The 144,179-nt window shown below is 39.7% G+C and overlaps 2 protein-coding genes across 4 annotated transcripts in view; one reads left to right on the top strand and one right to left on the bottom strand.

Moving 5' to 3' along the window:
* cbfa2t2 (CBFA2/RUNX1 partner transcriptional co-repressor 2) overlaps positions 1-48,835 on the bottom strand; it is a 61,571-nt gene extending 12,736 nt beyond the window's left edge. Inside the window, exons 1-4 of one of the 2 annotated variants that reach the window (XM_041816049.1) lie at positions 48,715-48,835; positions 963-1,121; positions 113-354; positions 1-24 (exon numbers count right to left, since the gene is read on the bottom strand). The exon at positions 1-24 is cut by the window's left edge and continues 66 nt beyond it. In XM_041816049.1, coding sequence (XP_041671983.1) covers positions 1-24; positions 113-354; positions 963-1,121; positions 48,715-48,742 — 453 coding nt within the window. In that variant the 5' untranslated portion in view covers positions 48,743-48,835. Of the gene's footprint in view, positions 25-112; positions 355-962; positions 1,122-21,447; positions 21,861-48,714 lie in introns of those variants that run through there. The other variant, XM_041816058.1, reaches the window with a different exon arrangement.
* An 18,983-nt stretch (positions 48,836-67,818) lies between these two features.
* Positions 67,819-136,366, top strand: snta1 (syntrophin, alpha 1). 2 transcript variants are annotated; one of them, XM_041783314.1, is made up of 8 exons: positions 67,819-68,207; positions 83,554-83,739; positions 123,398-123,593; positions 123,869-124,058; positions 126,177-126,307; positions 126,764-126,960; positions 131,626-131,813; positions 133,869-136,366. In XM_041783314.1, exons 1-8 carry the CDS (start codon positions 67,925-67,927, stop codon positions 133,959-133,961), a joined length of 1,464 nt encoding a protein of 487 aa, XP_041639248.1. In that variant the 5' UTR covers positions 67,819-67,924; the 3' UTR covers positions 133,962-136,366. The 2 variants fall into 2 exon arrangements, with proteins under 2 accessions (XP_041639248.1, XP_041639249.1); XM_041783315.1 differs by lacking the exon at positions 67,819-68,207 and adding an exon at positions 71,886-71,983.
* Positions 136,367-144,179: the final 7,813 nt, after the last annotated feature.

The following is a 144,179-nucleotide window of genomic DNA, read 5'->3' as shown; positions in this document are numbered from 1 at the left end:
CTCCTCGATGGTAACTGTTGAATTCTAGGGAATCCAGACCAAGAAACCAATTACAAACGTTGCAAAAGCAGATGGTGGTGGAAAGATGAGGTGCACATTTTGAAGAAATTACCACAAGAGCCAGAACCAGGCTTCGCACACTGTCTCCAATCTCGGGAGAGATGTCATTCCCAAACTGCTGCAGTGTGGTCAGGAAGCGTTTCAGCTTGCTTAGCTGGCGAGCCCCGCAGGTGGCTGGCAGCTGCTGGTTGGCCAGCGACGAGGATGAGGAAGACGAAGGACCGTTACTGTAGCGCTGTGGCGGAGATGGCACTGCGTTCAGGGTTGGTGGGGAATGATGATTCCCATTTGTCACTAGAGAGGAGAGATGAAATTGAAACTAATTAAGAGAACACATACTTTATAATGAGTTTCAGATCATTTGTTGGAGATGTGTCATTGCTCAGTGCAATTATAAAGGGCAGATTAAAGCACCTCTTTAGATTCTTATAAAACATTATGAAATTTATACTGATACTTCTTTTTGGCCTTCAAAAGCAGAATAGATCATCAGCATCAAAACTGAAAATTTCTGTTTTGTTTCATTCATGTCTGAGATTGCTGCTAGTGGGGCAGGACAAACAGGAACACAGTTATGAAGTACTAGCAGTAGTAGTAGTAGTCCTTTGTCCCATGAACAGACACTGTAGCCCTCAAACCAGGAAGCAGGTTCTACTCCAACTAAGGAAAGGTTTAAGAGCCCCAAACCTAAATATTTAAAATAAGATAAGAGGTTCTGATTTGTCTTCAGGGGTTGCCAAAATCTAAAATAAAATAGATAACTCCTCACATGAGCTTTAAATGCATTTATCACCCATTCAAGGGGCAAATTCCATCTGAATATGAATTCAAGCAACAAATTCACGTTGAATCTGAGGCTTTCCTGAGAAAAAAAAGGCACTCTTAACAAGAAACATCCTTACATGCTGTGGTGGAGAAAGAGGCCGGGCGAGGGCCACTGGGGTTGACGGAGGGAAGGGGAGGCATCGTGGAGCTGGAGCTGCTGCTGGGGGCTGATCTGGAATGAGTCTTAGCATCCACAGGAGAACCGGGCATGGCAGGGGTCTTCTTCTCTCTACTGTCTGCAGAGAAAAAGAGGAAGAGAGGGGTCAGCTGTGGGTCAAAGACAGAACACTTTCAAATATATAGTTGTTTTGCTGGCATGTTTTGTAAAGGTACTGGCTTAGGCTTCCACATTGTATGGTTTCATCTATATGAAGTAAAAAGGTTTGACTCAAATGTACAAAACAAGAAAAAGTTATTTAATTCACTTAAGCATCCACATCTGAAATAAACAAGCAAATAAAAAGACCATTTTTACTTTCTCTGTTATCAAGTGGTTTAAATTAATGCAAAAGCTCTGGGTCTACGGTCACAAAAGAGAACAAAAATGCCCACCCCCCAGCTCACTTCACATCACACAACACACACTGCCAGGGCATCACCCACCCTGCCACCCCCCCTTCAAAGAGCCAGATGTCTAAAGTTTAGCCCCTTTCTCCCAAACTATTCAGATCAATAACAGAAGAAATGCTGAAGAAACCCATTGTGTGGGAGAAGAATGCCCCCTCATTGAGCTCCCCCCGCGAATGCGGAGGGGGGGGGTGGTAGGAAAAAATATGAGACACAGAGAGAAAGGGACGAGGTTATTTCACGCTTTACTAACGAGATCGGCAATCTTTTGAATGTTAAACGCAACTTCTCAATATGCTATTGCCAATGAATGAGACCACCAGATAAGGGGTATGTAAAGAGTGCAATGGGGGGTGTGGCGGAGCGGTGATGTGGGATCAGACGCTGTCTTTGTCTCCCAGAGATCCATGAAGACCGGGACCCGTCTCCATTTAGAGTGGATCAGACCTTTCTAACTGCTTCAAGAATGGACGATTAATAGACAAGCATGGTCCTGAAGGTCATGGGTCGGCAGAGAGCAGCTTTTTAAATGTGGATTCATGGTTTTAGGGCTTTGGCTTCAATGGCACCCTTTATATCTTTTTCACAGCTATGAACTCTGCATGGCCTTGAGCTGCAGGGAGCCAGTTTATAAAGGCTTTAAGTTGGAAGGTTTAAGCTGTCAGTAGGTAACTTAAGGGAACTAAGAATAAAGAATCCACCATATGCACATGGGGGCCAGTTTCCTAAGACGACAGCCGCAGAGACGGCTGCCATCTTAAGAAAACAGCCTTATAAGTTATTATGTTGTACTGCTGGGATTTCTTCTGAAATGATTTTACCACTTCCTGATTGATCAGCAACATAAAAAACAAACCCTTGAGCTAGCATTAAATAACAGCTTGCTCTGACATTCAACCTAGCATTACCTCTTCAGACTAAATATTATGGAAAGTATTTTTTCATTCTGTATGACAAACTTGTATTTTAGACACATCTAATTAAAAAATAGGCTGTAAAATTTTCAATTATTTAAAATACATCTTTCAAATGAAATTGTTAGGTAGCAGCAGTAGAAGAAGTAGTAGCAGTGATTGTAGCAGAAGTAGTAGAAGTAGCAGCAGCAGTAGTAGTAGTAGTAGTAGCAGCAGCAGCAGCAGTAGTAGTAGTAATAGTAGTAGCAGCAGCAGCAGCAGTAGTAGTAGTAGTAGTAGTAGCAGCAGCGGCGGCGGCGGTGGTGGTGGTGGTGGTGGTGGTAGCAGCAGGCGGCGGCGGCGGTGGTGGTGGTGGTGGAGAGTGGCAGCAGCAGGCGGTGGTGGTGGTGGTGGCAGCAGCAGCGGCGGTGGTAGCAGCAGCAGCGGTGCCGGTGGTAGTGGTGGTGGTGGTAGTGGTAGCAGTGGCAGGCAGGCGGTAGTAGTAGTAGTAGTAGCAGCAGCAGCAGTAGTAGCAGCAGCAGCAGTACCAGTAGTAGTAGTAGTAGTAGTAGTAGTAGTAGTAGTGGTAGCAGCACCGTTAGTAGCTTTAGCCATAGTAGCAGAAGTAGCAGTGGTGGTAGCAGTAGTAGAAGTGGTAGTAGGAGACATACAAGTATTAGCAGTAGTAGCAGAGGTAGTTGCAGAAGTAGCAGTGGAAGTAAAGGTAGCAGAAGTAGTAGTGGTAGTAGCAATAGTAGCAGAGGTAGCTGCAGAAGTAGCAGTGGTAGCACTGGTAGTAGCAGTAGCAGTGGTAGCAAAAGTAGCAGAAATAGTAGTGGTAGTAGCAGTGGTAATCGTAGAAGAAGAGGTAGCAGAAGCAGTATAAGTAGTAAAAGAATTAGCAGTATTAGCAGAAGAGGTAGCCAATACTAGAACATTATAAACCTCAAGTTTTAGTTTGAGAAAAAAGTATTCACCGTGTGCACATGGTGGTCATTTTCCTCAGACATCAAATTCTGGGCTTAAAACTTCAGTATCGTTATAATATTGTTGTACTGTTGTTGCTGTCAATATTGTGATACTGCTGTGTTTGTGGTTACTAATCTGATAAACATATAAAAATAGACTTTCAGTGTTTATCAGCTTGATCGACCAGAGGACATGCAAACTCAAACTTGAGAGTAAAAGAAATGTCCAAAATTTCCTTTTTGTTATACAGTAATTTTGTCAGTTTCAAATGTTAGCTTGAAAGAGTGAAAGCCAGTGTATCATGACAACTGTGTTGGTAATATAAACTTGTATAAAGAATACTCTAGAACTGTGATGCTAGCTTGTAAGAAATTAAATGCTAACATTATGAAACAGTACCCTTTTCTCTTGTAAGAGATTTGCATTTACATTATAGAATGGTACAACTAGCTTGTGAAAGGTTGAATGTTTCCAATATAAAATAGTATAATTAGCTTGTCTGAGGTTAAATGCTAACTGTTCAACGTTATAAAACGATAATGTTAGCTTAGATAAGGTTAAGGTTAAGTACTTAGTTGAATATAGCTTAAGAGTTTAATGCTTATAATGTAGCACTATTGAACTCTGACGTTAGCTTAATAGTGGCGCTTGCTAGCATTAGCTGTTGTTTCACTGCAGCAAATCAGCTGTTTTCAAAGTAACTTCTCTTGATAATCACTTGAAAGTAGTGAAATACAATTTTAGAAGGAAGACAACATCACATTTAGAGCATGCTATGTAAAATGAAAAGGCTGCTTTGTGTACTTAGATAAAAGCATTTCAGATTTCTTCTTATCTTAAAAAAAAAATAAAAAAACATGAACGGATACATTAGGAAGTTTCACAAGATATCCTTCAGCCCTGTTTGTCTTCTGTTGAGTGGAGTCGATCCACACAGTTTGTCATTCCGCCCAATGAAACTCATCTGTCATGTCTGCAATTCATTACAAAGCTTTGACTGTTCTCCCTCCTGTTATGCCGTCAACTTCATCCCTCTCTTGTTCCTCTCATTCTTCCTCAGCTGTGTGGCCTGCCTGCCATCTCTCCACCTGTTCTTGCACACAGGGGGCAGGAAGGAGGCATCTAAGCAGACATTTGGACTGTCATACCCACCATACACACAGCCTGCCAGAGCACCGCAGGAAGCAGCCTTCAGCACACATACACACCACTTCCAAAGCTTTGCACACTCCAACCGTATGGCCAGGAAATTAGACTGACATCTCAATAACAGAATCAGCGTGGCATATGGCCTTAATGTCAACACTGTTACCATGTAAACAAGTTCATGCAGCCAAGAGCTGGGATTTGGGCATTCAGAAAGTGCTATACTGTAGTGTTGCATGGAAATGTATTCACAAGAACTTGTTAACACATTATCAACAGTTCTCCATTGGCAGAGAACTATAGTATAGCGTCCAAATTGACTGTCATGCTTGTAAATCTTCTTGTGCGTCTATTGTGTTTGGTCCAGTACGTTTGAAAGCAGTCAAGCTACAGATGGGTTAGGCAAGTTAACTGGACGACTGGCCAAGTATAGGCCTTGTGCAGATGTGTGACAGCCACAACGCCACTTGTCACACTTGACAGTGGAAGTTGACGTCAGGCTGTCAGTCGACAGTTACATTCTAGGTGTACTTATGAGCCTTTAAAGTAGGAGAAAGTAACATTTTAGAACTTGACTAATTAACACAAATGTCAGTGACCATGTCAAATAAGCAGAGTCATCTCAAGGGTGTACAACTTGTGAAGATGTGACTGAAAGAGGCATTTCTCTGTAGATGGCAGTGATGTTAGGTAATATAAAAGCCTTGATGCCTACAAAGCTGTTAAAAGGAATTCCGTTTTTGTTTCGTTTTTCTTCAAAATGGCAAAATATTTTCATCAGACTACACAGAGAAGCATTCAGAAGTACTATTGCTGTTCTAAACTTCTCATTGGTTAATGGGTCACATCTTAAACCATAACACCAGCACTTGCAGCCCATTTACTGCTTCCAATATAAACAAGACATTATTGGTATTTAACCTCAAAAATATACAGGTATCTAAAGCAGACATTTCCAACTTCTAAACTTTCTATTTACAAAATGTGCACTACACACATTACCAAAGGGACTTTGTAGGCAGTATTAGTAGTAGTATTTATTTAGCACAAACATCTTGTGATTAACGTGCCCCTTTTGTCATCTAGGCACGGATGGGGCTGTTCAGGACAGACTGCCTCTGGTCACATGGAAAAGGACACACATGCAGAGCAAGAGATTTATAGATGGGAGCATGTCTGATTCTGCTACAATGATTATGTATCCCCTTTCAGCTAGTTACCATAAGCTTTCTACCTGTTGACCCTGCTTCCAAGTTAGCAAGCTGCTTCCCAATTGCAATTCAAATCGTAAAAAATTTGAGCAAACTTTACAGCTATGTATTTTTGTACAAGCTCCAAAAAACACTTTTGGTACAAATGAGATAAACACCATACCTCTAGTTTATGGTGCTCACTGAGGCAGATGACAACACCATTCCTTGTGTGGTTAGCATGTATGCTAATCAACTTTTACGCCAAGGCCCAGCGCAGACATTGTGGAGCATGCAAACACCTAGTCCAGGCTGGTAAGATTGACTCGTACACATGCAAGAGAAAACTGACCTCAGCCACATTATCTAGGTGTGTTAGACTGCCTTCAAAAGGTTTAATTAGTAAGATTTTAGCTGGAATAATATCAAAATGCTTTTTTAAATGACTAGCATGCTAATTTGACTTTTCTAACTGCAAGTAAACATTTCAACTGACAGGTCTATTGGGCACAAAATTGCTTCATATGCTTTATATTGAATTGCATACAAATACACAGTTGAGAAATAAGGTTGCAGCTGTGTTCTAGCAATCTTAAGACGCAGCAGTGTATCTTTCATTAGCCGTGCCAGAAGTAACATCCAAAACAGGAGACATCAGGTGTGTGTGCATGTAGTGCTGACAGCCCACAGAGAATTGCCTCTGCTTGTCAATTAGACAGCCAGCATAGCTGGATGACTTCATCTGGCTTGCGAGCACCTGAGTCCACCATATATAGTCACAGGGGAGGCAGCTGTCACCGCGGCGGCAAAACACACACACACAGACACACAAAGTGGTCCGATGTTAACTCAGGTGAATATTGGCTTAGAGGAGGATGTGGGCTGTTTGTCTGGTCTAAACGCCACCTGTCATCAGCTCTAATGGAACAAAAGTACACAACATGCGTCAACAGGATTACATGAAAATGCCACGATGCATACCCATCACTTTAAAGTAAAACAGCGAGAAAATAGACCGATAACACTCGTTAAGAGAGCCAGTGGGTTCATCAAAAAATACATATAAATTCTCCTCGTTCCCTTCTCTCTCCTTCTGTCAAACAAATGATACACATAATAAGTTTTATAGTCTTGAGATTCACTCGAACTCATGTATTTGCTTTCTATAATTGCTGTCATTGCAGGGATGGAAAAGTCATGTGCACCTGTGGTGGCGGCTGTTGTTGCCAACCAGGTGTTCCTTGTTTGTTCAGTTTCAGGTGACACTCGTCTGCATTAAAACATTCGATCTGCTGTAATTGCCTCTCTGACTCTGCAGGTGATGATTCAGGATGATGCAGAGAGAGAAAAAACAGAGAAACATGAGAGTAGGGCTGTTACTTGTTAGCCAATTCTGGGACTGACTGCAATCTAACAAATAATAGAATTAGAATTGACAAGACAAATAAAGCTCTCCTTGTGAAAAGGGAGGATGAATAATTGACTTAGAGTCTGTAGAAATAAATCACACTTGACTTGAAATGTTAATAAATATGTTTAGCGTTAATACTTACAAAGCTCATGTTTGAAGTCTGAGGTTTAAACTCTTACGCAGCTGTGAGGCATGTGTTTGCAAGTGTGAGATGATACTGGACATGTGTGTCAGTGGCTGCTATCTCTGTCCTGTCAGTGTAGATGAGGCGAGGGAGGATGTAGCCCAGGCCTTGCTAATTTATCAGTAAGCTTAAGACTATTGAGAGTAGGTGCAATACTTCAACTATGTAGTTTCAGATTAAAGTAACACACAATGAAAACAGACGGACAACAGCACAGCTGACAGTCTGCAAGTTATGCTGAAAATACTGGAAAATATGTTGAAGTAAGAAAAGAATAGGTTATGTTTAGACTAGTTAGCAAACAAAGCTAGAGCCAAGCTAGTTTACTTAGCAAGCTTTGTTGATTTTGTTACAATCATAACAAAGAAATGAGTAAAATTGAGGTTTAAGTAGGTAGCTAATGCAATCCTAGCAAAATGTAGCTTCTTAGAAGAACACATCTCTGATGTCAAAAGTTTTGAAAAGCTACTCAAAATCTGGGCATTGAGTAGTTAGCACGAAAGCTGACAAGCTACTACATGGTGCTTAAAAAGAAACTTGGAAGAAAGAGAGACTTCTTTAAACAACTGAACAACTTCCTGATTCATGGTGAGGAGAGGGCATACCGCCTGGCTAGCATTAGCTAATATTACCGTCTGAGCATGGGTAATGTGAGCATTAAAAAAAACACAGAACTTCCCTTTATGTGAAAATGTTAGCTTGTAGCTTAGAGTGCTGTGAGGCTTTTTTTTTTTTTTTTTTTTTTTTTTTTGCTTTTCTTTTTGAATTTGTCGGCATTATTCCCTTATTTGTACTCTCTTTCCTGGACTATGTTTTTAACCATTTATGCATGAAATTTAATAACAATAACTTATTGACTCTCAAAAAACAGTGGGCAAATACCAAAGAACCTCAACCTGATACACATTTTAAACTAAAATAAAGTTTTAAATACTCGTGTTGACCAGACACAACAGCCATGACATGCAATTTATCTTCAATAATGACAGTAAAATATAAATACTTTCATAAAGGGCTTTAAATAATTAATAAAGATAAAAACATAGGGAGCTACGCTGCAGCTCAGGGCAAAAAAAAGGTAAGAGCTAACAGCTCCCTTTGCACCAATGCAACTGATGGGCACTTTTCCTCCTCCTCCTCCTCCTCCTGTACCATATGGATCTAATCGGCCAAGAGCTGGCCAGCTGGGACCTCCAACAGTCACCTGTGAGGGAGGACGAGGAGGAGGAGGGGTGCAGAAGGGGACTGCTGGAGCCTCCTCTGCTAAGCCAAAGCAGTCCCCTCCTCCACCCCCACACAGAACAGAGGAGGGAGGGGGTTGAGGAGGAGGATGGGAGGGGGGGAGGCACGAGGCGGCTGAATGCAAGCGAGTGGACTAAAATGCTGCGGAGACAAAGGCTGCACCTGGTCCCCGTCCATCCACGCACACCACCACAATACAGCACACATCTGTTCCTCTATCCTGCGCTCCCTTCTGACCTCAACCCACACATACGCACAAACGCACACTCCAAAGACAAGGACGAGCACCAACACTCACACTACATCCACTTATAAAGCTGATAATTGGATAGTGCGTGGTCTCAGTGTGTTGTTATAACCTCATAGTTAAATAACAAGTTCAAGCACTGTTTTAGAGCCTTTTTTAGCATGTGTATGGTGTCAAGTTTCTGAAAGTCAGGGCTTATTTCAATCAACTTCAGTTATGTTATTGCTCTCCTGGGACCTTCTCAACTGTTGCCTCTTTGCAGTTGCAACACGCTCATGGATGCAGACTAGGGCTGTCATAATACCAGGAGGATAGTAGTAAGATTCAGGAGATACTGACAGTGTTAATTTCATGGATTAAAATTATCGCTAAAAATGTTAGCTGTCTACTTTTTTTCCATGAGGAAGACAAGACCAAGACTAGCTAAAAACAGATCTTTGATGACAAAAAGGAAGTTTAGGTGTTATCATGGAGACTAAATGAGACTAAAATTTAATTTAGTTTTCATTGGACATTCAAAACCCATGATATGAGAGAGCACAAGCTGTTAGGTAGGGTGAATCTGAAGCTCTAATGACTTTCAGGGACATCAGGTTTTGCACAGCGCAAAGAACACACAAGTGAGATTTGCAAGGAATTCTTATGGACTAAAACTGGACAAAAAAAAACTTTCAGCAGCTAAAACCAACAACAAAAATGTGACAAAAACTAAAAGGCATTTCAATCTGAAGACCAAGAGAGATACTGAATTATAAATAGCTGTAAAAATTTAACTGGATGCTTGATATACAACTCCTAGGTACCCAATATTGAATCATTTGTTGTTTCTTGTTTTTTGTGCCAAACGTTGCCGATATCTTAGGCATGGCTAGAAATAGCTAACAACATTTACTCAAATTACTCTAACTGAATAGTTTCTTATGAGTATTTTATTAAATAGCATTTTAAATCAGTGCTTTTACTCATACATAAGTACGTTTAAACCAGAGTAACTTTTACTTGAGTACTAAACTTTTGTACTTTTTCGACCTGTGTTGACTACAAATTAGCACACAGCAAGAGAATGAGTCCACACCACATTCCAAAACAGCTGTTGTTCTCAATCTTGGGCAGAGTTTTTAGATATGGTTCATCTGTGTTTAGTTATGTTTAGATGTTGCCTGTTTTGCAGTTATCCCTGCTTTGCTCATGTTTGTAGTGGATTGTTGTTTTTGATTTTAGAAGCTTGTGCACCATGAGTGAAGTTATCAACTGAGTTGATGTTCACATCTGTGACTTTAGATGTTCCTAAAGGATGCATAGTGCATATTCTTCATTGGTTTGTGTTGCCTTACAATGGAGTTGGCTCTCTCCTTTTCCTTTACAGAGGCGACCCAACTCGAAACAGATTTGTAGAGTAACTGCAGCTTTGTCATGCTGTAAAATATTTAACACTTTAAAAAGTTTAGTTTAACCATATGTAGTTTGGACTAATATAGGCACTTTTAAAGTTTTAAGTTAGTTTGATTAACCCTGTCAATTTGGCTGTGCTTTTCACTTTATTATAGAGGTGTGACTTGACCTGAACTACCTGGTTGAAAATCTCTTCTCTTGTTGTTATTACCTATAAAAAAGATCATATTTTACTGTACAACCCATCTGTACCTACTCAGCACTTTAAGTAAACTTTAAATATTTTTTACTTTTGCTTTAACAGATTTAAAACCAGTAAATTTTACTTTACTTGAGCACAACAGTCATGTACTTTTTCCACCTTCAATTTCAAGCAAAATAGAAAGTGTGAATGAGGACTGCTTGTATTTTTGATGGATTCATTTCTCATCTATGCCCCTATCATATGAAATGGAAGTAGTTTTGCACAGTTTTTGTACTTTTTAATGCTTTCAATCATAAAAGAATCGAAAATATAAAACATGTTAAAAACTAGGATGCAGATTGGAATACTTAAAACTTAACAGCAATAGAAATTATGTCTCACCATTAATAAATGCTTCAAAATTTAAGCCAAAAACTGATTTTATAGGCCTATTTTTCATCAAATGCCCTTAAAGAGGGCGTAAAAATGTTAAACAAGCATTGACAGGAATAAGAAATTAGTCTGCAAACATACGGCGCCAAAGGTGGAGAAGGAGTAATGCCTCCAAGGAGGGGAGGATGGAGGATAGGAGGGGAGGGAATAACAAGGATAGAAAATACTGTTTTCATTTGAAAGACAAGTCAAGTTGTCAGACTGTGAGCCAGGCTGTTTTTCTTGGCTCTCATTACCACCTTCCAGCCCTGTAGACTACATATTTGGACAAAACCCAATGTCAACACTCTGCTCCTCGTGCTGCTCAGGAGGGGAGAAACTGGGAGGTGGTGAGATTTGACAGTGAGAGAGAGCGATGTGCATACAGTCAGTCAAAAGAAGAAAAAGGACGTCTATGAATAAAAGGAAATATAGCTGGAGGTAGAGGAGTAAGACTTTAAATCGAGACAAAGACATGAACTTTTCACATTCCCCTATGAAGAAGGGATAGTGAGAGATGCCCTCATATTACCCCCTCACTCAGTCAGATGATTACAATAACACTGCTGTAATCCAGCATGCCACAAGGAAAAAACACAACCCAGGGATGGGAATGTACTTAGTGGCAGACAGAGCGAAGGCGAAATAGAGGACGGCAAAGCAGGAGGGCAGGCAGACAGACGTCGTCCATAAAAGTAAGAATGAGCAGTAAAAATGAAGGAAAGTGATGTGATGCGGGAAGCAGAGGAGGGAGGGGGGAATCTGGCAGAGATCAGACAGTGAGAGCGGACAGTGTCCACGTGGACATGAGGTCAGCGTGGGGAGAATGAACCGGAGTTAGTGGCTTTAAAAACAGTCAGAAATGAGTCATCTTCGCATGTTTCAGGAATTGTTCAAGTTAGGCAACTCTATCATTATACCGGGAATGAAAGTTACTTTAAGCCTCTGCAGTTAGTGTTCAACATTTTCATTGATTTTCAAACAGTAAATAACAATATCTCAACTCTGGTCTTACAGTGGTCTCCCATTTTAGGTACTTTCCATTACTGGCCTGGATAGCCAGGTAACATCGGGACTCTATGTGAGCATGCACCGAGAATATGTCACTCTCTCATAGGCTGCCAATTGAGCCATAGTTGTAGCCCATTCGTCACAGGGAGGTGGGTGTTTTCTCCTCCAGTGTCACAGGAATATCCGTTTAGATGTTGTGGGAGCCAAGATAATCCATAGTTTCTAAAAAGACACAGACTTAATGTCGCATGGTTGAGCCTAGAACAACCAACTCAGCAGAGTTCAGTCAGGACCACGTTGTTGAGAACCACATGATTTGTGGCTGTAAATATTTCATTATTAGCAGTTTGCACTTATGCTGCTATTTATATTCGGTGGTGTGGCTTCTGTGGTTCTGGGACTCCCCTGCCCTTCCATGAGCCAACGTGGAAAGCACAGCACACAATCCTGCTCTTCCTGTGCAGATAAAGAAAGCCAGAATGACACTGATTAAGTCAGAAGCAGAATAAAAATGAGGAGCTGGGGTGGAGGGACGCTTGCAGAGAGAGCAGCTGAGCATAGCCAGGCAAGAGCAGCATGAAAGCGATTAGCTAATAACGTGTTTAGAGCAAATCAGCCAGACATCAGCTGATGAGGCTTGCGTGAGATCAGCTGATCTCAATGGCAATGCTTGACTCTGTGGCCTGCCTGAACTAAAGCTATATGCTCAATACTTGGAGTCTCTTTTTCAGGACTTCTTGAAAGTTTGATACTTGTCTGTTAGAAAAATATGACCAGCAGTTGTTGAATTAATTTACTGCCAAGTTTACACATTGTTTTAATATTTTTCAAACACAACCTTCAGTTTCTCAGGTGATATGTCCTTGTCTTGTCCCCTACTGTTTTTTAACTCTTATCAGAGGAGCACACAATTGGCCTTGTAATAGATAGTAAACAGTGAAGGCTATGCCAGATTTTGTAAAAGATTCTGCATATTTTGACTCTACTTGTGTATAGAAATTATCAGAAATTACGACAAAATTAGGAGTACACTTTGTATTTCTTAAACATTAACATTCATTTGGCCTCTGTTACAAATTTGTTGTCACTGGGTTGACAGATGTGAGCTATTCACTGCACAAATTGTATCAAACACAGACAAACACACGCCCAAGTCGCACACAGCTGGGCCACAAGAGCTGGAAGTGGATGTGTGTCATCATATGTGTGTGTTGGCCCCATTTACCAGGTGTTGCGTTTGTCATCGGCTGAGTGGAGAGAGCACACTTATCCCTGAAGTCACACCTGTGAAATGGCCTGCCTGAGGCACATTTACACACACACACCCACACAAAAAAGCAACTGTGACATAACATGGATAGTTCAAACCTGTCAATCATGACCCCGAAACACAACAAAAACGTTCAGACATCACAAACTCACACCAGCTTCCCTTCTCCCAGGGCCAGTAGATTATCTGCCTGTCTGGTTACAAGCCTTCTCACCTCTCCGTAGCAAATTGGTTAGCCCGCCCATCAATCAACACGAGCTCTGGGAGGCTTTAAAACCCAAGCTCGCAAAGTGAAAAGCACTCAAATGTGGCATTTATGGACACAAGGCAGCATAAAAACCCAGTTTGTCTGTCTTTATTATCTCTTCTCAACCTGTAAGTTCATTCTGAGGGCATAAAAACTCCCATGCAGTCAAACCAGACTTATATGTCTCCCATGATCCATAACACAGATGCATATCATCATTTGAGTCTGGAGGATTAAAACAGGGTGGCTCCTTTACATTACAAACCCAGACAATAAACCCAAACCAGCAGCCAGGCAAAATACTGTTCCCCCCTAAGCTCTGTACTTGATGTACATACACAGACACACTCTGAACTCATAAGTTAAGACAGTCCATAAAAGAAAATACGAGCCCTGGACATGAGAAAACAAAGCACGCATTAAGACCAGCCTGTTTCAGACCAGGTGTCAGAGGCCTCAACAGCCAAATGGCTCGGGATCAGGTCCAACCAGATGTTGCTATCAACACGAGCCATGCGGAAGATATTTATACAACCTCTTTTGACCCAGACGGAGAGTGCCGATGTTTTGTTTCATCTCAAGAGCTTTGCTGACGTTTATCTGGAGAGTCTTGACAGTAAACATGACAGTTGATGGATGTTCACTAGCATTTTGGAGATATTGCCTTTCAGTGCTTTTACACAGACACAAAACTCCTGAAAAAATTTTTCAGAAATTTGCAGGGTGAGGTGCATGTGTGATCACAATGTAGATGGCAATCTCAGGAGTGTTTTAAAGCCAATGTGGTTGTGCATCAAAAAGTGTCAGCTGGAGACTTGTTCAAGGGGCAACCTCAAGTGTTGAAAAATGAACCCAATGTTTAAGCAGAAAAACTGTAGTTCCTTAAGTGTCCTCTAGAGGCTGGCGCAGAAGTGCTGAAAGTCATATACACAACCATGTTAAAATGCCAATTTTCTTAATAACTAAAGATGCTAACAGCCTGGTTTGATAACAAATCTGAAATAGTTATTGCTTCTGTTTGCACATGCTTCACAAGGGGTGTTTTGTCTGGAGGCTTGGGGCCTACCTCCATTTCAATTCTTCATCCTGTTATTTGGCTGATCTAATGTTTGTGCAGGACATTTTTAATTGAGCTGCAGATTTTTCTCAAAGCCTCCATCAATAAACAAACCGCTGACTTCACTCAAGCTTCATCCAAAGGCCTCAACAGTGTGGTTCAGGAAGTAAAAAACCCATTCATTTTCTCCATAGCTGCTTTATATTAAAAGCCATATGATCTGAAGTATCCCAGCTACACTTACCACAAGATACATAAGAGTGAAATGATGCTGTATGCTCCAGTAGAAGACAAAAGTTATCAAGATATCAACCTGGTTTTACGAAAAGTTTAATTCATCTGGAATCTCAGCCAAAAAATACTGCAATACCCACAATCCTTGAGTACCACAGCAATATCTCTGATTGGTGGAGTGTCGAATTACATGAAAATGTCTTCCCAGCCTGCAAACAAAGGCTATCGACTGTTAATGATGACAGTGCATGCCACCACCGTATGAAGTGATAAATACTTAAATTACCACATAATATGGCATTGTTCCAAATTTAAACACTATAAAATAGATAAGTGTAGGATAAGGTAAATATATGGTTCAAAAACCTGAAAAGCTATCATTTCATTTATCATTTACAACAAATAAAATAAATCACAATGGATTGTGGAATATGTAGCCCTCTTGTCCCTGTAAAGAATATAGCTATTAATGAGTATTCAGGTACCTAGGTACCAAGGTTAGCTTGGTTCATGCATTAAAAGTGTTGTAGTAGGGACTTTGCAAAATGTCTCAGGGAGATTTGAATAGGGAATTTTACTTCAGGAACCAGCACAGCCAAAAGTGCTAGACACTGCTGAGCTCTGTATTTCCTGGAGTCTGTGGGCTTGCTTCATGTACATGGCATGTTAAAATGCCAATTCTACTGGCATAATGAAGACTTTTTACAGCCTGGGGAAAATATGGTCGGTTTTAATAGTTCATATCCTTGTTGGTAGTTTTTTTTTATAAGTCATCCATATTGACTTTAAGAAGGGTAAGAGTTGTGTGTGATGAAGGGCATGACTGATACGGCTGCAAGGCACTTTAAAGCTGTTCACCCTTAAGGAATAAGACAATCGCCATCTTTGGGCTTCAAAATTCCACATTTGTGACAATGGATGACATCACTGAGATTATGTCCACATTTTATATAGTCTATGATACAAATGGCCTATCTTCACTCGAACTTTACCCAGGATTTTTCCAGACAGCTGTTTATCAAATTGTCCATGAGAAGATGAGTTTAGCTGAGTTCATGACATTCATTTCAAGCAATTTTTGTGTGTATGAGTATATTGCATTATTATGCTTTTGGTCATCCAGTGCTTCATGTTCTTCTCCACTATTTTAATAAAACAAGGAATGTCTTGTACTGCATGTATAATTGATTAAAAAAAAAGCAAAATTGTCATCATAGCCTTACTCATTTGCTCCTTTCGACCATCTTCGTGTTGGTTTCTTTGTCATGTTCTGCCCCCTGAGAGCCCCCTCCGTTTGCCCCCACTTAACAAAAAAAAAAAAAAAAATTCAGGAGCACAGATGTGAAATTTGCTTTTGGAAACCACGAGAAAAACACCATTTTCTTGGTCACTGGATTTTCCCACACCTGTAATCCCGTTTCGAAACACACTGAATGTGACTCACATCACCGAGCACTTACAAAAACTCATCAAAAACCACAAACAATCCTGCTTACTGTATTGTCGTTAAACAAAGACATTATCTTCTTTTCCCCAAGCATGGTCTGCGCAGACGACTAATCTACCGCCCTCAGGTTTTTGGGGGGATTCAGTGAATCAAAGCTGAGCTGTAGGTAAAGTATGGTCCACAGAGTCCATAAACAGAGCTTTAGCCCCAGCTGTATAAAAGAGCAGAGCTCCACAGCCGCTGAGAGAGACTGATAAGTAAAACAAAGAGGCCAGCTGTGCTCAAAACAATAAGGGGAATGAGAAAGAGATAGCTGTGGAGGATGAGCGTGTGTTTGTGGATGTGTGGGTAGAAGTGATGTATGTTATTGTGGCTGTGTTGTGTATGGGTTTGAGTGAACATATGTTTAAGAACACTGCGTTTCTTTTTTTATGACTTGAAAACAGTTGTTCCTTAAAGTGTCAGTGTGGGTTTGTGTCTGGTTGTACAGTCACAGCAAAACCAATGAAGGTTTTTTCTCTCATGTGAGTGAAAATATAAACATTTCCATCACACTCTCTCAGTGGGAAAAGTGCAAAAAGAAAGAAAGGAGAAAATAATGAGTATGAAAGACAATTCATCCAGAGAGGCTGCACCACCCATTTCTGGTCCACCCACGAAGCCAACAACACAAGCTGACTCGGTTCATGCATGCTGATGAGTATTCAGAGTATGGTTTAGGTTTTACTTGGAAAAAAGAAAGTTTTCTTTTACAGTTTTAAATGCATCTTGCTCCAGAGTAGCAGCACTTATCTCTCTATGTAGAAAGCTGAGCCTAAAGCCTTCCTTACAATACTTTGGTTGAGGGTCAAAATGCAGCTAAAGAACTGCCAAACACACTGAGAACCTACATGGGTTTAGCTGCTTTTAGCTACATTTTTTGCTTGGCTGATCTACATTAAGACTTAAATCTACTGTGTCTGACAAAAAATAAAAAGTAATCAAGCTTGCACAAACAAAGTTTATGCTGTATTGAAGTGTGAAAGTCATGCATTTTCTATTTAAAAACTCAACAAATAAAGTGACAGTTACTTCCATTTATGTAAGTTAAAAAAGGAGTATAATTTGGACAAATGTCCAGTTAAGTTTGACGGGAATGTAAGAAATGGGCCAAATTTTTAGGAATTGGTGGCCTAAAAAGTAATCAAGTGCAAAAAAATACTTAAACTACACTTAGAAGCCCAAAAACTATGTCAGAGAGGCATTAATGTTGAGTAAGAAAGCAAATATTCGCTAGCAATTTAGCATTAATGCACAGTATCTAAATTTCATCCCCAGGAGGCTCTCTATCAAAACAAGAACAAAAAAATAAGTAGTGATAGACTGGTAAGAGCCACAAGCGACTCACAAAGCATTCTGGGATTGCTCAAAAAAAGAAAAAAAGGTTACTGTTTGTGCTTTTTTGCCTTTATTTTGATAGGACAGCTGAAAAGAGACAGGAAATATGGGGAGAGAGAGTTGGGGAGGACATACACCAAACAGTACCAAGAAATCAGAAGAATGCATCGAGGAAGGGCACTTTTAACAGCTTTTCTCCATCATTAAGTGAAAGGCTTACTGTTTTGTAAATACATCTTATGAAGGCAGTTTTTAATGACCAGTCCTTAATCAGCTGGGATGATGGAACCTGCAACTCTACACAGGAGAAAAATCATGGTCTACCACAAGTAAGAAGCACAGAACATGAATGAGATACAGCAACAGAACGACTGCTTCCAGTAGCAGTTAACACTGAAATAATGTAGCAGTCTGTCAGGTAACATCCAGTAATTCAAACATTTCAAACAAGTTGTGTCTGTCACTGTGGCTCAGACATGACAGCCACTGTAACAGGCATGTCCTGTTGCAACTGCAACTGCATTGTAAACTATTGGAAATATTTGAGGTAATGTGAGAACTCATTTAGAATTTGTGTAACATGGGTGAGCCTTTTTAAAAATTACAATTATTTCAATGTAAAATTCTACATATTGTACCTTTAGTGTTCCCTGGAAAAGTTCTGGCTGTGTTTTCCAGCTCATGTTATTCGTCAAAGTTTGCCAAAATGTAGAAACCATAAAAGGATGCCAAAACTTTGTATAATTTATTCGGTGTATTCAGCCGAGGTCACTTCATAGTCGTTTAAGCATGTGTTGATACTCTCCCCTCACAGACCACACCAACACAGAGAATAAAAGTCTTGTCCTGGTTCAATGAGTGGGCCTTTGCGGCCAGCAAAGGGTCAATAGACCCCAGGAAGAGCCCCCTGACTCATGCACTTACAGCACAAGGAGCTCCCATACAATGTTGATGAGTTTGCAGTAGTATAGACAGGGGAGAGCACAGGTGGCTCACTGTTCATTGACACAAATCTACATCTGCACACTCACTGACACGCACACAAAAAAAATAGCCATTTCCACACCGTCTGGAGACATTCCCTGCAACGAAACAATCTTTCAGAGCACTACTTGCAGTCATTGAGTGATTTTCTGTTGAGTAAATGACCTAACCCTTTCATGTCCACACACAGAGAAACATAAGCGAAACACACAACCTCTCATTGAACCCCCGGGGGCCAGATATCACAGTCTTCGCCACTGGAACTAATAGAGCACTTCCTGCATTGAAGCAGCTGCTCTGTTCTGTGTGAATGTGAGTGTTGGGTGAAAAAGGAGGGTATTCTGTGGATGGATTCTTTAGATTATAGCAGGGGTCATGGTGGTCTGTTTCTGTATTTATTAGCAGGGAAACTCACAGCTGGGAAGAAAAGCAACAGAGAGCTATATAAGACAAGCAACCTTGTACTTGAGGAGACACAATGTCTAGAGGACACCTGGTGCATACATGCAAACACACTCACTGCCTTGGACTCAACCTGCACTTAAGGTTGTCACGATCCCCATACTTTAACTTTGATACTTTGCTGTCAAAGTTACCATCAATTTTAAATGTTTTCACTGATAAATCCCCAACAAAATAAGCTTATATACTTCCTCCTGCAGAAGATCTTCATATAAGCTATCAAGTCTTTGCTATATTTTGACAAACTTAGCGCAGACAAAGCATCACACCCCTCCATGGAGCCCAGGGTGGGAATCAGTGGCCTAGTTTAAAGTGATAACCAAAAGCAGATGACAGCAAGACTTCTGCTATGCTATGCATTTATGCTTCTGGACTTCTAGGTCAAAGCCTGGTGCAGAGGACGTAGAGCATGCTCAGAACACCTGAAGTCCAGCTTGGGTTCAACTGAGGTGTAAGAGTCAGTCGATCTCAGACCAGATCATGCAAGTTATTTCATTTTTGAGAATTGTGAATTGGTCTGGTTTCAGTCAGGCTGTTTACATATATTTTAAAAGCCAATTTTATTGGAATGTATATCATTATTTGCATGCATGTAAACATACAGACTGTCTTAATAAGAAAAAAATGCAGTATTGCACACTGCTCCAGGAGATCCTATTCAGTCATATTCAGTTTACCATATATTTTGATTGCTCCCCACAGGTGGGACTTCTCTAACCGAGTCAGTAACTTCATCCATGGTGCAAAAGTGTCAAATGCCAAAGGAATTCCAGGAAAACTATGCAGATTAAGTGATGACTGTCAAATAATTTGACAAAAAATACCTAGAATGATAGGGTACTATTTACCTAACAAAATAAAAATGTGTTCTATCAACTTAGAAAAATAGAGCTGAAATAGCTAAGTTGGATTTATCAATTAACTCATTTTTTAACAGCCTTAAGAAAGAGTTCTTCATAGCAAATAGTCATGGCTGCACAGTACTGCAATGATGTCCAACATGTCAGCAATGAAGGATATCAAGGTGATAGTGCATCTAGCTAAGTCTGCATGTGTATGATTTCATATAATTATTTGCATGCATGTAAACAGATTATTTTAACACATAGAAAATTGCAGTCCTTTTCAGTACTGTTGATTTTAACAAAATATCTAACATTGCCAACCTTGATCAAGCGTGGGATCAAACATGCTGACCCCACAAGCAAATACAGCAGCTGTGCATCAAAAATGAATGGATATAAAATGACTTTTATGAATAAAATGTCACATCCTTGATCTCTGCACAAAAATACAGACTCTCTCATGTGCACAGACGCAGAACAGAGCCTGCTGTCAAGAGGGTGACAGTGTCCAGCAGGCCATTCAGGGGTCTCTGCTTTGAGATTGTGCAGCTGACTGCTTGTCCCTCCTATCTCCCTGAAGGACTGGATTGGCCTGGCCTGGCTTGACACTAGCCAGGTCTCTTGTTTTGTTTTTCTGTCTGTTTCTCCTTCACACACCTTCTTTTTTTCTTCTTGCATGCACTAAAACACTTTCTCTGCCAAGCTACTTCAGAAAAGAGATTTAAAAAAAAGGGCTCCAGAAACAGTGCATCTTGAGGTGCTTTTGCTCTAGGTGCATTTATGTGACATTTTGCCCTCTGTTGGTATCCACGTTCCCACTGATGCTTGGGTTGTATAACATGTAGGCACAGCATGAAAGAGCGACCCAGCAGTTCCCCTCCTCTTCCCCATATGTCTGGGAAAACTACACAACAGATGCACACGTCTCCTTTACCTATTTTCTTCTGCTCTGCTTGCCATGTGGAAGAAAAAAACGCTGATTACAAAATGACAGCTGAGAGAGACAAGCCCCTTTCACACATGGAGCCAATAACACAGCTGGGGTGTAGGTAGCACTTTGTGATGTTTACACACAAGTATTACTTATGGAGAAAAAAGGAGGAATCATCATCCACGCAGGTAGACTTTTCTTTTTTTTTTCCTTCACCACAAGTGGAAACAGATGGGAGGGGATCAGGGAGAGTTGAAAAAGAAAGAAACAACAGAAGGCTTCATTTTTTTGGCTGCTTGAGCTAGGAATGTAGCTGATTTTGTGCTCAAAAAAAGATTCCAGGAATGTGTTTTGGTAGCATAACTAAATCTACTATGTTGAATTGACACAGCATCCTTTTAAAAAATTAGATCTGCCACTTGTGTAGCCAAATCATTCCAAACAGAGAAAGTTTATGAAGGTACAGAGCCCACATGGAGTACTTTATGTGCTTTTATCTCAAAAAATTCAACTTGATCTTTAAAGAGTCTCAAGCAAAACATCAGAATCTTCAAAAATTTAACAAAACTGGCAAGAGTCTCCCAAGCAATCAGTACTTTTTTGTCCATATGGCAGCGAAAAAAGGAAGCAGGCAGACAAACTCATCCCTCCTACCTCAGAGGACAAGGATGAAGAGATAAAGAGGAGAGGATGAGGCACCATCTGTACAGTACAGAGCCGCTCTGGGAATTAGGATGAAACACACACAGAGAAAAAAAGCACCGTTTGCAAAAGCAGACACTCTCACAAAAAGCTTTAAACGGCTACAATTCAACCCAGTAAGACTCCTGTTCCTCTTACCTCCTCTCTAGTAGAGTCCACTCTTCAGTCCTTTGAGAAAAAAGTCAGCTGCAGTGGTGCGGTTTCTTGCCTTTCTTATCCTTTCCTTTTTGTCTCTTTCTTTGACTCCACGCCTTCATATGTCAGGCATGTGTTTGCATTCCCACATATGTGAGCTCCAGTGTGGCGAAGGCCAGAGCCAGAGACACAGATGGCACCCAGATGGAGACAGATCACAGAGCAGACCAGGTCTAAAACACTGCAGTAGACACACTATGTCTCTCTACTTTCTGCGCCTCACTTTTCCTCTTTCTCCTGTTTGAAGCTCTCTCTACTACTCTTACTATCCAGTTTACTCAATCTGCCCCTGCTGATTGACTTAATTCTTCACTCTCTCTCTCTCTCTCTCAGTATGACTCTGCGTCCTCCTCTGTGCTCGCTCTCTCAAGCTCTGAGCCTCCCACCCTCCTGATCCCTCTCTCTCTCTCTCTGTCTCTCTCTCTTTCTTTCTAGCTCCTCCCCTGTTTTCCCACACACTCTCCTCTCCTCTGTTTTCACGGGCCGGGTGCTCCGCCTACGTCACAACCCCCCCTTCTCCTCTTCACCCATTCCCCCCAATGGATCCCGGCCAATCATCCACTGCTGACTGGCTCCATTCAACCTGCATTCACCGGCGATGGCCCTTGCAATTAACATAACTAATTGCTTTGGCACCTAAAGGCTAAACAAGGAGCTGTGCCAAGGGGGACAAAAGTGTGTGTGTTTGCATCTGCATGTGTGTGAGAAGGAGGGAGGGGGGTCTCCCTTTAAAATTTTTTTATACCTACCCCCCCCCCCCCCCCCCCCTGCAGGCTCTTTCATTGATGCCCTCTTTTGTTTCTGCTCCTTAATGCGGCTGCCTTGCCAGCTAACACATCAGGGGGACCACTTGAGGAGCATGAATGAGTTATTCTTCTCCTCTTGCTCCTTCTCTCTTCTCCTGAGCGCTCCATCTTCACTGAGTTAAAGTTAAATCACCGCCTGATTTATGCCTCACGCACAAGTGCCGCCGCAGACACAATGCAGGTTAAGATAATGGAGCTGCAGATCAGTGCAGATCATGGTGCTAAGTTCATCCCGAGTGGAGTAAACAAGACATTAATCTGCTTTTAATTAGAGTAGAGACAATTAATAGAGCATGATCAACGTGTGAAAATCCACAAACACTCGGCTGAGTAAACAAACAAGCAGATAAAAGCTGTCGGATAAACACAAACACTTCATTTAGAGGAGGAGCCCTTCTTTTGCACACTTGTGAGCAATCATGAATATCTTAAGGTGTGATACTCTCAAATTTGGTGTCCAATCCACGCTAACAAGGTGTCTAATTGTTTCAAAGTATCACAAAAAGGACCAGTGTAGGTTTATGGGTTATAAAAAATTACATTTAAGCGCATAATCACCCATAATAACCTCTATCTCCCCTCCTCTTGCCTTTATTCAGGGTGCATCTGGTCAGCCAGCAGGCTCACAGGCAGGGCCAGGTGGCAGTGAGAGAAGAGCAGAGGGAGGGGGTGGAAGAGATGGAGAGATGGAGGAAGGCCTCGCATCTGAAGCTTCAGTAGCCAGCGTGCTATTATAGCACATTGTAGGTGGTGAGCTGAAAACGACACCGCTAAACGGACAAAGGCTACTCAGATTTGAAGCCAGGTGCGATGAGGCATGCAGGTGGCAGAGGAGTGAACGTGCTCCGAGTCTTTAGCCATTTTCGCTGTCGTGGGTTGAAAAATCATTTCACTTCGGTTACACTTTAAAATGGGCCAGATTCTGAGGTATACAGTGTTGAAATCTTGCTGGAGCACAAGGAACACAAGGTTGCCTCATAGATGGGAGGGATGTTCAGAGTCTTTCATCTTTTGCAGGTGAGGCCAAATTCACAATCTGGTAGAAAAAGGACAAAAATGTTTTCATGAAACCAAAACAAAAGCCCAGGGTTAGAAAAATATCAGATACTGTGATATCTAACATTTCCAACCAGTGACAGACAGTTCAGTATGTTAACATGCAGAGTTTAGACAAGCTATGGTTATAGCTCAAAAAGGCCATTTGTGGTTCTTTACCACATTTCCTACAAGCACGGGGATATTTCAGTACCAGGCATTTCATTTTCCATTACTATTTATACTTTGATAGTTCCATCTCAAAGTAGGTAAGAACACAAGTTCTATTCTAGAGACAGTAACAAGCAGAGACAAGATACTATTAAAAAGTACAGGAGAGTCTGGGAGGTAATACAACTGTATGAGGCCGACAACGAGAGGATGACACTTCTCTATGACACTCCAAGTGACAATACTCTCTGACCACTCAGGGGTCAGCAGATTGACTGTTTTACATAACCATTGCATGGGATGTACTTCACATCCACCTGGGCAACATGGTATGGAAAAGAAAGACCTTCAAAAAACACAAATAGCTACATCTGCAAAAACTCAGACATCATTCCATCTTATTTCTAGTCAGAAATACCTCTGAACACTTACTTTTGGCCTCATTCACCTGACAAATCTAGATAAACATCTTCTTTTCAGATATTTAAAATAATTAGGGGTTTGTCAGTGGCTTTTAAATCCAAATAAGGATTAATTTTTTATAAGTTAGTTGAACAAATTTGAGAATTTTGCATGTTGTCCTTTGCAAGAGTTGCAGACACCTGTTTTTATCAGTCAAATTTACTAAAAAGAAAACTAAAATTAAAGAGAGAATGCTCTTTAACTGTTCAACCTTGTAATGGTTTTTTAAAACGGATTTTTATGGTCTCTGTCTTGACTCGGTCTAGATCCCCAAAAGTTTTGGTCTTGTCTTGGTCTCAGATAGTTTGGTCCTGAGTACAACACTAGTTGTAAGCACATGTTTGCATCCAAAATAGTAAACTTCTACTGAAATGCAGGTTAATTCCTACAGAAGGACTGGCTCCATTCAAAAAACAGGAAGCTGGGAGTTGGTCTGAAAGAGTCCCACCAAAGTGTTTTAGTGTCTGCTAAGCCTTTAAACACTTAAATCTGTTTCTTCTGGACTTCCTGAATCGTTAACAATGTCTCAACATTACCTGAAGCAACATGACCCCACCCCTGCCCCCCCCCCCCCCCCCCGCTACCTGTGCTGTTTTAATGCAGGGCAGTGCTCAATCTGAATCACTGCTTCCGCTCAGAGGAAATATGAGAAGCTGGCTGTCACTGTGAGGAAAAATTATATCACAGATGCATTTTTAACAGATCAAGATGAAGGCTATATAAACAGCTATACTGACTTAGAGCCAACACAAAAGAAGCTACTTTTATTGTATGTGCGATCATCCAAAATGTTCCAGTTCAAAGTCTCCTGTGGGACTGCACTATACTGCACTGTATCATTTACCACACTTTACATGTTTTCCTTGTAATGGAAAGTTGGCTTGCTGCTGTAAGGCTTCCTTTTACAGTTATCTGCATGCAGCTGTTTGCTATTGTGTGTGTTTGCATGTGTGTGAGAAAGAAAGAGAGAGAGGGAGCTAGAGACTCTGCAGCATCTGTTTCTGTTCACACGCTCCCTCACCAAACTTCCACTTTTAGAAAAAGTAAACAGCACTTTTTTTTAAAAAAAAGGATGGAAAAAAGAGAGGAGGAAACAGGGAGTGAGGCATTCTAAGACATGATGACAGAGTAAGTAAGATGCCACTCAGTGATGCAGAAACCTCTGGGTTTTTTTTTTTTTTTTTTTTTTTACAAAGGAATGTGTCATTCAAGTAAAAGGGGAATAATCCACTTTAAGCACACTCCTCTATTAACATGCAGTTTCATTTTTCAGTTATGCAAATTCAATGAGATCTTGATGACAGACATTTAAAAAACAATGCTTTTATCACAAATTGAGAACTACAGTAGTCTCAGCCAAGTCCAAGTGAAACTATAATGAAAAAAAAACTACCAACAACAAAATTCCCCTTTGACCTCTCTGAATCACTGTGTGCACATGAAAACAGTGTTCTTTTAGTGCTAATTATCATGACAATTGATGCAGCCAACCAAACTGCATGAATACCATTCAGAAAGGGTAAACAGAGGCTAATGGATAACTCCCATTATATGCTAATTAGCTGTGGATATCTGAGCTTTCTCACAACACAGTCAATAACCAAAGCAGGGGGCTCTACTGGTGTGAGCATGAGGGAACAAATAAAGAAAATACAGTTCAGGATTTAGGTTTAGAGACCAGACAACATTAATTTAGCCACTTTTGCCTGGCTGAGTCATCACCATCTTAAAACTTCTGACGTAAACATGAACACTGGGAATGACAAAAACTCTTGTGGTCTGACATAACCAACACCACTCTGCACCATTCTAAACCTTTTTGAGAATGCAGATGGAAAATGAAGCACAATGTTGTGTAAGCAGGGCCTAAAGGTCGCACTGAGACAGGTAAAGACTCTTTATTTGCAGCCTGAATGACAGCAGGGCATTTCCAACTGCATTGCAGCAGTAGAGTCTGGATCCTGGCCTTGTAAAAGCTCTTCTGTTTCAGCCTGACTGACACCACGGGGTTTTTCATTGTATTCCACTGAAAGAGGTGCAGAATGCACTATTATCATGTCTGGTTCTTGGAAGGGCTCCAACCTCACCCCCAAGGACTGAGGCCCTGTCCACACGGAAACAAATTCAGGAGTATATGCAAAAGTTTTTTGTCGTATTGGCATTTTATCCACACAGAAATGGCATTCTGGGAGGCCGTAAGTGCTACTTTTTGAAACCAGGTCCCAGAGTGAACAAATTTGTCAGTGCTTACCGTTTCATCTTAGCACGGACAGCCAACCGCATCTTTCTTGAAACGATGATGCCATACAAAGCATAACCCACTTAAGCCGCACGCGCGGGTCAAGCCAAAACAACAATGGTGGATTACAGGGTTGTTTTCATGCGCAGAAGCTACTGGGCTTATTATGGCTTTCACAGCAAAGTCTGATTTCCTTTACCAGCATGAGAACAGCACACACTAGATGTTGCGGAGAACAACCAGGAGAGCAACTAGAAGAAAGTTTGTGGCAGTTTTCTGTAATCTTTGTCTCTCTTTAAGTCCATTTCCGTGGCAGCGTTACATATATATTACAGCGTTTTCAATGGTTCCATGCTTTCGCGGACATTTCCTGAAATGATCCCATGAAACGGAAAACTTTTTCAAAACGAAATGTAAATATATAATTTTTGTCTCTGTGTGGACAAGGCCTGAATCCATGACTGTAAGTTCAGCTAGTGGGGTATTTGGAGGTTGTGGCGACAGTGTCACTGCAGCAGAGTCTGTTGGCTGACTTCTTGAACATCCTGACTGAAGGCAGGGTGTTCAAAGGCATCAGCTGATGTAGGTGGTGGAGAGGGAACCATATTCAGGTCTGGTTCTTAGATTTGCTGCTCTTTCACAAACTTACACCCTATGACTGAATTCATGACTGGAGGTTCAGCTGGCAGGGCACCATGGGGTCCTGTTGACTGGATCAAAGTGAAGTCTGTTGGTTGGCCTGACTGCTCTTCCACAACCTCAACCTCCAGGTTGAGGTTGTGGCTAACATGGTGTTAGGAGGTTGCGGTGACAGCATTGAAGCAGCAGGTTCTGGTTTTGGGCCTTGTAAAGGCTCCACATCAGCCGTGACAGTTGGAGGTTGGACAGTAGGTTTGTTTGAGTTTTTGGCTCAAACAAATCACAGATGTGCTCCACTCCTACATCGGTGATGATTTTCAACACCTCAGTCCAGCTTCCTCCTTAAAGAGTTGGATGGGAAATTCTGTCTCACCTTTCCCTTGATGGAGTGGGCCATTATGTTTCTCACAGGCCGAGAGAAGGTGGCCTGATGGAGTGCGGTGGAAAGTGATCAGGAGACTACATCCTGGACAGCTTTGGGAATATGAACAGTTTCGAAAGAACTTCGGGGGGGAATGTCACTGGAAGGGGTCCTTTTAGGCACCCAGAGGGCCTGTAGGACTTTAGGAACCAAATCCTGGATAACCTTCAGTGGGCTCAGCTGTTTGATGATGGGAACCTTCTGTGACTGCTCCACCAGGAGCCTAGTGTACTGGTGAGCTTGGCTGAGGATCTTCTGATGTCCTCTGAAGACTCATTTTGAATTCCCACAGCTGAACTTTTAGGGACGTCTTGCTTTCCTATGCAGGTCATTGATTCAACCATTGTTGTGAAGAACCCATTGGAAGTTTTTGGTCCAACTGAACATGCAAGAGTTAACTGGCCCCTAACCAAACTATCTAGGTGTGTTAGTCCAGTTTTAAGAAATGTGACTACATTTTTAGCCATGCTTACATTTTTACATGTATTTTGGAAGTCAAGTTTTAGTTGTGCTGACATAATTTCTAATGGACACTCCAAAGACTTCCTTAAGTTTCCTTCAGCTGTCTTGTAGTGCAACCAGCATGAAAAAGAAATTATCTCCAAAGAAGGTCTGTGGGGCAACAGGCCACATCAGCAACTAGCTTGGACTTGAAGAAAAAAGAAACTCTATCCGCACCCCAAACTGTGCAGGAATCAATTTCAGAAGTGAATACAGCTCACACATGGTGGGACTATTTAGTTCCCAGCACTCACTGAGGAGTTGGAGAGTGTAATCCTGGACGATGGGATTTCACGGTGAGAGCTGCTGCCAATTCAGTGTGAAACGATGACAGAGATTTTCATAGACAAAATAAAATAAACTATGCTTTGTATTCGTTTCCCAACCACAACTTCCTTTAGTCAAAAGCATCCAACTCCACACAGCATTAGCTCAAACTGTGAGAATTTGTGTGCATGTGTCTGTCGTGTGAATATGGCCTTATCAGTAATGAAGCTTGTCTGTCTTCATACAGTGTGGATAGTGAGCCAGAGCAGCTGATCCTGGTCTGATTCCCACAAACTCCACTTCCCTTGATAGTAGATCTCTATGGGAAACAACAAGCTCAACTATCAAATGAAAATAAAGACAAAACGGTCAGACTATGTTTAAAAACCATACAACAAGAACATATAAAGACCAGGCGGCTGCCACATGGACAATCTGCAGTCTTTTGATTGCATCCAAGCGGCATCCCCTGGTGGTTCAAAAACAATTTTGGTAATAATGGTTAACATCTTGAAGGGACTTTTTAAAAATCACTTAATTACTTGTCTCTACAAGTTATGCAGAATTAGGGACATGGTTGATATGACTCCACAGCCTTGTTTCCACACACATATGGTTAGGGAGGTAACTCAACTGGAAGCGCATTCATTCCTATGGGAATGTCCTTCATGTCTGACGTCCCTATGGAACTCCTCCCCTCTGTAATATTTTCGTTCTGAAAGTGGCACAAGTACGTTGAAAATTTGAAATTTTTCTGTAGATTTGTATATGAAATATGAGAGGATTTATCAGTCAATATGAAGTGCTGTAAGATTGTCTTACTAGTGGCAGATATATTTAAACATTTAAGTGAAAGGTTAGGACAAGATGATTAGATACAAAAAGGTGTTATTTAACACATAAACATTTGAATGGCTAAACAGGTTAGCTTAGCTTGTTCAGCCATTCATATGTCTGTTTATGAAAATATGCTGCTTTCCTGGTTGGACTTCTTCATCAATTTCTTGATATGCAACATTAGTCCTGTTCTCTCATGCTCAGAGCTGCTTAATGGCATAAAATAGTGGCATTATCATCCTCTCTCCAGAGGCTACTGGTAGTAACCTTGCAAAGCAGATGGATTCGCCCTTTTCCGTGTTTCTTACTGGTGAATCCATCTTGCAAAGCTCTCATCTGAACAGTGTAGGCCAGTCAGTGACAGGACCAATCAGCGTTGAGGGGCAGTACTTTCAGGCTCGGCAGAGTCGTGACCTAAGCAAGCAGCGACAAAAGGCCAGTTTGAATTATGGCAGAAGACATTAGCATGGATGCTGCTAAAGTGCCAGTTTTATCAGAACTTGACAATATGACATGTTAGGAGAAGAAGAACACAGAGCAGTATTGTTTTCTTTTTTAAAAACTATAAAAGTCGTGTACTGACATGTCTACAGTTGCCATGGTTCACATTATGCAGCACTTTATGGCGTTTACTCAGCTGTAGCTTTTTTTTTCTCCATAACTTTATTCTAGGATTTTACTTGTTGTAAGCGGTGCGCCTTGTTTTGGGGCTATGATGTCACATGCTTTGTTGCTGTGATTGGCCTGTAAAGATGTGACAGACAGAACGTTCATCCAGTCACCCTCCAATTTTTTTTTCAAAGGCTCTGCCCTTTCCCATACGCTGTCTATGGGAGGTTTACCAGATTGATGTGTGAAACACATCTAACCCACTAACCCACTACTAAGGTAAATTCTTGCTTTGTAGGGACAGATTTATTAGTCTCCCTATGTAAAAATTCAATTTTTGTTCATATTTCCCAAGTGCTGTTAAACAGAGCAAGGGATTTTTAATACAGCTTTGTGTGAAACACATCCATCTGGCGTGTCAGGTTATACTGGTAGTGTATCAGCTTTAAAGCAATTCATAAAAAATGCAATTCCTTGCATTGGACAGTAGGAGGACACATCCATATATTTTCAGATACACAGACATCTGATGCATACGTACGTTGAGACAAGGTGTAATCCAGTGCAGTGTACCTGATCATCAGGAGGCTTAAGGCCAGCCTAAGCTCTCTTTCTTTGTCTGTTTTTATGTTGACTTACATGCTCGGTTATGCTAAACATTCAAAACCTGTCCCTTCTCTGCTTTTATTTCGTCCATATTTTATCAGTTTTCTTGTAGCTCACAGATACAGACCAAAAGCAGACCCAGTCTGAACCAGGCATAAAAATTAATTTAAAAAAAAACATTTTGAGTATGGTGACCACCATCATTTACAGTCTGAGAATGCACCCCATGCAGTTTGGATCAAATCTATGATTTCAAAAGGTTTTTGACACTGGTAATCATATTGCTCCGAACAGTCATTGTATAGCTTTAACATGGAAAAAGTCATACCTAAAACTACAGAAAACACTGCCAGGTTCTAGTTGACCTGATGGTTAGGTCACATGCACCATGTACAGAGGCAAGTCCTCAAAGTATGTATCCCAGCTGTGTCTCCAACACTCGGCCCCTTCCCCTTGTCACTCTCCACTCTCACAATTTCATACACCATCCACTGTGCTGTCTCTTTAATAGAAGCATAAAATAGCCCCAAAATTAAAAACAAGGAGTGCACATAAACCAAAAGTATGCTTGTCTTTTGCAGATTGCAACAATGGAGTTCCACAGGGAGCAATCCTTGAACCAAATTAATTTTGTGTTAATATTTAATGCCCAGGGGTTCAGTGGAAAGACACAAGATGAGTAAAAATAATATATTTGTGGGGTCAACCAGATAGTCTTGTTGAAATAAAAGGCTGCTTAAAAGAGCTGATGAGGGTTAATACCTGATACCTGTAAATGCTCTCAAAAAGTCCAAAAGCCAAAGTCGTTTCCCCTCATACACTTTTTTCCCTCCCTCTTTCCGTAGCCATATCAGATCAAAATGCCACTTGGTCAATAATTCATGTTATTACTGGGTTTCCCACCAAGCCTTGTTATTGCTGCCCTCCCCTTTCTAACAATCTTTCCAGCATGCTTCCCCTCCCACCTCTTCCTCTCTTCCCCCCCTTCTCATCACTGTTCACTAATCTGATGCAGTCATAGATTTCCCTGTCTGATCTCACATGGCCACATTTTCCATTACATCTTCTACAGCACATTTATCTAATAGGGACATGCCATTTACAAGGCCCGTGCCTGTTTAAAGGGACATTTACTGTAAAAAACAGCAACAAACAAACAGGGAAAAATGCATTACAGATAAAGTAAGATGCCTCGTGTTGGTAATGCTGTCTGCAAGGATCTGATAAATGATAGGCCATAAAAACAACTGATTTTACTGTATGTCTGTTCTGGATGGGAAATCTTAAGAATGGTACAGGAGAATGACGCTGGAAAGGATGAGATTCCCATAACATCGCCTTTTCCCACACACACATGCTGGTACTTCAGAAGTCTTATTCAAAACTAAAAAAAAAACCTTCAAAAGTCTTTTTAAATCATTTTTTGTTCCACCACTTAGATTTACCAGGGCCCTGTGGATTTTCCTTGTAAACAAACAAAAGTTTTTATGTTTACACTTTGTGTAAATCAGCAAGGACCTTACTGAGCATATTTGAAGCTATTTGTCTGATGTTAGGTTCTACCTCTTCTATTTCACAGTGGTAGAATAAAGTGGGGTAGAATAAAGACTCCAAAAAAGCTTGTACTCTGCTGATGTCAATAATTTTCAAATGTGCATTTTTTAAATTTGGCAGACAGCTGTTTTCCTCGCTGCAAAACCTGACACACCAGATGGTCTACTGCACAGAACCATCTGAAAAGCCGTCCTTGCAAACTGTTCTGCACTTAAAAAAAATGCTTTTCAGGTGATTGAAAGAACCATCCTTCTTCATCACTGTCCATCAGCAGAATGCTGTTCTTTGCTCTCCCTTCAGAGACAAAGCCCCTTCAGCTCTGATGAAAATTATTGTATAGTAGCATTTAAGCTTGCATCTTAAGAAACTGACTGGCCCTGTGTTCACAAACAGTTTCTATTTGATTCAATTTTTTTTTTTTTTTTTTACTGGCGGTGGTGATTACTTCTTTTCCAGGGTGACATCTGGGGTGCGTGTCAGCTCCACCTAGTGCCATCACAACTTTCATATAAGGTGCATGAGTGCTGCTAGTTGGCTGGGTCTCCCTATACTTCAATAACTCTCCCTTCAAGTGGCTGAAGTCATTGTACGACCCAGGACCAAACATTGTTCACAAACTAGGGATCGATAGATTGTTGGTTATTGAGGCCAGTACTAGGCATTCGGCCAATTACCTGTATCAGCCTTTTATTTTAGCGATCACTGATAAATAAGTCAATTAAAAAGTGCGCTACTGTGGCTCAAGTGCAAGGTTTGCCCTTCCCTCTGACTTTATTTTAACTCTCCACAGTCTCACCTTAAGTCACACCCACAACATTATCTGACTGGCTAGACATCACACAAGCACTACCCTTCTGACATAACCAGTGAAAGATCATTTCACGCTCCACAGACTGACGAGGCACCCATCTGGGTGAAAGCAAGTCCTGCTCTTGAATGGTACTAGATTAATGAACACTGTAAGCTAAGCGATTGAATGCTATTGTGTTTAGCACCAAATAATAAAAAAAGCAAAACTCTACCATATATTTTTATAGAGATGATTACAGTGGTATAGTCAAATGTCAGACTGTTAAATTGGTTCTACTGACATGGAACTAGCCATTGCTCTCTAACAACAAGAGCTGTAGTCTGTTTGGTTACAGATATTTTTTACACAATTAGCAACGTAATAATGATGTTTTTGAAGTTGAGAATCAATGTAACAAGGTCAACATACACACATAAGGTATGTGATGTCAATTTATGACATCTCAGGTCATAAGATGGGGTATTTTGCCCAGTTTGACAGAGCAAGTCTGAACAGCCATTCGTGCATGTAAACCTTTGTTTTGTAGTTTTAAAGTACCATCTCACTTGCCATTGGATTTGGACTCTCAGTGACCGTTGAAGTGTAAGGATTTTATATCTTAAAGTTTTAAATTGTGACTGACAAAATCTATTCCCTTAACTGCCATTCATTTTGATAGAATGTTTTCACCTAGAATGGGGTGGGCCGGCACCAACCTATCAGTCAACAGTGAGGTCTGGGAGCTACTGACACATTGGCATCATATCCTGTGTTGCTCTGTCCCATTTCTTGTGTCAACAGAATTAGTGGTACATTTTGCATCAGTCAGATGGTCGGGTCAGAATTTGGTGTAAGCAACATGAAAGTATGGATCCATCCTGCCTTGTGTCAACGGTTCATGCTGGTGGTGGTGTGATGGTGTGGGGGAGATTTTCTTGGCACTTTGGGCCCCTTAGTACCAATTGGGCATCATCTAAAAGCCACAGCCTACCTGAGTATTGCTGCTGACCATGACCATCCCCTTATGACCACAGTATACCCATCTTCGCAAGGTTGCTTCCAGCAGGATAATGAAACATAGCACAAAGCTCAAATTATCTCAAACTGGTTTCTTGAATATGACAATGAGTTCACAGTACTCCCATGACCTCCAGAGTCACCAGATCTCAATCCAATAGAGCACCTTTGAGAGATTTACATCATGGATGTGCAGCGAACAAATGTGCAACACTTTGTCAAAATGGACCAGGATCTCTGAGGAATGTTTCCAACACCTTGTTAAAAAATGCAACAAAAACATGAGGCCATTCTAAAGGCAAAAGGAGGTCCAACCCAGTACTAGCAAGGTGTACCTAATTAAGTGGCCGGTACATATCTGCTAAAACAAGATATATATGGTTGACTGTCTATTTTGGGCAAGAGATGAGAGCGGCTCATGGTTCAAATTGTTTAAATCTGTTTTAAATGGCTCTGCATGCTTAATATGTTCCTTTATTTGAGAAAGTTTCAACAAGAAAACATAAAATAGTGTAAACTAAAACTGTCCTCAGTCGCAGTTCCACACTTGGAAACTGTGTCCTCGAAAAGACAAGGTAGCATTTTTTGACAAAGTGAGAATTAGGACTCCTGTACTTTTTTTGTTTGACTTATTGGTAACCTTCAGGTGGCCTTGAAGTGATGAGTACCATGGTTTCTCTTAAGTTGAACTATTCTTAAGCGAGTGCTATGACTGGATACAGTGGACACAGGCCCTTAATAAACTCTTCTAAGGGCCTTTTTCCATCAAAAGAAATGCTTAGTTTTTAAGTTCCTCACTAATGACTTAGCATGTCTAGCTAGCTGTTACTTGTTGCTGCTGTGATCATGTTAAAATAAGCTCACATTCAGTGGAAGTGGCTGTTGCAAATGCCACTCAAAATATCTGTAGCAAGACCCTCCCTGGCTTACTCCTCTTTTGAAGGAATCAACATCATTCTCCTTTCAGATTTTTAGAAAACCTGAAGGGCATTCCTGACAAGATTTATTTCTGCTGGTCCCTAATGGCTACTCAGTTAAAAGGAGCAGCCATAAAAGAGATAACACACTTAAATTATCTTCAAAACTATATTTATTCCCTTGAGACTCATTCACAGCTCATCCCAAAGACATTCAAAACAAATGGGTGGCTGGTCTGAGGGGTCCCACGGTGCTTGAACACAAAACAACCACTGACTGGTACTTTACCCCCTCCTGACATCCTCACTACCCCAAACACGCCTCCCCTCCTCCCCCCTGGTCCCCCCACCATCCACCAGACCGACCTTGCCCCCCTCCTCTGTCCTTCCACTCTCTGACCATTGTGCCCTCCTTTTCAGGCATCCCTGTATCACCCAAAACAAATGGCTCCCGTATTTTCCCTCTCCTCTCCCTCCTCCCCCTCCTTTCTCTTATTTTCTCTCTCTTTCTCTCCTTCTCTCGGTGCCGATGAAAGGCAGGCATTGAGCCGGCAGTGGCATTCCAAAACCTCAGGCCTCGGCTCCAGTGTGTCTGGCTATTCAACACTGCTGGGAGCCATTAGTTTAAGTAAGGTCTGACCCGCCTACTCACCCACGGAAAACCCTCAGATCTCCTGTTACACTCGGCACACAGAAGGGAGACACTCGGCTGCACTACGGGTGCAACGAGTGTGTGCGTGTGTGTAAAGACAAGACAGAGATAGGGAGAGATGAGCAAATGTACAAGTGTAAGGGAGAAATGCATGCAGTAGTGTGGGTTTACAAGCAAGAGAAAGTGACGAAGAGCAATATCGTGTCTTGGTACAAGACAGACCGAACGGGAGAGTGGCAGCCTGTGTGCTTCAAATTTATGAGCCGTGGGTCTCACGCCTACTTGGCTGCATCTTCCTAAAGTTTCCACACAGGGAGGCCAAGTGCGTATCCAGACGCCAAACCCTTCTCACCAATAACTCCATCTTAAACGATATTCAACAACCACGCACTATTCAAAGCCTCTCCAGCCGCTCCTGTTTAACTTATGTAGCAGATACGCCGTCGGGGAAATCCATCCATCCACGGCACCCACAGTTAGATCTCTAAACGCAGCAATTTGGCTAATTAGAAAATGATACCACTGATCAAAACTTGCTCTGTGATGCCAGCCTCACCCAATTGTCGGCACATAAACATGAATAGTTCCCATAAACAACCCCATGTTTGGGAAAAGTTGTGTTTAAAAAGAGTGTGTGTTCGAACAAGCCCACACACAGTTCTCATAGATAGACACTACACTGGACTGTCTGCTCAGTAAAACAGGATTTATTTTAGTCACAATAAAGTACATTGTTCACAGCTGGCCAGTCAAACATTTGTGACTTTGACACCTTTTTATTGGGAATTGCTGATCTTCCAACCTAAACTCAAAAATTACATCATTAAGGGCATAAGAATAAGTCTTTGTTGAATTCATTACAGAGAAGCCAAACTAATGCTAACTTCTTCCATCTGTCAATATTCCCACTAATAATGCAGTCTTTGTGAATTTTTGCCAACAGGTTTAGCTATTACAGCTAGGGGAATCTACTTTGGAAAAACAAACCAGAAAGCTAAAGGATGACTGAAAAAGAAATTACCAAAGCCATATCCTCACAAACCTGCCCATTTGCACCATCACGTTTTGATACAATAACCTATGATAACAGTTGTGGAAGACATCAAAATAAAACACTGACTATATCCATACAGGGGTAATTCTTCCAGTTAATGTCTGAATGTACTGAACAGGCCAGCGATGTAGCATAGAAAGCATGCAAATGCTCTGTTTTTGTATAGAAGTCAACAAAGTTTAGGAAACAGGAAATTGTTTTCATGGCATTGCTAACCATGTCAAACTTCATCTCTGATACCGCATTTAAATGGTTTATCTTACCTCTCTGACAGACATTTTAATGTTCATTTCAAGCATAATGTAATTTCCTCTGCTCCCCTGTTACATGGAGTTCCACAAGGGTCTATACTTAGCCCAGTCCTTTTCTCTTTTTACATGTTCCCTCTGGGTACTTGACTTCAATCTGTTAATACATCCTGCCGCTGTTATGCCGACGATATCTGTATTTTTCCTTCAAACCAAACAATCTCAACAATCTTAGCACTCTTCACAACTGTTTGGTTTCAGTTTTAAATTGGATCTCAAAACTTCCTTCATCTCAACCCGGATATAACAGAAATCCTCATTATCGGCACCTACTATGTTAGCAAGGATGTCACCCAGCATCTTGGTTCCATTGCCAACATTAAGTTCGCCTTCAAGAATCTTGGCATTCTGTTTGATAACTCCTAAACTTTGACTCCCAGATCACCAAACTAGTTAAGCCCTGCTTTTCTCAGCTAAGAAACAGCTAAGACTTCTGTAACTAAGTCCTCATTAGCCCATCTACAGTTGGTACAAAATGCTGCTGCTAGGTTACGGTCAAATTCTGGTCATTACTCCCATATCACTCCAATTCCCGCTTCCCTCTATTGGCTTCTATTATAATACAGAATACAGTTTAAAGTTTAAATAATCACCCTCAAGGCACTTGCATACATAGCTGACTTTTAACAGTCCCTCATTCATATTTTAAATCCTGAGGCGATTGTACGTTTGCAGTAGCAGCTCATAAACTGTGGAATAATCTTCCCCAGAACACCAGCTATACAAAATGAAAAACACACAAATGCATAAATGCATACATGTACAGACAGACTAATCAGCATCATTTAAAGAGAAAGGGGTGGTAGCTACAGGTACTTGTACTGCAAGCCAGTAGGCAATGGCAGCCAGCGAAGTGATTAGCTTGGGTGTAGCTATAGTGGCACTTTAATCAGAACTGGACAACATTTCTTTGTTAAAAGAAGGGCAAAGGACCACAGTAAAAGCTTTTCTTTGCAGCAAAGATGTTAAAAAAAAAAGTGTAACTGTGACCTATTGGTTAATATGGGATCGCCTTTTTTACGGTACATATTCAGCGTGTTACTCGGTGCACCAAACTGACCTGTGAACCATCTTGGCTATCACTTTAATGGAGAAATGACCAATGTTAGATCTCAAGATTTGCATTATATCATTCACAATTTATCATACATCAATATTATTTTAATGTAAAAGAAAAACAAATCAAACTCAGCCTCTGGAAGTTAAAAGGGAACTGAAAATGGCTTGTCTTACCAAAAAAAGACAAAATGTAAACTGTGTTTTGTCATGAGTCATTCAAGCTGCAACTTAAAGGAGTCACCAAAATGACGCAATAGCATAGAGATGGTTTTCTGTGTTCAGTATCATGAACTTTAAGTGACTACATCCATCACACTGAGCTTTAAGTCATGTGATGTTTCCTCCTACAGTATATTTTTGACTGGTGTTTGTCTGTAAAGCCTCCTGCTACCAGCAGTTGATTCTATATAAACCTTCCTCCTCTCCTTCTCCCCTCCCCAGGCTGTAGGAGCAGCTGTGTTGTTCTCTTCCCTGACGACGGCCACACCTGTGATCTGCAGGTGGTTCATCTGGCAGCAGAGCCGGGAACACCTGGCCAGGCACAGATACAGCCCGCAGGCTTAACTCGTGCTCTGTTTGTGTGAGTGTAATAGTTTTGGGGGATTTCTGAAGGGCTCAATTAAAGTTGAAGGAAGATAACGGCTGGCTTTGCTCACACGCACATACACACACACACACACACACTCACACCACACACACTGTGAGAGACATGTGCTGGCATTTCCCAAGGTTAAGCCTGAGGGATGTTTGGGCTTGTCACTGTTGCAATGCAGCCCTTTATATGGGTGTGTGTGTGTGTGTTTGACTAAGAAAACTTTAATTCACTGTTTAATTTGCTCAACTTGATTTTAATTCAAGATTATTTTAAGGAGTAAACAGTAAAAATTCTTCGAAGGCAGCTATCTAGAAACTGTGTATTAAACATCAGCTGATGAAAAATGTTTTTTTTAGTGGTTGATTGGAGCCCCCCACCACCACCATCACTAACACAAAGAATAAACAAATAAATAAATAAAGTGCACATTGTCTGTAGTCCCTCAGTACATTTAAATGTAATGTAAAGTCAAGCTTTGGTTATAGGGTTTTTGCAGATGAAGTTACGCAGCAGTGGGGAACTCTAGATGGGGGAGAAGAAGTGATTTCTGCATGGAGAAACACTACCAAGGTCATTTTAGAGCTATGTATGACTATGCAAAGCATTCACAACGCAAAAATAAAAAATATTCTTAAGCTACTTTTGTCTCAAAAGTAGTGAAAAATTAAGCTGAATTAGAAAAAAGTTTTAAAAAACCTAACGGAGAAACAGCCGCTGACAGGAATTTAAAAACCCCTGTCCAAAGCCTTGCTTACTAGCCAACAATAGGAAACTGTTCATTAATGTTAATGAAAAAAAAAAACAATGAAAAATTCAAGAGCACCAGACATTTTGTACACACTCATCACTTTGTCAAGAAACAGAAATGATTTGCAGTTATTTTTCTCTTTGCAAGTAGTTTATAATTTTTGCTTATTGCTATTATTTATATTTACTGGTGTGGCTGTTTCGGGATCCCCCTGCCCCTCACAAGCCTACGCAGAAAGCATCAAGCAGGAACAGCACACAGTCCTGCTCTACCTGTGCCTACAAGAAGAGCCTGAGACAGGGAGAGAAGCAGCCAATAAAACCTGGACCAGAGCTGGCATCAGTGACAACAGAATGACATTGATTAAGTCAGATATAGCATAAAGGAGGAGCTGGGGTGGAGGAGGGTTGCAAAAAGCAGTCTACAGAGGGAGCAGCAAAGCATGACCAGGCCAGAGCAGTTTAAATATGGCAGCATGAGTGCAATTAGCCAATAGCGTGCTTCGAGTGAATCAGCTGGACGTTAGCTGATGAGGGCTTGCAGGAGATCAGCTGGTCATGCAAACTCTCCCTCTAGCTAAAGTGATGTATGAAGGGTGATGACAGAGCTATACTTTGCAATGTATGCTCAGTGTTTCCCATAAATTCATTTATTTGTGGCGGACCGCTTCTTTCTTTCTACAGTCTATGTTCTTAACTCACTTGGTCCACCAGAGAAGAAGAAGACTTATCATGTTATATTAATCTGTTCCTATATTAACGTAGCTGGAAGCTCAACATGTGCATAGACATTAACTCACGCTTTTTGTAGTGTTAGCCAACAGGCTAACCACTTAAGGTGTGTTGAGCTACTGCCACCGGTTGGGCGGCGCTGTGCATAGAGCGGTTCTGCTCGTTACTTATCAACTCTGACGTGGATGTTCACTCAGTCACACAGATGAGTATTGAAAAATATTTCCTGCAACTGAAAAGGCCTGAAGAGGAGACAACACAGTCTGGACCAAAGGAGATATTACAAAACCGTGTAGATATTTAAGAAACACATGAAAGAGTGAACAGACGTCAGTGCCCATACTTATGTGATAATTATGTGGATTGTGGATTATTGGTGCAATTTTGACAAAGTTATTATCTTTTCAATTAATCCTTAGGTGAAAACAGACCTCCGCAATCGCCTGCAAGGAGAACACCTGGCCGCCTGCTTGAAAATATCCATAAATGGACCTGATTCTGAGGGCATATGAAAAGGCTTTGGAATATTTTTTTAGGAAGCCCCATAAAATAAAATGCCCCAGGAAAGAATGCAAATTCTGCGGGAACAAAATTAAACAACATTGTTACTCTTTTTGATTTAAGCTACCTACTTTATTTATTCAACCTAATTTCTTATTTATTTCTTTTTATTTATTTCTTTAAGTAAACTATTGTATTTTTTATTTAAATATATGTATTTTAAGTTAAGTTTAAGTTTATTTGGTTTTACATTTTACATTAAATGAAAGTTTTATATTCAAATCCAAGTCAAACTCCTTGTTTTTGGTCTTTTTTTTCTGCACACAACCTTCCAGGTTAAAATCCAGCATGGAGACTGTAGATTATCCAAAGAAGGCCAAGTCCAGTTTGGATCTGATGAAGGCATGTAGACGCAGAGGTAAACCAATCTCAAACAGCATTGTCTGGGAGTATCAGCCCAACCCCAAAACACTTAATTTAGTTTTTTAACTGCATGTAAAAATACCATTTGTTAGACTTTACTGGCTGCACTTTCCCTATATGGAACAGTGTGTATGGATGATGTATGCAGGTGGCGTTTTGTCCAATTGTAATTAAGTAACAGAAAGAATCCCTAGTTCCAGTACACTGATTTTGAAAGGGCAATATATCAGTTCTGCTGCTCTGATTGTATAAAGCATTTATTTAAGAGGATGACAAACGCCCAACCTTCGCCACTGAGAAAGCAACGATGCAGGAACATGCATGGCTATGGCGAACAGAATCAATGTAAGGAAACCAGCAGCTACCCAAAATCTGTACCCTTACTGCCTTTGCTGTTAACCTTTCAGTTATCAGGTGACTCTCTTTGAGCTTACATTATAAAGGCCTTAACTTTAGGAACAGTGTTGCCAATGTAATTTACATCATTATTCTTTAACCCTGAAACTCAGGCAAGTTTTTAAAACATATATTAAAATAACTGATTGATACCTGGGGTGTAGGATTTCTTAATCATTGGCCTGAATTGACAAATACTATTGAATTTGGACAATGTTTATTCAGGACTGCCCCACTTCCCAGTTCTTCCTACAAACTTTTAACAACCAAAACATTCACATCTTTCCCCCAGAACAACAGGGTGCTGTAGCTGCACCTGCCCTGTTGTTACTTTGCAGACCCACCACGGCTCTGACATCTCGCTACAGTGCTCTCCAAGGACAAACAAGCAAAGACAACAAGCAGAGACACCAGCTGAGGACAAGACACATAAACATCAGCAGCCAGAACACATTCTACCCCAGGAGCAAGAGCAGACACAGTGCAGTGCAAGTTTATGTGTGCGACAACAGAGTGAGTCCTGTTGTCTGACAGCACCAGGCCCAGCAGGAGAGGAATCAGATCAGGGACAGATGAGGTGAACTTGACTAAAGTCATAAAACTCACAAGTGACACGTGGGGACAAGAGAGTGATGTTGGCTCAGGCTAAGATCTCTGTCACAGTCACTGTGAGTCTGAGTGTGCATTAGTGTGTGTTTGTGTGATTAAATGAGACTGGGCCAAGGCCACACATCCTCCTCATCACTTTCTGACAGGATGTGGAACAGTCATCAAACTGCTTTGTGTGCTTGTTGCATGTGCTATACATAAACTTTACATCTGTTCCAGCAGATAAATTATGATTAAGTATGGGAAATAAGCTCTATGGAATGTGTTACAGGACTTCTTCAAATGATAATAACCGATTTTGATCAGTTTCTAAGACCTTTCCTTATTTTTCTCTCTATATCAGGATATGGGCACTTGTTTTTTAGTAATTTTTCTTGAGGGCTAGTGAAAAGAAGTCATTATTATAGGAAAAAAGTGCTGCTGTCAAGACAAGGACAGTAATAAATCAAGATCTTGAGGGATAAACTGAATCTACCCCTTCAGAAAATGGGGTACATTAAAATGTATGACTGCATGTACAGTCAGTATAAGGAGCTATGTAAAGTTCTGTGAAGCTACTGATGCTCTAAGTGGACATGCATCCAAACATTGTATTGATGTTGAACTGTATTTCTTGAGATTGCATCAACTTTTTCTTGTTTTATTGGACGATAAAAATGCTTTACCAATTATAACTCATGTATCTCATTATTTCAAGATAACAAAGCTTGCTTTCTAGTTAAATGCAGGTACTGGTATTGGTTAGCACAGTGATTATGCACCGATCTGATACAGTTGTGTTTAAAACCTTTTTAGATCAGTGTTGTTCTACAAGATAAGAAGTGACACGGGTTACTAAAAGTTAAAATAACTTTTGAACCATAAATCATACCCTCTTTCTTTTTCTCTCTTGAAGCTAGCCTTTGCAGTGATGCTATCCATGTCTTTGCAGCCCTATAGAAGCATTTCTAGTGAGCCTGGAACTCAAGTAACTTTTCTGTGATTTTAAAGATTAGATCCACAGCAGTAGAGCCATTATTGTGCTTCTTTTTACCTAATTCTTAAATATACAGTGCTTAACAAATTTATTAGACCACACTAACCCTAACCAAAGTAAGGTTTATGCCACAGCTGCCCTAAATTAACCACATTGGTAATTACCAAAATCATTTTTTATGTTTCTGCAATGGTTAATACACCAATATGTAGAAGCTCTTTAAACCAATTTTTTTTAATGCTAAAATATAATTATTCTTGTTATCCATGAATTTTCAAATCTACTGATTTACAAAAAAACCCTGCAAAAACAGTAAAGCACATTGATATTTATTGGTTAATATGTCAAATTACAGTTATTTACTTGCATTTCTGAACAGAAAAACGAGTTTTAGTGATTGAATGTCATGCTTGATTAATTTCTGACTTCTCAGAGAAGCCCAGTGAGCCGGCTCAAATTTGGGTGAATTCAGTTTGAAATCCCTCATTCCTGTTCAAAATGGTAAAACGTGGAGAGCTCACTGAAAATGAAAGAGTCTGCATTAAAGCACTTCATGATGCTGGATGGTCTCTGAGACAAATATGACAGGTGGTCTAATAAATTTGTTAAGCACTGTATTTTTAATCATTTATTGTCACACCCTGCTTTGTGAGGGGCTGTCAACCAATGGCAGGCTGTTCAGTCATCACGTCATGCTGCGTCAGATGTGCATGCTTAAATACGCAGATCATTATGCAGACGGTCTGAATAGAGCATAATGGGAAGAAAGAAAGCTAGAAAGCCTGTGATGGGCCCCTCTGTGGCATCGTTATTTTAATATTTAGCAGTAAAGCTCGCAATAATTAGCAGTAAGAGCAACTTTGAGTGTCACAGAGGGGCTGTACATTACGTTTTTATTTGTGGAGCCATGTTCTAAGTTTACTATAGGGTTTATGTAAAGTACCAGTTTTCCACAGCACTGTCAGTCCAGAAAAGTCTGGTATCAGATCAATACGCAATATTAGCCAACGCTCTGAGATCAGAATCAGTATCAGGAAGGAAAAAGTGGTATTGGAATATTTTTACCCTTCAGTGGACAAATGATAAAGTGCCTACCAGGCTTCACTCAGATTAGACAAAATGTTATAAAATGTCCTTCCACACCCTGACCAAGGTCCTTGAAATACAGTATATGCCACACTGCCATTGAACACTGCTTCAGTAGAGCAGTTATTCTCCAAACTGAAGCTAACCAAGACCTAACTCAGGAACAGATATGGAATGACAGGCTCTGAACTTAAGCTGCTATCCACTGAGAGAGACATCCCAGCCAGCCTAAACAAGGTCACTATTATCTTTAAACACCTGGCCAAAAGAAGAAGACGACCGAAGAGTTTAGAATTCCTTGTTTGTGGAACAAAGTTGTAATCACATGATAAAAAAAAATCAAATTTAACCAGGATTTTTAACTATTGCAACATAAATGCATGGTGCAACCAACAGTGTGTTATCATTTTTGCCCCTTCCCCTTAAACATCCTTAGTGCACCACTAAACTACATGGCAATGTGCCCCTTTCATCTAATTGCTATTGAACCTTCGTCTGTTTGAACAGTAAATGGACTTGAGCTTCTATTATGCTTTTCTAGTCATCTGACTACTCAAAGCACTTTTACACCCCAGGTCACACCAACCCATTCACACCCATTTACTCCATGATCACACACTCACGGCAGAGACTGTTATAGAGGATCGACCATCCGCTTTGGCTAATCCCATTCAATGCATTTATGCACATGTACATGCCACAGACGAAGCAGTGGGGTTAAATGAGCTGGGGATCATACCCACAACATGCCAAATGAGAGACGACCGACTCAACCTACCAAGCCTTAGTCGTTGCATTTGAACCAGACAACTGACAAACCAGTTAGCAGACTCACAAATGGTTACCTGTATGTCTAACAACTGTGTCAGTGGCAACTTTATAGCTCTGTACACAAACTGTGACTTCCCATCTCAAAACTGCGTGCTTAATCAGTAGAGCCAGTTGATAGATCAAACTCTAGCTGGAGCTGGTTTGGAGAAGAGAAAATCATCTTTTACACCAGAAAAGCTTTAAGTGTGGTTCTTTGTTGCCCAGATCTGATAAAACTACTGCTATAGCTAAATCCTCACACTAATCTCTTCTATGGCAGCCATTGTTTACTAGCTTGCAGTACAACTAAACCACACCTGTAGCTACTGCCTTGTTCTCCTCAAAAGACACCATATGGTCCAGTAATTCTCTGACCAGGAACAAACTTTTATGATCTTTAACATGATAGACATGGAATCTGGCTAATCCTTCGGCTTGGCAAGGTGAGCATTTTCACAAAAAAAGTTAGACTATTAGGTTTGTATGTTTACTTGTCAAGTTTTAGTTGGACAAACACAATAAATTATCCTTTAACATCATTTAGTACTCTGATTGTTATGGGTGTTGGTTTTGTGCTATTGCAACAAGGAGATGAATAGGTACTGGAGTATAAGAGCCGAATAAGTCAGAGATGAAAAACAGAACTATCTAGTCATAACTGTAAATCTTTGGGGAAAATTACAAAGGAAAGAGAGGAGATATGCTTGAAAAAGTGCAAATATGAGTGTATCATGTCAAGCCATGACCTGAGGCTTCTCCAGCAGAACCTTCAATAAAAGCTTATTCACAGTTGGATGTCAGCTTTTCTCTCAGCAATGACAGACCAGCTGCAGTTGGACTTCCTGCATGGTGTGAAGAGTACAAGCTGAGAGGGATAAATACAAATAAAAGGAGTGGGAAAGTTATGGGTTTTGAAAGAAATATGGAACTCAGCGAAAGAAGAAGAGGAGACAAAAAGGGAAGGATGGAGGGTGACTGAATGTCCGACAGAAACAGGAGGCCAGAAAAAGACGCCTTGGAGTAACCCTGGAAGGCGTGGAGAAGAGGGGGAACCAATGCTAACTCCTTTTTGTCTGCGCCAAGTGGGAAATGATGGAAGGGGGGTTAAAAAGAGAGGGAGAGAGGGGTATTAAAAAAGTATAATGTGCAGATAAGTTCCTTTCACTGACCACTCCAATTCACTTCGAAGTGACTGGGTGCTTTTGTTCACTCCACTTAAAGCAGGAGGCCGAATAAATGCCTGCACACAATCCTGATAAAGAATACATGATCTTTTTTTCACCGTGATCATTTAAACCAAACAGAAGAGAAAACACAAAAGAAACTTTAATCCCTTCTGGTTTCAAAAGACATATGACAAATATGCAAAACCACTCTCAAACTCTGCAAGCCGCTCTTTTTACGGATAGGCAAATGTGTCAAAGAAATGTTTACGCTACCTAGTGACACCTGAATGCAGGGGGCATGGCTGTGGCTGGCGGTGTGATAAGATGACAGTGTTAACAGCGCTAAGGGGCCGAGTGTAGAGCTGCAATCAAGAGCAAAAAGAAGCACAGATTTTGGTTGTCTTTCAGAGGCAAGGAAGCAATGTTTTGTCAAGGGGGTGGGCGAGCAGCGGACGCTCTAATAGCCCTCGTCTCCTGTACGGCTGGTATTCCTGAGGATTGTTATTGGCGGCCGATCCTCGGCGCAGGATCACATCTGGATCCTATCCTCACAGCCGCTCCGTGCAGCGCCGTGCAGCAACAAGAAACAGCTGTGCAAAACTGGCTTCAATTAGCCTCACATTCTCCCTGACAGTTAATCCCTTTCTACTCTCCTTCTTTCACTTGTTTTTCTTTCCTCCCTTTAACGGTTTGGTCACTCTGGTCTTTCTTTTTTTTTGTTAACGCTCTGCTTCAGGTTGCCACAGTGTCTGCAGAAATAGACAGAGGGCTGAATTGGAAACAGACAATGGGACAGAGGTCTCACGAAATAGAGAACATGACAAATCTGATCTGTTTGAAGAGACTGATGATGCTGTCTGCAGCGGTTTGGGTCGGGACATAACACAAGGAGAACTTTATAACAAGATGCAGACATGATATATTATCATTTCCTTTAAATTGGTCGTAACAGTTTCATTACAATCAGGGTTCAGTGAAACTCTAATTTTCACAGCATGGGATTCCTAATCTTTGATATGTGCCACATGCTTTTAAAGTGTGTTTAAATCATCATTGAAGCTACAAATTATTCCTCAAACAGAGGATGCAAGATTCTTTGTAGTGGTTCCCACATGTGGCAAGCTGGGCAACAAAGTGACCCCTATAAATTTAGCCTTTAAACATCTCTTTTGCACTAAAACCACACTTTGTGAACACTTAAGTATGATCCAGCAGTGCAGCACACTGAGCAAAATGTTGCCGCTCGTGAGTCATTAATCAAACTCAGCTCGGCTCAGATATTGTTCAGCTGCACACCATCTTGACTCAGCTAAACTGCAGCAGGGGGAATCCAGCTCAGATTGGTCCTGTGATAGGAAATGGGAGCCAGATTTTTTGGAGGTATGGGAGCCGATCTGATGAGCTTGATGAGCAAATCTGGAAGGTTCTGCAGTCATTGTAGCCTTGGGGGCCTCCCGAGTAAAACACTAACAGGTGGCAGCGCTGGTGGAAAAGACCCACGCAGAGAGCAGAGGGAGTGAGAAGGATACTGGGCTCGCAGCCTGACATACACATACGCACACCCAAATGCAGGCAAATTACAAAAACACAGGCAGCCACACGCATCACATAAAGCAACACGCAGCAGCAAGTGCTAGCAGAAAAACACACAATTCATTGCATTTATGCAAAATCTTAACATGCATAATTAAAGTTAAACTTTGCATGCATGTAAACACTTTCACCAACATAAACACATGCACACAAACAGCCCACAAAGACTCAAAATGTTGCAGGGGTGACTCAGAGAAGATCTGCAGGCACCTCTATCCACCTCCAGCACAGCAAAATTCTCCCACATGGCAAAACACAAAAGGGCCTACGTCTGGCAACGCTAACAGCCCACTCAAGCCAAAACCAATTAGGTCTCTAATGCAAACCTGCAGGGCCCCTTTGTCGTTTATTTCCCCTTTTAATGTCAGAGGATTGGAATCTGACTCTGTAACCCACCCCAAAGAAAAAAGAAGGGAAAAAGGCAAAAGGGAAAATTATCGAGGGGCTCCAAACGATCCACATGTTTTCAAGTAGAGCTAATTGAATCAAGGGAGGATGGAAATGATTGACTGGTGTGAGCGATGCTGAGCTGACATGCTCTTTAACACTTTTTCTCCCAGTGTATACAAAGCAATCCTTGCTCCCCTGAGGGCTAGTTAGCTCTGCGTAACTTCAACTTACTTGAACCAAAAGTTACAGAAGAACAGAGGAATGTTTGATCATTCTTGTGAAAACAAATTTTCCAAAACAAGAGTTGTTTTCAACTCATGACTGTAGATTTTAAATATGAGTGCACACTTCTGCACCCTAGTGGACACTGTAGCACCATAATCATCACTATCACCATCTGCAGCACAGTCATGTCTTTGTCATACGATTATTTGCCCCTCTTTGGAGAAAAAGGGGACCAAATGGGGTCCTCATGGGAGTCGCAGTCCCTGCAGTCATGCCCTCAGGCCTTGCTGACCCCACTTGCATGGCAGGACTGTACTATTGACCTCTGATGTAAAGCAGAAAGCAGAAAAAACCCTCCCTCCTGGCACCAAGCAGCAGCCCCAGCCTGGTTTCACACCGCCTGGTGTTTTTGTCTTAAAGCGCTGTAAACTCCAGATGGTGGAAAGAAAAAAAAAAACTTTGCCTGGTGGATTAAGGGCTTCAAATCTGCCGCTGAAAAGACACATAGACCCAAAGCTGCTATTCAATCAAATAGGAGCATAATAGCTGTCTTGTGGGGGGGCTATATAAGGGATAATGCATCCAATAGAGTATGTGTTATGCATAGTTTATTCTCACTCTTTTAATGGATCCTAATGAGCGTAAGATCTCGGCAGCCAAAGGGATGACAGGGGTTTTTGTTTGGTCATTAGAATGATTTGATGGGATCTGAAGTAAGACATTCAAAAGGTCTCCTCTGAAGAATTAGCCTGCTCAGAGGGAAGAATTGGAAAATAAAAGGGTGGAGAAGTTTTTTCTCTCCACATTATTAACCGCAGATAAAGAAAAGTTGCGCTATATTTTTATTAGGAGGATTGGACGGCTCATTTAGCCAAGATAGTGCAGATGTGAATATAGAAGGCATTTGTTGACTCAGAATGTGCAGGTGCAGTTATACCAAACACATCTCTAGTTTGAATAAAATAACTTAAATACTGTTCTTTGTACTCTGTATGCAAAAAATTAGAGTTTACTTACAATTTAAAGCACTTGGCATCCCGACCATCCTCCCTCAGTTGTTTATTTTTTCTTCGTGGCTGATCTGAGTCCTTCAAAGTCCTCCAGTCTGTCTTCTCTTAAAGAGAGACACACTTTCAGAACACTAGACAATACAACAGAGAGAAGTGACACTGCAGGAGTAGATGATCAGTCCGGTACACCAGCAGGCATCAAGTTTCGATTCTCCTCGAGCGCAGCAGAGACTATTTTGCGAGGGCGGTACTAATTGTAAGCATTTAACCAGAAAGCCAATAACGTCTCTGATACAGCAGGAGAACGGTGTCTCAGTAATGATTAACTCTGAGCAGCAACAAGAGGACACCAGCTCCCATAATCCCCTGAGCTAGCAGAAGCAGACACACTTCCATTGCCTTGAGCAAAGTCGTTTATGACCTGGACTTGTTGGTGTATTGATTTTGTTTTTCATAGCCTCAGTCTGTCGCCTGGGATGCCTGCACAAATTGTCATTGACATAAGAAAGGATGATAGAGAGATGATGGAAGAAAATATGATGTATGGGGGGGATACAGTGTTTTAAATCAGATAAAATTCATTAATACTCCAAGGGGGGAAGTCAGCTTCAGAGTAGGAACAAATAAACACCAATCAAGTGATGGAACATGATAATCTATAAAAATGATATGTATCCCACTATACTCTACAAACTGTACAGACAGAAAACAGATTTGTATGTTTGAAATCAAACAATCACGTTCAAGTTGATTATGAAATCAGGAAAAGGAAGACCAGATAGATTCGTTTCTCTACTGTCAGTATGTTGTAAGTATGTGGAATACAATCAAAAACTGGCTGAAGTCACTCATTTTGTCCAAAACTTCCTGCTTTAAGTGTTATTTTGGGTTGTTTGGATGAGAATTGGTTATCTGAAGCACAATCAAGAACTAATTTGGTCAAATATGCTTTTATGTTTCAGTTCTGTTTGTCACAATGACAGAAAATAGTCTTTCGATTGTTTGTTTTGTTTCAGTCTGATGTTTGTTTCAGACTGGGCGTGTGTTTGCTGCATAACAGCTGTGTCTCCCTGCTGTCACAACCCTGTCTTTCTTCACATAGTTTTACCTCAATAGTGTCCTACAAATGACTTGATTTATTGAATAACTGGGCCAGGAAAAAAATCACAATAAAAGCACTCAACAGAGGAGGTGAGTTTCTCCACAGTAATGTTAAAGGGATACTTCAACATTTTGGCAAATTCAGCCATTGCCATAATTCTTATAGTCTTAGTAATAGGTTCGTTTCCTTTAGTTGTCGGTGCAAGCTGTTTCTAGATCTTGGGAGACCGATATACCAGCTGCACAGCTAACGCTATGTTAGCAGACAGAATTTTTTGCTTTCCCTCATCAAACTCATCAAATACACAATCCAACGACTCCAAAATGCTCTCGTGGACAAGTTGTGACCTGCACATTCACCACGCTATGAAATAATAATGTATAATTATGTAACATTTCGACACATGAAGCAAATACTCAGAACTATTTCTTGAGTGACCCACTGGGTGTAGTGACACAGTGCAGCAGACATGTCTGGAGTGTAGTTCCGGCTTTGCATTTAACTTCAAAACATCTCCATCTCGTAATGTTCCATGATTATTACATAGCGTGGTGAATGTGAAGGTCACAACTTGTCCAAGAGAGCTTTTTGGAGTTGTTGTTGTGTATTTGATGAGTTTGATGAGGGAAAGCAAAAAATACTGTCTACTAACATAGCATTAGCTGTGCAGCTGGTATATAGTTCTTTCTATTTTGGCAGAGAGACATACAAGGCTTGTGAAAATAAAAGGGAAGCCTTCAATTGCCTTGATTCTTGGCAGATGAGATGTGGCGCTCATGCAGGCAGTCTGCAAACTGTGATTTGTTAGCATGCACGCCAAAATGGAAATTAAGCCGTGACACAGTTGAGACATGGCTGCCACGCACCCAGTCTGAAATAGCAGTGAGAGGTCTTCAGGACTTCATGATGTACAGTAACTGCACTATAGTCTGCAGTCCCTCCTATATTTGTTTCCTTCTTTTGTGGTTATTTTTTTATACGTTACTTTTGAATGATCTCCTGTGGTAAAGGGTCTCAAGGGTATTAATCAAATTCTTATGTCACTATTTTGTGTATAGCTGTCAAGATAAAGGCAAAAATGCATAAAAATTATTCTTAAATAAAAATAATTCAATAATATAATGCAACACATCAAGTGTTGCATTTCAATTTGAAGACTTACATTAAATATTGCAGGGTTTTACTGCAAAGCATGCAATGCAGTTTGCACAGAATATTAGTATGTGATTTAAGGGAACTGAGATCTTTAGGTTTGGAAAAACCAGAGAGAGAGACCTATTTAAATATACAGAATCAATATACTAAATGGTAGATGCTGGATATATGTATTATAGTAGCAGTATAATGGTATTATAATATGAATAATGAAATTATAAAACAGTTATTTTGCTCTGTTGTTCCATTATAAGCCTTTGCTGGTTAATCAAGATCACAACCTATTTCTCTTCTTATCCTAGGGCAAGATTAGGTGAAAGCTCTAGAAATTGACTCAATATTGTGGGAAAAACTGCATTATAATTTTAGATTACCACATACATAAGTCAAGATGTTGGGAAAACAACCAAAAAATTAAAGTCTGGTAGATTTTGATATGAAGATTATTGTAAACACAACTCAACCAAACTTTAATACAAAACACTGATTAGTATATATATGCATTACATTAAGAAAGGAATCTGTTGCATCTGATGCAGAATATGAAGCCAGAATTGTTTGAACAGGAAAACCTACACAGTCTGATCTGGATTCAATCCAAATATTATTTACAAGCATAATATTTGGACGCTGGCTTAAGAGGATGTGGGCTACCCCCCCCCCCCACACACACACACACACACTCATCATCTTTCCTTCCCCCTACAGCCACCCACATATGCCACACGCTCCTCTCCTCCCCCTCCATCCCTTCCCTCCACCCCCCATCCTCCACTCCTGCCAGGCTGCCACCTGCTCTCTGCAGCATGCTGCACAGCTGCTCTGCTACAATAACAAATTAAGGTCCAGCGCGGCAGGCAGGCAGGAGTCATTACCTACTGCTCCTGCTACTGGGAAGCCAAGGAGCCGTCAGCTAACTACCCACCTCAGCATGTGTGTGTGCGTTTGGGGAGAGCACAGGTTTCTCCTCTTTTCTTGTGTAAAGAGAGGGGCAGAGGGCCACTAATTGTTCTGATGTTAAGCAGAGCATCACAGGGTGCCACAGTCTGGGGACACAGAAGCCAAGAGTCACCACTTGCTGTCTCGGTGTCAGGGGCATGCCACGTGCTGCTGACTGGGCAATTTTTAATTGTCAGTGAAAGAAGAAGAAATTAGAAGATATTACCAAAAACATGCTCAAAGATGACCTCCTTTAGAAAAGAACACCATTATACTGACAGTTAACATTGCACCACAATATCAGCTGTGCTTCTCTGACACAATAAAGAAAATTCAACATAGCCACATACCTTACCACATCCAGAATAGCTCAAAAAGTTATTAAAAAAGAGTCAGATTACAAAAACAGTGGAAAGAAAAATCTAGTGCATTGAGTAAAGTCTGCATTGATGCAGGGCCACTAGCTGGTAATGCATATTCTTTATGCTAGATATGAAGTCATTTGCACATGAAATGCTACCATATATGTCGCATCAGGAATAAAAGACAGCATTGCACATGCTATGCTATGCAGCATGGTTATTTGTACTGTACACCATAAAATATTAGGCATCAGAAGCTGAAATGTAGAGTAGCTGATAATACAACATGAATACTATTTGTGCACAATGCTAAAAGTATCAAATGTTATATCCTGCAGTGTTTCTTGGCTTCCACAGTCTGTTCTTGACTGGCTTATAAGATCGTATCAACATCTTTACATTATTTTATTCTATTTTGGTTTGTTTCATTGGATATGCAATAAATGGATCAACAAGGACATATTGCCTTATCATGGCAATGTTACTTTCATTGCCTTTGATCTAACTCAATAATGCTGCATGATGAAGGGGCTCTCTGTCTAAACTATTTGTCCTGAGTGGCCTTTTTGCATCAGAATCATGCAATATATGTTTCCATTGGGTTGTCACACACAGTGTCAACCTCAATTTTTTAAATTACAGCTACATTATGTGGAATTTTTGCACTAAAAGGTCTATGGTAATTTAAAATGACTACTCCTGTGAATATTTAAGCAGAAGTTCTTACTTTATTTCAAACACTTCAAACTGTTGTTAAAGCAAGAGAAATTCTACATTTTTATCATTTTAACCAGACATAGTGACAGAGCCATCACAATAGACACAACTTGTTTAATGGGGCCATGGAAACACTGTATGCAAGGCCTCCCATAAGGGGAGATAAAGGGAGAGCTTTCTGGGGCCCAGTCAAATGAAGGGCTCATTAGGACAGAAAATCATGGTTTATTGTAAAGCTAAGTTGTGATATCCATATTTTATTTTTAACCTGAATAATAGCCACTCCTATCAAAGCAAAAAACAATTTTTTTTAAAAATGTATTTATGCTGTAGGAACAATAAAGCAGTTTTCAAAATGTAAACCCCTTTTCTAAAAACAGAATTGCCTTTTGCTGGTAATGTTAACAGTGTGAATGGGCGCATTGCACTCTACTATTGAAAATGTGATGTCAGACTTCGTAGTTAAGCCATAGTGTGCACAAATGTTTGGATGCCAGAAAATAAGAAAGAAGTAAGTGAGACAAGTTTAACAGAAAAAATATTGAGTTATGGCAAAAAAAGTTGCAAATATGGGTCAAAAATATGGGTTGGAAGTGGCAAATATGGGCAGAAAAAGTGGTGAAAGAGAGTCAAATAGTGGCAAAAATGAATTGAAAGCACCAAGAAAAATTTTAACTGGGGCAATAATGGAAGAAAATTGGCAGAATTGGTTAATAATAGCATAAAGGGATCAAAAGAGATAAGAGGGACAAAAGAGGCAGATATGGGCTTAAAAAGTGGTGAAATTGGGTCAAAAAGTCTCAAAAATCGGTTAAAAGTAGCAAAAATTGGTTAAAAGTAGCAAAATGGTTTTTAACAAACACCAAAATATGTGCTTAAAGTTGCCTCAAAACTGCCAAAGTTGGCTGGAAAAAGAAGGGACAAGGGTTCAAAAGTGGTGAAGCGGTTGGAAATGAGCATGTATAAATATTTCAACATTAGAATCAAGCTTAACACACATTTCAGCTCAATAATGAGGTAACTGTTAGAAAGGATAGAAGCACCATTTTAGATCCTGATCTGACATATAGTATATATTGATATCATCAATAAATCACAGCTAGGAAGGGGCCCTTTTACTGGCTTTTCAGAGGCCCAGCAAATTCTGGGTAGGCCTGACTGTACATATTGCGAAAGACTGCTTAATGGGGAAGTGTGAACTGCTGCCCGTATGCCCACATTAAAAATGGCTCTTCATAGGGTGCATTTACTAAACAGTGGCTTCCAGCTAGGATCTGAGACCCCCTGGTGAGGTGCAAAAGATCTCAGAGATGGTGTGAGGCTTTGCCAGCTCTGAGGTTGTCCAAAGACCCTTTGAACTAAAGTCATGATAGAACATTTATTAAATTGTTTATACAAAGGGCATTTAGTAAAAAAAAAAGGGAAAAAGGTTCCACTGTTTTAAGTAGTAAATCACTGTTTTGGTTTCATTGATGAATTTTACATGATGAGGAGGAAAACATTTTTAAAGTGCCCTTCCTGGTTGACACTGTAGGCAATCTCACTATGTTTAGAAAAGGCACTTTTAACAGCTTTTCTCCCACATTATGTGAAATTTATCAATGAAACCAAAACAATGATTCTGTGTTTTGTAACAACACCCTATGGAGTGTTATTTTGTTGAACAGTCTTCAACTCAAGACAAGAAGCAAACAGTATAGGAGGGTGAAGGTTTGCAGTGTTTTGTTTTTTTTTTGGTCATTTGATCAGCAGCAGAATTTACATATGGTGCATTTAAGAGCGTGGGAAATAACATCAGAATATGTTTTTTTTTTCATAGAGGAATCCATAGATGGGTTCAATGATTTCAAGAAGTACCAACAGAAGAAGTAGGAAATTTTAAAAAAGTAATTTTACTTGTTGTACTGGCAATGCTTTAACATTGTTTTCAGTGACATAAGGCCTGCTGTGTTGATGAAAAGGGTATACTGCAGGACCACGTTAACCACCCACATAGTCTCCAGCAGGTGCATGCAGTAAATGGGAGAACACAAGACACAACAGACTGTAAAGACAATGTTAGTGTGAAATCTGTGTACACTATAGAGACAACGTATTCCTTGGAATATCCATTTAAGTCAGGATGGACTACTTCATTAAGGTCTAACCCCTTTAGCACGTCATATATGCCAAACAGGAGAAGGCTCTAAGAATCTCCCTCAGAGCTCTGAAAAGAACAATAAAATGAGCTTGGACTAAATGTGAAAGTTGTTTATATGACACAGATTTAGTGAAGGCTCCTTTAGTAGATTTAAGGAACAAGAGCTTGAAGCAAAAGTTTAGCTGTGAGGCAAATTGCCGTTGAAATATCTCCACCATAAACAACCAGTTCCTCATCACAGCGTGGTTTCTTAATATTTCTACATATAATTCAATCAGCCATTGTTATTTATGTCTACATGTGTAAGCATTCAATGAATTGCTCATAAAATGAATCAATCCAGACTAAACCTTTGATTGTGACAACAATGCCCTCTCTCACTCATGTCGTCGACCAGCTCAGTGACAGGTTAACAAAGAGATGACTAGTCAGTTAGCAGGAGGCTGGAGTCAAAAGACGAAACGGGATCAGACGGTGGTGGGATTTGCTGTGGACATTATGGTCTCTCTGTGTGACAGCTGGCTGTGGCTCCCCCCCTTGATCGCCTTTCAGCGTCTTTGTCACAGCCCCTTTAATCACACCAGCAGGACTGTTACACAGCAAATCAGCTGACCTGACCTGCTGGCTGGCTGAATGAAGGACTGGCTGACTGTCTGTCTGTCTGAACGTCTACTGAGCCTGAGTAAAGCTTAACAAGATGTAACTATCTTGCATTATTCCAAATAACCGTCACCAAAAGAAACTAATGAGGATGGACTTTTTGCCTTGAGAAGTTTCTGCCAAGGTGGAAGGTGTTATATATACAGAACGACAACATGAAAGGGAGAGAAAACTTGCAGAAGTCAAAGGTGTTACTGTTAATATATATCATGCATCATATAAAACATTTGCCATAAGACTCCCTGTTTTTGAGAAGGGGGTGTTTTTTACTTTTACTGTCCAGGGCATGCCTGAGTTTGTTCTGGTCCTATTTACATTTTGTAGTATGTTTGTGTATGTTTTGTGCATGTGGAAACGACTGCACTGTAGTATATGAGTCCATAATGTACAGTAACAACACGTCTTCAGTGATGGCCAGAAGATTGGAACTTGCCTGCAAAAGCCCATACATCATTCCAATCATTCTCTTACTGTTGCTTAATATGAGATGTGTGAGGTGTTGCCACTGGACTTCAGAAAAAATTGAGCCAAATGAGCCACAAACTAAGATGCTAACAGGGCCTCTTTGACAGCTTTCCTCCAACATTTTGTCATGAACATGTTTTTACAGGACTCATTGTCATACTATGTAGAAAAGGAATCTTAAGGGGTTATAGTTTAATTGGAATGGCAAAAATAAGTTATATCCTTATATATCAATAGATCGTTCATGGACAAACTGATTCTAAGAGCTGGTTCTTTTTCTGAAAGATTAGAGCCTGCTCCTGTTTGAGAGGTGGTTTCCTACTTCTCATTTTCTATGCTGTTTTAAAAGGCAAAATTGCACCAAATGAAGAGTTATTAAGGATGTGAAAAACTGACTCTTATGTCAGAGCTGAGAAAAATAAACCAGATCTTTAAACTGGCAGAAATTCCCGTCACTCCCAGTAATGTTGGCTGGTCATAACTAAAGCTATGATTTTGTTTTCTAAAAGAATACCCCATATCACATCACCTGACAACTTCCCTCATTGGTAATTTTCTGTAAGGTTAGGGTGTGCTGATAATTCAGGAAGTTGTAAAGTCACTGCAAGTAGGAGGAAATAACGTTTATATCCTGCGACAAGTGGGTTAAAGTAAGGCTTAAACAAAACCATAAGCAAATGACTAGTTCAATCTCTGCAGGTAGACTGCATCATTATGCTTTCTTTTACAACTAAGTGTACTTCACAAGGTTTTTCTGTTCTCCAGTATGTGATAATCCACTTTTTGCTGATAAAGTGAGTATGTCAAATTACACAACGCATTAGTTTAAAGGCTTATATTCTCTTTTATTGCTTTATCTGACTCTTTTGCACAGTCTTTTTACATCAAGTAGTTGGACATGATGTAATAAGGAAGACTTCAGGAGTAGTTTGTCTGAACTTTTCTAGAATAGTAACGTAAATGTACCCGTTAGTTTGTCTCTGTATGTCAGCCCTTTGATTGACTGGAGCCAGGTACCCTGGCTCACGCACAGTGACTGATTGGATTGACTCCAGCCCCATCTGACCCTGAATGAAACACTGTAAAGACAATGATGGATGGATGGATGAACTGATGGATGGTGGAAGTCATGTAGTGAATAAGAGAGCAGGAAATGATGTGCAAGTGCAAAGGGTTGGGTTCTAACACGGGCTGCTCACTTCAAAGACTAAATCCTTATTACATGGGTTGAGTGATATTTCTGCAAGAGTCCAGGTTATTCTGCGCCTCCAAGAAGGATCTTTTTGAGAAATATCCATTTGACTTGCCATTGTCTGGTATGAGCAGAAAACAAAGACTGCAAATATTTCACTGTAAGATGTAGCGTGCAAGCCTCTTTGTATAAGATCACTCTGCAGGTGCTTTGGACAAATTGCATCATCAGACCTCATATATGCACTCTCCATATGTACCCATCCTCTCTGCTCACTTAGCAGAGTTAAGTAATCGCCACCTTGGAGTGATCCAATGGTGCCAACAGCTCTGTGAAGACTTGCCGTGAATATATGAGCCCACACAGTCACCCTTCTAACTTTACCCTCTCCACTGTACAGAGGTCGACCTGACACATTTTGAATCCCCACAAGAGCATGCTTTCTCTAATTATTTGCTCTTTCACTTCACTGTATTGAGTCAAGAGGGGGCAAAGTCATTAGCTGGGACTGTTTACCCTACTTTCTCAGCCGTCGTGCCATCTGCGGGAGCTCCGGTTGCATAAGGCCTGGCAGATACGACACCTCCACAAAACCTGTTCGCTTTTATCCATTGTTTCAGTCTGTTCTGGCCAATATTATCTCCTACTACACAAGTGTCTTTTTATCAGTTCACGGTTTTACTCTCTTTCTCCTTCATTTTTGCCCTGATTCGTTGTGTCTCATCTGTCATACATCTTCCTCTCCTCTCTCCTCCTGTCATCCCCCAACAGCTGACAGACCAGACCTTGCTCAGTGGTGACACTTCACCCACGCCGACCCGAGCCAGATCACTCGTCCATGTGGAAGCCACAGAGCCAGGGCCAAGGCCAGGGATGTGATGGGGTGGGTGTGGAGAGGGGGGCAAGGGCCGGCAAGATGGCCCTAGTCATCATAATCATTCATTGCCTGCTGGTCCTTCTGTCCTCTGCCTCCTCCCACTCCTCCTGCCTTTTTTTTGTCCTCTTCTTGTCAGGGCCACACGGCACGCGTATCAGCTGAGCCCAGGATGGTCAGAGTCAACGGGGTCAGGTGGCAGACGCCTGGTTAATTCTCCCGGGGCTTCAAAGTGCTCAAGTCAGCTCTTGCAAACGGAAGAAGAGCTGAGACAAACATGCATTTGCAGAAATTATTGCACAAAATAAGATAGAGAGTGGAGGCTGTAAATATGAAGCTTGATATTATTAGGAACAGCAGCTTTGATGAGGGTGATGGGGCAGTAAGTCTGTCAGACAAACAGATCAGAGTTAAGAAGGAGGAGGGGAAGATTATAAACACATGACCAGATGGAGAGAGAGATAGCCCTATTATGTAGATCCTTCCATCCCTCAGCTTCATCTCCTCTCCTCCGCTTGCATCCCTCATGCATATATACCTTTACATTATTCAGAAGGTTATAATGAGAGTAACTGAACGGTCGTGGTGGGGGTTAAAAAACAAAAGGTCGCTGGGCGGTTTAGACAGCAGAAGGTGGGCCACAGGTGTACAAGCCTTTGACTTATTCTTCTGTTTGACCTCTCATTATCACCCCCAAGTTCTCATTCATTATAATCCCATGTCCTCGGGTGTTTGGGGAGCAGCTTGGTGCGTCTGTCTGCTGCAGTCTGTTCCCTCCAACATTCATATTTTGGGAATAAATTATTCCATATTTTTTAATCTGTTATCTGCTCATCTTTTCTCTGCCCATCTGCGTTTCTGTCTTCCGCCTTATATCGGATGTCTTTCTCTGCTATCTGCTTATATTTCCTGTTTCTTCTCCATTAGCTTGGCAGGTGCTTATCAATAATATAATTTGCACATGCTCATCATTCATTTGGTTGTCATGTTTGATGGAAATCTTTATGAAACTCCCAGGACTGTCACATCTGCATATCTCTAATCTCTCGCTCAATCTATCTATCTTTGTGTCTGTGATCAGTTCATCTATTTATCTGTCCACCAGTGTGTCCTGGAAGGCTTGTAGAGGAGAGGTCTGGTCTGTTGTTACAGATGAACAGGTGGGGCAGGCTAACAGTCAGCACAGACACACATGCAAGCTGCAGGGAGACAGGCAGTCAGGCGCTCAGACACTGGCCCATATGGTGGACCTCTGGAGCTGTTGCCCTTTGCAGAGCAGGGGAGGGATGGATGGAGGGATGCAGGGATGGTTGGAGGATGCAGGAGCAGGAGGAGGCAGAGGGGGGAGGTTGAAATTAATCAGCAGGCCATCCCAACTGTCCACTGTCTTTGGGGAGTTGAGACATGCATATATGTGGCTGATTGAATGGGGGGTGAGGGGATGATGGGTGGGGGGTTGTAGCGTGTTCAGCTGTGTCAGTGTGTGTATATCACTGTTAATGGTGATGCTTTACAATATTTCATCTTTCTCTATCTGAATTTTTTTTTTTAATATTTTAGAACAAATCTTTTTTTTTCCTAATGTTGATACGTATATGGATTTATATTCAAATCTGTGATAGAATTGAATATGTCATTATATTTTTGAGTCTTTCCCAACCTGATTATTTCTTATTTTATTTCCTAATTTTTGCTAAGGAACAATACTGGAATTATTTCTTTTTCGTTTTTTGATTTTACATTGCATAAGCTTTAGCACCACATCAGGCCAGATGAAAGTATAAGATGATAAAAGGATAACAATAAATGAAAGTGCACAGTAAAAAAAAAGTTCTTCTTGACTATAAAGCTATCTTTTTGTACAATTTTTTTAGCCTTTATAGTTTTGGTTCTTCATTGCCATACTGTTAAAATAAACTTTTATTTTACTAGTCACAGTTTTAAGCAGTCTTTTAATTTTTTTAATTAAAATTGTAGAACTAAATGTATAAAATAACCGACAAAATGCACAAAAAACATTATAGTTCCATTGATTGATAGATATCTCCTTTATAGAATGAACTCTTTGTTGATTTTATCTTTGGTTTTGGTCTTTTACATTGTGTCTTTTCTATGTGTGCCCAATTTTAAAATCTATTTTAAGTCATCAAGTTGTTCTACAAAAAAGATTTCAGCTATTCAAACTTTAATGATGGCAGACAAGTATGAAATCAAACAAGGAACATGAATCTATAAATACAAAAGAAAAAAACAAACAAACAGGCAGGAAACACATGACATTGATGAGTATACCAGAAGTTTGATGCATCATAAGATGACCTATACAATTACACACATGTGCTTAGACAATCCATCAACATCCTGACAAGATCTGGTTCTTTTCTTTCCAAAATATGACAGCTGAAAGAGAAACTGTCCCATTTCTCCTTAGAACAGTCATTATTCCTGTTCAATTTTCAAGCATCTTTTCATGTGTAACTACAGTATGTCTACTTTCCTTATTTTTAGTGTCAGAGGTTTTGGCCCCAGTGTTATAGAATTAATCGAGCAAAATGAAGACAAAACTGTAAATGAATATTTACTGAAATTAGTTACAACTGTTTAACCCAGAGGAGATAGTTGTGGTGACTAGGGCAGATATCATTCTAACAAAGAATCTTCCATAGGTTGGAAAACATTATTTCATGATGGGCAAACTATTCAGCATTCCTATAAACCATGATTATATGTGTTTTGTTCTGTTTTACACTTCAGACACAAACAGTCTTTGATTAACCCAATACTACTTAGTCTGTGAGTATTGTTCTTGTGTATGAAATGTATTGTGTAGAATCAAAGTTTGAATACTAATATTAAGCAAAAGTTCCCCAAACTGCACCACATACATTCTAATTAATAATTTAGCTTCGGATTACACAGTAGAATGTCACCATGTGTGAAAATTGTGTGGTTTGGTGGTTCAAAGCCCTGATAATGGCTGCCATGAAATATAAAGATGTCCAGAACCCTACTGGTTATCCAGCGGAGAAAGCGTGTTATCACCAATCACTCAGCATCAATTTCGAACATGTTTAAGCTCAAAGTCAACATCTAAACACCAAGCACTTTTTTTTTTTATTTCCAGTCAAATGTAATCGAGTAGAGCCAAAACAACCAAAATGTGTCACAGTCTCAACACAGGGTGGGACTCTACATATGTTTCCATATGAGCAGCCACTTTTGTATCGTAATAAATTACTGAATCAACTCCATACTACAAATGCGTTTTCTATGAGATGACATCTATTCCTTTGTGTGTCGGAGATCCTTACAAATCCTGTTGGGTCCATTCATAGAAGCTTTGAAATAATATTAAGATCTGGCACTGTGAAAAATAGGCTGGCCACCTGCTATTCACATCACAAAGGAACAGACTGACAGATGTATAGACAGGGGGTCAGATGGTCAAACACTCTGTCATAATGCAAAACATCATTAGGTAGAAGCACTGCTTAAGTCAAGCACTGTCGTTGGAGCCTCCTTTTCATGCTGCTGAGCTGGTTATATATACACTGATCTATACATGTGCTAAATAGAACATCAGGGTAGTTACATCTGAATGATGAGACATGAGGTAAGAGAGACATGTATGCAACATAAGGTGAATAATTCAACCTTTCTGTTTCCTGAAACTGAACTAGCTGTATAGAGAGCTGAACCCAAATACAGCCTAGTGTTAAAAAGGACATAATCCTTACATCTTAAATTGACTTCTATGGCTAGATATTGATATAGTCTGATACTGGTGTTGGGAGATATCAGCTTATTAAATTATTATCAGTGTACGCAGATTTCAAGGTAACTGCCAATATTTACAACCAAGACATCAGTTGTAAATACTAGCTGACATCAGCCACATGTAGAATAAGTTTGTAGACTTTTAGGTTTGAAATACATGTATTTATCAGTATCAATATCTAAACAAAATGAATTTGTAAATACTCGCTAAATACGTTTTCCCTTACCACCGTTACTTTGCTCAATGTTGTCAAGTGCTTTGCTCATAAATAATATAAGAACTTTTTGGCCTGCTTTTTTGTCAAATGTCTTGAGATAGTATTTGTTAATTAAACGTGTACAATTCAAGACTGATTATTTCTGCATGTACAGCAGAGGTGGAACAATGTAAGCATGTGTTAGCAGCCTATTTAAAGCCATGTAGGGAAAAAAATCCCAATGTTTTTTTCTCATTGTTTTCTCACTGTTCATATTTTTGTGTCTCTCTAAGCCAGAATTCAGTAAGGTTTGTCTGTGGGACCCATTAGGTCCCTGCAAATGTTGTTTGTTACACTGTATTAAGCAAGCCGTATTAAATGGTTTTAACCTTCTTTTAACAGCTTACTGATGTGGTTGAAACAGAGTTAATGGACGTGCGTACACAGATAACAATATGATGAGCCAAAAGGAGCTAAAACACTCAGCAGAGCTTAGGATTAAATTATAGTACTTAATATTATGTGAAGATAAAACGTGATTTAGTAAAGCATTTAAAAAAATAATTCATCTATGGACATACAAAATACAGTAAAAAGGCTTTATTGCTAATATCTTAAGCCAAATTCATCAACTGCAAGGAATTTATCACGTCAATAAGCAATAATGATGCATAACGTGTAATTTCTTTCAACTGTTTTTAAAAATAATTTTCACTCACAAATGGGTTACTTTTCTATGCAATATATCGCACATGTGCACCCACTGCTGTTAATGACAGGGACAGGCAATTGTGGCATGACATTGCCTTACATTTAAATCAAATATTTACATAATAAAGATACAATTTTTTTATAGTACCCCTTCTGATCTTTAATTCCTGGATCACATCTTTTCTGTTTATTTGAATAATTATCTAAAACCTGCCACTTCTTTAAGAGCTGCCCACATTAGGGCTACACAGGCTTGTTTATTCAAAAAGTTATAAATATCTACATGCCATATGGTTGGGTGCATAACTCTAATAACTGAAGTGCATTTAATCCTATAGGACTAGGATTGTGGTGGGGAAATGTTAGTTGATTACAAAGGAATTGACCTATTAACCTTATGCTTAAAGGATTAATACATGGCATATTTAATTATCAGTCCGAAAATATGCAGGTTAACAAGGTCAGATGAAGGAAAGTTAGAAATGTTGGCCTAAATGTGCTTTTCTTCCACTCAAACTGGCTTTAATACATATCTAATGACATGTTTGTCAAAATATTTTAAACAAACATGCTAAAAAGTATTACAAATCTCAAACCTTACCTGCATTATAATGCTCTGAACAATGAATTTGTCTAGTACAAGCTCCCTGTTCTGAAGTAATGCAGGCATTTGATCACTAGGGGGAGACAAAGGACTGGGAAACCAAGCCAGAGGGCACCTGCATGAGAAGGAGTTTGAAAGCATATGTGTTAAACTCAATGGCTATAAGACACAAAGTTAAGAAGAACGCAGCAGTGGTTGTATCAATGCAGATGTAAACTAGTCACACTAACACAGCTGTCAGGTTAATATAGTCCATCTGCTAAGCTGCTTTTATACTAAAAGACACAACTTTAAACCATCTGTAGGAGCTGAAAGCAATTTTCAGTCAATGATCCAAACCTGTTTTCATTAAGGGCACAACTGCCCACCCAGAAGAGCCGTTTTCTAAAATTGGGTGCAGGGACTTCGCTGCTATTTCACCTGTTGTGAAGCAGATGCAGCACACAAGGGCTGCCACACACACAGCTGAAGGAGCTGGCAGATTACTTGCAGATGCAATAGGGCATAAAAAATGTGGACTGCTTCATCAGCTTGTTTCAGTGACTCACGCATGTTCTTAATGTCTACTCGGCGCAATTAAGTGCACCTCTGCTGACTCACCAGGACAGTGAAATACTTGTCCATGTTGAGCTGGAGTCAAGGCCAGGAGGAAAAGGCTTGGACATTGCATATTACTGCGCAGTGAGGAAAAAGTTTCACACATATAAGGCAACTTTTACAGTGTTTGGATATTATTTCATGCATTTTCTTGTTGAAGAATAATGCTAAAACTGCAAGAGATGTGCTTAAAGTTCATTAGTATTATTTTAAACAGAATAAATAAAGAAAAATCAGAATCAGTGCATTCCACAGGTTGCAAAATACTCAGTACATTCCCCAAACAGCTTCAAACCATTGGCACTCGTTCCTCTTTGTGAGCACAAGTTGGAGATCACATTCCTGACCTTTACATTGTTTTTAAAGTCCATCCATTACAACTCAGAAGACAAGCAATACCAAACTTCTTAGTCAACATTCACATTTTATGTGTCTTGAGGTCTTTCTCTTAAATCTTAAGGAATTCCCAGTTGGACACATCAAGTCCTCCGGTTTTGGTCCATGGCCAGTATTGATTCTTCTTAGTCAGTGCTCATATACTACGCTGCCAACTCATTTAGTGCCTACTGGAGGGACGCTTTAGGCGGAACAATTTTTAGAGAACATCATGTTCATCTGGTGTCTACCTTTGTTAAGATTTTGCTTGGTATTGATTGAAGGGTTTGTTTTCCACCAGCAGTTTTACTATGGATTGGCAGTTGCTCCAGCTCAGGCGTGTTTACTCAAAAATTACATCTGCTTTTTTCAGGCAAAAGCTGTCAGACATGTATATACTCTGATTAAGTGCCACACCAATGCAGTGTTCCATACATCTGCTTTTTGACTAAGTGTTGAAAGCTGTTGAAAAGGTGTCCCTCTGGTGCTCTTTACTATGGGAATCAAATTGAGAGTGTCTTAAATCTCTTCAATATACCACTTACTTCTTAATATCACTTCTTTTAAACAATGCAGTCTCTAAGTCTTAGTTTATCAATAGTATTAAAAAGTAAAGAAGCTTTAGCTTAGAACTATTTTTTTAAAAAGGTGCATATGAGAGGATGAATCCATCAAAACAGCAGGCAAACTCTTGCACATTGTCTAAACTGCACATATACACTGGCAACATTTTTGTATTGAATGTTGCCAACGTAAAGATGTCGCCAACAATGTTGGTAAATGGAAACAATAAATTACGTAAATTGCCACCTATGATGTCATAACAGGCATCATTATTGTAACTTAAAGTTAGGGGTGTTGGAAGATTAACATTTTCAATTGTGGTTCATCTCTAAACTACTTTAGTAGATCGCCATTAATCACAACCTTTTAATTGCATTTTAAAATTCCATTATTTTGCATTAAAAGATTTTGTGTCTGTGCTGTCTTTAACTTCCTGTCTGAACACAGACCTGCTTTTACAGATAGATCGAAGATTATGACATGCACTTAACCACAGAAAAAGGAGCTTGTCATGGAATGAAAAGCAAATACAGGGGCAGAACAGAGGTAAACATTTGATAAAATAAGGTAAAGATGGCTTGACTTGTCCCCTGAGCTGTCTGTGACTTTTTAAAATGAAATGAGACACTGAAGAGCAGCAGTGGACATATTTTCATCCCTGTTGCTGAAAGGAGACGCTGCAGTGTGCTGAAAGGGATAATAAAGCATGTGATTTCACTCAATTTTAAAAAATTACTGAACTAATTTAACCTGAAATGCCAGATAGACTGTTTCATATACCCATTGCAACTCCCTTTAAAACATTTTGGGAAGGACAGGACATTTCATAAAATTCTCAGAAGATGATTGGATGACTCTGTTTTTCACATTCATTACAAGCCAATCAGATGGACAAGAGATGCTTTCAGTGTGTCTAAGGCCCCGTCCACACCGAGACAAATTCAGGAGTATACGCAAACTTTTTTTTTTTTTTGTCGTATCGGTCATGTATCCACATGGAGGCGTTTTGGGTGACTGTCAACGATACTTTTTGAAACCAGGTCCCAGAGTGCACAAATCCGTAAACGACAACCGTTTCGTCTCCAAGTGGACAGCCAACCGCATCTTTCTTGAAACGATTACGTCACACATAGCGTAGCTCTCTTAAGACGCCTGCGCGAGTCCGGCCAAAACAACAATGGCGGAATACAGGGTTGTGTTCGTGCTGCAGAAGCTACTGAGCTTGTTATGGCTTTTACGGGAAAATCTGATGCTCCTTTACCACCACCGTAAAACGCACACACCGTATGTTCTTAAATTCAACTCAGAGAACAACCAGAAGGGCAATTAGAAGAAAGTTTGTGTCAGTTTTCTGTGATCTTCTTCTCTCTTTTGGTGCATTTCCGTGGCAGCGCTACAGCGTATGGCACTACAGTGTTTTCAGTTGTTTTCAGTGGCTCTGTACTTTTGCGGATATTTCCTGAAACTATCCCGTCTTTACGGAAAACTTTTTCAAAACGAAACAGCAATATATCGTTTTAGGCTCCATGTGGACGGGGCCTGAGTGCTTTTGTTTTTAATAAAGAAAAGTGTCTCAGCTCTGACAAATCTGCTGTTGTTCTATAGCTACATTTGAACTAACGGCGACACCAGCGGCAGCCATTACACATACAGGCTTACAGTACAAGTAAACCCTGCCTGCAACTATTGCAAACTAATGTTGAATCAGCTCAGGAGAAGAGTAAAAACAACTCTCTGACATAATAAGCTTTGAGGGCTGTTCCCCAGTCTTGAAATAATAAAGAAATATGATCCAGTTCTGATAAAACTGGTGCTATGCTATAGCTATATTCAGGTTAAACTCCACACCGGTGGCAACCAGTGCAACTAAACCCCGTAGCTACTGCCTTGTTCTTTTAAAATGACACTGATTGGTCAGGTCAGTTTTCAGACCTGGCACTGATGACAAACATGCAATTTAGTCAGTCTATCTGGTTGCAAGGTTAGCAGCAATCATGCGCCAGATTAATCACTTTTAATGCAATTAATATTGACAGCCCTACTTATCATACTAACTTTTTCTAGTATTGAGGTTTAAAATTCTGGTGTTATGTAACCCTGAAGACTACATGTATGTTTTCATATTGATTTGCCTATGTTTAACCCCTAAAACTAACCACATCTATTAGGTAAAAATCCAAAGATCCATACAGCAATGTGGTAGAAATAGTTTTCTCTGCATTCAACTCCACATCTCTGCAAATTTTCTGTCACAAGAGTTCAAACTGAAGACGATTTGTGGATTTCATGCCTGATATATTCAGATCTTTCCTCTGGAAACCCAAAGCAGTGGACCATCTCTGGCTTGGGCAGCACTATTGATTTTGTTTTCTTCATGACAGACCGTCTGTATATATCAGTGCAGTGATTTTGTGTCCGTTGGGCACATTGCAAATGAGATCTGTGATCTGAGCCCGGGTGGCTCAATGCACTTTAAATAAATAAATAAATGAATGAATCAAAACTTAATTATGTGTGACTCAGGCGCACACAGTTCATTAATGGAGGAGCTCGACAAGAAGCTCTTTGAACTTTGAGAGTGTGTGTCAACGCCGTTGCTAATCGTATCACCCTCAATTAACTTTACTTCTTACTACTGGGTAAACCTCTTTGGAGGCAGACAAAGTCGAGGGGGGATACTGTATGTGTATGTGTGACTGTGAGTGCCCCCTACCCCATCCCTCCACCCCCCTATCTCTTTACAGGACTGCCAGCCCGTCTAGAGTTATTCCAGGAATGCGTTGAACATGGCTGCCGCGATGAAGGCACAGAAAACGGGACTGCTGGAACTTCGAGTGACCGTGGACCGTTGGATTCGGGTGTTGGCCACACTTACCGAGGACACGCTCACGGTAAACCCCGGGGAAGGTGCCGAGGAGCCCGCGAAGCCCAACCCGACTCCCACCGGTGCTATCAACGGAGACCCCCCGAACCTCAGCTCTTCCCCGGTCCCGGAAACCATCACCAACGTTAAGCGCACCGTGCGAGTTACCAAGCAAGATGTTGGAGGACTTGGAATCAGTATCAAAGGTAAGCAAACGTTATGAAAAAACATGGCTAACTTCACAAACAGCGAGTCACTGTCGGTTGACATAAGTTTTGGCTCAGCAGTCAGAGTTTGAGTGCAGTTTCTCCCAGACAAGCGAGGACACCACCGTCGACTTGTCACTGAAGTTAGCTAACTTCAAACTGACCGTTAAGTCATTGAATGAGCCATTAATTTCTCCTTTCAATTTTACCTTTCGACGCAAATCCTTATTAGCATTCAAACACCATTTGACTACTTTTAGAGTTGTTCTTTCAAACAGAAAAAGTGACAGCTGTGAGTACCTCAAACTCTTCAAGGGAACCGTGTCTGTGTCCCTCAGTCACAGGAGTTGGCAGTGTCTTGTAATGTTAGCAAACTTAACCGTTCTTTGACAGTTGACTTAGCACACGCAGTGCTAATAAACGGCTAAACTCAAAATTACTCGACTATGTTTGAAAAAGGGAAACACCTGTTTATTTTTTTTATCACAATAAGTCTCCTAAATGTCCTTTATATATCATTAAACCTGTAAAGGTAGGTCAATATGTGCACTTAAGTTCTTAATGTGCTGTGTGTGTTAAATATTAATGGGAACCGTAGAACCATTATAGGGATGCACAATATTATCAGCATAACATCAGAGTCAACAGATAACTGCTGAAGAAGTTAAAAGTATCAGCAGATATGAAAACATCTGCCAATATTATCAGCTGATGTAAAACCTGTACATATTCTCAGAATGTACAAATTTTCCGTAATGCTTCATGTTGTAAGGTGAAGCATAAAGTTTGTGGAGTTGTAAGCAGACCCAACAGACCAACCTGGGCTTAAGGTTTTCCTTTTTCATCCCCATCTCTTATCATTTCAAGTGTGTTGAGAGGACTGAATTTCTAGGTCTGAACTGTACAGCTAGTCTTATACTCTGCACATGGGGTGGTTGTGTAGTTTTTGTTATTCAACACTGTTTACGGAACCACCTTGCACACCTGTTGTTTAACTGGGACAAGTAGTTTTAATTTGAAAGCACATGCTTTATAAATAAAGGCCACCATAACGAGAGTTATATATGTTAAAGTACTTGGTGCTCTTTACAATAAAAAATGACGTGTATAGGTATCAGTTGAAATGAGTTTGGAAATATAGTGGTTATTGGCAAAAATCCAATATTTTGCATCCTTAATCCACATTGGAAGGTAATGTTAAAATAACTTAAAACTGGGCCTCAATAAAACATGACAAACTAAAGAAGATAAACCATTAAAAATGTGGCTGCTATTTTTTTTTTTTTTGGATAAAATAAACAGATAGATAGATATCTAAAAAAAAAAAGTCATTGCGAGTCACTGAGGGGGAGGGTTAAAGTCACAGTGAACCCACCACTGTTCCTGTACAGCATAAACTACTTTGGTGAGGTAAAATGTATGCATTTTAGCTAAGCAGCTTCAAAGCACACACACCACAGCAGCTTCATTATAGTTACACCAGGACTGTCTAAAACTTCTCAATGGGAAGAGGTAGTATCCTCCTCATATCTCAAAAGCTTTTCTTACATACCTAAGCTGTTTACCTGCAGCGGTTGATAAAAGCCTTTTCCTTGGCCTGTTTCCACGACCTGAAGCAACAGGGTACTATCTCAGTTGAGATCTCATTGTGCAGTTGTCTAGGACAGTGGCTTTCGACTGGTGGGTTGGGGCCCAAAAATGGGTCACAGAGCTGTTTTCATTGGGTAGAGAATGAGGCTAACCTGACACGCTAGATGGATGTGTTTCACACATCCATCTGGGAAAGCTTCAATAGGAAACGTTTGAGAAAAGGCAGAGGATTTGAAAAAAACTCAGAGTGTGATTGGATGAACGTTCTCTCTATCACATCTCTACTGGCCAATAAGAGCAACAAAACATGTGACGTAGCTGCTATCGAGCTGCGTGTGCGCAGCTACGGGGAATAATGCGAAACATGGTGACTATAGACATATAAGTACTCAACTTTTGTTGTTTTTGAAAAGAAAACAACTCACTGCTGTTCTCTGTTCTTCTTTGAACGGAGAAATGTTGTCAAGTTCTGATAAAACTGGCGCTTTAGCAGCATCCACGCTAATCTGTTCCCCCATAACTGCACCAGTTCTGTTGCTTGTTTACGTCACGACTCTGCTGCGCCTGAATGTACTGCCCCTCATCGCTGATTGGTCCTGTCACTTTCTAACCAGACCCAGACGGTTCAGACGGGAGCTTTGCAAGATGGATTCGCCTGTGAAAAACAAGGAAATGGGCGTATCCATCTGCTTCGCAAGGTTAGAATGAGGCAGAGTCTTTGATATTCTGAATACCTAAGGGGACATACATCCATTTGTTTTATTGTACTCCTTTCCAGTGAAAATAAGTAAATGTTGGTTGTTTTCTCACTTATCTATTCCATTTTATTGGGAAAACAAAAGTGGTTTAAAAAATTCTTTATTAAACATCTACACATTTCCACTTTAATAAGTCTTCATCAGGACATTATTAGCAAGAAAAAACACGTTTTTGAAAACAATTGGGTTGTGATGCAAAACACAATACTCTGAAAAAGATCAACAAGAATCACTAACACAATCAGACCTGACATACCAGATAGCCTATCCATACCATGAGATTTATTACCCACAGCGGTGAAATCAGCAGGGGATTATGTAAAGGGTTCTGTATCTTTGATTGTATGTGTACATGATAACTCGAGAACGGAAAGTCAGATCTTCACCAAACTTTCAGGGAATATTGAGATAGTGACAGGGAAGAATCGATTGGATTTTGGTGATGATCCGTGCACCTGTTCGTTTTTTCTCGGACTTCAAATTTTGAACACCATTGTAATCAATGGGAGCGTGAGTTCCTCAGTGGCGCTGCTTAGGCGTGGGTCTGCCGCCTCAGACGGCCATTCTAGTTTCATGAGCAATTGCCCATAGTCTGTGTTTGGGAAGGTAGGAACCTTTGAAAAATTCTCAGAAGGCTATTTGACAAACATTCTCTGTCACATTCATTACAGGCCAATCAGAGTGACAAGACATGCGACATAGTGTTATGTATGCGTGTCTTATGTGCCATACTAATATTTATTTTCTTCGAGGCATTCTGTGGCACTTCATGGCCTCCATATGCTGACTCAATGGATGGCACTGCTCAGCCTGCACAATCAGGCTCTGAACATCTGCACCTGTGGGGAGTCTACTTAAGCTAAGGCAGAACTTCTCCTCACCCTCTCTCTCAGCCTGCAGCCAGACCAGCCATGCTCTTCAGCTATCATCCTAATTTTCATTGTTAAGCCTAAATTTTGTAACCTTTGTTAAACTTTGATTGGTTTCTGCTCCATTGTGTTGCTTCCCCTGAGCCAGGGGTGTAACACATAGTGGGCATGCGCAAACAACGGCTGTGTCCGAAATCACTCCCTTTTCACTATTTACTGCACTATATAGTGAGTACACCATTTTGTAGTGGTGTCTAAATTCTGAGTGAGCATTGTTTTTCACTGTTTAGTGCACTCATTCTATCCCACAATGCATTGTGAAAAGTAGTGAGCAACCGATGCCCACCAGCCCAGCAATATTTACCAAAATGCATTGCGGTTGCTGCTGTCAAACATGACAGATGAAAGAGAGGAGCACAGGAACATATTGAAACTTTTTAATGCTTTTTTCTTTGTTAATTTTACCAAATGTGTAAGAAAATGTTAAGGACTCAAAACAGAGTAAATTTTTTCCTCCTATGAGGATTACTAGACATGAGACCATCATCTTTTTGCAAAAGTAAGTGATAATACACACAAAATTGTATATTATTTTGTCACTTAAGACAGTTTATCTATTGGTATTTTTATTTTTTGTGAAAATGTGTTAGTACAGTATCAGTTTTCAATGAAATTCTACCATTAATTTCAATCCTCAGCCATTGTCAAGGAAATTTACGAGGAGTTGCTAAATGTTTTAATTGTGAGACAGCGATGATGTCATCGCCCACGGCTGGAGTAGTGTCCGAAATCATTTTTATGTTTTGCAGTTGAATCCACTATACTGTATAGTCAACTAAATGCTGCTCACTATATATTGGATAGGGAGTAGGGAATGAGTGTGTGATTTCCGACACAGCCTACATTTCTGAGCTCAATAGGCAGCCACAGTTGTTGGAAATGTGGTCCTGTTCTGATAAAATTGCCGCTATAGCTACACTCAAGCTAATCACCTCAATTGTGGTACAGCTAAACTACGGCTATGGCTACCACCTTGTTCTCGTCAAATGATGCTGATTGGCCAGATGTTTTAGATGGAAGCATTGCAAGATCAATTTTCCTGTTGATAGACTTGGAGTCTGGCCAATTCAATTGCTTTGAAGGTTTAACCAGAATCACGTCCTGATGAGGACTCGTTTGAGTCAAAATGCAAAGACATCCCTGTTTCATAAAGGATTTTTATATTACATAAGAGTGCCTTGGATTTTCAATTTTGACTGCAGATTTTTACAGTGGATTTGTTTGCCAATAACCTGGAAAATCATTTATTTTCCTTTGTCCCTGATCCTTGTTACACTTTTTTCTGACATTTTTGACCAAGTGCAGTGCTTACATTTCATTATTAGTACAGAGTAGAATAAAATGTATGCAGGGCTACTGTAATGATGTGCTTTTTCTTATTGAAACTTTATTTTTTGGACTTTTTATGCCAGAATTTATAGATGAGGACAGTGTGTGGAATCAGAAACATGGATGAGGGAGTTTGGGAGAGACATACATGAAAGGAGCCACAGTCTCTAAAGTGTGTTTATTTAGTTATGTTTAGGGATGCATTATATTATCAGCGTTATATTGGTATCAGTACATGTAAGCTTAAAAAGTGAGTTATTGTTTCAGACGATATGAACATTTCTGCTGATATAAACGACCAACATGTCAGCTGTAAATGTCGGCCTATGTACGAATACATTTGTGGAGTTTTAGGGTGAACCAACAGACTTGTGTCAGCTGTTCATCCTCTGTCCTTAAACTTTAAAGTGTGTATGGAAGTTTTAGGTCTAAGCTACTTTTATATGTTGGTATTGATACCCATTATCCCATTATTATTTCCACTCAAATGAATTTTTGAATATCAGCATGATGGATTTGGCAAAAGTTCAATGTTTTGCATCCCTAGACCCATCTGTTTATTCAGTTATGTTTTCTTTCATCTAAGGTTGAAACTTCAACATATTTGAGAGTTGGAATTTTTTTGGGAGGAACTCTGGGTTACAATTTCTCACTAAGGAGTTAGTCTTGGGTCCTGGGGATAGACCAGTCAAAAACCACTAGTGTAGTAGGTTTTAGCCTATGTAAATATTAAATGTTTGTGGAGCTCTGTGATAATTACTTTGAGAAATCTGTTTCCTGGATAGGACTAACTACTTCCTTTATACTTGGTTTGTATTGTTTTTTTGTTTTTTTTGTTTTTTTTTTTTGTTTTTTTTTTAGAAAAATTCACTCAAGCCATTTTAAATCTGTTTTCAGTCTCATTCACACTGCTTGCTATAACCACCTTATCACTTGGTTTGGTAATCTCTCAATAGGAGACAAAAACAGGTTGCAACAGATCGATTAAGTTGCCAGCAAGATCAGTGAGGTTAAATTACCTGATCTGTTTCTCACCTTTGGAAAAGCTTACAGTGTCCCTGACATCCTTGTTTGAGCTTCTACCCTCACAGCAAGGAAACACAGATTTCCAAAAGCAAAATCCAACAGGGTGAAAAACTCTTTCATAACTCAGGCAATCAAACGTCTGAATTCTACTGATGACTGTGATGATTAATGATGGTTTTCATTGTTGGTTCAGTGATTATTTTAATGACAGCTGTATATAATGATGGTGTCCTGTTGTCAGTTGATGTTCTTTTATTTATGTAGTTAATATTTTTGTTGTTTTTAATACCTGAGTCTGTGTGCTTGTGTTTTCCATGTGTTATTGTGTTTTTACCTGGCTGCAAAACAAATTTCTCCTTGGGGACAACAAAGTTAAAGTTGAAGTGGTTTGCATATAAATAATACTGTTGTAGTTTAAGTTAGATTTTATGGTAAATTTATCCAGCCTGTTTCTCACATAAGCTTTCTTCCTACTAGCTTAGACTTGTGCCACTTAGTTGCAAGTGTAACATGGACATTGAAAGGCTGCACTCTCATGCACTTTCTTTCTGATCTGTGTGTTTTCTAACCTACATGTGTATGAGTCAAAGCCTCCACCTCCTCAAGACTGCTGTTTCTGAGAGGAAATCCCTTAGCCCTTGGCTGATTTGAAGGGTTTATTTGATAGGCATCTATGGACTTGAACCACCATTGTCATATGGCAAAGACTGTTTGTCATTGTCGCTGCTGGTTAAATGGTAATTTCAGTCCCCCCACAGCTGCCAACAACAACAACAACATAAAGCCAGTCCTTAATGACATAAATGTAAAGTCCATCTCTGTGAAAATGGGTGGCTTTGAAAATCAGACAGCATGTTATTAAAACAAAATCATAGCTGACATCCTGCTGGTGTGTCGTTGTTGTGATGCTAGTTGTTCAAAGGCAGCAATGATGAAGAGAGGGAGGAAGCAGAGGGACAAACACAGAGAAGCAAAGGCACAAAGAACGAGCCATAGAAGAAGCAGGACATGGAACATGCAGAGGAGGTCAGACAAGAAGAAAGGATAGAAGAAAGAAAGACAAGGACAGAGGAAGAGAGTGTCAAAAAAGAAACAGGGTGAAGCAAATCAAATAACAAGGCAAAAGTTGTGGGTTTAGCTGACACCACATCGTGAACAGCTGAGAGGAGCAGCCCACAGCAGGCAGTTGTCATTGGCTAAAGATGAAAGCTATGTGGCGAGGAGTGGAGGACTCTACTAGTGTTAATTTTAGGGAGCCCACCCCAGCTAGCAGGAAAGCATTGAGGCAGTCAACCTTTACTCTCACACAGCTAAATTTAAGAGGAGAGGCGAGGAAGTGAGGCTCCAGGTCTCTAGACAGGCCAGCCTTGTCTGAGGAGAAGAAGAAGCCCTTTTTTTCTGAGCCACTTAGGGGTGAAGTTAGTGGTTTATGCCACAACCAAAGACAGCTTGACTGAAATCAGTTAATTAGAAGGCTGCATAATAACAAATTTATTTGGATATCCCCAGACATTATTTAATTTGTGGAATCATGTTTGTCATACTGAGTTGAGACTTTGTGTTTAACCTTCGCTCCCTTGTAATTTTTAGCTACATCTGTCCTTGTTTGTCCAGAAAACAGACATGCAGAAAGTTGTTAATGAAATTATCATTTTTCTTTCTTTCACTGCTTAAATCTCTTCAACAACTTCAACCCTGACTACTAAAAAAAAAAAAAAAAAATCAATGTTACAACCTTTTTATGCCAGTTATTGTACATCATGTCACTGGTATTTTTTATGGTAAAAAACACAAAAACACCATATTTTCCATAGAAAATGATCTAGAAAAAAAACCTTTTTTCCCAATAAATACAGTCTGGGCCATGTCAATGATGAGTAGTAAAATTGATTTTGATGCATTGAAATTTTTTTTTGTAGTGCCAAATTTCATATTTTAGCTCCATCTGTCCTTGTTTGTCCAGAAAATGGACATGTAGAAAGTCGTTAATAAAACACTAATTTTTCAAAATTTGTTTAACATTCACAATTTCAGATCTCCTCCACAACTTCAACCCTGACCACTAAAAATAAACATTTTTTAAAAAATTCAATTTTACACCCTTTTTATGCCAGTTATTGTACACTATGCCTATGACTTGGATTCAGTGAGATAGCATCCATGCTAGACAGATGAGTCTATCGGAGCGTAAAACACGCCAGTTTTACCATCTTTTTCTCGAGCTTCGTCCTCTTCCAAATCATATGCAAGCGAATGCATTTGTTCATGTTAGGTTTATTTTATGTACAGGCATAAAAAAATAAGAGGATATATGTAGGATATGAATCACGAACATGTGCATTTCCACCTCTTCCACCTCAAAATGTGACCACAAATATGCCAATTATGCGCATATATAAATTTACTGCATATTTGAGATATGATATATTCTTACCTATTGCATGAAAGGACCCGTGCATCCTCATGCATGTCCATCCACTTGCTATGAAGTGAGGGCAAAGTTGAAATTGTCCAAATGGTCCCCTTTCTTAGTCTCAGACTGCAGAACTCAGAAGTAACATTTCCTACTGTAAACACTCCGCTTACGGCATGTCCGGTTGTAAACAAAAAAGCAGAGTCACACACGAGCACACACGTAGGAGTACACAAACTTTTCCTTACACATGTAGCCCACTCTCAGACATCCATATCTAGTGGCATGAATTGGTTCATTAAATTCTGATGATGTTTAGTGGGTGAAATGGTGCTCCAAACAGTCTGAGTCCATGGAAGGAAAACCATGTGTGCGTTGCCGAAGGCGTTAAAATGATGTGCCGGCACGATCTGCTGGATCACTGTGGGATGGTGAAATTTAGAGCCCTGGTGATCGAGTGACTGCAAAGAAACAGTTGCTATAAGTTGTTTTGGTGCCATAGACAGTCAAAAAACGTGTTTTTAATGAAAATCTATTTGTCCAATTTCAGACGAACTAGGATGGATGGAGCTATTTTGCGTCAATCGAGTTCAATGGGCAACCCTTTTTTTTTTGTGTTTGTGTGGGGGGGTTAATATGAAGAAAACTAATAACTTTGGCCAAATTTGATGCCTCAATCTTTAAAAATCCGACTATCAACTCAAAAAAAGTATGATAAAAATGATGATAAAAATGATGAATGTCCTCAAAACAGACATAGTAGGATCCGAGGGTTAAAATCAAAGCTAGATTCACAGGGAAAATATCAAACTTTGTTGTCTGGCCTTGAAGCCTCCTTGACAACTCTTTAGCAATACACATTAACAATACATGCCAGTTAAACAGTTCCATTGCAAGGTTATATAACTAATCTTTTATTTAAAAGATGGTAAAGTCTTCTCCTTATACATCAATGCCATTCACAAGGTTGTTTTAGAAGTTTGTACAAGTTTCTTTGGTCTGTGCCGTTGCTGTTAAGCACCATACAAAAGTGCTGATCCGACTGAATTCTCTGAAAGTAGCATTATCACAACAAACACCTTGTTAGCACAAATTACCTAATTAGGTACGTGTCAGTGTTGTATAAACCAGTACCATTCATTTACCTGTCATGGATCGCCCCCTGTGGCTCCACCCCACCTTCACCGCCGTCAGCCTCCTGTCAGCTGAGTGACGGTCTGCCAGCTGGAGCGTGCTGAACTGTGTTTGACATGAAAAGTTGGGGGAGGAAAAGCAGGAGAAGGAAGGGAGTATGGGAGGATTAAGGGTTAGGGGAGCTAGACATATTGGCAGCATTTTTCTTCACCATGTCATGAAGGCTTATCCAGGATTCATGTCAGTAACATTTACCTCAATCATATGAATGCCTCAGTAAGGAATACGGATGAAACTGACACTTAAAGGCAGAAATTGTTGCTTTGTTTAGTGCATGTCACTGTTGTTGGCCAACCTCTTGAGGTCAGACATTTTTTTTTTTTGTTTTTTTCCGTCTCCATTGCAAATTGCCCAATTAATTTGCATAGTGTAGGGGCTCATTTAAATTCAACCAAAGCTTAAATTAAAGAGGTGGTGGTCATTTTGAGTGACAATAGAGTGCTGTCTGCTGGGTGTAACTTTGGCTATTTTAGTTCCATAGTGGAGAAAATTAAACTGGCTTTTCATTTAGTTTATTGCACTAACAAGTCAACCAAGAAGCCTGTGCTGTAGTAGATGTGTTTTTTCATTCACTGATATACACATATGGCCTTACATGTATAGAGCCTTATATGGCCACATGTATATTGTATATAGCCTGTGTACTGGACATAGGTTTATTCACCTTTTCCCACAGAAAAGACAGGGCTGTGGTTATATGGAGACAGCTGCAGCCTGCTCTTCCCATACATAGACTGTGTTAGTAAGCTCTTCTAGTTATGTTGTCATAGCAGCTCCAGTCATAGACTACATCTCATTCCATAAGAAACACAGCTTGGCCTTCTATTAAGATGGCTAATAAATTAGCCTTGAGCATATTATTACAGTGTTGTCAATTTTTAAGCCAGATATACTAGCTTATTATTAAAAAAATAACGTAACAATATTGGACTTGATACCGATCAGATATGGCCCATCTTTAATAGCTAATGAATGTAATTTAAAACTAAAATAAAGGGACATTCTCTAAAAATCTCTCTGTGTTTAGCAGCCGCTGTAACAATGACACATACAAAAACACTTAAAGTGTTACATCCTTTGCAGATGGTGTATTCTGACCAACAATCACCAGTGTGGGCTTATCTGAAGTTACTATTGATTTTTGATGTTAACATGAAGTCAGTTTTGTACTCAGAAATGACATTATAATAACCTCCTCAATTACCATGTTTGTAGTTTACATCCCACACATCAGGTAGTTGTATACGGTCTCCCGTATGCCCTGTAGAGGTTTTCTTCTATAACACATGTCACATAGGCACCTCTGTCTACAAGAACGCTTATGACACAGACAGCGCATACCAGAACGCAAGTTATATTTCTATCTCAGCATTTGCCAACCGCTAAACTCTTCAGCTCCAGCTTGTCATCCCGTCACACCACTGTGGTCACTTCTCCAAAAAGCAACATGATGACAGCCATAATCCAAACTCAAGCTTTAAAACAGCAGTCTGCAAAAACACTGGGTGGAGTTCTGAAGGCTTTGTCCACTTCCCATTTACAAGAAACATTGAGTAAATACTTTCACAGTTCTCATTTTCATGATCCATTGAGTATACTATGATAGAAGTTCAGTCAGTTGAGTATGAACTGTTGTGTTAAGCACTGTATTGGATTTGTTACATGAGATATTAGCATGGCAGTTTTAATGAAGCTGAAAGGTCACTGATCATATTCTGCACAGGCAATCAGAGTTCACTTCTGCAAGACACCACAACAACCCTTCATTAAAATTATTTAAATCAATCAAATGTGTGGATCATCAGCTCAGCATTAATGTATTATCTGCTGTTTTCTTTATCTTAAGTTTATAGTCTGTTCTTTATAACATTTTGCAAGTTGACCGTCTCACCCTGCAGTTAAGTGCACAGCATTGTGCAAATGTTTGCTTTTGTACTGTTTATTTAATAAACCCCGAAATCAATCTGAGCCCTCCTGCCCCGTTCATCCAGGAGCCAAAAACTGTTGGATATAAGCTTTAAACTTTCAATGCTCCCAATGAAAAAATTAATTCTGCACTTTGTACATCTTAAAGTACTGTTATGTCCTAATGCATTTATGGGAGACTATACAGCGCTGCAGTTCTAGTTCATGTCCTCTGTGCTTCTTGGGGCAAAGGTAAACTGAAGGTTAGAGAAGCGACTTGTGACCGGATGGTATTCAGATTTAATCCTCAAACCAGCTGGGAGAATTCAGATGGGGCAGTGAGGACGACATTGGCCTCACACAGTAGCACACAAATGGCAACCAGAGCCACAGATCTCTTTATTTAGTTTTATCTTTTTACATCTCGTAAATCCATCAAGAAGTGTCATTGCTTTAAAACACCAGTGTTTCCAATACATTCATTTATTTGTGGCGGACCGCCACAAATAAATTAGGCCCGCCACAAAAAGATTTTGGCGCTACCTGTTTGCCCTCGCTCTGTGAATGTAGCGTGTCATTAAAATGACTATATTGTGAATATCGGAGTATAAATTCTGTGGAAGTTTTGAGCCGCCAGCATGCATTTCTCGCTGGAGTTTTGCTTCTCCCATTGTCCCTGGATGCATCTTTCACAGCAGAGAGGTGTCTTTCTCTCCTTCACCCATCCAGAAAACTCTGCACATGCTCGTTTTTGTATCAGTGGCGAGAGAGGCAGGGGACAGGAGGGTAAACAGAGCAGCGTGGCGTAATCCACGTAAGTTAGACAGCATGCAGGAGTATAGGGATGCATGATATTATGATCATTTTTTGCCAATATTATCTCAAAAAGTGAAATATTGGTTTAGGCAGGTATGAAATTTTCTGCTGTTATTTACAACTAATATTTTGTCTATAAAAATCTGCCAATATTAGCTGTAAATATTGGCCATATATGAATAAGTTATTGGAGTTTCAGGCTTGATCAGCAGACCTACTTCAGGGGAAGTCTTTTTCTTTATTTATCAACATTATTTACACTGTAAAGTGTATTTTAAGGACTAGAATTTGTTAAGTTGGTCACCCTAAAACTTTTAATTGTGTTTTTTAAAGACTTGTAAATATTGGCATATCGGATCTTGGCAGCAATCCAATGTTGTGCATCTGTACAGGAGTATGCATGCACTTCCTGGTAATTTAAAAAGAAGTTACCAGGATGCCTATGACCGTTTCATGGCCTCTGTATCAAGATGTCGTATTTTTTCAAATACCGTCCAAGTGTCCTCACAACACTACACAATCTAACCAAATAGATTTGTGTTGTGAAATAAAGGAGAAAGAATTTTGCAATTTAACAAGTTATTCCTTGAGCTTAGGGGTTTCACATTAGGAATTCAGGTCCCCAAAGTTTTGTTTATTTTTTTTTGTTTGAAATCAGTGTGAACACAAGTGTATTAGAGTTAGGCTCTGTGAACCCAACCGTGCTCAAGTACAGGGTAGTCATCAGTGAGTGGAGTTGTAAAGGCAATGCTAAATGTGCGTGGTTGCTATGCTGCTTCCTCCTCTTTCTTTTTCTAGTCAGATTTACAAACCAACACTTCCATTTACTGTATTGGACCATGTATACCAAGGGGCAACCTATGTGGCTGAAAAAAGAAACCATAGCAGTAGTGTAAAAATCTGCAGTTCCCTGTGTGACCACTTGAGGCTGTTTGCAGAAGGAGCAGAAGTACTATACACATCTATGTTAAACTGCGGGATTTTATATCAGAAGTAAACATATTTACAGCCTGGTCAAAAATAGTCTTGTCAGAACAGTTAATTCATTTATGGGCACACATTATACATACAGGTGGGTGATTTTTTTTTTTAACTTGTATAAGTCCATAATATTATTGCTCCCGCCACTGGGTGTGTACATTAGGAAGTTGAAAGGTTAACGTTTGCTTAACGGATGTGTGGTTTTATGTAAAATTCTTGAGCTAAATGTTCTCAAAAATTAACTTTTCCTCATCAATGGCTCAGTTGTTGCTCTGTGACCCACTGACCTCTCAGTGATCCTTTGCTCTTGCTGCAGGATGAGACGTAATATTTATATAGTGATGATTTACGATAGAGAGACCGTGCATTGTGTTGTATTTTGAAAGAACCGGATATTCTACACTTCTGACTTCTTTTTGGAGCTTCCTGACTGACGTGAATTGATGTGGTTTTGCAGCAGCAGTCGCTGAAAATAGACCTGCAGCGATAAGGATCCCTCTCTTCTATGCTAATTGCAAATTAAGACTGAAATTTTCAGTGATTTAGTTTTCCCATGACAGTCAGAGACATACTGCATGCAGACATGCTGCATTCTAGTGTAAGAAAAATGTTTTACTAAGGTGAAGATTCTTTTGACATAAATGATAATGCCACCACCATTGCTGAAGCTTCCCCTTCACCTCAGCTCCACTTTTAGATTTCTATCAGTGCATCAGGATTCAGTAAGTACAGGTCATCACCTCACATCCAACACTCAATCAGGTAGAAAAAAAAATGTCAGATGCCACTGAGCGGTCAAGCAGCATCTAAATCCCTCTTCCTAGACTTGAGGAGTTTAGTGATTGACATGCAGCCTGGGCGTGTCCGTTCAGCCCCGTCTTTTTCTCAAAGAACACCAAGCTGCGGCCTCCAAAGGAAGATCCATGGGTTAAATCCTTAGGAAACAGCCAGAGGAGACCACCTGAGGAAGACGTATCTGAATTTAATTAAGTGTAATCCCCTTTTAGATCATTTCTCAGTTGCCTGAAGGCCGGAGTCCAACTGCCAGCTGACATTAATGACGATATTTCTCATGAAGAGTCGAGCCAACAGCAAGTGGCAGATCCATCAGCTTACTGGCTGACCTTCTGTAACGAGAGAAAAAGAGGAGGGAGGAAGAGATGGGAAACTGCAGAGGTTCATACAGGCAGATAATCGTTGCTGTCTGTCCTTATATGATCTCAGCAGTTTAGGACTGAAGTCACAGATTTGGCATCATGGATACTCAAGTATTTCAGCTACGGATCTGTCTCACTGTAAGTGTTGAGTTTCAGCACAGAGTGTACAGTGACATCTGAGCTTAAGTATATTAACACTCCCATTTCAAAACATAAATGCACTTATAAAGCAGTGCTTTGTCAAATGGGATTAAACTCTTACCTTTGTTGGGTTTTATTTGAAGTACTTATTTCTGTCACTATATATTTCTGGCATCATTTTTTCTGTGACATCAGACTTTCCTCCTTGTTAAAATGATTCTGCCACTGTCATGCTGCATTTCCATATGTGGTAACGCCTTGACTTGGCTCCACTCTGCTCATTTTTAGTACCGTGGGCTTTGTTTTCCATTAAATATACTAGTACACACTGTAATAGAGCCTCCTCAGTCTAGGTAGCTGTGCAAAACTGCCATAAAGTCAAACAACAACAACAAAAGGACACTGAGGTAACAGTGTACCAGGATTTTGGGCTGTGGCTTTTTGTCACAGCAAGGAGGCAAGTTTCAAAACACAGACATCAATAGTTCGTTTCTATACCCCACCACCCAAATGTAACCCACAGCCTCTCCAGATGAAAGGGAAAAGATACGTTATGGAATTTATGTGATTTATGTGCACTCACTTTATTTCAGCTGGACATAAATGTCTTTAAATTGTTTTGCTGTCTGGACTAATGTCTCTGATCTGCTTCCTTTTTTCTACCAAGGAAATAGTCCCATCAAGTGATACATTGACTTTTGTTACTATTGTTTGCCTCTGATGCAACACCAGTGTATGAATTTTGCTCAGGCCTCTTACATAAAGAAGCTAGACTGATTTCCTTTTCCTGTCCCATGTTCTACCAGCATCCTTTAAAGATATTTCTGCAAATCATTTATGATACCCAGACAGCTTCTGTTCTCCTGACGATTTTCAACACACTTTTTCTAGTATCAGAAAAACTATACGATACCCAACCCTATGAAAGATAGTGCTTTCAGAGATTTGGATGTCCTAGCTACATCAAAAGCCGCCCTGAAATATTTACACCCCCACTGTAAAAGCTTGGCAGTCACATAATAGTTGCTTCTGGTATTGTTTTAAGTTAAGCAGCAGGTTCAGAATAAAAAAAAAAACAACAACAACTTTTTTCCCACTTTTTTACAGGTGGGAAGGAGAACAAGATGCCAATTCTCATTTCCAAGATATTTAAGGGCCTGGCTGCCGACCAGACAGAGGCGCTTTATGTTGGAGACGCCATATTGTCTGTCAACGGTTATGACTTACGGGAGGCCACACATGATGAAGCTGTCCAAGCGCTTAAGAAAACTGGCAAAGAAGTCATCCTTGAAGGTAAGAGTTTTCTCATTTTGAAAAAAAAAAAAGTCAGAACTGAATGAGTGACTTCTTTGTCTGGTGCTGTGTTTCATTCTCTTTTATTTCTTCTCAAATTTTCTTACAATTTCTTCTGCATTGTTTTGAACCACTGGGACTTAGCTTTTACTGCAAAATGTCAAAACTTTCTCGGTTGCATGATAAAGAAGGAGAACTTCATATTTCTTTAACAACATAATCCTAAGAAGAGGAGAGAACCAGATTTATCTTTCATGAAAAGGAAGGAGTACTTCCACCTACTCTGTCTGCACTCAACAGCTCTAAATAGACTCATACTAAAAAAATGGAAACTCAGATACCTTGACATGTGTTGATACATTTTTTCCAGTGTTCTGAGTGATTTCTGCTTAAGGGCCATGTGTGATGAGCAGAGAGAGAGGATCAGTTAAATGGGAACTTTGATCAGACTTCCTTGGAAACATCAAAATAATGAGAATAACTCAGACTGTGAGCGGGAAACCAAAGGCTTAAAACGTACAAATATCATCGCCATGGCTCACACCTCTGAGCATCTCAGCATGCTAATGAGCAGTTTCCCAGACATCAAACACATTTGACACTAAATGAATGTTCTTGAAATTCATTTTGTAGCTGAAAATGGTCAGGAACTTCAACTCTGGCATCTCCAGCAATAGATAGACTGGATGGGTATTTTGTGTTATTTATTCAATATTGGAGTTCTTTCATTACCTTATGCCAATTACTCAAAAATTGTGTACGTTTTTACAATGAAAAAGGAAACATATCAGTCACAGACCTGCTGATGTAAAGCTGGCATCTGCAGAACTGCATTTCTAAAATACTAGTCCTGAATGACAGTACAGGTAATGGTAACGTGATTCTTTGGTGAGAACTCCATGAGTCTGTAAACAGCCTCCTTGTTGACATGCAGCAAATCAGCTCTCAGATCTGTTGTGCTTGGATCGTACATCTTTTTCCCTCTCATATCAGTTGTTTTCTGCTCTGGTATCATCACAGCAGTGTGTGCTAACAGGATTAGCTAATAATGTGATGTGAGGCTGCCTGTTGTCTGTCTCTGGTTTCTCATTGTGCTTAAGTGCATGTAGTTAGGAATAAAGCTAATATTTCTGTGAAATGCAATACCAACGTGAGTCTTTCTGTATGATTTGATTAGATTCAATTTGGTTCTAAATCCGATGCTGGGGATCACAATTAGAATTAATTTTCGATTCAAACTGATTCCTGATCAACGACACATTCCGTATTTCTTATGAAGTGGTGCTTTTTTTATTATGTACTCCAGTCTGTTGTGCATTAAGGAGCAGTAGATTATTGCGCAATTAGAGCTCAATAAAACCTGTTCAAGGTTATGCATTTTTTAAGCCTGAAGAAACACAACAAATATAGATATTTCATACAATTTTATCATCTGATTACAATAATTTAAATACACAGTGGAAAACCTCAAAGAAATTCAAATTAATTTGTCTTGAATCTCATTATAATTTATTGACTCAAATATATGGGCTGAAGCGAAAAAAGTATTTTTCAGAAACTGATAAAGAAAAAAATGATAGTAAGTGTCGGAATCACTATTCACCCACAGTATGATATTATCACCATGCTTGGGACACAATTCAATATTATTGCGATTTTTAACATTTGCGATACCAAATATTACGATATATTGTTATTCATACCATTTTTTCAACTGTTTAGCTGATTTAGCATTAGTCTTGCCCTCATGTTTGTCATATTTCTGCAGTGTTCTATTTTTATGTTGCACTTCATGTAAACCTCATGTGGCATGTCCATCTCATTCGTGCCCTGCTTGCATTCCTAATGTCATTTCCCCTGGTGCTGCCATGTGTGTTGTGCTAACTTTCTTCTGCTCTATGACCGTCACCTGTGCAGTCCTCACTGGACAAACAATTGTTCACACAATTGATTTTATTTTCCCCTATCATAGACTTCAGTTCATATTAGCAATTTGAAAAAATTGATACTTGGTGGATGAGACGATATATCTCCAGACAAAAAATTGCAATACTATGCTGTATCGATTTTTTCTCCCACCCCTAGAGAGCAGGTGTTATGGATCAACAAGTGACCATGTTAGCTGGTGACTTTTCATCTGAAAGTGTCTTTCTGTTAAGTCTGTAATATGCTTAGAAGATATGAATTGAATGAAAAATGAAAAAATGGGGACTCTTAAAGTGTTTATCTGTTTGTGTATAGTCACCAGTTAACGTGGTCACTAGTTAAACCATGACACCAGTCTTTGACCTGTTATTGTTATTGTCTGTGTTGATCAGCAGTTGTTGGCTGATGTTCTTCTGTTCAGAGTGAATGTGTATGACGTGCACATGAATTGTTCCTGAAGTAGGTTACATTACTTTAGTTTAGCACACTTAGCACACATGATGGGTTTGGTTATGGGAAAACTGGACAGGCCGATTATTCATACCACCATAGACAGAGTGGGATGTATGTCAATATGTCAGACCAGCAATGTAAATAATACCGTCAGTGAGGGCTAATACTGCAAATGCTAACAGTGCACCCCCTGTTAAATCTGTGGACCAGGGAAAGGTGGAGATGACGCACTGCAGTAAACAACAGTAGCAGGTCTGCTGTGCTCAAAGTGTCTATTGAAAATGCACTAAGAATGTAATAAAGTATATTTAAAATATAGGTATGTGTGAAGTTAGAAAGCTAAATGGCTAACTTTGAACATCAGAATAGTCAAACACAAGCTTTATGAGTTATTTAAACTAATTATCGAGCATTTTTATAAACACAGGCTTCAAAACCTGGTCAAATGCTCTTTTTCAAACTGTACTAAAACCACCTGTCACTAGTAGCCACTGTAGCTTCTGTTAAATGCTGCAGCCTTCATGCAAGGCTCCTCGCTGGATGTAAGCATGAAAGGTGAGCAGTTAGCATATCATACGAACAGCATGGTATGGCATCATTTTGAATAAGAAAATTGAAACAAGGTTGTTTGTAGGTTGTTGAGTATAACTCAAGTGAAGTGATGAGTAACCACATTAAGTATGATGTTTACCTGCAAAGAGGAATATCAGCTTGTGAAGCTAGCTGCTAGCTTTAGCCACACTCAACTTGGCTTACCAGCCTTAAATCATATACCCCCTGAAGCAATGATCGACTGTTTTCTGAGCATTTTCTCCACTTTGACTTGTTGGTTATATAAAATTTAAATGTGCATTTAGCCAAATGGGGAAATAGCTGCCTGGAGCATCACTGATTTAAAAGTGTCTGTTTCTGGAAATTTTGAATCAGTTTAGAATTGTATAAATCAATATTTCATGGTCATGTGAATCAGTTTTTCCAGCATGTATCTTTATTGCACGTTATGGTCTTGTATTTTTTTGTGAGTTAAGAGTCAAGAGTGAATTTTCAATATCTCTCCATCCATTCTTTCAGTCGTTTATGTGGTGTGTTTGTGCATTTATGTGAGTGCTTGTTCGTCCACATTTGCCTAAAAGCCTCAGTCTAACATCAAATACAAACAACCTGTTCTATCTGAGATGTGGTCTTTGACTTTGAGGACAAGAAAAGGGATGGAAAAACAATCTTCCCCTTGCCAACAGATTGCATCACAAAAAAATCTGCATCCCCCCACAAGCTGACGTCAAGTCACTGGATTAAATTGTAAATTCACTTTGCTACAAATGCATAGAGTGTCTTAAAGCAAAGGTTGACTGATGTTATTATTCAAAAAGAACATGTTTTCATCAGGAGCCATAAATCTCGCCACTTTTTTATTTTGCTTTTATTATCCCTTTTACTCGCCTGTATATTCCCTGGTTGTCAAATTTTGAGAGGGAGCTCACTCGCGGAGTCTGAGTAGAGGCTAACAGTCATGTTCAGTGATGTGAGGCAAACAGACGCTTGAGTCAGTAGATGCTCTCAATGTATACACAAAAAAGAAAACCTTGTATGTCCAAATAGACTCCTCAGCAAAAACAAAGTTGGTGCTTAGTATATTCAGACAAAAAGGATTATAGCAGGTTGAATGAACTGAAATGAAACGAATTTAGTGAAGCACAACAGAAACTTTCTATTTAGGAGAGAGAGACACTAAAATCAGAGTTACAAGTTTTCCATTTGACAGCATTGCTGTGGGTTAACTTGCACTCTGGGCCAGCGTCAGTAACTCCAGCCAGCCGAGCAGATACAGCTCGAAGCTTCAGCCAGGGGAAATCATTGCAAATCCCCCTGCCTTACTTGTCCACAGTCAGGCAGAAAAGTGTTGATATCAGACGGCTCAACCGGCGCTGCTCTGTGATCCGTCGTGTCAGGAATCATTTCATGGGTTTCCCTTCTCCCCTGAGGACCCGAGAGAGGAGAGAAGAGACGAAAGAGGCCTGGAGGCTCACTGAAGGGAGAGGGCTTGAGTGAATGTATGTGTGTGTTTTGATGTCCTGAGATTTCCTTTGCTCATGTTGGTGTGTCAGCCTGTCTGACTCCTGTCTGACCAGGAGATTGTCTGACCCAGAGACTGAGGATGCATATCTACAGTGGAAAGCTTTGGAGTATTTTTAGGAAAAGAGGAAATAAGAATCGGTCAACACTTCAGGGCTATCAGCTTCCCTGCAGCCGTTTTAAATCAAGATTTATTCCAGGCTATTTTTTTGCATCATAAAAATACTTGTGAATACATATGACATGTAGTTCAAGCAAGGTTTTTATTTCTGTGTTGGCATTTTTTCAAGATACCCTGAAACACAGTGAGAAACAGCCTCCTCCTTGGCACCACCACAGTGTTAAAGGTCGGTCTTTCTCACATGTGCACAGCAGCAACAAACAAGCCACCACGACTGTGCTCAAGGCAGTTTGTATCGCTCAGTGAAACTCAGAGACAGCCTTGACTAAGATCAAGGAGAAACTGCCTCCATCATATTAAAATATCTGGAATATGTGAGCAGTAGTACTTGAGTTTGCCAGATAAGTGCTTACACAATGTTAAAGGAGTTATATTACAAGCCTGATTGGCATTCTACGCTTGTGGCTTTTTTTTTCTTTTAGACTCCTGGAAGTCAAGTAGATACTGTATTTTAATAGCTAGTGTTAAACACGTTGCTGCTCTCTCTGACCTATACAGTTTCGATGTTTGCAGCATTACATTTAAGGTATTAATGCTGAGATCTATCTCAGGTCTTCAGTTTAAACTGCTCATGCTGATTTTTTATACAAGGTTATAAAAGGTACAGAATCAGACAAAAAAATTACAAAACAACTCTTTAATGTTAAAGTAAAACAGATTTCTACGAAGTAATGTCAGTTAAGTAAAATAAGCGACTAAGGTTCCCCCATAAGTCAGTATTTAGAAGATGCGTCTTTGGTTGCAGTAACAGCACTGAGTCTGTGTGGGTAGGTCTCAGTCAGGTTTGCACATCTGCACACTGCAATTATCCTCCATTCTTCTTCGTAAAACTGCTCAAGCTCTGTCAAGTTCAGGCGTGAACAGCCCTTTTCAAGTCCAGCCACAAATTCTTTATTGGTCTGACCCGGACACACAAGAACATACACCTTGTTGTCTTTAAACCATTTCTGGGTAGCTTTTGCTATATGCCTTAGGTCATTGTCTTACTAGAAAATGCATCTTCTCCCAAGCCATAGTTCTCTTGCAGACTGACTAAGATTGCCTGTATTTTGCCAAATTCATTTTACCCTCTACCTTAACAAGCCCATTAGGGTCAGCTGCCAGATGCAACACAATAACACACAATAACACAATAATTATGCAGAGGCCAATGGCAATACCAATGCTTATGTCTCCCTTTTCTTTTGGAGTAAGACTCCAGTTCTGCAAACATATTCTCTCTGTTTGACCATGAAACCAGATCACAGTTTGTCCAATTGGTCACTTCCTCTGCACTGTTGAAAATTTCTTATTTGATTTGGCAGCTAGATATACCAAATGCGGCCATAAAATTAATAAGACACAACAGATAAACATTTCAGACTGATATCATACCTCACATTTCACAAACTTCACACATCGCAACCATCATTATTGACATTATAGCCATATCCTACAAGCCTTTATGACCACGACTGCCATAAGTTTGTCTTTCATTTGTTGTTTTGTTATTTCACCTGTCCCTCTCCTCTTCCGTTTTTTTTTTTTTTCCTCTCCTACCCCTTTCAACCCCAGCAGGACTTTGGCAGATGGCCGTCAGAATGAGTGGTTCTACTTGAGATTCCTATCCCCTAAGGCACGTGCTTCCAATCTGGGGTACAGGTCCCCCTAGAGGGGCACCAAAGATTTCAGTGGGGGATCACAAGGCTTTGTCTGCTCTGATATTGTCAAAATTAGGTTTGCATATATTAACTAAAATCGATGTAACACACTTACTGGATGATACAGAGAAGGTCTTTTGGTAGTGACAAATTTGTATGGGCCTGTTTTATTTGGATTCTATCACTGAAAACAATATAAGTTAACGCTAATCTTTGACAACAATGGATCTTTCTTTTTTCCTTGTTGGTTCTTGGGAGGGCTCATCAGTTTTTACAATACAAGTAGGGTGAACTCCAAGGAAAATGGTTGGGAACTACTGCTCTAGGGGAAGGTTTTTCTTGCCACTATAGCGGGGCTAAATACTACCAGTGCTTTGCTCATTGTGGTTAGCACTGGTCTTTATCATAATAGACCTCATCAGAGAGTATGGTGTAGACCTGCCCTCTTTGTGAAGTGTCCGGAGATAACTTCGGTTATGAACTGGTGCTATACAAACAAAGATTAATGTTTTATAAAAGGCTGATGTCAGCTACTGATGTTAAACCAATGCATGTGTGCATCCCCAGTTAGATCCCCACCCCCTGCAGTTACATGTCAAAGTGTCTTTGAAATAGACACTGAATCCCAAATTGCTCCCACTGCTGCATCAGTGACGTGTGATGTGTAAGAATGGGATAGGGTCAAACTGATGGTGAATCTAGTTTAAATGAGTAAGTTCTAGTCATATCACTAAAGAAGCCCTTCACCCATTAATCATTTACTCTAGTTTTGAAATAATGAGAACATTTTTAACATCATAAATCCAGGACAGAATCACAAATAATATTAAATCATTGAAAGACTGTTTTTAGCATCCAAACTAGAAGATCAAAGAGCTACCATGTACTGAAACTGATAAAGTCGTCCAAAAGTTGGACAACAGCTCACAACAGTCACTAATAAAGACTTTAGATTGTACATCAAGCCTCACCAGCTCAATCGCTGGAGCGTTTCATTCTATCTTCAGTTTGTGAACCTTGGTGTACCAGCACTTTGACTCCTAGGATACATGCACATACACAATCTCACACCTGCTCTCTATAAACACGTGCCCATACAATCTATCTGGCCCCCCACATTCACACTTACCCAAGAGTCCTGACCTGTCCTTTGTAGCCCATTTATCCTTCCAGTCTGCTTTACACCTCATATATTGTACGTATGTGTGTAGTATGTTCCTCTGTGTGTGTGTGCTTTCTGCCAGACCTTGGTTGCCCAGGGAACAACCTTACCATTGAGCCATCACCCCCCCTCCACATGTGCTCTCTTGTTCCATGGTTTCTTCACACAGTAATGGAACGTACCTCGTCTTGGCTGGCAGGCAAGATGGATGTTTCTCCAGCGAGTCCAAATTAAACTAGAAAAGAAGCTCACCAGGGCTCTGTGCTGGTGCACATCCAGTTCTTCTTGTGCTGCTTTATATATGTAACTAGTCTCCTTTTAATCCTCTTTATTTTATTTTTGGCTCCATAGAGCTACATGGAACTGTTGCATGATGTTTTCACAAAGTTGACACATGAATCTTTTATTCTGAAGGAAACCCCGTATGAAATGAATGTATAACGCTACTCTAACAGCACGTTCAGTTGTGATAATAGGGTGAGCCTGACTTGGAAAATGTCATGGTGACCTATGCACCTCTGTTCTCCATCCTCTTCCTTCCTCTCCTCACATTTACACACACAGATGCAGCAGATTGTTCTCTATTAAAACAAACACACACTTGCAGCTATGAACACAACACACTCTGGTCCCCAAACACACACTGTCGGGCTGTAAATGTCGTCAGGAGGAAATGGAAGCAGCTGTGGTTTTATGGTTTCATCTGGTCTGTTATATTTATCTGACCCTCTCAGGTGTTTACTGTTCCTCTCTCACACACATTGATTATTCCATCACCGTTTTGATTTGAGGTGCGACACGAACACAGGGGTAGAGGACCAGAGGGCATCCACCTGGGAACATAGCGAGGAGACTATTTTTCTCTCAAACAGATGGATTGACTGTGCACAAGTTCTTATTTATGGTAACAGGTTGGTAACAGGTTGGAGAAGAATAGGAAAGGGAGGTTTAATACACCCACACTCACAACTGGGAGACGACCAGTGCTGACTGTTTTCTGTTGTTAGCTGCTCAGCAACTTTTTAAGATAGTTAAGGGCATAATACCCACCATGCAGAATAGATGTCCCATAGATAGGCTCTCCACCGTAGCAAGCCAAAACAATGCACACTGATTCCTCTCCAACCACCTCAGAATTCAGAGCTGACATTTGTAGGACTGATCTCCATTCAGATATAACAAAAAATAAATTTGTTTCTCTATTCTTTGAAGTATTATACAACAAACAAGGACCTTTTTTGTGATCTGGAAAGGTTGTTATCTTTAGATTGTTCTCTTCAGGTGAACTTCTATGTTCCTGTTTGGGTGGGGCCATTACACTTTAACCACATGGTGAGAGAACTAGTTAAAGGACAGGGAAAGATGGTATACTGTGATTGACTGGCGACAAGTCCAGGGTGTACCCCGCCTCTCTCAATGACAGCTGGGATAGGCTCCAGCGCCCCCGCGACCCCCAACGGGATAAACGGTATAGAAAATGGATAGATGGATGGAAAGATTATATACTGTATGTGTACATAGACACCGTCTCAGTGATGTCACCTATTTGGTTACTGAGGGGGACTTAAAGGAAATGCTATGTCAACCTAACCTCCAATTTCTACATACTGCACCTGCACCGTGATATGGGTGCACATTGCTTTGCTCCAACCAAAGCTGAGCGACCTCACACACTTAAGTATGTCTGAAGTGCTGTGCAACACTGCACGGCCCTTAGTAGCCTGTGACTTTATATCACAGGATTACAGAGAAGAATACCAGTTCATGTAGGGACAGTATTTTCTCTATCATCTAGAGACTATCTCTCTGACTATAACATTTATGGGATATAATCCACAACATGTTATGTACTAAGATGGAAAGATAGACGCTTCACACAGAGAACCAGGGTAACATCATAACCCCATGTAAACGGCAAATTATTTGGCCTTCCCAGGGTTGATTTGCCATTTATTTTAGTATGATTCCATGATTTTTTTGCCTCTGCCATGGGTGAGTACATTATGAAGTTAAAAGTTCTATGTCTTCTACAAAGAATCTGTGGTTTCATGTAAAACTAAAACCTCAAAAGATAACTTCACCTTATCAGTGGGACCATGGCAGCTGTGACCCACTGACCTCCCGATGACCTGTTGGTTGTGCCACAGCATGAGACGTGGTGTTGATACAGTGATGATTTATGATCGTTAGTCCAGGCATTGTGTTTTATTTTTAAGTTAACTGGATACTTTGCACATTTTTCTGTCTGTTTTGATCAATCTGCTCTACTTGGACTGACATGGTTTGGCAGAGGCTGGTACTTAAAAAAGTACTGGCAAGCTTCTAGCATTTGGAGCAGAATGGTGCTTCTGCGACGTGCCAGAGATAGACCAGAGTGCAGGCAGTGCAGTTGCAAAGACTGATTAGTAAGGGAGCGATATATTCTGCAGTGTGCTCCCCTAGTGGATCCTGGCACGGACAGAGTACATGGAAATTGGAGGTTACTTTTTATAAGCCTAACACCACACAAAGAGGGGATGCAGAGGTGCATCTTACTTCATGACAAACAGCCACATTTCTCAGGCCCATCAGTAAGGTCAGCCACACGCAGTATTCATAAAACAGACGAGTTTTGAAGAGCCCCCCCGCCCCCTCCCTTAAGTGTGTACCAATAGACAGTGGCTATTTTGAGGACATTTGTTTTTTGTATCAAGCTGTGAACATATTTATTTCTATAAATATGGCCTTTTTGAATGGGTGTGTACATGATAGCCAGCCTCAAGTGGACACGTGATGAACTACAGGTTTTTACACTACCAGATTGGCTTCATTTTTCAGTGCAGGACATTGTACTTTAGTAAAAAAAAAAAAAAAAATGTATGAAACAAATTTGAGCCTCTGAGTGACTCTTAACAAAATGAAGGAAGCACCATCCCATCAGTGTGAACACAGAGCTGAGAGCAACAAACCTAAAAGGAGTTTACCTAATGCTCTTATTAGAATACCATCCATCCATGATGTATTTAGTAAATATATGTTTTTTCTGCATATTACGTCTATGAAAAGTTTAAAGTTACATTTACAGTAAATGGTGGTGGGACCTCCTGCCTTGCGTATTCTCTTATGAAATGCACTTGATTTCAAAGTGAATCTACTGAGTTTGTTTGGATTACAAAAACATTTAGCTCATCCACATATGAAACTGTTAAAGTGAAGTGTTTCCCCATGTGTTTATGCCCTAGCAAGACTTAACCCTGCCATCCTAGGAGGGAACAAAATGGAGATTCAAATTTGATCAACAATTCACAATTTGGACTTTCCCCTTATTTTACAACCATGAGAAGAGGAGATAAAAGAGAGTTTCAACTCCAGTCATACTCCTTGTGATTAGATTTGTTTGATTTTTACTCAAAAATGTTCGCAAGACACTGACTTTTAATTCCAGCTTAATGAGTGAAGATCTTAGGTTCATGCACTTTCTTGTAACCCATCAAACAAACAATTCTGAGCATCCAGCTTTTGGTATTTAGGGCTCTCTTGTGAGTCATCAAAAAGGCTTAAATACATAATATTTGTCTGTTTATTTTAAAGATATTTCAGGGCACTTTTGCCTTTATTAGAGAGATGTAGAACTGTGGATAGAGCTGGAAACAGAGGATGAGAGAGTGGGGAATGACATGCAGGAAAAGAGCCACAGGCTTGACTTGAATCTGGGTCACCTGCGTACATTGGGCACAACTTAACCACTAGGCCATATGAACCCCAAAACAGACTGTTTTTAAGAATAAATTGTACCTCAACAGAGTAAAACTGTTTAAATACTTTAAAATAGAATAAGAAAAATGTGATTGACACCTAATATGGCCGTTGAAAAGCCCAAGCAGTCAATGCAATGTAAGCACAATAATAACAGAGTTCTGATTCCCTGATCTCAGGTAAATGAAAAATCAGAGAAATGTATTGAAATTGTTTAAATTTTTTCATAAGATGCTGAGCTTTACCTAAGTTGAACCTAAAAAGACTGTACTATTCAAAAGTAAGTTCCCGGTCTGCTGAGAAAGTTTGACTGTCTTGTTTCAAGTGGTTAGGTTCATTTTGTTCTCGCTAAGGGTATTAGCTTAATGTCAGCCTACATTCTAGCTGAATTTTCTTAGAAATCCAGGGGGGGACATAATTTACCGTGCCTGTCTCTACATATGTGGCTGTGCAGTAGAAAGTGAGGGGACAGTATAGGAGAGGAAGAGCTAGTGCCAAGACATTTTCTGGACACTGCTGCCTCTTTCTGTCCTGTGCTTTTCATTAAGGTAGTTGCGCTCAGGCTCAGTGAACACACACACATGGATTAAGTAGGCTTAGTTGTGGAAGCTCCACAGTGGCAGTCTTCCCCCTTTCTGGAACTTATTTTAGGGGTGGGTGGAGGGTGTTTTGCTAGGAGAGTCTCCTGATTTATGTTGTCCACGCTAGCCTGTTGGCCATTGTGTAAGCATGAACTATTGATCAACTTCTTGCTCAAAGGGTTTTCTACTTTGTGTCACATTTGAAAAAGGAAACAAACAACCTGGTAGAATAGACAAACTAATCAAAGGTGGAATAATTGTTAGTTTCAGCTCCACACCTTTTTACATTCCACTTTCCTGATTTGTTGACACATGAAGGCTGGCATTTCTTACAAGGCGATGTACCTGTACATGATTGGTTGCTATGTTCATGTTGATTACTCATTGATTTCAGTCCCCTGACTCTCTTTAGATCATGCCTTTCATGCATGCTAGATGTCGACACTAAGTTCCATTATCTCTTTTGAAATCGATAAGTCCATGAGGACTCCATGACTGCACTTTTCACCGTCTTTAGTATGAATGTGACTGCAGCATCCCTCTGGAAGTGAAAACATTAATTCTGCTTTAAAACTGTCAGAATGTGAAAATTCAATATGCACAAGCAGGAATGTGTTTCAGGAGTGCCTGAGGTGAGATTAGGTTTGAAGAGGTTCATTTGGGTCGGTGATGAGTGTTCACTGAAGGATGCTTTGTCAGCGTTCTCAACAAGAGCTAACCCCGAACCTAATCTCTCTCCCCCTCTCTCTCTCTCTTTTCCTTCCCTCACACACATGCAAACAGCTTTCCTCCTTCCTGCATAAAACCCTTCAGTGATGGCATTTGTATTGCTCACATGCATGCGGGCATTCAACTTGTAAGTTGATCTGCAAATGCAGCAAGGTGCTTCTGTTAATCATGCTCACATTAATACATTAATATCATCCCGGCTGTAACTGTAAGGATGGAAAAAAGCAGTCGCTCAGAAGACCAAAGACTGCAGATTAGCAGTTTAAGTTACATTTTGCTTTAATGGCTAAAAACTATTTACTATCTATGATCTAGCCCTTCAAGGACATGCTTGAATATAGCCCCTCACAAGAAGATACATACCATTAAGTCTTTTAAAGCAAGGCCAGCAGAGAGATATACCCTAGCCCTATCTTTGTGCACTGATTCAAGTCTGGTTAAGTGAGTGATTTATGGAATATAATGAGTTTTGGGAGTAAGTTTGAAAGGCCTCATTGGGACACAGTATGCTGCTGGTAAGACTGTCTGCACCATTTATTCTTTGTGTTAAATTCTTTTTGTACAAGATCAAGTTGTGTTTTTGAAGCCAAATGTGATTTTTCACACTCTAAGTAGACTCATACTGCACATTGAGTCACAAAAACACAATCCCTGTCCTACCAGAGGGTGACCCATGTCTCTTTTGGACCATGTCAGACAGGTAGCCGGGGAGGCAAGTGAGATTTTCTTAATTTACAGTTTCCAGTTTTAAATTCTCGGCTGGTGTCTTTGGGTTAAACTGTCTCAGCCCTGTCAGAGATTTGAGGTGGTGTTGCTGCCTTTTTGGTAATCTATTCATCTGGTTGGTGGCAGCTGCAAGGCTCTGTGGTTTGAAGCGCTTCCAGGAGTCCTTTTCTTTGTCCTTTTTATGCACTCCTAAAACACACTGTCCCCTTCAAGGTTGGCAAAATTTTGTGTCTTATAAGCATGCAAACATAGTTTTTTATGTTATTCACCAATAGAGGGCTGAATAGAGACATTGTCTTAATTGTTTTACAACAAAATTGTTGCAAATGCATTGGTGTGAGTTAGGCCAGAGATGTACTCATTGTTTACCATGGGTATGTGGACCCATCATGGCTGCCAAGCATCCCAGCATTGATTTGATGCGTTGGCTGTGAACAGACTGAAACAGCTTAATGTCTTTAATGTCATTAATTCAACTGATGCACTGGGAGCGTGACATCTTTGCATGGATGAAAATGTTAGAGAAACAAAGTGCAAACTGGCTGCTCTGACCACCAGTCATCAACCTGAGCTCATCTGATGTCACTATTCAGGTATCTGCTGATGCAACAAGACTGCGCTGCTGGGTGATGGTATTAACTGTAGTTCATTGGAGAACAGGTGAAAAGAGTCGAAAAACAGAGACTTAAATTACACTTAAATTAGACGTATTTGGGCTCCACAGAGATCTGTACTGTTTTCTTAAGACACAGTGGTCAGCTGACATTGATATGTGCTCATTAATCAAGTTACCTGACATTTATGTGTATCTGATTATAGCCTGAAGGCACACATCAGCCCATTTTTCGGTGATGGATATGAAAGTGAATTACCATCAAAGTTGTGTTGATTACATAGTTTTAGATCAGTTGTTCCTCTATATTTCAATGTCTTATTTACTTCTTTATACTTTAGGTAATCTGAATGAAGATCACGCTGTGGTTGATAAATCTGTTTGCAAAATTTCTGGGTTCGTTTCAATCAAGATCAGTGTACCCCGGCTGTATTATTAGTCAAGTTTCATTTAAACACCATTTAAACCTCTGATGCACTCTCAATGTGAACAGTTCACACAGTACAGCTCTAAACTTTGATAGTATGTTTTACAAACTAAGTGTTAGATACTTTCACTTCTCAAAGCATTCATAGAACTAATATTAGTGTTCAACCAATTAGAAATCACGCTAAACTACAAAGGCTACTTTATTTAATCTGTAATGAATATCGATGGACTTGGCAATCTTTGGGTCTTTCTCATAAAAAAACAGCCATGTAAATCACATTGTAGGCATTGCAGGATTTTATGTACAGCTATGAAATATAATCCGTTGTTATTTGATTAAATTTCTGGCCTTAATTTTCCTGTAAGGTAAGAGGAGAATGGACTGGGGTTTGGCTTATACTCATCACTAACTGAATGCTTGTGGTAGCTGCTGTAAAAGCCCAGCTCTTCTTGTGGCTTTCATAATGTACTGTTACAGCTCCAAATATTTCTATTAAACACATTTCATCAGCTGAGGATCTGTACTGACCACAGTGAACATCATAACGGTGTAGTTATTCAAAAGATGACTTTTATATGGTTCAACATGAATCATATTGTAGTTTATAATTCTTGTTTGTGAGAATGCTCTGAGAATACACATGGATGAAAGTAAGTTTTACTAAGAAATAATAAAAACCTCATTTTAACTGTACAAACGTGTCGAGCGCTGTTGAATTGGGTTGAATTTTATCCACAAAACTGTGACAGTGTTGTCTGGTAACAACCCTTGAGTCACAGGAAACCATGTCAAAGGATCAGCTTTCTTTAGTAGGCAGATTTTCTATAAACATGTGGGGTCATTTTTCTGTCCATCTCTCATACCCCTCTGCTTCATTTTGCACCCGTAGTAGGAAAGAACACCAGTATGATGCACTTTTGCATCAGTTTGACTTTAAAAACCAGAGGATTCTGACAACTTCTTATATGCAGTGTTCAGAGCATAATGATATGTTGATTTGTCTCTACTCTCACAAACTTTTTGATGTTTTATTGTAGCTGTGAGTCACAGAGCTATCACTGCATCATCCAACACTCATATTGTTGCTAAAAGTTTGAAACAGCAGACAAAGTTTTATTAGACCCGCCACGCACAATGTGACACCCAATAAACTTGCACAACTACAAAGAACATTTGTGTCAGAATCTGTTTTCTGCAGCACGAGAATGCTGTGTTTTTCTCTCTCTCTCTTCTGGGTCGGACCTACAGGATTAGTACATTTCATTCTGTCCCCTAACATCGCTTGGATAGCTTGTCATGCTGGATTGGTACAGTCACTTGTGTGTCCTCTGCCATGGGGGCTCAGTCCACTGTCTTTGTCACATTCTTTGCTTTGCTGACTTTCACTGCAACCTAATGCAAGATGTTTAAAAAAATAGAAAAAAATGCCCTTGGTTTTTCAGTCTAAATGGTTTGTCCGTCCTAGAACGACAGTATCTATTAGACAATGTGAGATTGTTATCTGTTAAGAGATAAAAGGACATGTTGAAAAATCACAGCACTGGATTGGACATGCTTTTGTATTTTGCCACCTTTTCTTAGTTTGATCTGCCTGTCACTGTAATGGCAACAATATTCTAATTTGGACCATGTAAAATCAAACATGGGTTTTTACTTATCAGCCTTTGCACAAATAACACAAATACGGCTAGTACATTATCAAATTACTAAAGCAGGTTTTCTGGCTTTTTAAAATTCATAAAATACCCTGGCTAAGAAATGAATCTACAGTATGTGGAACTTATTAAATGTATGGTGCTATTTTAGCTGTTTTAAGCCGGCTGAGTGACGTCCTATCTTCCTACACAAATCTACTTTTCTACGAATAACATGCATGTAGTACTTTATCATCTAATTAAAACTTTCTGCCCTGCGCTCCTGTGACAGTGTAATTATTACTTTGAAAAATAAAATCGTCCCCTTGAAGCCTGACTGAATCTCTCAGACACATCCTCACAATATCTTCTAAAGCTACGTCTCCCCCTCTCCTCTTAATATTCTTGATTAAAAAACCTGTTCCCAAGTGACTTATTTTAGAGTACAGAGATAAAGACTTTCTCTTAAATATATTATTACCTAGATAAAGGGCTGTTTTGCAGAGTACTTAAGTGTAAACTTCAGCTCTGTGGAGTGTAATTTAACTGGCAATAAGAGCACATTTTAATAAAAGTTTGCCTTTGATATATAATACTGTGCCATCTGTAAATTTTGCAGTGTGAAGGAGCTGACAAAAAAAGCTCTTTTGCTCTTTTGTTTACCACTTCAGATTTATTGCCAAAACTACAGCATACAGCTCACTTGGTGTACCTAAAAATAAGGCTAACTTTGGGATACAATCTGTGTCCATTGAAGGAGTGCTATTGCAGTTTATGGTGGCTTATTCCTTCTTTATATCACCAAAATAATTTGAGTTGTGCCCTATATGCTGACACAGTCACTGAAAAGCCTAATTGAAGGAGTTCTATATAGACGTGGGCCAACTGGTGTTACATTTCCCACAGACTGGCTCAATAATTGGGTGATAGGCATGGCCATTCTGCCCTGCCTCATTCTTTGTCTTTCCGCTCTTTTGACAGAATTCATCAACAATATGTTATATAATGCTCAAATAACATTACTCCCCTTTTGAGATGTTTCACTCAGTATTTCTTTATCATAGCAGGTGAGCTGTATGCTTGGAGGCTAATTGTTGGTGGGGTAGTGTATCACAACCATCAATCTTGGAAGGAGGTAGGTAGTTGCAAAGAGCTACAGAACGAGTTCAAATACTTTTAACATAATTTCAAACAAGTGTCATCACACTTCAAGTGGTGCATTTATGGGAGAGTACTGCAAATGTGTCTATCTTGTGCATGCAGATGGTGGTTATATGCAAACTGAAAAAAAGAAAAAAAAACTGTAAGCAAATATTCTGGGGTGCCTGTAAATATACCTGGGTGGCACACACAAGTGTCATCTACATGAGAAACACCATATTGTATTCCAGAACAGAGGTTGGTGGTAAACCGGTATTAATACCATCACTGGTAAATTTTTGCCACCAAATGGATTTCTGCAACACCATCATAACTGGTTTAAATGCCTACGTTGTGCTGTGATGCACGCAAGAGGCATCCGCTCCCACAGCTGGTGGAGAGATTGAGTTATGACGGACAGCTCAGGCTGAGTCCAGTCAATAGCACGTTTAGCTCTAGTATTACGTGTAGCCAGGTAACAAAACCGAATGTCACCTGCTCTTGCCGTTGAAACTAAGCATGGTTAGCAGGCAACAACATGTGTTCTTTCCTTCCAAAGTCTGCTGCCTTTACCACAATAAAGTCAGTGTGCCGTCTCTGTCAGCCTGCCTGGGGCTTTAACACAAGCTAAGTGCTGCTTTTGCTGGTCTCAGTTTGTCGAGAGCCCAGCGCTGCAGCTCTTCATCTTACAACGGCTTAAACAACCGTTTAAAGGTCTATTTTAACTTTTGACTTTATTTTCTTAGTCCACAGTGAGTCAAAGATCCAGGCTGCAATGTTAAATTAGGTCAGAACTAACTTCAAAGACTCTCTAGTACGGCAGCCAAAGCTTAGCTAACTCAATGCTAAACCATCTACTTCCATAAAGCTCTTCACAATAAAAGTCTGTGGCTGTTATTTTTCTGAAACGCTTTTATTGTGAATGCCTTCGCCAGGAAACATGTTCAAGTCACTAGCAGCTTAACACACCTCATCAGGATAGAGATGAAATGTGAAACTTGGAGTGCAGTTAAAAGTAAACCTAGAGAGACTTAAAAACATAACATTTTTTTCTGTGTTCCTATGCTTAGACATAAATTGAGTATGCCATCAAAGGCTTGTTTTAAGGGGAGAAGGGGGTTAATAACACTTGAATTTTGATTGAAAAGCATTATCTTTTTAAATTTTGTAATATCGTGATACAATACCATTATGATCTAAGGCAAGAAAAATACCTTGATATGCTTTTTAGGCCATATCGCCGAGGCCTATTCAAATAGTAAACCTGTTCGTTTTCCCAGGACGCAAAGTTGGTGTGCTATTACTGACAATTGCCGTCAGTATTGTGCTCCAATTCTGTATCAAGACCACCTCCATGGCCTCCTTCTCAACACTACTTGTTTTGAATTTAGGACTCTGTTCAGTAAAAACGGCTCCTCATGGGGGTATTTACTTAGCAGAAGGCAGATGTTTTGTTTTCTCTTGGGTTTCTCATGATGAAGGAGAATTGCACTCACAGCAGTCACAGGATGCACATGCACTGTAGCATCACTTCCAGCACACATGCATTCTGGGAAAAATTTCAGCGTGAAGGCGGTGCATTTCTTTCTCACTACAAGAAAGTTCTGAACGATAATTAAAATCTGTTTTCTGTTAGTTTGAATTGAATGGAGTCCTTAATTCAAATCAAGAAGTGACCAACAGAAATGGGTGGAGCTTGGGAGCGCTGGTCTATACTCATCAGACTATGTTATTGTTTTGGTTGAGAGCCCCATGGTGGTGGGATTTTACATACTGTTAGTTTAACTAAAGTCTGATGCACTCAGTGGAAAGATGACAAAAGTAATGACCTCTAAATAGAGAGTGTGGTCAAACTTTGTCAAGGTTTGTTGTTCTCAGATCTTTGTTTACAGCCTTCAGACCAAGGACTTGTCCCTGAGGTGTAGCTTGTTTGTAATTATCAAAACTCATGTTTTTTTTCACCTGCCACTGTTTGGGAGAGAGAGACGACCCCACTCACTCAGGGATGCTGTTTGCAGAGACAGAGTAGCTGAGAGTCGTATCTCCATTACAAGCGAAGAAGAACTAATGGACTGTAAGGCCAAATATAAGTTTTTTATTTTTTTTTGTCTGAGAGATTGACACTAAATTTCAACATCCATACTGAAAAAAGCATGTCATACATAGTGTATCAAAAATATATATTTTCTAAAAATATCCACACCATCCCTTGTTGTCAGCATCATTGGCACTGCAGCTGTTTCTGTCCTGAACCTCTGTGAGTATCCCTGCTTTGACACCTCTAACCATGTGGACTCAGAGCTCTGTTCCTCTTCCCCTGGAGCTGCTGGCCCATGAGGACATTTTTCTTTGAGTCAGCGAGGCAATGGATTAACCCTCAAAATAACATCGCTTTATTAAATCACAGCCCTCCCTTAGACCCTCTGTCCCTCTGTGGCGTCAAGTTTGCTTAACAGGCCCCCTCTGAACCCCTCTGCCCTGATCCGGGGCCCCTGATAAATTGGTGGGCCGGTCTCTTGGGCACTCTCTCAGTTCATTACAGGCTCAGACTCCACTGAACCATCTCACTGTATTGTGCGGGATGAGCATGATGGGGATGGAGGAGGTGGGTGGGGGGATAATAGTGATGGGAGACAGTTTATGAAGCCATTATGGAGGGAAAAATGAGCAGATAAATGTGAACACTAACATGTGTTAAAAATTAATGAATGACTTCTTCAGCTTTTTAAAACTGCTGATGTACCAGGGAAGTGAAATTTGTTAGAATTTTCCTATTTTATAGCTGAATATTCAACATTTCTACTGAGATTTACACCATACACCCACGATCCTATCTATATTTAATGCTTTCTTCTTGAGAAGACTATGCAACTTTTCCAAGTTTAAGGTCATGTTAGGCTTATCACTACTTCAAATTTAGAAGCGGATGTTTACAATCACTTTGAATTTTTCATTCTGAAAAGAAGCAAACTGGAAACAAGTTTCATAAAACGCACAGCAAGTGATCATTCTGGCTCACATCGACACACAGATATACATGAACCTATAAATGGAAAATGGTGTCTGAGACAGTAAATGAATCTCACTGGACAAAATAAGAAAAAATAGCTGGAAAGTAAAGAGGAAGTGTCTGCAGCTACACCTCCCCTCACTCCGCTCTTGTCCTCTGCCAGATCCTGTTCAAGTTTCCTTCACTTACACTTTGTTGAATTAGGATAATTAACTCTCCTGACACACTATGCAAAGTAATCAAATCTGCACGTTGGCAGTATGTGAATTAGTTTAAAAATCCTGATTGGGTGTGCTCTCTCTCGCTCTCTCTCTCGCTCTCTCACACCATACCTTACACCCCCTGAGGTTGGCATTTACCCATGATTTTAATGAGATGGGCTATAGCAACGATGAACTTATCTAATTCATTCAGAGCAGGGGAAATCTTCTTCAGCTGACTGACGGTGCCAGAAAGAGACTTACATTAATCAGCAAGACACTGGAGATGCATAAACTGGCACATGAGCTCATATAGAAGGCTGAAAGGAGCTGTGATTGTTCCCTGTTTTATTTGTACATGTTCATACATGCTCTAAAACAGACCCAAACACCACATGGAGGTTTGATAAGTCAGAGTGGAACACAAACACTTTACTGGGTCTACATTCTTGATTATAATGCTGATAACAACTCATCTGATTTGGAACATCAACGTTTGTTTGAATGCATCACTTAATATGAGGAGTGTGCATTCTAAGATAAGTAACATTAAAGTAAAAAAAATTATAATACATAGCTAGGGACCTACATTTGAGTTTTCTTGTTGCTAACAAGTGGAAATCACTATTAACAGGCTAACAGATTTAGCATTGCTTCTGTAAACACAGCCGCTCTGACACAAAAGAAGGTAGGACTCTGTGGTCAGTTAGGTTAGCCTGGCTGTGCTCATGCAGTAGAATAAAGCTAACCTACAATACTCTGCTCCAATGGCAGAGTGATTTTTTATGCCAGTCCCTGAAACTGATGGAGTTGGAGCTGAGAAATATTAAGCTTTAATTCATTATACTGCAACCGTTGCAAAGAATAAAAGAGAGGCAGCATTGGAGAAGTTGGAGGGCATGGTTGCTAAACCAGCTAAGGTAGTATTTTTATACATGATGTTATCAGTTTATCAGCATCAGTAGATATAAACTGAAAATATGTAACATTAGTAGGACTAAATAAGAACATTTTAGACTATATTTACAACTGATATTTTGGCAGTGAATTCTGCCTTTATCAGCTGTAAAAATTGGCTGTACAAACAAATAAGTTGGTGGAGTTTAAGGCTGGACCAACAGATTTTCATCAGCTGAAGTCTTTTTTTTTATTTAACATCATTCCATCCATCTTCTGCTTATCTTTTGGGGAGTCCTGGGGGGGTTGGAGCCTATCCCAGCTGGACTGGGCGCCAGTCGGTCACAGGGCTGACATGTAGAGACAACCAACCAGTCACGCTCACATTCACACCTAGGTCAAATTGTAGAGTCACCAATTAACCTAACGTGCAAGTCTTTGGAGGTGGAAGGAAGCCAGAGTACCAACAGAGAATCCACACATGCAGGAGGAGAACATCTGATCTCCACACAGAAAAACTGAAGTGCAGGGGTCAGCGCCGCCATGAAGCCCTCATCATCATCATTCCTTAAATTTAAAGTGTGTTTTAAGGACCAAATGTGTTAATTTGTTCAATCTTATACTTTCTTTAGCATCCTTAAACTTTAAAGACTTAAGTTTTTTGTATTAATTTCACTTAAATATCATATCAATTTTGGTATCAGCAAAAAATATTTTGTAAATATCAGCATATCAGCAAAAATCCAATATTGTGTATCCCTAATATTTTTTAGGTATCAGCAATTAGATTTGACTTGTATCGCTGTTTGCTGCCATTTATCTCACACTGACTGGAGTATAGCTAGTATACCTGTAGACAGGATTCGTTGACAGGCAGTCACAGGTGCTAACCAGCAGACCAATCACAAGGCTAGCTGTCTGAACCCTTTCACCATGTAGCTATATTTTGGAGGAGGTGCAAGGTGCAGCCTCTATGTAGGGTTCAGGGCTATGCGGACCAAAGATGTAGGTTGTGCGTTAGGTTACTTTTCAGCATAGGTTATAGCATTGCTTTGATACAGAAGCATGAATCTGGCTTAAAGTGTAAACTGGGATTCCAGTTATGTTGTTTTTTTTTTTCTGACACCAATCATGTAAGTCACTACTGTTGCTTGTAGGTCAAGCATATTAGTTCTGCAAAGTAGCACAAAGTATATTTGTCAGCAGATATTTACCAAACACTGAAGTGCATTCAAGAGTCCTGTTTGCCCCAATGACATCTTAGAAAAACTTTCATTCATTTATTGTACCTATTGTGTAGTTCCTGTGGGATGCCCTTCGTCTTGAGCCTCTGTATCCTATCCTATCCTGTCCTGTCATGTCCTATCCTATCCTGTCCTATCCTGTCCTGTCCTGTCCTGCCCTGTCCTGTCCTATCATGTCCTGTTCTGTCCTGTCCTATTCTATCCTATCTTATCCTAACATAAATAACTTGTGATTTCTGTTCCTGATAACTACCAACATTTCTGGAGATTTGTTGTATTGATATTTTCTTTAAAAGACTCAGCTCACTCATCATTAGCTCCCGGCTTCACATTCAGACTTTGTTTGCTGAATATTTTAAACTTAAATTTTGATAATCTCTGCGCCAGCAGCTCAGTACCAAACAACAAATTAAATTCATACCATTCAGCATTAAACATCTGAAAAACAATATCAGGATGGCTGAGAGCAATTAGAGTAAATACTGTACTTCTATTTATTGTGGGATCACATCTCTAAATGTTGCTCCATATCTTTCAGATGAACTGCTCTTCATATGGCCAGGAAAAGAAATCAGGTTGAGGCAGAGTTAGTTTGGTAAATATGTGAGACATGAGCAGAACATTTTATATTTGAAGTGGACCTCATCAGATTTTTTTTTATTGATCTCAACTTTGCACATCTGCCTGTTTGCATGCACATATTAGAACTTTAAAATCTGAGCCACAGCTTATCCTCCTCAAAGCATTAAAACCCAATTTCCTACCATGTAATTTATAAATGGCAGATATATTAAATAGCCAATGTAATGGCCTTTTCCCCTCTTTTACCCCGATTAACCCCAGTGTAATGAAGAAAAACAGCAAGTGCTCTATAGAACTACATAGTTATTTATGATGTTGTTTTGGCCCGGGACATCTTTCCTTGTGGGTGGTGTAACATAGGGACATTCTTCTTCTGTCATGGTTTACAGAGCCAGCAGCATGCTTCTGAGGTCGCTGAATGGCCAGTGGCATTCCTGCTGCTCCCACGGTAACCAGTGGCAAGGGAGGAGGGGCTGGCATTTAGCTGGAGACGAGCCAATGGCCCTTTTTTTTCCAAGAAGATGGCCAAAATCAGCCTGTTTGTAATGCATATTCTGCAGTCAACACAACAGAGTGCATTGGCCAGACATGGTTAGAAAATTTCAACTTTTGTTTAGGTAAATTGATCCGTCTAAGGAACTGGCGGAGAAATGGCTTTTCAAATGGCGGTTAAGTGAATCGTGTCAGAACTGAATGGGCAGAAAATGTCTGGTCAGGATTTGTGAGGTTCAATGTAAAGACTTCAGTGGAAAAAAGCTTAGCGGCAGATTCAGCAGAAGAGGCAATGAAACTCCTCACATACACACACACCGAGTACAAAAGTAGTTTCACTGGCTGCCAGATAAGCTAAAGTAATAACAGTGCCATCTCAGCTAATTTTAGCTCTGTATTGAATGTGCCGCCACTGGTATTCATGGCAACATTTCTGGCTGAGCTTAGCTGTGTGTTGGCTCTGGCTGTATCCATCTCACTTGTTCCTATTCTTTTTTCTTCCTCTCTACTTGTTCGCCCTGTCTCCACGTTCCTCCTCTTCTTCGATTCCCATATCCCCCTCTCCTCTCCACTCCTCTCTTTTGGAAAGCAATCTCATCCGATTTGTTTTGTGGGGTCACAGCTAATGCCTGACATTTCTAATCTGGGAAACACCAATGCGATCATTTCCACATTGGTTTTTTGGAGAATAGCAAAGCCTCTTAAGAAAGTAAATATCTCCTTATACCTGCTATGATTGGTGTTTTCCTGCAGCTTATTCATCTGTGCAGCATGAAAACACAGACTTAAACTCAGCCTTACATAATAAAGAGTAATGACAACTAAGAATAGAACTCAAGATATTACCACCTACAGCTCAGCTCACCTTTTCTCTCTGAAAAAGTTTGAACAAAATTGTCATTTATGTTGTCATAAATGAGCGGCAACTCCAACTCTTTCCTGTTTAATACAGTTGCATGGTTAGAGAGACATCAATGATGGTTTCCACTTGAAAGAATAATGCTCTCATTCCCATTTCCATTCCCAGTGTGTGACCTCGCCTGCCATATTAAAGTTGACCACATCAATTTTGAATGGCCTCAGTCCAGCATCAAGGAAGCAGTTGGCTGCCCTGTGGTACAAACATCAATGCTTTGGCACGGGAACAAATGGACAGAAGCTCATTTCCATGAAACATTACGTATGCAAGTTGACAGATATACTTCAAAGCTGGTGCTGCTGCAGATTGGTTGCTCACCACTTGATACATGCTCCCAGTCTACACATCCCTAATATGTTTAGTTAGTCTACAAATGCACTCTTCTCTTTGGTATATTTAGCTGATTCTGCATAAGTGTAAATGAGGCAAGTAAACAAATGAAGCTCTCTGGAGGAAAAGTCATCTTTTAAAGCACATTTAGATGCATTAGGGTCAGGTGAGGTGGGAGTAAGTGTACATTATCTCATACATAAAACGAACTTCCCAAGGGCATAATAAACACTGCCAAGTTAAAGAACATTTTGTGTTTCAACCTCAGGTTGAAGAGGTGATTCTGTCCACCAGATAGGTAACAGATCACAGTGATAAAGGCTCACAGGCTTCTACTCAAAATGAGGCTCAGGTTTAGTTTAAGGAGGTTTTTTTAGTGCTTATAAAAAGTATTCACCCGCTTGGATGTATTACCCTTTCATTGACTTCATAAATCAAATATGGTTAATGTGGTGCCAAAAACAGGGGGGAGGTCAGGTTTGTATTATGCAGAGTAAAAAAAGTCATTACCAGAAAAAAACTAAGGTACACTGTGGTATCTTTTGGGTGTCATGAACTTTTCCTTGAGACCTAAGGGCACCTGTGTTTGATATTTACAAATTCGTGAAAGCAGCACTCCTAAGCCATCTTGGCTTTTTTATCAACAGTATATGGTTAATGTGGTTTGGATTTTTGACAAAAAAAAATTACAAAAAATGCTTTAATGTCAAATTGGAAATAGATCTCTACAAAGTAACTCTTGTAAACTTATGCCAAAGCAAGCCAGCAGAAGGGCAGAAACATCTTTCAATGCTGTTTCTTGCTTTTTATTATGTAAAGAAATGTGGTCCAGTTGTAATTTAACTGTCGCTAAACACCATCAAGCTAACGTTGAGTAACACAGAAGTTGCTGTTGGCTCACAGTACAACTAAGCCCGTCCGTAGCTATAGCTTCGTTCTCCTCAAATGGTCAGAACAGTGTCTGGTTCACCAAGGTGCATTTAATAATAAATATGGACTTAAAAGGGGTGAATATTTATGCAGTTACTTATTTGATATTACAGATTTCTTTCAATTGACATTACTTTGTTGAAATCTGTTTTCAACAAAAGAAGAGGAGGACACTTGACTATTTTTAACCTTAAAGTTTTACTTAAGATGACATTGAATCAGTTCAACCTGTTCTTTCTCTTTGTTTAGAATTTTTCCCGTAACTGTTTTGTCCCCCATTGTCTTATAGAGAGGCGTCAGGCTCTCAACTGACTGGATATATTCCTGGAAAAATAAGACAGGAGAGCAGCTGCAATACAAGACTGATAGAGCCATCTTGGGGCAGAATTCAAGGGCAATGAATGGGTCAGACAACACATGACTTTACTGAGGAGGATGGGGCTTCTTGGGTTATTAAATTGACCCAACCAATGATGTGTTTTCCTCAATACCACTGTTTTTTTTTACTCGCACACACCAACTAATCAGAAAATGTAAGCCTTGTGTTATATATATACGCCCCACTTCCAAAAAAACATTAGGTTGTGTGATTTGTGAGTAGAGACAGAATAGTGGTCTGCAAATACTTTTCAACCTAGATTCAAATTTTTAAAACACGTTTTTGATTTGATGCCTCCATCATGCTACTAAAAAAGGACCATATTTCACAGGAACATGTTTACCACTGTGTTACATAATCGTTTCTTCTAACAACCCTCTGAGAGCGAAGTGAAGACCCTAGTAGTTCAGTTGTTGAAGAATTTAAAGAAGAATTCTTCCCCATTCTTACATGATGTTCATGTTAAGTTGCTCCACAGTGTGATGTTTCCATTGTCTTATTTTGCACTTCTTGTTGCTATACATTTTCAATAGGTGACCCTTATACTGTGAAGCCAAGCTGTTGTAATGTGCAGACTGAGGCTTGGCATTGTCTTGCTGAAGTAAGCAGGGATGTCTCTGAAGAAGATGACAATTTAGGGGAAGCAGATGTTGCCCTAAAACCTATTTAAACCTCTCAGTATTATCGATGCCTTTACAGATGTGCAAGTTATGGGCACCCATAAACTGTATCCCCACACCATAACAGATGCTGGCTTTTGAACTTTGAGTTAGAGGTTTGCACCAGGTCAGGTACCTGTGTACCCACAGGTGACCTACGAATATATTCAGCTATTGATAGAAAATATAATTATATAAATACCCTAGTATGGACATGGCTAAAAAAAGTTAGCATGAGTAATACTGATATACTCTGTATTTTATTTTAGCACACAGCCTATCTAGTATTCATTGTAGCCTTGTGTCAGAGTTGGTTCAGGCTCTGTTAATCATGAGTCTGGGCAAACCTGGGTATTAAATGGGGACGATCACAGGTAGCAGGATGTAAGTAAGTAAAATGTGTTTGTATAGCACTTTTCACCTAACAACAATAGTATGAAAATATGAGCAATATCATTACAAACACACACAGTAAACAGGTCATATTACATGACAGAAAGAGAAATTAATTAACCAAAGGCCTGTCTGAACAGGTGAGTCTTTGACTGACTTTTAAAGTCATTCACAGAGTTTGCAGAGCTCAAATACAGGGGCAGCTCATTCCACATTTTTGAGGCAATGGCTTGAAAAGCTCTATCTCCCCGAGTCTTTAGGTGAGTGTGTGGGACAGAGAGATTCTAGTGTGTTTGATCTGAGGGGGCGGGATGTCTGGTAGGGGTGGATAACTTCTGACAAATAATCTGGAGCTTGACCATGCAGGGATCTGTAAGTAGGTGTCAGGATCTTGAACTTGATTCTAAATGTAAGGGGGAGCCAGTGAAGGGATCTGAGTACAGGAGTGATGTGGGAGAATTTGTTTGACCTTGTGAATACTCTGGCTACAGCATTTTGGACTGACAGGAGGCGATTTAGTAATGGGTCTTGTGTCTGAGGGTGCAGGCGGCTGCGGGTTTGCAAAATTGGACCCATGCAGGACTTTGCGTTCATAACAAACTGGATTGTCCTTTTTATCTCTCGCCTGGAGGACTTATCTGGGCATTAGTTCCAAGAATGATCTTAAATGTGGGCTTGTCAGACCACAACACAATTTCATTTGGGATCAATCCATCTCAGATGAGCTCAGGCCCAGAAAAGCTGGTCGCTCTTCTGTTCTGGATGTGGTTTATATAGACTTTCATTTAGCATGGTAGTCTTAACTTATGTTTGTAGATGCAACGACATATATAGTGCTTAACAAATTTATTAGACCACCACCCAAAGTAAGGCTTATGCCACAGCTGCCCTAAATTAACAGCATTAGTAAAACCAAAATCATTTTTTATGTTTCTGCAATGGTTAATACACCAATATGTAGAAGCTCTTTAACCCAAATGATATTTTTAATGCTAAAATATCATTATTATTGTAATCCATGATTTTTCAAATGTACTGATTTACAAAAAAACTGTAAAAATAGTAAAGCACATGAATATTTCTTGATTAATATGTCAAATTATAGTTATTTACTTGCATTCCTGAACCGAAAAATGAGTTTTAGTGGTTGAATGTCATGCTTGATTAATTTTTGACTTCTCAGAGAAGCCCAGTGAGCCGGCTCAAATTTAGGTATAAAAAGGTTTGAAAAAAATCAGTTTGAAATTTCTCATTCCTGTTCAAAATGGTAAAATGTGAGAGCTCACTGAAAATGAAAGAGTCCACATTAAAGCACTTCATGATGCTGGATGGTCTCTGAGACAAATATGACAGGTCTAATAAATTTGTTAAGCACTGTATTTTGAATTAAGAATAGTTTTCTGAAATGTTCCTAAGCCCATGTTGAAATATCCATCACAGAATATCCCAGCGTTAATACAGCACCCCCTTAATTCTCCAAATCTATCAGTGATATTTTGGATTGTAAATGCTGGAATCTGAAAATTTTTGAGATTGCAATCCAAGGAACATTGTTCATAAACTGTTTGACTATTTGCACACATAGTTATCTACAAAGTGGAGGACTGAGCCGTTCAGAAGTTCTCTCATGGGGCTTTTCTATCACATGAAGCATGTATTATAGGTCTAAATTATTTGCACCTCACTGCACTGATTTTATCCACATTTTACATAACATCCCAACTTTTTTGGAATATGGTTACCGAGGTTCTGAGAAATGCATCTACATTGGAGGATATGGGATACGACTTGTAAACCCTATCAGAATATAATGTGGAAAAATAGAAGCTATGAAGTATGGGTAACTGTGAAATAATGCTGATAATGACCTCGTAGGAACTTTCTGTTAACAAGCAAGTAAAAAGGCTAAAAATCAATCAGAACTAAATCATTAAAAAAAGTGCTGAGGCTTGATCTCTAAGTACGCTGAGGCTGAATATGCATATGCACATTAGTGTTTGTAGTGTGCTTGCTCTTGGGAGTTTTTGAGCAGCTGTTTGTGTTAAATTCAGACTGTGTATGTTTGTGTGGTAAATGTTTGTCCCAGGAAACCATTCTGGTAGACCAGACATGAAAGGATGCTGTGAAACCAGTTAAGAGAGTGAGTACAGGCACTTTATACACTCTCAATCCTAAGTGGGGATCTAAAGTTATTCTGCACAATGATTATTTTAAATATTACAGAGGGACCAGAGGATTATAGCCTTCAGACTTTGAGACTGTCTATCTTAATAACCAAATTTAAAAGGAACTGATCTATGGAGAGAGAGGGAGAGATCTGAAACAGATGGTAGTACCAGGAGAATATCAGTAAGGAAGAAGAAGGGCCTTCAAAAGAAGAGGAGGGGCAGACAGTGAACGTTGTGCTGACTCAGTCAAGCTGCTGTGTGTTTGTAGTTTTCAGCATTTGGGTCATGGCCTTTTCTGCAGCAACTTAAGTCGCCTTCAGACATGCTCTGTAATCCCTGAATGCTCTGCTGGTTTTTAAACGTTTGCATCATGTTGAAAGAGAGGCAGAGTTACTAATTTTCATAAACTGTTGAACCGCTGTTTTAAATGTTCTTACTCAAGACTACGTAACATTTCTGCAACATTTTGAGTCAACACAGTCACTTTGCAGTTTTAAAGCAAACAGTTTTATGGCATTCTCAAACATGACATCTCTTAAAGTAGCATTGTAACCAATTATGGATGAGGCAGACGTCACAGTTTTTTGTAAATGCTGGATTTGTGAGCATTTGAGGGATTTTAAACATTGTAGTCATGCTGAAATTCTCATTTAAAAGCCAAATGAGTAGCATTGCATCTGTAAGAACAGCTATAGATGGCCTGTTCTATCCAGGTACATGTTCCTCCATTCCTGTCAAATTGTGTAAATTGCTGTGATTTTCTGCGTTTAACAGTAGATTCTGTTTTTGTTGGACAATTCCATTTGCTATTCTGAGACCAGAAATCATAGGGCCCTTTATCAGTGCTGCATAAAACTTGGCAGTTACAGTTAATAATGAACCTCACATTTCACCTAATATGAAATTAAGAAAACACTTGGAATACAGTCAAAATGTAGCAATATTCAAGATAAGTGACAGTTGGTAAACAGTGTGAAGTTAGTTCACAGAATGCCACTAACATTAGCAGTGCTAGAACTGCCAGTGTTCGATCCTCTTTGCAGATTAATGTTCATGTTTGTGTTGAATATCATCATGCAGCTGCTTAGTGCTTCAGTTATATGTAAGTTTATCCTGACCCAGCCTACATACAACTTCATCCTCATTTTGAGACTGAATTAATGTTAAGCTGTGCTGGTCCAATGTGATGCTATCGTCTGTTGTTGTTTGCATTGGGTTAAAGCGGTTGTTCTAAACTGGTTGGTTGGGACCCAAGGGTAGCTTGCAGAGCAGTTTTCAGTACGTCGCAACTAGGTGTCTGAAAAAAATGGTGGCAAAAGTCCTGAAGTTCTTGTTGGACATGCATTGATACATTTTATTTTACCCTGTTTTACTGTGAAATTGGGTAAATTTATGTTTGATCAATATTTCAACTAATTTATCTCCTCTTTTTGCAATAAATGGCTACTTTTCACATGAAAATGAAGTAATTTTACAAGTTCTCTTTGAAAATTTGTAAAAAAAAATGTTGCCTTTTTCTTTTTTTATTTCAGGTGTTTTGATTCAATCATGCTCCTAACTGCAACATATTCAATTAACTAAACATGCGCTTTTGAAAATGTTTCAGAAACTTGGGTCGTGATCTGTGGTAAGACAGACTGGTGGGTCCTGAGGCCGGACCAGTTGAGAACCACTGGGTTAAAGAACATTACGAAAGCAGGGCAGTAGCTATTAAACACATTTACAAAGGCAACTAATAGCAGGAGGCTTCATTACATCACTGTTGATGAACATTTTTAGTTATAGTTTTAGTCAATGAAATTAACACTATCTAGAAGTTAGTTTCTCGTAAATTTACAACTTTATAATTGCATTAATTTATGATTTTTTTTTCTTACATTTTTTTTGTTTATAATGTTAGAATTTAAAAATTAACTTAAAATTCTGGGTTTGTTTCTTTTAAATATCAAGCCTTATACTTTCAAAAATTTCAAGTTTATTAAAAGAATAAATGGACCCTCTTTGTTTTTTTTGTTTAGGGTGGCTCCAACAAACTGTCATACATTATGTCTCTAATTATAACTTTTTAAAAAAGCACAAATTATTATGACAGTGTCAGAGCAAACAGGACCCCCTGCTCCTGAGATCTTTGGATCCCCCTCCTAGGGGTTCCCAAATCCCAGGTTGGGAACCACTGGTTTAGCTGGAGCATTTGGCCAGGACTGTGGGCTTTAACAGATAAAAAATGTTAATGATGACAGGGTTTCCTCTAGGATCTTTTGAAACTGTGGGGAAGGCTTTGCCCCCCCCAAACCCCAGAAAAGTAACATTATTAAAACTCAATGTTTTTATAAATAAAGACTTTGCCTTCCTTCTTACTAACATACATAAGCACATAAACACTTTAAGATCATACTAATGACAACAGCCTGGGGATATGATTTGAATTGAAAGACTCCTATAGTGGGATTCTGTTTTTATTACGTCCTCTTGCATTTATTTCATCCCAGGGGAGCCACAGGACAGCCTCAGCCTCTTACAGTTATTAATATTATGATAACTTACAAACATTAATCACTGAGGTATTCAGCAAGCTAACGTTATTTCGTTAATGCTTGTTGTCAGACCGACCCGCACTCATGGACGGACATGCAAACTATCTCTCCTCTCTGTCACACACACACACACACACACACACACACACACACAACCACTCCTCTCGCCCTCTGACTGCTGCTCATGCTTTTCCTTCCTCTCTTTTTTAGCGGACATTTAAAACACAAAGCTGGGCAAATATCTTGGATTAGATGAACGCCTGACTGCCCATCGCTATAGTTTTTATCCAGTCTCGTATCGTAACAAAAACGGAACTTAAGTTCCACCGGAGTTTTTACGACAACGAGCTATTTTTCGCTCGCTAGCGTCTCACCTCCATCATGAGACACGGTTGATGATGAATATATCTACTTAAGTTTACCGCTAATCATCAGATTATAATCAGGGAGATGCTAAACTCAGCGAAAGTAAAGTTTATCAGCCGTCCGACGACAGACAGGAAGTTGAGACACCAGTCTTCGTTTTTCAAAATTAAGTTGCTTGCAGAGCAATGTCACATTTCATGATTACAGTTTCACATATTATGGTACGTAAATGTGCGCAGATATAGACTATATGTTTTTATGGATCCAGTCATACAATATAATTTACATTTTTAACATCTGAAGAAAAAGATCATAATGCTGAAGGCATCGCGGCTTTTATTTTGGGCCATGATCAATTACATGTAGCGGAAGCCCTGGATGAGTTTAACAGACTAGTAATTCTGGTGCTGAGGAATCCAACTTTAACTGTTTAGCTGGCTAATCCCTAAATATATATGAATAAATGAGTAGTTAACATCATTTTTGCATTCAGAAAAGATGTTAACAACAATTGTACTTCTCCCTTGTCTGTCTTGTCGTGTCACCATCATTGCCTCCACCCTTTAACTTACCTGTTTTGTTCAAACTACTCTCCTGACTTCACACGGCTCTTCCATTTGCATTTACAAGTGCTGCTCAGCCTGAACATAATGGGACATTTTTAGGAGTTTTGTATAAGTGTGAAAACACCCTAAACCAGGAAACAAGCAATGTTATGAATGGAATGCCTCACAGTTTTACAGTGATGAGGAGGTGTGTTAGAGGGCTCTGAGTTCCTCCTCAAAGATGACATACCCTTCTCATGACCCTCTTCTTTAATCACTGAGTCACTGTGCCACCACCTGATCCAAGAGGGGACTACACTATTCTGATTTAGTGAGTTGTTTAAAGATAAATAAACCCATAAAAGGGAAGAAGCCACTTCACAGTCCTGGGCGTGATGTATTTGATGTTTTAACAGAATAACCGTATGGCTGCCTGCCTGCCGGACTGGCTACCACGGAGCTCTATTTTGGGTCTGGAGGAAGCCCCCGCTCTCGCTCCTGTTGTCATGTCGTCTGTGACTCTTCAGCTCGCCCTCTGGCTACACGCCTCTTGTACTGTGCAAGAAGAGCACTTCACACATCCCTCAGTGAAACCAGAGCTCTGCCTTCAGCCTTCTGCCTCATGCCTTGCCATGTCCTCTGGGCTATTTTTACTCCAGCAGTGGCTACCTCTGCCAAAGTCAGACCACAGCCTGCTGGACTGGAGCTGAGGCCATGTGTGTTACTGTGTGTGAGTGTTTGTGCAGATGTGTACGTAGGTGTATTTGAGTTTAAAAGCAGTGCATTTGAAAGAGGTTGTAGGCAGAATGGAATCGGGAAATGTGCCAAAGTGTTTGCACAAATTAATTTGATAACGCTAGATCAGATCCACTAAAACGCTTTATTATCTGGCAAACTATAGCTCTGGGAGTCAGGACAATCACCAGCCAGGAAGATTTGGTTCCAATTTCTCTTTTTCTCTCTTTCCCTGTCTCCTGCCTCTAATCTCACCATCTAATAAAAAATTTAAACTGTGCCGCAGTTACAATTTTTATTCAGGGTGACATTATTATAGTTGCTGGGAAACAAAACAAAGAGTAGAATTTTTTGAAAACCTTATGGTAAAAAGATGGTCCCAATTTTCTAGTAAAGAGAGTCATGGGAACTAGCTCTTTGAACAAAAGTGATGTTTTGAGCTTTGAGCAATAACGTGTAGCTTTCAATACTTCATGATAGTAGCTTCAAAGTCCATGTAACAGTACTGTTATTTCAACAGGCAGAATGGCATCATCCCACAGCTCAGATCACCTGCTTTCAGAGGTACAGCTTTAAATTACCAGTATCCTTCAGATAAAGAGAAGCCCATTAGCTGTCCATGAATGATAAAGTGACTGAGGCTAAGAGCAGAAGAGAGCGTAAAGCTGGAAAAAAAGCAACACTCCAGTCTGCGGATATTATTCATAACACTTTGTGACATATCCTTAGACTCCATCGTTATGCGTGTCATCCTTGTCTCATGTCTGCACAACAAATTTACCCTTTGGGTACTAATAAAGAACCTTGAACCCTTGAACCTTGAATCATGTTTGGCAGCTTTCGTGGGTGTAGAAAGTCATCTAACTCACACTTATTTCAGGTATGCATTCAAATCGAGGAATAAGTCAATCACATGTCAAAGAATTGCCTCCCTACTTGTCAATCTTCAAGTTAGCTTTACAAATCTGCTATGGGTTGCACCAGCTGTGCGTAAGTTCCAACGTAGCCTAGTTTGAATGTAAGTTTTTACTTACAACAGAGAATATGTCTGTCATAGTGATAGCTCTAAAGGAGACGGTTCAACCCGGAGGGTGGCGAGGAGTTGAGGATTTTACTGGCAATTTGGTGTCAGCATTGCGTTCTCCATGATCAGTAACACTGTTGTTTTCCATGAGCGGAGATCATTTCCACCAGCCACTGTTAGATTATCTCGTGTTATTAGAGAATTTACCTCTTGATGTCAGTGTTATTATTTTATACTGGCTCAAGGTTTAAGCTGTAGGCTTCACAGTACTCACATATGCAAAATGCCTTATCATAGTTTTTATTCACAGTGGATGCTGTTTGAGGATTCATGGCAGCTTATGTTATATTTAGCCGGTACCATCTGTAGCACTGTGTTAAAAAATACTTTACAGTGATCAGTTTAAGTAAGAGAGAACGTCATATCTGCAACAATATTTTGGTTAGTTTGGGCGTAAATCTGTAGTAGTTACGATTAGCCTTACGACTCTGTGGTGCAACTGAACAATGACACAACTTAAGTCAGAACTTAACTAGTTTCAGTGTAGTGTTTAGTGTGGACTTTACACCATAACTTAAGCCAGAACTTATACTTAGCTGGTGCAACAGGTTACTGGAACCTTACAAACCTATCACAGCTATTATGTAATAAATAACGCTCTCCAAAGTAGCGAGACATCTTAGTAACACTTAAACACATACTCCACTTTAGATTATTTTGATTGACAAAACATTGTGTTGCCTTGACAGGCAGCAACAGCTTTGTAACACCTAGTGTTAAAATTTCTTGTTTTTATGAATTGTGTAAGGACTGACCGTACAGGAAACTTCAAAAACAGTTTTATTTCAGTTTTATTCATTCTACTATTTTTGTTGTACATTTTGCCTACAGCTGTCATTTAGAAATGTGAGATTTAAAAACATGAAAAAACTGACTGTATTGCAAGAGTAAGAGAGGTAGAGAGTGAGATCTTACATGAATAAATAACACCCCTAACCTGATGATTTAAATAATTAAAATAGCGTGTGCAAATGGCTTTTGTGATTTATAACTGAAGACAGTTTATCATGAACCAGAAGAAAGGTCTGTACAATTTTGCAAATTGACTTCAAGAATGAAATATCTGCAGAAACAACTTTTGGATAAAAACATTGTTTGGAAATGTGAGTTGTTTTATCATCAAAAGAACTGATCATGCTTTTACTTTGAAATGTTTTCCGGAAGTGTATCCTGACTTACATCCTTACCAGGGACGCATTCACCAGCAAGAGACATGCAGAGGGTCAGCTTAGATAAACGCTGGTTTTCAACCACAGATGCCCACAGAAACACTCATTTAGTGGCTTCAGATTGAGCTAGGCTCATGTTTTTGCTCATGATGTCTAAACTGAAATATTAAATTCACTGGTCACCAAAAATATTAGCATTTAGTGCACTCAGGCATAATGCTGTATACTTGCTGTGCTCTAAATCATTGGTTCCCAACCTAGGGTCCAGGCAGCCCTGGGGGACGCCAGAGACAAAATGTTTGACAATTTGTGACACCCTAAAGGATAGAAATATAAAGGGTCCATCATTTTGGGGGAAAAAAACTATTTTTTTAAGAATAAAGCTGGATAGTCACAGAAAACCAACCTAGATTTTTAGAATTTAAAAAGTCATAAATTTCGTAGGGATGCTTAATATTGGATTTTTGCCGATATCTGATAGGCCGATGTTTACAGATTCATTTTAGCCAGTACCAATATCGATACCAATATTTGAATAAGGTTTCAGAATAACAAAAGAAACAAACTTTTTACACACACTTTTATTTTTAAGAATGAGGATGAATAAAGAAAAAAATCTCAACTTACATAGGTCTGTTGGTTCAGCATTAAACTCTGTTAATTTACTAGTATGACTAAATTTCATAGTCGATATATGCTGATATTTACGGCCGAAATATTGGATGTTAAAAACAGCAGAAATTTTGATAAAACTGATATTTGCCTTTTTTAGCTAATATCTGCCAATACCAATATCAGATCGATAATATCATGTATCCCTAAAATTGAGACATTATAAACTAAAAAAATTCAGTTTTATAAAATCATAGTTGTAATTCTACAAGCTGAAAAATGTGATTGGAAAGCTCTAGTTTACAGAAATATCTCCTCTGAGTTCTTATAGTAACAATAATGATTATTCTGGGCTAAATTCTCAAGTATTTCCATACATTAGGCTCTCAACTGCAGTACTTTTGGAAGGAAAACTGCTTCATATGGTAAGAATTTACTCCATGGAATAAGCAATTTTCAAATTTAAAATCTCAAAAGTGTATGTTTACATACATTTATGACTGTCAAAGTAAAAAATTCTGTAAAAAGAGGGTGAGTGCTACCCTGATTCCTCTTTCCTCTTTAATGAAGGATTTTTTGCCTCAGATTTTCAGTTTTGACTGCCATTTTTGCTGTGGGTTAAATTTGCAAATAATCTAGCAAGTCACACAATTTTTTTTGCTGTTTAAAATTTCTGTTGTTTTTTCTTGTAAATTTATGACTTTATATACTTGAAAAATTATCTTTTTTTGCTCAAAAATTGACAGATCGTCTTTATTCATTTATTTTCAGAGTGTTTTAATAAATAGTTAACAGATAGGTCTTATGGCAATAACCTGTTAAGTTTGAAGCCTATTATTTTATGATCTTGTCAATAAAAAAAATTAAAATTTGTTTATTTTTTTCCTAAGCTTTTCCTGGACATGAGTAGGGGGCACCTACGGACAAAAGGTTGGGAAGAACCATTGCTTTAAAGGGAGGGTGCATGCACTCAATTCACCACACATAACAAAATGAGCACATCGCAGCATGTGGCACATTTACTTCAGATTATTTTGTTTTCATGATCATGGGAAGCTAAAATTAAATTGTTATAATAATTGCCCAGTATTATTCCACATGCAACCAGTTTGCATATAATGAGCCGTAGATATTACGGAGACATATTTGTGCCAAACCAGTAATAGTACTTTACCTTGTCATTCATAGTTCCTCGACTTCTCACATCTTTGCTGGCTTCACCATCCCTTTGCTGCTTGTCAAGCAAAGCACATTGTCCATGAGGTGGAGAGAAACCAGCACTGTGTTTGTTTACATCAGTGCTGTTGCTCTCAGAAACCTTGTTTGGGCGCCACATCGCCATAAACTAAATTCCCTCATATTGCTGCTCTAACAGGCAGATTTAACAAGAAGATTTTGTGAACAATCTTTGAGTAAGGGAGTCCAAATACTGTGCTTAAGCTTCTTCCCCAGTCCCCTGCTGGTCTGCACTCTTGTCAATTCAAAGTGATCCAGGCCTGAGCAGGTGTACGTCATCATGTCATGATATGACTCACACACAGTTTCCAAGACAAATAGTTTCACAGAGTGGAGGCACAATGGAGAAATATTCAGAGACCATGACAGTAACTTTACTCACTTTGCAGCTTATTTGGAGTTGTTTATGCCAGATACGGCTCTCTAAAGGTGCATTTCCACCAAGTGGTCCAGTGTGTTTGGAATGGTAAACCCTGATCTTGCTTGCATTTCCACAGCCAACTGTCCCCTTACTTGCAAGTCAGCCCAGACATCCCTTCCAACTCTTCCTGGAGGATTAGAAGACATTGCTATATATATATATATATATATATATATATATATATATATGTAATATGACATATAATTTCTGCAGCAAGTCCAGGGTCTACCCCATAGCCTCCTCCCAGTTGGGCGCGTGTACCACAGGGAGGCAGCCAGGAGGCATCCTAATCAGATGCACGAACCACTTGAACTGACTCCTTTCGAGGCAAAAGAGTAGCGGCTACTTCAAGCTCCCCTTCAGATGTCTGAGCTGCTCACCTTACTTCCAAGGCTGAACCCAGACACCCTCCTGAGGAATCTCATTTTGATCACTTGAACCCACAACCTCATTTTTGGTCATTATCCAAAGCTCATGACCATAGGTGTGGGCTATAAATAAGACTGACAGGTAAACTGAAAGCTTTGCCTTCTGTCTCAGCTCCCTCTTCACCACAACAGTCTGGCACAGTGTCTACAATACTGGCGATGCTGCACAAATCCACCTGACAATCTCATGGGTCCATTTTACCCACACTTGTGGACTAGATGCTGAGATACTTGAACTCCACTTGGGGCAAAGAGTCACCCAAACAGAAGGGGGCCTAAAATGTAGGACAGTACAGGATAGTTATATTAGTACCTTTTCATGACCAACAGTCATGTTGATTTTTAATCACATCCATGCTGTGCAACTGTGATTGTGTGTGTGCATAAGCAGCCATCACATGTCAAAGCCCACCTTGGAAATCAGTGTCAAGAAGCACCAAGGAAGTGTTCTGTGCCTCTCATAGTTTTACTGTATACAAATATAACAGTCACAAAGTATACCTAACAATGACTGAAACGCTACAGTGGAACCAGTTATGTGCTTTCCATCAAAAAATATTCTCTGAAATACCCACATAACAGTTATGTGGTTCTAAATCTCTGTTCTTGTCAGGTCCAATAATGCTGTTTTTATTACCAATCATGCAGAGTAGAAAACATTCAATACCACTGATGCCATTCACTGCATGACTCATACTGTCATAGCAACACAAGCATCACTTTTGACCTATGTATGCACAGCACTGACCCAAATACAATCAATTTACCTATTAATTTTTCCTTAGAGAGAAATTGTCAGATAGAGCAATAGTAAACAGAAAACAAGTGTATATTTTAGAAATGCAAGAGGGAACATCTACACAACTGATAAACCAGTTTACTTGGGTTTAAATGGTGAAACGACATAAAGCAAAAGTAGTATTTGGTCAACCATTGCTCATTCATGTTCAGTGTATAAAGGAACCACAAAAAAAGATTTTTTTGTATTACATGTTAAAGTGAATTTTCTATCAGGGTTTATTTTTTTAAAAAAAGCTGCTTCTGTTGGGAAAGTTTTTCTCGCATGAAAAAGCTCTGTATGATTGCAGAGAAATCTTTGGTGACAGAGAGTTTTTTGCAGATTCTCTTTAAAGCTCTTCTTAAGCACTGCTACAGTTCTTCAGCTCCTCTGTGAACCTGAAGGCTCCGTCCTCATATCCAAAATTCCTTTTCTCCTCCTCCACTGCCTCGTTTGCTTCTTCTGCCTGCCCCCTTTATCTAATTTTCTCTTTTTCTCTCTCATGCTTTCTCGTTCTGCTTCAGTGAAATACATCAAGGAGATGTCAGCCTTCTTTAAAAGCTCAGGGTCCCCAGGCGCCACCCTCCCCTGGGAGTCTCCCCCATCCACACCCCAGAGGGGCACTGAGCTCTCGCCCGCGGATATGAAGGAGCCCCGCAGCATCCAGCTAAAGATGTGCCAAGTGTCACGAAAACAGTGCCCCCCAGATACAGAAAACAGGTACTTTATTTTCAAACTGTACAGCTTTATACTCTCGTTGATGTTCAGTTCATAGATATCTGAATCAGGAAAAAACTTAAAGAGCTGAACCTGAAATGACAAAAAGGCTTACAGAGAATAATGTAAAAGGGACTTCTTAGACCATCTTGCTCAGTCATTCCCTTTGTAATATCTGAAACTTCCTCTCCACCCTCAAGCTTTTCTCACTTTGCCATTTGTCTTTCATTTCTCTAACTGCCTCTCTTTTCTTCTCTCCCTCTCATCTCCTCTGCCAGGTATTTCGAGGTGATTTCATCCAACAGAAAGAACTCTGTGTTCCTGCGGGCAAAAGACCCAGCCATGGCCCAGTCCTGGTACAATGCCATCCAGATGGGTGCTGCCAACCTTTTACCACGAGTGAAGGAGGAGTTGAAGAGCATGCAGCCGGGCATTGAGGTCAAACATTTGGGCTGGATTACAGAGCAGGTACAAGACGATACAGACAAATACAGTCCATACTGTTAGACCTTTTTCTGCTCTGTTATGTCTTAGTTAAAGCCATGTTGTTATGTTCTTTTTACTGTTCATTTTATTGTCCTGAAATACAGAAAGCACAGAAATAAGTTAATGCGTGTGTTGTTCCGGAGGTAAAAATTCTTTCAGGCTGAATTTTCAGCTACTTTTTCCAAAAACTGCTGCAACAAGAACTGTAGTAGGACAGACAAAACATTGGGCTCGTCTCACACTTATGCTGTCAAGGCCTTCCCATGGAGAATGTCAGGACCACAGAAAAAATAATCCCAATATTTCACAAAATAACACTTTAGGTCGGTCAACACTGCATGCTTGTATGAAGGATGTTTTCACTCTTACACATGACACCCTAAAATGTTCTTAAGTTTCTAGGGTGAGCTGTCAATGGCCAAATGTATCACCCCTTGCTTGGACAGACTTATACCTCACATATTAAGAAATTTCTGGCAAGTTGGCATAATGACTTAAATATTACACATCCTGTGCAATCTTTATGCATATAATGAAGCTTCAAACTCTTGTCTTCTCACCAGTGTGTCTTTTACCACTCATTTGTTGATACTGAGAATATGTCCAACTTGCACCAATGCACAACTCACCCTACAACACAGTTATACTCAAGAAACCTCCCTGGTATTTAAATTTCCTTTTGAATAGTTAAGAGAGGCATGGGTGAACACCTTACCAGAATAGTTCCTGACACAAAGAGGAAGTAGTGTGGTAAAGGGGTACCACACATGTCACGACCCTGTTTGAGGGGCCACTCTGCTCTGCTCAGCTTCAGATAAACTTCCATTCTTATTTTGACGGAGTCACTTCAAACATTCATCGAGCTGAACAGAGCAGATTGATCCAAAGAAGTTAAGACAGGAATGAACAGAGCACTGGGTCAGTTTCAAAATAAAAGTGCATTTACGGACTGCAGATTATTTCGTACATCACTATATCAACATTGCTCAAAACAGGAAGCAAATTAACAGTACATCAACTACACTGTAAAAATTTTTGAAATTTTTGTTTAGAATTTTTTGGTTTATGTGACTTGTTTTTCAATAACTTTCAGCATTTCGGTCTTGGAGTGTAGTTATGTTCCTGGTTAAGTATTTCAGTTCTGGTTAAACCCAGATCACAATTGTGTCTAGTTGACTAGTCTAAAGCTTACAAAACAGTCAAGATTGTTTAAGACAGGATCTCACTGGAAGCAGAAAAACAATGGGAAGTTGGTTTGCAGAATGTAGTGAACATTAGCAGTGCTGTAAGCAGTGCTAACACTGCAAGCCTTGGATCCTTTTTGCATATTGACATCCACAATCTTGTGTCAAATGTGGTCACTCTGTGCCTCTGTTTTATATGAGTATATCCTGACAGAGCCTATGTACAACTTTATCTCCATCTTCTTGATCTAAAAAGTGCTAAACCACGCAGTTCTTAAGATATGCTTGGAGTGGAGTTCAAGAATCGGATAAATCTACATGTTACTCTGATGCCAATCACCAAGGGACAGGGTGTTTAGTTGTATTGCTGGCAAAGTGCACACATCCCTAAAATCAGCCCTGGAAGGACAAAGTAACATGTGGTTTGATGTTGTTCTCTTTATTCCTGTTTGAACTTTTGAACTTTTTGAGTTGCGCAGCGCTCTGCTTCTGAGATGAACCCGCTAGGCAAGGCCACCTACCATTAGACAGAGCATAACAGTGGCACTGATGGATTGCAGAGCCCATGGATCCTCTGGGCTTTATAGTGGTTATGGTGGTTCAGGATAAAATCATCACATAGATAAAATTCACTGCTTTGCCCACACTTGTAAAAATTGACTCAGAGCAAAGCATTAGACGTGCTAACAGAAATGCAACCTTCAAAATAAAGTGTGAGCCTTAGTCAGTGTAAAACTCCTCCTGAATGTGCAATGAAGTGTTTATGATATAGCACATCAACTTGATACCAGTCAACTTTAACCTTTCCATGTCTGTGAGTATTACAGTCAGAATAATGTTGGTGGTGATCAATTTGTATTTTATAAATGACTTTATATGATCTCTTCAATGCTGATTCAAATGTGCTTGTGTGCAGGTCACCCAGGGTCCAGAAAGACCAGTGCTGGCTGTGTTGACTGACAAAGACCTGCTCCTGTATCAGACACTGCCTGAAAGCAAAGAGAGCCTCAGCAGCCCTGCCAAGAGTCACCCGCTTATTGCTACCAGGTTAATGCACACGAATGCAATATGTATACACACAAACATCATATACAGCACTTAATATGAGAACACTTCTGTTTTTTTCTTCTCTCTTCCTATAAGAACAAAATCTCATAATATAACTCATATATTTGGAATTTAATAAGCTTCCCTCCTCTACCATGAACAGCCCAGATTTGAGTTAACAGACTCTCCCATGTGCATGTTTTGGCTCTGTCAAAGCACACACACTCACTCTTTCCATAACTGGAGGACTGGACATTTTGGCACATAATTTGGAAAACATTAGTGCAACCAGAATCTATGAGTCATGTACTTTTCCTCCCTCTTTTCTGTCTACATCCCACTGTTCTCCTCTCTAAAACACCAACATGCACACACCCTCTGTTTACTTATCTGACACATCCTGTGATTTTAAGTTTCCTTCTTTATATCTAATATGCATTTATTATCTCCTTTCAGACTGGTCCACTCCGGCCCAGGGAAAAGTTCTCCTCTCCTGGACTCCGACCTCTCATTCGGACTGAGATCTGGCACCAAGCAAGGTGTGGAGACTCATGTGTTTAGGGTGGATTCTGCCAAGGAGCTGTCCACCTGGACTCATCTGCTGGTGGAGGGCTGCCATAATGCTGCTGAGCTCATCAAGGAGGTCACCACGGGTACAGATGCACTGATTTGTTTTAGACCCAGCTCATTTTACAGCCCCAATGCACAGTTTCTGCACCCATGAGTCTAAAAAATTCTGAACTTTCAGAAAACACCATGGAAATATGCTAGAAAGAATATTTGACTTTTCTTCAAGTGTTGCTCATCCTTGCCTGACTGAGCAGAGAATGAAACTACCAAGGCTCAAGGTTTTCCTCCCACTGAGGTCACCCTTTAAAAATGAATCATCTCATTGTACTGAACGTTGCCTTGATAAATTCACAAAAAGTAAAATATGCGGGGCATATTTGTGCTTAAGATGGAACGAAGAAGTATACGTATAATGAAATACCTTTGAAATCTCTCTATAATCTAGGAGGATCATGGTACCCCTTAAAAAAGAGAGAGAAATAAAAAAAAATGTTTTTTTTAGGGTTCAATCAATCATCTAAATGTGATAAAAGCAGAGTCCCTCCATCACAACTCCAAACACAACACTGCTGTCACTCTGGCATTGATTGGCATGCATTTTAGAGTGACTAATACAAGAAAAGTGAATTATTTGCTCTGTCTTGGAGTATGCAAACATTTTCTTTGCAGGAGTCATCTACTATAACATTCATACATTCCCAGAGGTCGCAGTAGTGTCATGTGCTTATGGAACCCTGATTTTTAGTTCTTATTATAAGGTTTCTTTCTTTCTTACCCTTCGCTGCTTGGTTTAATAGGACTGAAACTTATAAGATTTCAGATGTTGGTTTCAAATGACTGCTTAATACTCTACTTAATACACATCACTACATAAACCAGTGTAGCTAACTTAGCTTTGGCAACATGAGCTTTAGCAAATGTAGCTAAAGCTAACATAGCTGCATAGCTTATTTATTTGTGTAGCTTAAATAGCTACTTTGTGAGCTTGGCTTGAGCTACGACAGCCATATAGCTCCCTTACTTATAGCTAAGTTATTGTTAGCATCATGAGCTTCAGCAAATGTGGCCTAAGCTAACAGCTACACAGATAAAGTAGATACGTAGCTTATGTAGCTTACCTGTTTTGTGAGCTTAGCTTTAGTTCAGTTAGCTATGTAAGTCTGTTATCTACCTTATGCAGCTAACAGAGCTACGTAAGCTACGCTGGCTGCATTGGAATGTTTTCATGGAGGAAGAGCTTTTGTGCCAGTTATACTTTTACTCGGCTTTATTGAATGTTTAGTAATCCAGTTTTGCAGGTAGCGTTATTGACTTTTAACTTTTGGTATCGTAACAGTCAACCCAACCTTCACCTTAACCCTAAACAGAAGTTCAATATGATTTGTTTTAAAGGTTTTAACATGGGTTTCCTTTCTGAGATTAATGATGAATAGTCTGTGAGAGTAGACGTAGGAAAATGAATGATCTTCTGCCAGAATGTCTTCAAACTTTTTGCTTTGCCCCCCTTTGACAGATGCAAATTACCCACCCCCCCCCCCCACCACCACCACCACCACCATACACATCGACACAAATATCAGTATATACAGAAAAACTATCTGCAGGAATTGTTGGCATGAACAGATGTCAGTTGCAGATGTCTATCTGTTGTGTCCTAACAATTTAAGGCTTGCATTTACCATGCCTAACTGCTGATTTAGAAGAGAGATTTATTATCTGGCAGAAGTTGTGACCTGTTGGAAAAACTCTTATCTGTTTTGGTGGTCAAACATGTTGGCATTGTGGAAATATAACACTAAAAGAAGTAATGACAAGTGCATCCCTGGACAATACATTGTATCTTTTTTTTTTATAAAACACAGGATGTACCCAGGTTTCGTTCTCCATCCCTAAGTAGGATATGGCAGAAGGATGGAGTGCAGCTCTCTTTTTCATACTTATCGTCATATTGTCTTTTCCTGTCTAGTTTTCTGGAAGTCTGCTGTAAAGTAATTGTCAGCCACACATTTTCCTAAAAGTCCTCTCAAAAGTTTGCCATGCACTGGAAGCATTACACAATGTTATATATGATTTTTATGCAGCCTTGTCGAGCTCCCCGTCATTGCATGGTCCTCTTAGGGGCCCATGCAATGACATCATTCAGTAGAAGGCTTCTTTTTTTTCCTAAGAGGATGATGATGATGAAGGTGTGACCCACCTTACTCTGCCTCTAATTGGCTAGTTCTTGTTGGGTAAGAATATCATGGTAAGCCAATCAGAGCCAGAGTTGGCCCTCTCTTACTTTGCATTTCTCTGGAATATAAAGTGGCATGAACAGAGCTAGCAGCTCTACTTTTTATCAGCTCACTTCCCTCATCATAATTTCATATCAATCCTTTCTACTTGAAGTCAAGGAGCAGAAGTTAAGCATCAACATGCAAGTAAAAAAGGACTATTTTGAAGTGTGCCTAATATGCAAGAGCTGTCCATAACACTGGTTGTTTTTCCTTTACTGGATGTGTTGCTAAAAATGTGGGTCATAAATTAGGAGTATACCCACTTCTGGAGGTACCACTGCACCACCATCTTCCCAAAACATTTCCAAGATCTACAGTTTTACTGATCCTGAGTCGTTGAGGAAATAAAGATAATAAAGCCCTTTTAATTATACGAGACGTTCAGTGTTAGGTGTAATATGTTGCAAGACAAGTTTATTTGTATACCACATTTCTACAGTAAGGCAATTCAAACTGCTTCACACAAGACATCAAAAACATGATGACAAAGGGAAAGCATTTAAAAACAAAGGTAACAGCGTGATGCCCATGGAGGCTCTCTCGTCTCCTTCTACCTGATCCAGTGTCATTCAGTGGCTCAGGACTCAGGTGAGATATGATTATACACTCTAATTTTTTTTTTGAACAGAGCCTCAATTTTATCCCAAGGCAACAAATGTCTGACCCCGCATTAAAGTTAACACTCGGCCCAACTAATGACAACAGGTAACTGATCCAAAACTCAATTTCTAATAGAATTTCAGCATGGTGGATAACTGCCTCAGTATCAATATGCAGGAATGAGAGAAACACCAGGTCATGAAGTTGTAGCGATTAAAGAAAAAGTACAGTGCAGTGTTACAGTTAAAAATATAAAATTTAAAAAGTGATCAAGTGTTTTGGTCAAAGGCAGCAAAGCAGTCTCTATTTCAGACATGTAACACATGACATTTGCTAACTTCAGTAATCACACTACTGTTACTCTAAAAACAATAATCTTGTGACTTTCACCAGATAGACAGGATAGATAAACAAACCAAATGTATCTTTTTATGTGTGTTCATGTAAGACTCCTCTGACTGTACTTGATGCTGACTCAAGAGTAGTAGGGCTTTTCAAAGAAAGATCTTTTGGAGGCTTGGAGATCAGCACACTGCTTTGAATTTGTTGCACAAAAAAGGACAAGAATGTGAAAGTGAAGTGTAAACTCTGGCCAGGCCAGAAACAACTCCACTGCTTTAAACCTGGCATCCAATCATTCCAAGCACCTCCAAAGACAACATGCTAGCACAAAGTTATAGCTCACTTTAGTAGCTAAAGACCTTTACAGTCTGGGTGATGCTTTAGGGCATGATGTCGACACTGGCCAAGCAGCTGAGGCTTGATTTTCAACAAGTAACTCAGAGATCAACCAGCTAAATGTCAACTTAAAAAAAAAAAAAAGAAAAAGCATAAAAAAGGTACAATAAAGTGACAGTGCATTTCAGGTGATGTTAAGGAGAATTGCAAAAGGAATGTAGCCACAAGTGTAACTAGTCACTATCAGCTTTTGAGTAACCCTAAGCCTTATTGAAAGTTTGTTATATACCCCAAAAAGTTTTAGCATAAAGCAAAGTGCAGGAAAAAAGTTTAATATATAAAAACAAAAAATAGATAACATACAAATGTTTGCAGCCAGCTTCACCCTGATCATCAGTGTTTATGGCTGTATTAGCCTATTCTAATCTGCTCAAATTGGTGGAAAAATGCACATTGTTTTAGTTGCTAATCCACATTTGTTTCTGTAAATACACCTCTAATCTTTTTATTACCACAAAAAATGCTTTGGCACAAGATGCAGATAATGTTCCACAGACACACACAAACCCTTTAATGTATAAAAGACTCCATTTAATAAAGCAGGATTAGGATTTATTTTTTGTTTCTTAGACTGATTTAATTTAAGAAAAAATACTTCTTTTGTTGGAGATTTTCAGGAAGAGCTTGATAGTTCTTTCAAGATCTGTGTGTGAAGTGCATAATAAGCTCATGTCTGCTCTCACAAGTCTTCTTTTCTTACCTCTGTGATCCAGATTTCACATTTCTGTCCTCAAGTTTCCCCTGAAAACCTCCTCATCCTTGGCAATACAGGCACTGCTTCACCTACAGTGTAATGTAGTGATATGATATTGATACAGTGCCCTCTGATGGTTGCATTTGGTAGTGCAAAACTTTCAGCCCCAAACTTGAAATGCTCTAATTTTAGTACCAGAATAAGAATGGGTGTCCTATTTAACCAAGATTTGGGAAAAATCTCTTAGAAGAAAGAGAATTATTTAAACGATGTCTTTATATATCTTATCAAACAAAGATTGGATTGAGGCAGTAAATCTCTCACAACACTGGAGCAGGAGAAAAATAAAGTTTTTATTTTTGAGCAGATCACTGTTATTGATTCCATACAGTCTTTGTTCTGCTTTCATGTAAGTCCTGTTTTGTTTTTTGTCCAATCAGCTTGCAGTTGGAACGGGAAGGAGTGCACCCTGGGTGTGCACATCGATGATGGCTTCACACTCTTCACAGAGGAGATGGGTGTAAGGAAAAGCGTTCTGCTCCAGCAGCCCTTCGAGCGTCTAAGAATGTCCTCAGACGATGGGGTCCGCATGATGTTCCTGGACTTTGGAGGCCCTGAGGCTGAGATTGTGAGTTACTGATCCTTCTGTTGGACTCTTTTAGGATAAAACATTTTTAGTGTTGTTCAGTTATTATCATCATATATTCATTAAGATTTTCAGAGGACATATGAGAAAGTAAGCTTCAGTCATTGTTGGCAAATGTGTCAGTGGTATAATGTACCATCCCTAACCCTATTTTAGACTCAAGCAAAGTCTGCAATGAAACTCCACCATTGCTGTGTAGTGGCACGTTTCAACAGGGATGGTTTCATCTTAAAAAACATGTATGAAACATGTTCGCATGTCTGAGCAAAAAAAGACAAACAAACTGAAGGAAGCAGTGCTGTCATGTCAGTGCTGAGAACAACAAACTCAGTGAGTTTGACTTTTTATTTCGTTTTAATAATGTCATTATTCAACTATATGTTCAGTTTGAAAATATATCTTACATTAGCTTTATTAATGTTGAAAACATTGCATATTATACTTACAGGTGAATTATTATTCCCTTTTCCACTATTTAACCCTGTGGTCAAAATCACTGTTTCTCTAACCTCAGGACCCACCACCACCCGAATGATGATTCAGAATCCAAACTCTATATGTTTTCAAACAACATATATATATTTTTAATGCTGCAGCTTGGACCTGACATGAAACAAAAGGTGACCTAGCAAAGAGATGGACACTTGTCCTTCAAAATGAATGCACATCATAGATTTATTCCCACATTTTCCTTACATGCACATATCCACCAAAAAGGGCTTTGAAACCCACCTTTGGTTCCCGACGCATCATTAGAAAACCAAGGGTCAAAATGCAACACCTTTGCTGTGCTTTGGTCTAGGTCTAGTATGGATCGAGTGCTGAAGAAGGTTTTAACCCTGTATAAGGCAGCTTTAAACAGCCATTCAGTCAGTCTCAAAACAGTCAATTTTTGCCTGTCTCTCTAAATGCAAATAAGCTCCTTCTCACTCTGCCTTTCATACATGAGTAGTGCCAACATGAGTACAGCTGTGTGCTTCTATGGCCATGGGTAGAGACACCAGGTGAAGGGCAGGTATTACTGTAGTGATTTACTGTGATGACAGACGATCAAATTTCATATTTTCAGATATAGGTGGACCATTTATAAAGGACTGGGTTGTCTTATTTTACATTTTGTGGTTTGGTTTATAATCCGTATGCCCAAATATGTGTGCAAAAATCCTGAAAAAATGTTTTTCATAACACTTCCTCTGTAATAAATGATTTATAAGTAAACGTCTGTCTAAAGTGATCTACAAACAAATGGAAGGTGGTCAGAAGAATTTTGACTTGGGGTATTGTAAACCAAGTGATGATGTCTGCTAACTTCATGTGTGGAGGCTCTTGTCCCCACAGAGGACAGCCTGGGTTCAGCTCTGGCCTGTAGCTCCTTTCCAGCGTATATTTCCCAGTGTCCAGCTCCTTATTGATTGTAACACAAGTTCCATCCTTAAATGGAGGTTTCAGCAACATTTCATGATATTCCCAGTAGCAGCTGGCTCACTTATGTTTCAAACTCTGAGTCACTGTATTCTGGCAAAACCAAATAGCACCTTACATTATGATATGATGGTACGATACAGGAGGGCTTTATTAGCTGGTGCAGACCGTTACATGTGGTTAAAACTCCAACAAATAATCGTAATTCCTGCTTATTTAGGGGCAAACAATGAACTATTATACAGTACACTGAACCTTTAATATATAGCAGCATATGAAGGTTGAGGTGTACTTAGTCCTACAAGTTTCCTGACACATGAACTGATTCATCAAGTGTTTGACAATTTCTTTATGCATTATACAACAACATTTTGTCTGCCAAGTAGTGTACTTTTGTCTGTCTTTTGTCTAAAAGATTCTTTTCTTTTTCACATATCAAGAATATGTTTACATTTATTTATTTTTAACAGTATTTGAAGACAATTCTCACCTGTTTTTTTTTTTTTTTTTGTATTTAAATATGTAGAAATGTTCATTCAGCAAAGAGTGGTTTCAGTGAAGGTAATTTCCTATTCTTGCTTTAGTTTTCTTCTGCATCTCTTTCTCTTCCTTCAGCAACTGGACCTTCACTGTTGCCCCAAGACCATCGTCTTCATCATCCACTCTTTCCTGTCTGCTAAAGTCAAGAGACTTGGCCTCCTGGTGTGATAACGGCCGACCATCCAGAGTGTAAACAATAGGAATATTCAATAAAACACAAAGACCAGAGGACTGAACCATCACAGGACGTGACCCATGAACAGGCACCGACTAACCCTTCTTTTCTCTAAAGTTATCGTCTCTGATCAGACCACTCCTGGTGTTTTTAGGGAAATGAAGAGAAAACTTTAATGATGTTGGAACTTCAGTGGGTAAAAAGGGTTTTAAAAAAAGTTTGTACCGATGGCTTGAGCCAGCAGCCGTTTAAGGGATCTGAAATCTGTGAAATGTGTATCAGTAGGTCATGACACTTAATGACGGTGAACTGTGTGAATATGTCAGCCTGCATCTTCATGTTTCTAAGCTTCTAAGTCCCAATCATTTCATGTTTTTTGGCCTATTGTTCAGTTTTTGTTTAGTTTCATGAGTCACAGCAGGCCTTTGTCACGAGCATCCTTTCATGTTTCAATCTTTGACAGCAGTTATGTCACAAACGTCCTGATTGATGTTGGACAAACATGTCTTTGATGAAGGCAGCTTCAGTGGAGTGACAGAATGACGGGCCTGAACAATGAACAGCATACAACTAAACAAAATTCTTTTTATGAAAAAGCTTGACTACCAACTACCAAATGTTATTTTCTAGCTCAAAACTTATTTTATTTTCATTTCAGTGTCTGTCCCTTACTATTTAAGGCTTGCTCATATTAATGCTTAACAAAGAAAATGAATTGTAGTATAAGGCCCCCTTTTTAAAAAAAATAAATAAATAAAAAAGCTCCTGTGAGGAATTTTTGGTTTGTTTCAAATTTGGTTGCCCGGGCGGATACAGCAGTACCTTTTATCTCTTAGCTGATTCATCCTGCACAAGTGCAAGTGGTAGTTTTATTATTTATTATAGATTTATTTTGGAGATTGTTTGCCTTTATTTGAGAGATAGGGCAGTAGATAGTGCTGGAAACAGGTATGAGAGAGTGGGGAATGATGTGCCGTGAAAAAGCCACAGGTTGGACTTGAACCTGGGCCACATGCGTACATGGGGCGTGACCTAACCACTAAGCCATCTGCACCCTACAAGTGGTGTTTTTAAACAAAAATCCCCCTACTTTCTTTAACAGTCAAATGTATCACATATTGACAACCCTAACAGCAAAGATGCTTCAACCGTATCTGATGCCTTTCCCTCAGCATTCAAAATAATCTGATGGAAATAGTCATTAGTGGGGTTTCAGTCCAGCAGTTTTATTGTGACTTTACTATTTGGGCACATAAAAACTGACAAGAAACTCTGCGAATTAAAAGAAAGAACTCAAAATATTGCAAAAACAATGTTATGCTTTGTCAAGTTGACTTGTCAGTAAAAGGCAAATGTGACATTTTGTAGTGGAATCAAATTTAGTGAGTAAACAAGGACATTTCTGGATGGAAACATTTAAGTGTACTTAAAAAAGATGTTCAAAACTCTATTCCTGCAGAGAAGAATCCTCCTCTGTTTATCTCTTCACTAGCTTTTACAATATAGGCTAAAATCTACTATAATGTAGCATTGGGGCCTCATCCTCTGCAGTGTTTTGTCATCTTTTGTGTGAGTGGAACCTCCTACTGCTCAACCTGTTGACTCAATTCTTGCATGACAACAGAGGATGAAATCATGCATACACATGCATTTTTCTTTTGTCAGTTCTGTTAAAATTTGCCACATATTTAGTGGTTTAGTTTCTAATGCTGATAGTCCACTTTGCTTTTTTAGGACATAAATAGGTATCAGTAATAATTTCACTGTTTCATAGCCAGCTAAAAATCCTCACAGGAGCTTTTAAACGTGTTGTAGCATAGCCAATTAGAAAATGCATATTTATTGAAACTAAGAAAGAACACCCATTAAAATCTGGATTAAATTAGTCAGAGTGCAGATGTAGATGAACCTCAGCCCACGTTGTTTTTGAATCATATTGACAAAGACTGTTTCATAATCATGCTTTAACAGTTTGCTTAATGAGTGCCAGTTTAAATGAGCTACTTCCCCTGTGTGGACAAAATACAAAAACATACAAAGCTAATCCAACAAATAAGAGTTTATGTTAACTTCTCATGATTCAGTCACTTCATAAGACACACAGCCTTCATCAAACACCAGTTTTAAATGTAATTCTTTTAGTTTACCATGTAACAATGTTGAGTTGTTTACATCATTAAGTGATTCTTTCTTTTTGTGTTGTTTGACTGAACCTCTGTAACTTGGGGCCTTCTCTCCGTGTCCACCACTAAACAGACTTGTATTAATATATATTTCAACACTAAACCATGTTTGCTTTGGAAATCAAAACAAATGTATTGTATATTCTTATTTAAACAAAGGTGTGCCTTGCAGGGTTGTTTGTATATAAACATGTAATAAACTTTGTTAACTTTTATTGAAGACTTTTCAAGTGTTTATTGATCCTGCAGAAATGTACCTCTTGATCATTACCTTCATTTTATTTGAGTCTTTATGAGGCTTACCTGAAAATATGGATCCAGTATGAACCCTTGGTTTGAAATGTCCATGAAACTGTAATCACTGTGGGTTCCAATCATTTGTAATGACTGATAGCTTAGCATTTAGCTGGGTTAACATATCTTTATTTAAAGAAATTCACAATAGTGAAGTTGCCACTTGATTCAAGGACCAAGCTGACCTCACAGTCCTTCAGGGCCATGTAGAACATTTTAAGATTTTTCAGTGCTGTTTTTTGTAAACTTCACTATTATGGTTTAATCATAAAAAAATTCTTCCAAACAAAGTGTGCATCAACTTTCTACCCACAAAACAGCAGTCAGACAAAGCAAAAGAGCACCCTGAGAATGTATCGAACATTCAGCTTGTTTTGGCCCAAATGATCCTGGGAATTGTTGGAGACATTTACGACCATTAAACTTACCGGATAATGCATAAACACTGAGTTACAATAATGAAAAGTTGATCAGAAACTTAACTTTATAGAGTTATTACTTCTTTCTGCTGATACATAGTTTGGTACCTGATAACCTACTGGCCACTGATTTCACTCTGTACTACACTGCCATCTAGTGGTGTCAAAAAATGAAAGCCGCCTCAAAGGCCTTCAGTCTAGATCTCTGCAGTGTGGAGGAAAATGATTTTTGAACCTTGAGCCTCTTTCTGTTGAAAGAATATTCTGAGCCAAGCTGTTGAAAAACCTGTACAAGACTGATCAGGATATGGATACCTACCTGATGCTGGTCAGGATCTAGATCCACCAGCTTTTAGTGTTAGGTGCCAAGATCCACTGACTAAGGAGCCCAAGGGGGGCTGTGGCCCCTGCCCTGTTTAGGAGCTTCCAGGACTAGTGGACCTGGGGTCTGTGTGGGAGCAAAAGGGAGGAAAAGAGTGACCCACCTGTATGCCTCCGCACAATGGTCTCCCTTTTCCTCCTCTCCTCTCTTAGCGCTCAGTCACCCATAGGTCTCAAACACACTGCTTCTCCGTCCCTCTCATCCTCTCACTGCTCCTTCCTCTCCTGCTTTTGTTTGCCCAATCACAGGCCTGTGTTTTTTCTATTGTACTGTTTTCTCTGATACTTGAAATGGGATTCAATATCATTCAAAAAGTAATAGAAGAAATAAAAAATATATATTCTAGAATTCTTCTTTATTCCTGTGTGAAAAACTTCAGGCCGTCTTTTCTCTTTCTCTTCATTCCTCGTCTCCTTGATCTGCTCTCTATCAGTTAGTATCTTATCACAGGGTAGGTGAAAATTAAAGTTCTGGGGTAGTGAGGTGTGGTGTGGTGACTGTGTGGCGTAGAGGTTAGTACCGCTGACTCTCACGTAAAAGGCTGAGGTATTACCTACCACAGACAACTTTATTATCTGATTGGCAATGCAACTGAAAGTACATAGAAGAAACAAGCCACACTGCAGAGCAGGGTGGTGCAGGGGGTCGCACTGTCGCTTTGTCGTTAGAGGGTTGTGGGTTTGAATCTCTGGGTTGGATGGGCCACAGATGGAGAGTTGTGGTGTCAGGTGAAGACTTGGGGTGGCTTGGAGATGTGCAGAGAAGGAACAGAGGAAGGACGGAAGATCGAGAGGTAGGGAAGTAGGATGAAGAGGAGGTGGAGAGGAAGAAGAAGAAACAACCTGAAAAGGGTGAACACCTGCAGTGCTTAACACATGCTATGAGTGCTAGTGACTCAGACAACATGAACATAGTTTCAACCAGCCAATGGGAATGTAGCATTGCCTCTGCCTATAGGAATTTAGCATTGGCTCAGCCAATAGGAACACAGCCTCCTATCAAGCCAAGAGAAACAGCTTTATATCAGCCAGTAGGAACACAGCATTGGCTTGGCAAAAATGAATCAACTTGTTAATGCAGATGATTTTTGAAAATATTAATCCATTATTTTGGCAGGGCCACTGAGACCAACGTCTCTTTTAAAGGGGTGCCCTGCAACAATACAATACAATACAGAATTAGAAAAGCATGTACAGCACCTTCAAAATAGTTGCGAATACATTCATAAACACATATACATAATTGTTAACCCATGCCCGGGTTAATAAACCACATTTTAAAGCAGCTGCAATCACCTTCTTTGAATAACATATTTGGGATTTGAATGTGGCTTTCAAGCTACCCAATAAGAATGCAGATTCCAACCAGCCAGAAGGAACACATCATTGACTCAGCCAATAGAAATGTAGCCTCCAAATCAGCCAGTAGGTACACAGCACTGGGCTGGCCAATAAAAACATGAGCCTATAGGAAATCAGCCTTCACACTAGGCAGGAGGAGCCCAGCTTTTAATCAGCTAACTAGAACATAGCTTTCAACAAAGCAAAATTGCAACCGCTAACATACAGCCAAAAGGAATGGAGTGCTGAATCAGCTAATTTGAGGCCAGTGCTTGGATATTTATTTTCTTTTTGTAAAAACCCTGTGTGGATTTAAGTAACTTTAAAAGTCGGTTTGGGGAATTTTCATATCCCAAATTCCACCAACATGGCTCCTAACCGTGAACAAGAAAACTCAAGAGACCACTAGAGTAAAAGGGAGCCACAGTTCCAACCAGGATTCAAACCCTGAGCTCTTATGTGAGTTATGACAAACATGGAAGCAGGTGTACTCACTGAAACCTCTGTTCAAATATTCTCTGTAGAACTAGAGGCTGCTCAAAGAGATTCTTCAGGGATCAGAAAGGCTAAATTATAGGTCTGCTTATCTGAATTCAAACTGACACTGCCAGGAGGCTCTGTTTTTAGGACACTGCTTTACAAGCTGAGCTGTTACATCTCGCGTTGTCCCGTTATTAATTGTTCTCTGATAGATTTGATTTTGGGATGAACAAAATCACAAAAATCTAAATCAAAAGTGAAGTATAACATCTGTTTTATTTTAATTTACTCTGCCACTTTGGACAGTTACAATTAATCTGCATATATTTCTATCAAAAAACTGAACAGCACCACTTTTATAGTGTTGTTATAATCAGATGAATATGAAAGAAAATAGTTCAAATGATTTTGTACTGAACAAAAGCAAATAATCAGAAAGATGACGTTGAATTTTCTGATTTGATGATAATAAAGGCTGTTGGATGTTAACCAAGTCATTTTTGCTTATACTTATTGTATTTTCCAGCTGCAACTCTCATGTACCATCTTGTTTTTTCTAAAGGCTCCATTCTACTGAGCATCTCCAACAGCAGCTCTCGCCCTCATGCAGTCTTTATTTAACAGGCCCAGCTGGTGGTCTGACAGTTTTATTAAGTCCAAACAGATCTGCAGAAGAGGCCGAGCGGAGATGTTGATGATGAGCTGTTTAAGTCAGCGGGGTGTGTGATGGAGACAGTTAGGCCTGCTGCTCACTGCATTGTTAAAAAAAAAACTATGCAAACAGCCCTGTCTTATATGCTTCTACTGCCATGAGGCTGTGTTATCAGCCAGGCACAGATGCTGCTCTGTGAAGTGTCTGTCCATGGTTGTGTCCATGTGCTTTCACACAGGTATATTTACATGAATGTGCCTGAACAACAAATAGGAGCTGTAGTCTGGTAATAGCAAACTGTGAGCTGTATATATGAGCCCATCAAATCAGAATAGAGTGTTCCCATTTGATCATATCTCCTCTCCCCTCCCTCGCCCTTTCGGCTCTCGCTCCTCTTGTTGAGGCGTTACCATGGTAACGGCAGGGCGCGTTCAGATTGGCTACGTCCATCCCTCTCTTCCTCAGAAATTGCCAATCAGCCCCTCAGATCATCTGTAGAGGAGGAGGAGATTGTGTGAATATATTTTGATTAACAAAAATGGAAGGGCACTCAAGAGGGGGAGGAAAGGGGGAGGAAAATTGTCTCAAAATATGATGAGGGGCAAAGTGAAAATGTTGCACTGGATCGACCATACTCTGCCATCCCTGTTTGTTTTTACAACTAGAGAGAAAATTCTGTTACATAGAAAGAGAGGAAATAAGGTCAGGAAGGCTCTGTTTCATGTGCTCAAAAGAGATGTAGAGACCTTGATTTGATAAAATAAGACTTAGATAAATGATGAGAAAAGTCTTGAGATGGGGTGAGATATATTTCAAATGGACTACTCTGACATTTTGTGACATTTGAGCCTAGATTCTGTTTATTTTCTCTGGTCAAATCAATGCTGTGTCACATGTTAATGCAGATTGATTATTAAATAATATACAGTGCTACCCCTTTTTGGTTTCTTATTTTTTTTGCATATTTGCACACTTAAATGTTTCCTACCTGGCCCTGTGTGGTAAAGTAATGTCCCCCTAAACCTTAAACTGGTCGTGCCACTCTTGGTGGCAACACTGCAAGCATTTCTGATAACTGGCAATGAGCCTTTCATTGCTGTGGAGGAATTTTGGCCCACTCTTCTTTGCAGAATTGTTTTAATTCAGCTGCACTGGAGGATTTTCAAGCATGAACAGCCTATTTAAGGTCATGCCACAGCATCTGTCCTGCGGCATCGGATCGGATTCAAGTCTGGACTTTAACTAGGCCACTCTAAAACCTTAATTTTGTGTTTTTTAAGCCATTCAGAGGTGGACTTGCTGGTGTATTTCGAATCGTCCTCTTGCTGCATAATCCAAGCATGCTTAAGCTTGAAGTCATGAACTGATGGCCAGACATTCTCATTCAGGTTCTTTCTGGTAGAGAGCAAAATTCATGGTTCCACTGGCAAGTCATCCAGGCTCTGAAGCAGCAAAGCAGCCCTAGACCATCACTCTACCATTACCATGTCTGACTGTTGGTACAGTGTTCTTTTTATGAAATGCTGATTTGCTGTGTTGTGCTGTGCCATTTTTGACCAGTCTCTTTCTCATTGCTGAAACATGACTGACCTTAACTGAGTCAAGGGAGGCCTGCAGGTCTGCATGTTGTTCTTTTTTGACCTCCTGGATGAGTTGTTGATGCACTCTTGGAGTAATTTTGGTAGGCTGGCCACTCCTGGAAAGATTTACCTGTGTTCCAAGTTTTCTCTATTTGTGGATAATGGCTCTCACCATGGTTTGCTAGTCCCAAAGCCTTAGAAATGGCAGACTGATGGGAACCAGACTGGCCTGGGTGTGGCTAGTAAAACTGAGCTGAACTTTTAAAAGAAATGTGGTCAATCACAGTAAATTCATGATTTAAAAGCGAGAAAGTGGGCGTGTATATTTTTTCCACATAGGGCCTGTTGTTTTGGATGATTTTTTTTCCCTTAATAAATCAAATTTTCATTCAAAAAATGTTTTTTGTGTTTACTCAGTTTATATTTGTCTAATATTAAAATGTGTTTGATGATCTGAAACATTTAGGTTTGACAAATATGCAAAAAATAAGAAGTCACGAGGGGGCAAATTTTTTTTCACAGCACTGTAAATACAGAAGATCAATCTATACGTAATGATTAACAATATTGACCTATAGGATAATCCTCCATAGCTGTTAAACTTAAGACATGTGTTTCCCTGAAAGTAAGGGGAAAAGATCCAAACCAATTCAATCAAGTATCCACTTACTGGTTCAGTATGTGTACACACAGAGAAATGTAACTCCCTAAGACTGCATGTGCAGACAGCTAAAAACATTTTGTACTGTGGCTGTTAAAAATAATCATTTCTAAAATGCATGCAATTTGGATGTGGACATTTCTGCATTATTGTGATAGAACATAATTCCTTAGTGATAACTGATGTTGCTTGTAGATTCTTGGCTGCAGCTGGACCGAGGCAATTTATTTGTTTACAATGTAAAGACATTTATTTTGACATTGATTTCTAAAGTGTTTTTTAAAAAAAAAGAAAGAGTCTGAGTGCTTGTCTTCAGTGATGAAAACACAGCCATGTGCAGTATTTAGAGAAAACTGAGGATGTCACCCACCATGATGCGTCATAATATTGATTTTATTGAAATCCCATCAAATCAAACTAAATCAAATTAAATCAATCAAACTATTGACAGGTTTTTGTTATTATAATAGACTGAAATCATGAGACCAGTTAAGATGCACAGCCCTTGTGTGTAAAGTTCCATGATTTATAGTGGTAATGTTTAAAAGAGCTGCATGCACTTGCACAGATAGAGTAAATAGAATAACATATATAAGGAAATGGTTGGCAGGAAAAAGATGAAAATATAAATGTTCTAATAATGTGCCAAATTATTTATAATATCCAAATGTGTTAAGTCAATGTCTAGAGCAGTTTCCTGTAAGTAAATAAAACCTCACTGAATATAAATGATCTATACTGTAAATATATGAGACCCTAAACAAAAGCTCAAATCCAGCCTTAATGCAGCATCAACTATCCATCCATCCATCCAAACTCTAACCCTAACCCTGACCCTTAGGCCCAGCTAAAACTATGCCTGTGTGTGCAGCTCTATGTCCAAAAAACATGACAGAAATTCATCTGCCTGGACAGCAGGCTGGGTCCCCTGATTGTTCATCATGTCCCGCTCACTGCACAACAAATGATTCATGATCATGCTGAAATTTGGCCCAACTTTAAAACAGCTCAAACATAATGACTGGGTCCAAATTGGCTCAAAATTTGCAATGTGAGCTTCTGGCTTTACCCCTGCACTTTAGTTCACTGCAGCTTGTGAGGGAATGTTTCAAGAAATGACAAGATTTGTGAGAAATAAGATCTTGCTCTTCAGCTCATTTAAAATATATGCTATATAAAAAGAGCTATAAAATGTCCCAATGACTTTTGCTTTGCTCTCTCTCTACCTCCTCTCTATCTCATTTATCCTGCTGATTTACCCAGCTGCAAACTAAGTTGACTTTATTTCTTGAAATACTGTGAACCTTTATTAATTTGAGTTGGGTTTTACTGTCGGAAATTTTACATTTTACTGGTTCACATTTCTGTTTGATGCTATCATTTTATTTATTTATTTTTCCTTTAAAACTTTATTTAACCAGATAAATCCCATTGAGATCAGGACCTCATTTACAAGGGCAACCTGGCCAAGAGGTAAGCAGCAAACATCAAAAAAACGACTAAATTTAAACAACCTTTTCAAAGCATTCTGGGATAGACCATGCCTGTATTTTACTCTTGGGCCTGAGTGTAGATTACTGAGAATAAAATTTTCTTTTTTGTTTGTTTTCACTTTAGTATCAGGCACAGCATAAAGTAAGGGAGGTCTGAAACCTTTCTGAATACACTATTCCAGGGCAATTTTCATTTATTTCCTCACTTTTTACATGAGTATATTCTGGTATTTATAGCAAACAATATATGATGCTTACTGTATAAAATATGCACAGCACAAGCATAAAAGTGTCGAAGTAAATTTTCTCTATTGCTGTCAATCAGTATTTTAAAATTCTTTCATTATTTGAATTCAGTTGGTTATATGTATGTCAGCTTTGAAATCAGTAGTATTTTAAAACTCATCTCATATGTTTATCTTATGTCTAGGTCATTGTTTTCTGTACATCTCAGTGTTCATTTAGTCCTTCATGTGCAAGTGGCTCGCTAACATCTGATCAGGAGGCCACAATACGATAAAGCTTTCACCTTAAATCCATACATAGCTGAACTTGCATTGCAAGAAAGTGCCAAACACAGAGGCTGTCTGAGTGAAAGGTAAAAAAAAACTTCAAACGTTGAGCTAAAACATGTACAACTGAGCCAACATTTTTTTTGGCCTATTTTGCCTTAAAGTCCCTGTAGAGTGAAAAAAACCCCTTCATTTTAGGTTTGTTGTATGAAAGG

This window comes from Cheilinus undulatus, linkage group 3 (assembly GCF_018320785.1).
Source record: "Cheilinus undulatus linkage group 3, ASM1832078v1, whole genome shotgun sequence".
Taxonomy (NCBI): Eukaryota; Metazoa; Chordata; class Actinopteri; order Labriformes; family Labridae; genus Cheilinus; species Cheilinus undulatus.
This window is presented reverse-complemented; position numbering and strand designations above follow the sequence as displayed.

Bases quoted from the DNA above. Each gene is read 5' to 3' on its own strand.
- snta1 (XM_041783314.1), top strand. From the start codon at position 67,925: ATGGCTGCCGCGATGAAGGCACAGAAAACGGGACTGCTGGAACTTCGA. The intron at 68,208-83,553 runs GTAAGCAAACGT...ACTTTTTTACAG, and splicing joins ACTTGGAATCAGTATCAAAG to GTGGGAAGGAGAACAAGATG. The intron at 126,961-131,625 runs GTACAGATGCAC...TTGTCCAATCAG, and splicing joins CATCAAGGAGGTCACCACGG to CTTGCAGTTGGAACGGGAAG.